The sequence below is a fragment of the Peromyscus eremicus genome, chromosome 20 (genome assembly GCF_949786415.1).
Source record: "Peromyscus eremicus chromosome 20, PerEre_H2_v1, whole genome shotgun sequence".
NCBI lineage: Eukaryota > Metazoa > Chordata > Mammalia > Rodentia > Cricetidae > Peromyscus > Peromyscus eremicus.
This window is the reverse complement of record NC_081436.1, coordinates 22738603-22879884: the sequence shown is the minus strand read 5'-3', so window position 1 is coordinate 22879884 and position 141282 is coordinate 22738603. Positions and strand designations below refer to the sequence as shown.

Here is a 141282-nt window from a genome sequence, read left to right as displayed (position 1 = left end):
TCGACCTCTGCCAGCTGCCTCCCTGGCTCTCTCCAGCACCTTGCAGGGCAGGCAAGGGATCCACAGTGGAAGAGACCAATACCTCCCCCCACCCTTCCCCTCAAACAGAGGAAGAAATCCTCCCTCCCTCTTGGGAACTATTGAGCGTTCCTCAGACTCCAGCTAGCAGCTCCTTGGAGACCCAGATGAATTAAAGATGTAATTAAATTAGGAATCGTTCAGTATTTGGAGGCTAGGATCCTCTGTCAGGTGGGGTGGTGGAAGAAAAAAAGATGGAGCCATCTTCCAGCTGGGTCCAAAGATTCTCTCCCGGGTGTGTGGGCTGGTCAGACCTGGCTCAAGGACCTAGGAGGGAACGTTGCATACCCCTTTCTTCTGCCTCTTCCTCTTCTTCCTCTGCCTCCTCCTTTTTATTCTCCAAAAGATCTCCTCGCACTCATGGGTAGCCTTAGGGTGCCTACTAGGTCCCACTCACTCTACAGACAACCTTGTACATGGCTCTCCCTTGCTCAGTCTCAGTGTTCTCATCTGCAAAATGGGACAAAAAGGGAGAGGAAGAGTCCACTATGTTTTTCTTAATGTGGCTTAAAGCAGTACATTTCCGGACTATGAATATAGTGTACTCAGTTGGCGGAGTGCTTGCTTAGTATGCATGGGGCCCCGTATTGGATCGCCAGTACTGCACAATCCAGCCCTGGTGGCACATATCTGAAATGCAGAGAGAGGCAGGGGCATTAGAAACCTAACACCATCTTTGGCTATACAGAGAGTTCCAGGCTAGCTTAGGCTACATGAGACACTGTCTCAAAAAAAAAAAAAAAAAAAAAAAGTTCTAAGTTTCTAGCTAAAAACTTGGACTTCCCCCAGGTCCACCAGCAATGCCTTTCTTACTTGAGAACCTGCTGGGCAGCTTCAGTTAGTCCTGGAAAGGAAGGCAATGGATCAGGCCAGGTAATCTCCGTGCCAGCTGTGGGGCTCTGAGGTGACTATGGTGTTTCCGCTTTCCATCAGCTGGGCCTTGAAGGAGAAAGGGGAGAGAGAGAGAGAGAGAGAGAGAGAGAGAGAGAGAGAGAGAGAGAGGAGAGAGAAGTCTCCTCTGCTGCTCTGCTGTGGGGAAGAACTCTGCAGAGGCCTGGAGGCCGGAGAGTAACTGAGCCACTGGGGGGCAGGTGTGGGTCAGGGAGCGAGGCCCAGAGTGCAGCTTGTGATGGAGAGGGAGGGACTAACACCTCTCTACTTCCCAGAGAAAAACAACATTTTCAAAGCTGTCAGCTCTGTGATGGAGCTGTCAAGAGTACACGAAACAACGGCACACCTGAGAAACGGAAGTCACGGTTCTGTTTGTTCCATGACAGTGTGAAAACTCGCAACCTTTTCCTCGAGAAGGGTAACAAGAACACAGGTACCAGAAGCGCTTCTGTTCAACTCTGAGGCTGAGGATGTTACTTCAAGCCTGCCCACCCTGCCCTCCGGCCTCCATCCGTTTGTGTGTGTCAACAGCTTTGTGGAGCTGGGCTCATAGACTCTCATCTGGCTCAGCTGGCTCCATCTGTCAACTCTCTCCTTGAAAGTCTATGGCTTCCTTACGCTCCGGTCCTTTGTCACTTCTCTGCTTTCCTGTGTCCAAGATTGCAGAAATGACCGCCATCCTGGGCTGGAAGAGCAGCGCAGGATCAGCACCACGGACAGCGACACACACAGCCTGGCTGGTCCGAGGCAGAGGGCCTTGAACACTCACCCTGGAAATCAGGGTGTAGGGTAGGCCTGGGTCTGATAATTCTCAGGGAGCTTCCTGGGAGCCAGAGGTGGGCATTTGCAATGGAATTGTCTGTTTTCAAGACCCCTGATCACCTATCCCAAACTCCAATTGAGACCTTGTGTCTGTTTGTGCACCCTCCACCTGCCTGCTCTTGGTGATACAGATACCCCAGGCCCTTGTCCCTTCTCCTGCAGAGAGATTCTGGTCTGGCAGCCTTGGAGACTTTGGCCTGGACCATCTACTTCATGCTGAATGACCTTGGGCAAGCATTGCATCCTCCCACCCAACCTTCTGGCTTCAGAAAGAGGCGGCTTGCACCATGTTTATTTCTGAGTGTGAAGCCAAACCCCACGGTCAGCTCCTACCAGCTGATACCCTGGAGGGGAGAGCTGTGGGTGAGGGTTGATGTGGTCAGTGGCCTCAGGAGGCAGGGCCCGTGTGTGTGTGTGTGTGTGTGTGTGTGTGTGTGTGTGTGTGTGTGTTGGAGGGAGGGGGCGAGGGCAGGAGGAGAACACAAGGAACTGCTGGACCAGAACAGAAGAACCCCTCAGCCTGTATATTTAGCTTGTGAAGGTATATAAACAGAAAACTGGAGCCGGCTCAGCACTCCCCCCAAGAGTGAGTCATCCCTGCTCTGCAGCTAAAGTTAGGCTCCAATCACAGCGCCCTCCGGCTCCCTCCTCTTCCTCCTCCCGGCTGCCTCCTATCGCCTTATCTTTCCCCTCTCTCCTCTCCCATCCTTCTACCATAATCTCTCCTCTCTGTTCTGCTGAACTTGCTCATTTCCCCGACCAGGCAAGCCCCTCACCCTCCCCACCCTTTCCTCGATTCTCTTCATCACGCTTCTCTCTGTTTCCCTTTTCCCTCTGTCTCTCACCGTGGACAACTCTCCCTTCGTGAGCGCAGTTGGGGAAGGGTACATTTGCACCTGTGTCTGTGTGAGTGTGAACTTAATAACATGCGTGTGTCTGTGTGTACTTGAGAGGTATGTGAATGCGTCTGTGTGAATTTGTGTCTCACCAAGAGTGCATTTAATAGGAACGGATCTGTTTGAGTATATGTGTGATGGTCTGTGTGAATGTGTGTGTGTGTGTGTGTGTGTGTGTGTGTGTGTGTGTGTGTGTATGTGCACAGACAGGGATGTGAAGACTGTTGGTATCTGCATATCTTCTCCTTTGGAAGGATGGCTCTGTATTCTAGAAGTGACTGTTCTGGGTCAAGCACTGGACAAGCTTGAAGTTTTCTCTGGAGGGTCAGGGCACAGGAGGACCCATGGGCTTCTGTGACTTGTAGGCTCCAGGTCATATGGGCCTAGGCAGGCTGGAGAGAGTGGAGTGGACATGGACTTGGCTTTTGGACATTGTTCTCATACTTGACACGTCCTGCTGAGTGAACTTGGTCCAGTTTTTTCCCCCCTTGCTCTGCATCTGCCAGGGGTGTGTGATAGTCCCATTTACCTCCCCAGCCTGGGTATGTGTGGGTATCTGGGTGGCAGTGAGGACATACTGGCTACCTGGAACATGTGAGGCCCCTCATCTGGCTTCTGCTTCAGTGTGGGATGGTCCATGTCGATTCCCCACTGCTTACATAGAATTTACACTGACTTTTTTAAAAAAATTATTTATTTAATTTTATTTAATGTGCATTGGTGTGAGGGTGTCAGATCTCCTGGAACTGGAGTTACAGACAGTTGTGATGCCATGTGGGTGCTGGGAATTGAACCTGAGTCCTCTGGGATAGCAGCCAGTGCTCTTAACCACTGAGCCCTCTCTCTAGCCCATACACTGACTTTCAAACAGAGTCAGCAACCAGGTTCCCTTCCAGCAGGGCTCACCTTCCTAACCTGAGGATGAGGATGCTCACTGGAGCTTGCAAAGCACATCCTGCAAACCGCTCTGCAGGAAGCTGCCCAGAGCACCCGAGGGTGCGCATGGCCTCCTCCAGGCATTGCTTGTTTTCTATCCCCGTATGTCAGTCTGTGTGTGCCTCTGATTCCTGGAAAGGTCTCAGGGAAGGTGTGCGTGGGGGTGGGGGTGAGGGCTTGGTGAGACAGGTCTGTGGCTGTCTCAGAATGGAGGACGGGGCAATACCTTAGTTGGTCAAGGTTATCTGTGGTAGGGGTCCCTTGACAAGTACCTAAGAGCAGGAGTGTGTGTGTGTGTGTGTGTGTGTGTGTGTGTGTGTGTGTGTATGTGTGTGTGTATAGATGACATACATACTCTCCTAAGCCATTCTCTTTGCAGGAGTCAGGGCCTTTGTTAAAACATCAGAGTCTCACTGGTGTTTCGACCACTGTATTTAAAATGACAACCTCGGGACCGGGGGTGTGGCTCAGTGGTGGAGCACATGCTTAACATGCATGAGGCTCCAACTGAACACTTAGTAATTAAAACATAAAAGAGGACAGCCCTGTCTTCACTTCCTGTCTCGTCCCCTGGTTTTATTTTCCCTACAGGCTGGTCACCATCTGACTCACTTGATGTTTATCATCTGTAGTTTCTAACCCCTCACCTATTTTTCTCTTTTTTCCCCTTCTGACTCCCTCATTTAGGTATATGCTCCCCTCATAAAAACCTATTTAGTCCCATGGTGACCCATCACTCCCTCCTTGCTGATCATTGCTCATTCATTCATTCATTCATTCATTCATGCATTCATGCATTCATTTATTCTGCTGACCTCCAAGCGGTGACTCTAGGCTGAGCTCTGGCCCTAACAGACAAGCAAGCCCTCCTTGTAGGTCTTGAGCCTGGTAAGGTATGGTAGAGGCCGGCCAGCAAGGCAGAGTGGGGGGTCTGGAGCCAGGAAGACTCTGATGGTCAGAGCTTGGCTAAGGCTGTGTCAGAGCAGGGCCAAGGGAAGCAAGGTGGAAGCCTCAAGCATGGCTTTTACTATCCACCATGAGACCAGAGCTGGAGAGTTGGCTCAGTGGTTAAGAGCACTGGCTACTCTTCCAGAGGACCTGGGTTCCATTCCTAGCACCCACATGGCAGCTCACAACTGGCTGTAACTCTCCAGTCCTGGGGGATCCAACACCCTCTTCTGGCCTCTGCAGTGGCCTCTGTGGGCACTACATGCACACGGTGCACAGATGTACATTCAAGCAAACACTTGTACACATAAAATAGAAAAGACAGAAATCTTAAAGCAAAGCATCCTTGATGAGAGACTTTCAGAAACCCCAGGAGGCTGGGTGATGGCCACCCTGTTTCTTAGCAAAGCCTGCAGGCCTACAGTGCCCAGCAGAACTGTCAAGGGGGACAAGCTGCAGGACTGGGGGTCAGGGCTTACGTTCTGGTGATCACGACAATGGCCAGCCCTGGACCGGTTCCCACCCACACTGCACTGCACTGTCTCTCTTTGATGGTGGCGTTGGAGGCAGCTTCCTGGAGGTCTAATTGATGGAACCAGCCTTTGTCCATCCAGGATAAAAGGGAGAGTTGCCAGTTCTATTATTCTTACTTTAAGCAGCAGGAGCCGTGGAGAAAACAGAGAGGAGCCGCACGTTTGTGTGTGAGACTTACACACGCAGCCCCAGGACAGGGAGAGCAAGCCAGGCAAAGGCGGAGCCAAGGAGACAGACCAAGAGGTAGAGAAAAGTGGGGATTGCTCTGCACCCGTCTTCCCGGAGCGATCTTTCATCTTACCACACCACGGCAAGCCTGAGGCTTCATCAATCCTGCCCTTTTCCTTCTCCTCTCCTGTGGTGTCTTTGGCTCTTCAGGCCTGAACAACTCCCGTTGTTACCTTACTGGGATGACCTTCCTCTACTCAGATGAGCCCATCCAGGCCAAGATGTCACTCTGCCTGCTGTGACCCCCTCCTCCCACATCTAGGGCTCCACGCTCTCTTCTGCAAATGTATATTCAGGTTGTATAGACATGGCTGTCTCCCTGCTGGGCTGCATCTTTGTGTACCGGGTACCTGGCATGCGGCAGGTATTCAAAAAACAGTATTGAGTGACCAGTTGGCTTGTCATAGGACATCTCTCCAGTTCTGCTGTTTTATTTCTTAAGTGTTTTTTGAATAACATTGTGTGTGTGTGTGTGTGTGTGTGTGTGTGTGGTGTGTGTGTGTGTGTGTAACTTGTGGGAATTGGTTCTCTCTTTCCACTATGTGGGTTCCAGGAACTGAACTCAGGCATCAGCTGAGTCATCTTACCAGCCTTCCCTCTCCACTTCTTTATCGATAAATAAGTCTGGAAATGACTTCTACAGGGTTGTATTCAAGAAAGGCGAACAGAGGCCGGGGAATGTGCCGAGGTACACAAAGCTCTGAGTTCAGTGCCCCAGTACGGCAGAAACCCCTACACGGTGTCTACATCTGTCATCCCTTCTCTCTGCTGGCAGAGGTAGGAGAATCTTAAGTTCAAGGTTATCCTCAGCTACAAAGCAAATCTGAGGCCAGCCTGAGCTACTTGAAACTGTCTTGAAAAGAAAAGAGAGAGGCACCCAGCCAATATTGAGTGCCTACTGTATGCTGGAGCCCAGGATAGTGTGAGGCAAACAGGAACCGTCTGCCAACTGTCAAGTGCAGTTTGGGGGGGGGGATGGCTGGTGTTTTGGCCTGGGTGGGGGTTGGACAGTCCTTCCTGTCACTCTTCTCCCCCTTGCCAGTGGCAGGTGCTGGGTACCAGGTAGCCCTTTCAAATGTGTCCAGACTGGGTGTTTCAGACCTCATTCCAGCAAGCTTCTAGGCCATCAGCTCTCATGTCTGGCTGAATGTCAGGTGTTTCCCACTCGGCAGGACCCAAGGTCCTTTACAGCTCCCCTCTCCCACTTGCCCTCTGCCCCTTTTGTCTTGCATCTCAAGGAGGTATGAGAAGTATCCCCCTTCCCATACCTGCACACACTCACCCTTGTTCACCCTGGCACAGAATCCAGTTTTTCCTGCTCATTAGCCATGTGACCCCGGGCCATTCATTTAATTTTGATGGGCTCTGGCTCTCCCCATCATATGTGGAGGTTCCCAACCCTGTCACCTTGGGCCGTGGGGGTGGGGTTAAGTGGATTAAAGAAGCAAGTGGGTACCTGCCAGAGGAGAGGAGGCATCCCCTACTCCTTAGCTGGGTGAGCCAACTGCACCCCACCTTCTCTGGGCCCTGCCTTTGGCTCTTTGCTTCTGCTGGCTGGGCAATTTGGAGGTGGCGTACACTGGCTGACCCACCCAGAGCTGTTCTTGGCCATATCAGCTTGGAGGGGACTCTTAGAAATCCCCACTAGACAGACCCTTGTGGGAAGGAACAACACCGTGTCTACATAAATAGTCTCATCTGGAGCTTTGAAGTCCTGGGGCCCTTTTGGGGTTCTCTTGAGGCACTTCCTTCTCCTTATAATCTCTCCTCTGTCTTCATTTCCTCCTCTACCCTAAACAGTGGATTCTGAGGCCTCCAGGGACTCTGTGGGCCCCATGAGGTGTCAGTTCAGCCTGTCCATCCTGTATGGGAAGTTAGTCCCTCCCTCCCTCCCTTCCTCCCTCCCTCCCTCTCAGCCTCTAGCTCCAAACCTCCCCCATGTTTCCTGGAGTCAGCACTTCCAGCTTTTCCTTTTGAAGTGTCCTCTACCCTGGCTCAGACCCAGAACCCAGTAGGAGTTTTGGGAAGGTTGAAGTTCAGTTTCCACTGTGAATGTCTTCCTGCCTCTGCCTCCTGCAGTGGGCTGCTCCCAGGGTCTTGCTAGTGGGCCCCAGGGCTCATGTTTGGAGGATAACTGAGGGCGATGGGGACTGGGCAATGCCAATCAGGGCACCCCCCTTCACACTGATACCCGTTGGGCCAGGACTCTCCCCTTCTTTAGTTGTCAAAGCCGCTCTTGGCTTGGAGTCCTGGAAAGCTTGACTATGGGAGTTTTTGAGTTTTTTAAAAAATGTTGTTACATTTTTATTTGTCTATTTAATGTGTGTGTGTGTGTGTGTGTGTGTGTGTGTGTGTGTGTGTGTGCTACAGTATGTGTGTAGAGGTCAGAGGACAACTCTTGAGAATTGGTGTCCCCTTCCACCATATGGGTCCTGGGGATCGAACTCAGGTTGTCAGAATTGGCAGCAAGTGCCTTAACCTGCTGAGACATCTTGCTGGCCTGTTTCTTCAGTGCTTTGAATTTAGAATTCTAGTTAAGAGCAGATGCTCCAAATTTGAGTTCCAGCTCTGCCACTTACTTATGTGCCCTCCAAGATGTCACCTGATCTCTCTGTGCCAATTGACCCTCGTCTGTAAAATAGAAGCAAGGATTTTACAAGATTGTGGCAAGGATTAAAAGTGTTAGCACTTGCCAGGGCCTCCCATCAGAGCCAGGCACGGATAGATTAAACGATCTATGAATATCTGAGAGACAAATCAGCATGATTGTGAAGATATTGAAATATCTATCTCCATGCCCTTATGATCTTTAAGTCCAGAAAGGACCTAATTTTAGATCCTAGGGTCAGAATTCTTCCCCAGCTTCCTCCAGCCCCAGCAATAGATGACTGTCTGGTTATTGCAACTGTAAGAAAGTTCTCCAACAGGGTGACTCTATTTGTGTGTGTGTGTGTGTGTGTGTGTGTGTGTGTGTGTGTGTGTGCGCACACTCTGTCCAGTGGCACTAGAATACTGAACAAGCTAGGCATTGCCCCTGGGAGCCAGCTTGTGCAGAAGCAATGGGGAGCCTGCTGGCTGTCAGGTGGGTATGTTGGGGGACCCCCGGTCGTCATCTACTTCACCCACCTCCTGGCAGGACTTGGCAGGCTCAGTTCCCAGGGTATGGTGGGGCCTAATGAGTGTGTGTGGCTGATGCAGCCTTCTGCAAATACCAGGCGCAATATAAATAGCAATAATGAATAAATGAAGCTCCCGCAGTCAGCGAGGCCTCCGAGAGGGACCGCCCCAGCCTTGCTTCTTGTGGAGACAGGAGTTGCACTCCCAGCCTGCACCAGGTGGATGGCACCTCTTACTCCCACTTCCATCCTGGCTGCTATTTGAATTCTCTATGTCTCTAGGATCCACTCACTGTCCCGGGGATGTAGTAGGATAGGCTGGATGGATTGAAGATCAGAGGTGCCCAGAGAAACAAACGAATTGCCCAGAAGGAGGTGAGGTGTACATCAACATCACCCTAGGGAATGCAATCTAGGGCTGGGTAGCCCTTCAGGAAGTTGTACTAAGGGCCTAGACCCTCAGCTTATTACCTGGTGGGTTCTCTAAGTCCCTGGGAGCCTCTGGAGTATGACAACAGTGTTGTTAGGAGAGAACAGCCATGATTTTCTTCCCACCCTGAAGTCTTTCATTCTCCGTGCCCTGGTCTTTTCTGCTGTGTATCCTGCTGGCCAGGGCTGGGCATCCTGCCCTCACCACCTACTCCTGCCTCAGTGTCTTTCCTCTCCCTTACCGCATCACCCATCTCTCCTCCCGACTCGGTCTTGCATAGCCTCCGAGGCCCAGTTCATGTGTCTCACCTTTGACGAGCCATCCTTGGAATCCACGATGATCTGAAGCCCTCCCATCCACCTTGGGGCTGCTCTCTGGTTGGTTCAGTTCATGCTGCAGAATGACTCCTAGCTTTGTGTGCACCCTACAGGACTCTCCATTAGAGTCTTTATGAAAGGTTGTCTCACCTCCACAGTCAGCCCCTCTGCCAGAACAACTGGTCCCCGGGGCAGTCACTGTATCTTTCCTGGAGCTCCAGCCTCATGAAGAAACTCTGCCATACACCCTCCACGGAAGTCGGAAGGGCTGAGCACGGTGGTGGTGGTGAGCTGGTTAGTTAGTTGTTGTTTTTGTTAACTGGACACAAACTAGAGTCACCTGAGAAGAGGGACGCTCAGTTGAGGAACTGTCTCCTTAGACTGGCCTGTGGACATATCTATGGGGTATTTTCTTGATTAACGGTTGCCTACTGTGGTACTACCCCTGGGCAAGTGGTCCTGGGTTGTATAAGAAAGCAAGCTAAGCAAGCCGCCAGGAACAAGTCAGTAAGCAGCATTCTTCCACGGCCTCTGTCTCAGCTCCCGCCTCCAGGTTCCTACCTTCCCTTCATGATCAACGTGGAAGCCAAATAAATCCTTTCTTCCCCAAGTTGCTGTTGGTTAGCGTTCCTCACAGCAGTAGAAAGCTAACTAAGACAAGTGGACAGTGAATATGGACTGGGGAGCACCCAATTCATGTACTGGCTTCACACTCATCTCTGGCCTCAGTTTTGTTGACAGTGAAAATGAGGTGTTATGTCACAGTGTCAGGAAAACGAGCATTTGATGGGTATTTGGCAGGATCTTGATGTCTTATTTTGCATATATATATATACCAATAAAAGGGGATTTTATTATGTAGCCCGGAAACTGGCTTTGCGGACCAAGGCTGGTCTTGAACTTACAGAGATCCTCCTGCCTCTGCTGGAATTACAGGCATGCAACACCACTACTGGTGGTCTTTGAGTCAATCTTGAAGGGCAGGAAGAAGAGGGGCCGGAACGCGAAGCTTGGTGGGAACTTGAGTCTCTGAGGGACCTTTGAAGACCGGTGAGGCTGAGTTCCACCGCTAAGCTGGTCACTGGGTAGTGGAGCAAGCACCCCAACGGGAAGCCCAGTGAGAATCTGAAGTGTGACAGGACCAATAAACACTCGGCACCTGGGCCGCTCATTCATAGGGTCTCCCGTTTTTTTACGCATGACGCAGCCCAGTGCCAAAGGGGTCAGGACCCTCTCCAGGGGCGCGACCCTAAATTGTCGGGAGGTGGCAGCACTCCCGGGGGCTCCTGCCCCTCCGGAGGGGGCTCACTCGCCGCCGCCGTCACTCAGTCTGTCGCCCGCACGCCTCCCCCTCCAGCATCCCAAGCCTGCAGCTTTCCCCGAAGACATTTGGTGTCAGTATAAGGACGGCTTTTCCTCGCACGCGGCGCGGCTCGGTCTCGCCGCCGCCGCACGTCCCCGCACCGCCCGGCGCTCCGGCTCCTCCGCAGCCCCCGCCGAGCGCAGCCCCCTTGCGCCTCGAGTACGGGCCGGGGGCGCGAGCGGCGCCGGAGCCGGGGACCCAGGCGGCCCGACCCCGCGCCCCGCCGCGCCCGCCGCCCCGCACCTGCCCCGCCGCGGCCCCGCGCCCCCGCCCCCGGCCCGGAGCGCCGCGCGCCCGCCTCCCGCCGCGCGCTCCAACTCCGCGCGGCTAGCCGCTCGTCCGCGCCGCCCGCCCGGAGCCGCGGCGACCCGCCCGCCATGGCCCGCGCCCCCGGGCCCGCCACCCTGCGCGCGCCGCCCCCCTCGCCCCGGGGGCGCAGCTGATCCCGGAATCTGAGGCGTGGAGCCGGCGGGGCGCGGGGTCCCTCTCCACGCCGGCTTCGGGAACACGCGTCACCCCCACATCTCTGCCCGGGACGACCCAGCTGCCCGGCCACGTCCATGCCAAGGTAGGTGAGGCAGTGGATGGAGGTGGAAGGGAAGAAAAGGCTGAGCCCCCTGGTCGTTTTCTTGGCGCGTTGGGCTTTTTCTTTATAGAGACGTTTATTTATTTATTTATTATTTCTGGGGACTGATCCCCCCCCCCCCCATCTGCCCGCGCGTGCCCATCAGGTGGGCGCCACATCTTGTGCTTGGGGGTGGGGACCCTGCATTGGGAGGAAGGACAGGGAACTTTGACCGGGCCCCTCTCCAAGGCCACGAAAGTTCTCTTGGTGCCAATACTGAAGCCCAAAGCCGGCTGAACCAGCGCTGCAGAAATTTATTCAACAAGTCAGGCTGCTGGCGGGGGCCGGGGCTGTCTGTCTGTCCGTCCTGCTGTCCCTCTGCTGCTGCGGCTCTGCGACCAGATGGATCAGAGCTGGTGCCAGTGTCCGGCAGGGCTGAGCTGGGAGCGTTAGCTAGGGAGGGAGAACCGCGGCAGGACTGAGTGCGAGAACCCCAGGCAGGGTTTAACTTTCCTCCAGGCCGGGTGGCGCAGGGCCCCTCCTTGGCCAGTACCCCGGGTGCCCACCCAGGTCGCGCTGCATGAAGCCAGGTCGGGTTGGAGCGGGCACTCCAGGGGCCAAGAGGAGTCCTCAGCTGCCAGAGAAATGGTTATATAATGAGCGTTTGTGTTGATTGAGGTTTAATTGTCTGTTGAGTGGTGTGTGTGGGGTGAAAGGGGCAAGAGGGCTTGGCAGGGGGTGGGTAGGTCTCTTTTGGGGGAGGTCATGATGCCCGGGGGAGGGGGGCTCAGGATAGGCCCAGCTGAGACAGCCACCAGCTCCTGTGCTGTGTCCTTTCTCGTCAGGATCGTAGGCTGTGGATGAGATTGGGGTCCGAGGAGAGACCCCTGAGATGTGTTCTGGCCTTTGGAATCTGTTTTGGGCTGTGTGTGTGTGTGTGTGTGTGTGTGTGTGTGTGTGTGTGTGTGTGTGTATGAGATACAGAAAGAGGGAGGGAGGGAGGGAGGGAGGGAGAGAGCGAGCAAGCACCCGAGCTTGAGCTCAAGCCTGTCTGTGTCTGCGTGCTGACAGGGTTTGAATCGCATGTGAACAGTGTCCTAGGCTGGAGGGCTCAGGCTGGCCTGAGCTATCTGTCAATCCTTTGCCTTACTGCCTGAGGGATTTGTCCCTGCAGACTCTGCCACTGCCTGGAGGATCTGATGCCACACAGAAAAGGGTCCAGGGTCCAGGGTGGAGGGGAGGGGATTTGATGCAGGAGTTCAGGTCTGTCTTCTCCCTGTCCTTTCTCACGAAGCGGGAATCACTGCTTGAATTAACATCCCCATTCAGCTCCAAGGACTCATTCAAAACTCTTGTCCACCCCTCAGGACAAACTTTCTGTTTGAGCTCCAAGTCCCTGGGCTGGGCAATGGTGATCCCAGGCAAGAGGTGTTAGCGGGTGAGAGTTCAGGATGGGATAGGGAGATATTGAGCTGGAAACCAAGCTTGGGGCAGCAGGCTAGGGGTGAATGCAGAGACAGGAAGAGAATATCCTGGGGACACTCTGCTGGTCTGGCACTGAACTGGAGAACCTTCCATACCCTCGAAGGCCTGGGCCTCATCGTACTTTGTCCTGCAGGATCCATTCTGACTGTTCAGAGCTGTGCCAGCCAGCGGGAGGCTCTTCAAGCAGCCAGATCAGCCTGGGGGGAGGGGCTGAAAGCCTGTCTGGAGACCTCTTTCCCTTGACTAAAGTTCTTTATCCTCCTTACCTGAGTTTCTATCTAGCCTCCTTGCCTGTCTCCTCCACGTCTGTCTCTTGTATCAGTAGCTCCTGCTAGGCTGGGCCAGAGAGGGTATCTTCTAAGTCCGCCAGAGGGCGCCAGGAAGTCTTCATCCCCGCTGGTTGACTCCCCTTGACCTTGGGCAGGTGGGTGGGGTTTTGCTGTTGGAACCTCCAGCTCACTCATCCACTCTAGCTGGTTCTAGACCTGGCCCTGGAGGGCCTTCCTATCACCCATTGAGACTGGGGCGCGGTTACTGCAAGTGCCACCCTGAAGCCAGAGCCTGAAGCTTCTGAACTCAGAGACCTGCTCTGAGCCTGAGCACACAACCTGGCCACCTCTGCCTCTCTGTCCCCCATCCCTTCATCATAACCCCCATTACCTGCCCAATTCCATTGTTCACCCCACACCCCAAGTGCAGCTCCCAGGGCAGACTCTGGGCCCTCCCCTCCCCCCACCCACAGAGATGCGCTCCCACCCCCAGCAGCTCGGAGCTCGTTTTCAAGGCTGGTGTGGTTTCCTGAGCTGTGTCGGCTCTCACCCTTGCCTTGCTCTCTGACTCTCCAGCGCTACATCTGGGGTGCTTCACAACTGTCTGCCAAGAGTGAATGCTGGGTTGGGGGTGGAGGGCCAGAGGAGGGGAAATCAAGGCCCACTTCCCACCCTTGGCACCTCCATCTCTTCTCCCTCCTCCTCCCTCTCTCTTTTCCCCACTTCATCCCTTCCCTCCCGCTCTCCTTTCTGGAGAACATTTTCTTCCCACGTGTTCCCAGAGTGTGCCTTGCATAGTGCCCTCCGTTCACCCCGATGTCCTCCAGAGTGTTAGGCCCGGGCTGGGGCCGTTGACTACACAGATGTGTGGGTGCATGCTCCTGTGTGAACATCTGTAGATCCCTGGTCTGCAGGCCTGTGGGTCCTGAAATCTGAAAGATGTAGGGCAAGTCTTCCCCCTCCTAAGCTGCCAGCTGGAAACAAGAAGACAATAAACCTGGATTTCTGAGTTATTAAGCACCTACTGAGTGCCAGGCCTCATTCTGGTCTCTAGGACCCAGAGGTGAGAGAACAGGCTGAATGGGTCTTCTAGGGGCTTCCATGCCTTGAGGGAGGGTCTGGCTTCCTTGCTGAGGGCACTGTGGAGACAGAGCTGCAAGTCTCCATACCCTCTTGTGCTCTGGGAGTGAGACTCAGGCTGGGCATGACTCATGGGCGTGCAGGACACATGGTCATTGGACACCCTAAGCAGGTGCTGGCAACTTGGGGCTCTTGAACAGGAGAGAGGGAGGAGAAGTGTGTACTGGAGAGCAGAGGGCCCTGGAGCCAGTGTCTCTTTGGGGTTGGAATCAGAAGAGACCTTGGTCTCCAGGGTCCTCCCTGGGCCAGCTGTCCCCTTCTGCTGGCCTTGGCTAATGATGCATCCTGAGACGGACATTTGGGCTCGTGTTCCATCCCCTGCTGTGCAGCCTGACCTACTCAGCACCAAGGCCTGGGTTGAGGCCCGAGTGCCCCCACCCAAGCTTTTATCCCAGCCGTGAAAGGAATAAGCAAGTCTGTGATTGGGGACTCTGAGGGGCAGGCCACTCAGCATGGCGAGCTCAGCTTGTTGTAATTGGGATAATGCTTCTACCTTAAAGGATTTTTTTTTTTTTTTTTTTTTTTTTTTTTTTTTTTTTTGCTAGACTTAGAAGTGTCTCTGCAGTACCTAGCATGGGGCCTCGGAGGGGAAGCTGTTTTCCTTTCGTTAAGGTACTTTCCAAATCTCTCTCCATTTGTTATCTGCTTTGACAGGGAGAGAGGCACCATCCTCCGTGTTTTTCACAGGTGGAGATGAAAAGGGAGATAGGGAAGGGGTGCTGGGCACAGCCCGGGCTTTGGGACTCCCGGTCCAGTGTTCCTTTTCGTGGGACCCACCTCACTCCCATCAGGGACCGCCCGCACCCCAAGAGTTGTTAGTTGGAGGGAGACCCAAAGCTCTAATTACTGCAAAGTGAGGAAAGCAATCAGCAGAGACACCTGCTGGGGGACGTGCACATGGTGGCGGTTCAGGTACAGCCTTGCTTGCTCATATTCATCACGAGGCCAGGGGCCACCGAAAACAAACACAATGTCTGGGGCCAGGTGGGCAGGTGCTTTAGCGGGGCAGGGGCCCCTGGCCCACATTTTAACTCCTCACTCACAGGTAGGCCTCCCAGTTCTTCCACTAAGTAGTCTTTGACCTTGGGAAAGACCCGTTCCTCTCTCCGTGCCTCAGTTTCCTCTTTTCAGGAGACAGCACCTATGCTTGCTGCTCTGGGTTGTGACTAGGTGCCTGGCATGCTGTAAGTGACCACCAACGATGCTGGCTGTGACACTTGTTAGTTGTCCCAGGAGGAGTTGCTGAGCCAGTTCCCTGAGTGTGCTGCAAAGCCCGGAGGAAGGCTAGCTGTTGATTTTAGTTGGGGAGCCAAGAGGAGTTTAGGATGTGGGCAGGCTCGGCTAGCCAGACCAGAGCAAGTTCCGTGTGAGTTCATTCACCTGGGGGCCAAAGGTAAGCCTTTCCCATCTGAGCAACTGCACAGCAACTCAGAAGACCTGAGAGGGGCAGTGGAACCCCCTGAGGCATAGGGGCTGGCGTCTGTGTTGTGTTTGGGCTCTAGAGCGCCAGTCTGCATGAGAGAGGCCTCGGCAACCTGCAGCCTCAGTGTGGATCTAGCCCTGTCCCCCGCAGAGGACATCGGGTAAGCTCAAGTTAGACCAAGAGGGGTTCTGGGAGTCTGGCGATCTGGAAATTGTCGTCTGAGGAATGGTTGAGGGAGCTGGTGACAAGAGGCCTGGGGCAGATGAGGCTCAGGGGTGGGCGGGCTGTCATCGTGCATCTGCAGGGCTGTCATGCGGAAGAGGGAGCAGACAGGGATCTAGGGGCTCGGAGATGATGCCTGCAAGACTCTGGGAGGCAGTCTTCCCAAAGCCTTACTGGATTTCTTGGTGGCCCCCAAATTCAGGCTTTGCCCTGGTTTGTATGTGTGAGGGCTGTGTATCTGTGTGAGGGCCCAAGCATGCATGTATGCGTCTGTGGTCTCTCTCTCTCTTTCTCTCTCCTTTCCTTCCTTCCTTCTTTTTTTTCTTTTTGGGTTGGTTTTTCAAGACAGGGTTTCTCTGTATATCCCTGGCTGTCCTGGAACTTGCTCTATAGATCAGGCTAGCCTTGAACTCAGAGATCTGCCTGCTTCCACCTCCTGAATGCTGGGATTAAAAGGTGTGCACCACATCACCTGGTGTGCCTGTGATTTCTGTGTGTGTATGTGAGTATGTGTCTGTGAGTGTGTGGTGTACTGGTCTTTGTGATCATATAGTGTGTGTGTGTATCTGGGTATGATTATATGTATATGTTGTGTGTGTTTGTGGGTGTTGCATATCTGTGGTATACATAATGAATATCTGTGCTATATGTGTGTGATTGTGTGTATGTATCTGCATTTTATGGGGTGTTTGTATGCCTCTCTGTGTTACATATTATCCATGTCTGTGGTTGTATGTGAAGATATGTTGTGTGTATAGTATTGTGTATTTGTTCTGTGTGTGACTGTATGTTATACTTGTGAATGCCTGTTGCCAGAGGGTATATTGTGTGTCCACACAGGAGTGTGTCTGAGTGTAACAGTGAGCATGAGACTGTGGGTGTGTTTGTATGCTTGGTGCTGTTTGTGTGTGTGTTAGTGGGTTGGGCCATTTTAAGGGTTCTGTTTGTTTCCAGAGTCCTCTCTTTGAGAAGATCTGGAGACCATGAAAACCTATGAAACCAGGCACTGTTTTCAGGACCCTAGACTCCCAGGACTGTAGAAATCTGTGACTGAGGCCACTGTGGAGCATGGGAGAACAGCCTGAGGTCTCACTGTGCACAAGCCCTGGGCCTGGTGGTTACCCCAGCTCACCCCGGCAGCAGCTCTGCCTCAGAGCAACCACCGCCACATTTCATAGTCAGATAGCACCTCCAAGCTGTCATGTGCCAAGGTGGGCTGGTGTCAGGGCTGGGACTTGAACACAGGCTGCAATTCTGAGCTCCATGCCCCGAAACACCACACTGAAGGTTTTCATTCATCAAAGAACTAACTGTTTGCCTCTGGTTCTACTGAGAGCAAGACATCCTGATTTTGAGATTCCTGGACTCTCAAATTCTCTGAATGATTTTTATTGTCTTTGTGGTTGTTGACTAAAGAATAAATACTTGACCCTGTGAGAAAACACTCCCCCACACACATACACCCCCCCACAAACACACACACACACACACACACACACACACACACACACACGCACACGCACACGCACGCACGCACCTAATAGGGCTGTGAGCTATGGAGACACAAGGACTCCAAGAACTCTAGGTGCTGACTGGGATACTCTGGAAGATAGGTTTCCTGCTGCTTTGGGAGACTGAGGGTCTTATTTGGACCAGCGGCTTTGTCTCCACTGCCTCTTGACCCAGCCTGTTTTTAGGGCACCCAAGTTGTTGCTGCAATAGTTGGGGTTTTGGACTTGGGAATGGGCAGACTTGATCTGGGATTCATCTTTTCCACCCACTACCCTGTGTCAGCTGGGTGACACTGGGCACTGCTGAACTCCTCTGGGTCCTGATCTCTTCTTCCAAAAAGGAAAATATTCATGCAGTTGTGAGACTGATAGGGCTTTTGGGTCATTGCCTAATGGTGATGGTGGGGACAGCGGTGATGGTGGTGATGTTGATAATGGTGATGGTGCTGATGGTGGTGGTGGAGATGATGATGATGGTGGTAATGGTGCTGATGTTGATGGTGATGCTGCTGATGTGGTAATGGTGATGATGATGGTGATGAAGGTGATGATGGTGATGGTGGTGATGGTGATGACGGTGATGAAGGTGATGGTGGTGACAGTGGTGATGGTGGTGATGTTGATAATGGTGATGATGCTGATGGTAAGTGATGGTGGTGGTGATGGAGATGATGATGATGGTGGTAATGGTGGTGATGGTGATGGTGATGCTGCTGGTGTGGTAATGGTGATGATGGTGGTGATGAAGGTGATGGTGGTAATGGTGATGGTGATGGTGATGACGGTGATGATGGTGATGGTGGTGATGATGATGGTAATGATGGTATTGGTGGTGATTGTGATAACAATGATGTTGATGGTGGTGGTAACAGTAATAGCAAAGGGAGCATGGGGTTAGCAGCCCTTATGCATGGTACACATGGTCACACACATGCTCAGACTTTTTTTTTTTCCGTGGCCTTCCATCCACAGCACATTGCTTCTCCACAGGGGCCTGCTGAGAGAGTCAGGAGAAAGGCTGAGCTTTGTAGAGAGAAGTGAGGCTCTAAGGGGCCAGCGGGATCAGGAATGGGGTGGTTCCAGACACAGTGGGCCTCTGCTACGCTCTCCTCATGGTTGCCCACCACTGCCTGGAAGGATCATGGAGGAAAGAGTGTCAGGATCAGACCCATAGAGCATCAAGAGGGAGGAGCTTTGGGGATGTGGAGGAACTCTGACTCTGAGGCCTGATGGACCTGACTCTGAACCCACTGACGTCTTCAGCTAGAGTGTGTCTTTTTGTCTTGGTGAGTCAAGACAGGGTGGAGCTCAGGAGCTCAGCTTCCAGTTCCTCAAGGGCTCCTAGTCATGGCACAGGCAGCTGGGGAACGGAGTCAGGCCATAGGCAGGAAGGAGGGGATTTTGAGCTAGATGTGGGAGCTTTAGGAATGGAGAGCGGAGGCCAGGCAGTCACTAGGGAGCGGGTTAGAGAGTGGAGGCTGGGTAGGTGCTGGGGACCAAGTCAGAGAACGGAGGGTCGATGAGCCCTGGAGATCAAGTCAAAAAGTGGAGGCTCGGTGAACGAGTGCTGAAGTCAAGTCAAAAGGTGGAGGCTGGGCAGATGCAGGGAAGCGGGCCAGAGGCCGGAGGCTGGGTGGGTGATGGGAATCTAAGTTGAGGATGGAGGCTAGGTGAGTGCGGGAAGCAGGCCAGAGGTTGGAGGCTGGCCTGTCACAGAGGTGGTGGCCGTAGTGGTAATGATCTCGAGGAGAGGTACGAGGATGGAGGATGGTAACTTTAGTGGGTCTAAACAGGGGCCAGAGAACCTCCTACCAGGTGGTAGGAGGTGGAGTCGAGAGAGGAGAAGGTGTAGCTAGTTATGTGTGGCCTCTGAGCCCAGCAGCTGTCCCCTCTGTGTGGCTACATGGAGGGTATTCGTGATGGGGAGAGGCTGCCACTGGGGACGCAAGACCCAGAGCCTTGACTCATGTCCCCAGGCCATTTATCCAGCCCTCTTTGCTCTCTATGTCCACCTCTGACTCTGAAGAACTCCTACCCCCAGAGGGCATACCATTAGACATGTGGCTCAGGGCACACCAGTCCCTGCCTAAAACCCTCCAGTGACTTAGGTTGCACTTGGAGTCATCCTACAGGGGCTCTCCAGCTTCTCTCCCTTCCCTGCTCCATTAGCCACACTGGCCCCATTCCTTTCCTCTGTCCCTTAAATGCATCCAGCCACCTCCAGCCTCCTAGTCTCTGCACAGGCCGTTCCTTTTGCCTGGAGTGTCCTTTCCCCAGAGCGTTGCTGGGGTGCCTTTTGCGGCTTTCCATTTTGCTCTTAAATGGCTCTCCCTTTAGAGAAGAGAAGGGGATTTATTATGATTCCCACCGTACCCCTTGTTTATTTACTTTTAAATACTTTTGATTTATGTATTCAACAAATATTTATTGAGCATCTAGTATGTTCCAGGCACTCACTGTTCCAGGGGCTGGAGTTACAGCAGTAAATGTAATGGGCAACAATCTGTGCTCTCAGTTACAGCCCTGTGGAAGGCTAGGAAGACAGAGTCCAAAGCACAGAGATACAAAAACAAAAATTGTACACTACATAGGAGGGAGGTAGTGAAAAGCCACCAAGAGAACTGAAATGTGCATCCTTTTCTTACGCTGTTGTGTGGGCTGAATGAGGGCCGATGCAAATTCACCAGCATAGCCGTGGGGCCTGTGCACACAGTAGGTGCTCATCAGGACAACATCAGGACAAGGCAAGGGAGTATGCTCCAGTAAGAGGGTTTAGTGTGAGTTGAGGCCTGGGAGAGGCAGTGCCGCCCTCGGGACCCAGGCGGTCCCATTTGGCTAGGGCAATGGTTGGTGGAGGGAGTGGTGGGTTCCAAAGCTGGTCCAGTGATGGGAAGGCCTGGAGCCACCCCAGGGAGGGTGCTGTTCTACCTGGGTGGTTGATGCGTGGCCAGCCAAGGCTCTTATGTAAGGCTTGTGCTGTTTTTCTGGAATTGGGAGCAAAACTTGGAGCTCAGGAGAAAACACTGCGGCCCTGACCAGCCGGGCGAAGCGGCAGGAAGTACCAGCTCCTGTCCGTCGCTCATGGGAGCAGAGAAGTGTCTGGGTCCATCAGCTCAGGGTGGCTCAGTCAATAGCCTTGCAGCCGCCAGCAGCAGCCAGGACTGCAGGCCTTCAGACCCCCCTTTGCTGCCTAATTTGGATAAGCCTTCAGGGATATGCAGGCCCCTAGGGTGAGGTTCTAGGGGGCTGGGCTCTGGGAGTGCCTGCCCTTCCTAGCCTGCCAGGGGGCCAGTCAGGCCAGTGCCAGTTGCCACTTGTCCTAAGTGGATCTGGAGGGCTGGAACTGGAATTCTGACTTTTGTCTACCCCTGATTCTATACAAGCTACCCCCTTTCCTGGGCCTCAGTTTCCCTATGATTAGCCCCCTGTAAGGTGGCTGAATGCATCTGAGTAAGATTAGTATGTAGAGCTCCCCCTGAGTGGGGTCAGAGCCAGTGTGTAAGATTGGCAGGCCAAGGACACTTCAAATCAAGGCCCTTGGTAAAGCAATAAGGATTTCAGAGAGGCAAGACAGACCTGGAAGCCATGTGGCTGAGGCCCAGCTCTGCTCTTACCGAGCTGTGTGTCTGCTCTGGGCTTCAGTTTCTCTACCTGTAAAGCAGAGAGATTAGTCTTGTAGATCCCTGGGTTCTCATCCGTGTGTGTGTGTGTGTGTGTGTGTGTGTGTGTGTGTGTGTGTGTGTGTGCCTGGTCCAAGAGCTCACTGGAGATCTCCAGTGTCACTTCCTCAGGGAAGCTGCTGCTCTTCCCTCCTTGCTCTTCAGTGTCTGATTCCACAGCGCCCAATTTCTCCTTCGTAACACATTGCTCTGGCAGCTGAGCCTATGTTCACAGTAACATCCTCATTTCCTAAAATTTTACTTCACTTTTGGTGATTTGATAAATAGATAACTCATCTTTTATGTATTATTTGAGAAAGATTTATTCTATTATTTTAAAATGATGTACGTGTGTGTGTGTGTGTGTGTGTGTGTGTGTGTCTATGTGTGGGTATGTGCATGTGAGTGCAGGTGCTCAAGGAATCCAGAAGAGGGCATCAGATCCCTTGAAGCTATAATTACAGACAGTTGTGAATGGCCTAACATGGGTGCTGGGAACTGAATTAGGGTCCTTGCAAGAGCAGCATGCATTCTTAACTGCTCAGCCGTCTCTCCTTCCCCTTTTAATTGTATTTACTTATTTTTTTTTGGAGACAGGTTCTCTAGCCTAAGTTGGCCTCAAACAACCTGTGTAGTCAAGGATGCCCTTACACTTCTGATTCTTCTGCCTCTACCTCTCCTGTGCTAAGATTGTAGGTGTGCCACTGTGCCCAGTCTATGTGATGCCAGAGATCGAACCTAGGACCTTGTGCATGCTAGGCAAGCACTCTACTAATTGAACTACATCCTTAGTCCTAGACTTTCATTTAGTTAGTTAGTTTGCTTATTTATTTATTTATTTATTTATTTATTTATTTATTTATTTTTGGTTTTTTTGAGACAGAGTTTCTCTGTGTAGCTTTGGAGCCTGTCCTGGAACTCACTCTGTAGCCCAGGCTGGCCTCGAACTCAACAGAGATCTGCCTGCCTCTGCCTCTGGAATGCTGGGATTAAAGGCGTGCGCCACCACCGCCCAGCTTGCTTATTTATTTATTTATTTATTTATTTATTTATTATTTATTTATTTATTTAGACAGTATTAGGAATACCCTCTACCACTGAGTCACAATCCCGAACCAGAACTCTAGCTTAGCGCCGTGAAAGTAAAAGAAAAAGACATCGTTTACATTCTGAGGTTTTATTTATGTATTTTTTTTATAGCTGTCGTTTGCCGAAGCCCACTCTGGCTAGGCTTGCCTAATGGCCATCTGGCTGAGTGATCCTGACTTAGGTGCAATGGCTGTGTCTCTCCTATAACTCACGTGACCATAGCGAGGGCAAGGGGTAGCTTTCAGCTAGGCTGTCTGGGCTGTGTCACACAGCTAGGCTGGGGAGGGGGTACCCTGGGTGCCAAACCAACTCCCCTTTGTGTCCTTCTCTGCTCCCTAGGGCTCCCTGCTCCACGCTGACATGGCTGACAGCACCTTGCCACCCTTATCTGCAGCAGCCCCGGCCCCTGAGCCGGGAATCACTGAGCAGCCAGGGCCCCGGAGTCCCCCTCCGTCCCCTCCAGGCCTGGAGGAGCCACTGGATGGAACCAACCCTGAAGTCCCACACCCAGACCTGGCACCTGTTGCCTTCTTCTGCCTGCGCCAGACCACGAGTCCCCGGAACTGGTGCATCAAGATGGTATGTAACCCATATCCTTTGGAGGCCGGTGTGTCTGTGCACAGCCCTGGGGCCAGCGTCGGGAGGAAGGATGGGTAGAGCTGCTTCCTGGCCACTGAGCTGCCAGCATGGTCTCTGGCCAGCAGAACTGAGGCCTTCGGTGAGCCTCCTGGGCCTTGGTGAGTGGACACATAGCCGTCTGGGGAGATGCCAAGGGTGGAGGCTGGACCTGGGGTCTTGTTGGAGTCTTCTGGAAGCTGCTGGTGGCTGTTTTCTGCTAAGGGACCAGTTCCTTAAGCAATAATCTGCTTGGGGCACTGAACTCGTGAGTCTTTATTGCTTCTGTGATGCCCACCTCTCATCACTGCTGCATGGGGCATAAAGTTTCCAGTTCGTAAGCTTTGGGACACATATTCAAGATCCTTCACAAGTTCCTATTACCCCCAGGTTTCGGAGACATGTCCTAACCTAGCCCACCAGACCCGCGGTACCCTGACCTAGCCTTCTTCTCCACACTCGGCTCCCCGTTGGGTTCGTCCATGACCTGGGCTTCCCACATACCATTCCCTCTGTCTAAAATGCCCTTTCCTTCCCTCTTCACCTGGCCAGATCCTTTGCCATATCCTTCAAATCACATCCTCCGTGTCACCTCCTCAGCAGCCCTCTGTGATTCCCTGGGGCTCCTGGGCCTCATGTGGCCTCATATCAAGTTGTGGAATGGTTTTTTCTTTGTGGCAATATCTCATGGCCAAGATTAGCTGTGTAGCTAAGGATGACCTTGAACTTCTTATCCTTCTACTGCCAGCACTCAGGAGGCAGAGGCAGGCAGATGTCTGTGAGTTCAAGGCCAGCCTGGTCTACAGAGCAAGACCTGTGAGCAGTGTTCAGGCCAAAGAAGAGGTGACTGCAGGAGGCTGGAGCTTTTCCCCTTCCCTCCTTCCTTCCCTCTCTCCTTTCCTTCTTTCTTCCTTTCCTCCCTCCCTTCCTTCTTTTTGAGACAGGGTTTCTCTGTGTAGCCCTGGCTGTCCTGGAACTCACTCTGTAGACCAGGCTGTCCTGGAACTCACAGAGATCCTCCTGCCTCTGCCTACCGAGTGCTGGGATTAAAGGCGTGTGCCACCACTGCCCAGCTCTGTTAGGCTTTTCAAGGAAGGTAAACCTTCGGTGTGGCTGAGGTTTGAGCTTTCAAGGAAGAGAAGGCTAGAGGACCAGGGAGACAGCAGGACAAGGTCAGAGGCCTATCTTGGCAGGTGACAGGAGAGCGTTTTGGGTGCTGTATGACATTGAATAAGTCACTGGACCTCTGAATTTCTCTTGGTAGTCTGGTCACTATGGCTCTGGCCCGCAGAAGACCTGGGAGTATGACTCTCATAGGCTCTGGCAGGGATGACTGGGCTGACATGACCCATGCTATCTGTCCCAAGTGCTATGGAGAAGTCCCTACTTGAGAGGTGACCAGTGTCCTGTCTGCTGAGTGTGTGTGACTTTGTGCTGGCCCTTTTCTCTGAGCCCCAGTGCCTCCATCTGGAGAGAAGGGGCTGGTGAGATGTCTCCTTTCGGCTTTGGGAGTCAAGGCCAGCCATGCTCACCCAGTGGGACAGTGCCTAGCACTGGAACTTAGGCTGTCACTTAACTAGACTGGGCAGCTACATTGCTGACCTGTTGGTTAAATAGGGCCCTCCAGCCACTCTGCCCATTGACTTCACCCTCCCTGTCACCTCTGCTCAGAGAGTCCAGTTTGAGCAGGACACAATGGGGCTGGTCTGGGAGGGAGAGAAGGGGCCTTTGGTGGAGCTGGGCGAAAAGAGATTTGGTGGCTGGAGAGATGCTCAGTAGTTAGCAGCGTGTGCTCTTCCAGAAGATCCATGGACAGCTCACAACCATTTGCAACTCCAGCTTTTCTTGGTTAGATTTTTGTCAACTTGACACAAACTAGCATTTGGGAAGAGGAGACTCAGCTGAGAAAAAACCTCCATCCAGATTGCCCGGACACAAGCCTGTGGGGGCATTTTATTTCTCTTTCTTTTTGGTTTTTTTTTTTGAGACAGACTTTCTCTATGTAGTTCTGGCTATCTTGGAACTTGCTCTGTAGATCAGGCTGGCTTTGAACTCAGAGATCTGCCTGCCTCAGCCTCCCAAGTGCTGGGATTAAAGGTGTGCACCATTGTGCCTGCTTGGCATTTTCTTGATTCGTGGTTGATGTGAGTGAGTCTAGCCCACAGTGGGCGGTGTCACCCCTGGGCTGGTGGTACTGAGCTATATAAGAAAGCAGGCTGAACAAGCCATGAAGAGCAAGACAGTAAGCAGCGTCCCTCCATGGTCTCTGCTTCAGTTCCTGTCTCGTGGTTTCTTCCATGACTTTCTATCTTGACTGTAAGCCAAATACACCCTTTCTTCCCCAAGTTACCTTTGGCCATGGTGTTTAATCACAGTACTAGAAACTCTAACTAAGACAAGCCCTAAGGGATCGGAGGCTCCCTTCTGGACTCTGCAGGCCCCTGAAGACATATGGCACACATACAAAAATATTAAGAATGAAATAAGACAGACTTAGCCAAAGGGACACAGTTCAGCTGCACTTCTCCTTCTGCTCTGCCCTCTGCCATCTACATATCCTCCTGCTACCCACCTGCATCCCACTCCCATCCTCCTGCTACCCACCTGCATCCCACTCCTCCCTCCATCCTCCTGCTACCCACCTGCATCCCACTCCTCCCTCCATCCTCCTGCTACCCACCTGCATCCCACTCCCATCCTCCTGCTACCCACCTGCATCCCACTCCTCCCTCCATCCTTCTGCCTCCTCTTCCTCCTCCACCTTCAATCATCCTTCCTCCCTCTATCCTTCATCCCTCCTCTGGCCTTTTTTCTCCATCTTTCCATTTTCCTCCATCTCCTTTCCTTCTTAATCTAATCTCCATTCTCCACACTCCTTCTCTATATTCCTTCCTCCACATCAATCTCTATTCTTCCATTTCCAATCCTCTACCCTCTCTCTTTTCTCCCTCTCCTCCTTCCTTTCTCCATTCTTCATTCTCAGCCCTCTTCTCTCCCCTCCATCTTCCATCTTCCATCTCTTCGCCCTTTCTCCATCCCCCTTTCTCTTTCTCCATCCTGTTTTTTCTTTCAATATTCCTTTTCTTTCCTCATCCTCCATCCTTACACCTTCTATTTCCCCTTCATCATCCGTTCTCTTTTCACCTCCTCCACCCTCCATCTCCTCCACCTTCATCATCTCCATCCTCCATCTCCTCCATCCTCCATCTCTTCCATCCTCCATCCTCCATCTCCTCCATCCTCTATCTCCTCCTCTCCTCCATCCTCCATCTCCTCCACCTTCATCTCCTCCACCTTCATCATCTACATCCTCCATCTCCTCCCTCCTCCATCTCCTTCACCTTCATCATCTCCATCCTCCATCTCCTCCATCCTCCATCTCCTCCATCCTCCATCTCCTCCATCTCCTCCATCCTCCTCTCCTCCATCCTCCATCTCCTCCACCTTCATCATCGCCATCCTCCATCTCCTCCATCCTCCATCTCCTCCTCTCCTCCATCCTCCATCTCCTCCATCTCCTCCACCTTCATCATCTACATCCTCCATCTCCTCCCTCCTCCATCTCCTCCACCTTCATCATCTCCATCCTCCATCTCCTCCATCCTCCAACTTCCACTTCCTCCATCTTCTTTCCACCTCCTTCATTTTCTACTCCCTTCCTCCCTCCGTCTCTCCCTCCCTCTCTTCCTTTTTTCCTCTTCCTTGGAAGAGTCTCCTCGACCCTGAAGGTCTGGTGCTGTCAGTGGTAACAGTTGCTGTTTCTGTGTTGGGGTAGGGACTCAGTTCTCAGCCGGAACTTCAGATCACAGCTGGGGTAGTGCCAAAGCAGAGTGAGGTCAAGGATTCCAGGCTCAGAGTCAAGTCTAGAAGCTTCTGTAATGGAGTCTCAGAGTTTACAAGCAGGATTTAAGACTGGGTGACAGGAAAGCTGGACACTTGAAATAATCCAAGCTCTGAAAAATTCATGTTCCAGATGTGTGAACTTGGCAGCTGGGATGTTGTGTGCCTGGGGTCCAGGGACCTGGGACTCGGGGCTATGATCACAGAGCTGAGGCTGAAGTCTCCTGGTAGACAGGTAGGTGGGAGCCAGGGGATGGCTGTATCAACAGGGGGACTCTGTGGCAGGGACTTGGGGGACCTCAGAGTAGGCTTCAGTGCTCAGAGACAGCCTGTGGTGGAGAGGGACCTTCTATCAGGCGTTGAGGATCTGCTCTCCTGGTTGGAAACGTCTCTGACAATCAGTGGGGGCAGTGTCAAGCAGTGTCTAACCTAGTCCTCCTCAGTGGGAGGAAGTTAGGGTAGTGTTTCAACTGGTGCTCCTTAGTGGGTATGTAGTACTTAACTTAGTTCTCCTTGTAGGAGGGCATGGGGTGGGGTAACGGTTAACCTAGCCCTCATCAGTGTTAGGGGAGACAGGGCAGCACTTAATCTAATGTTCCCTCTTAATGGAGCCCTGCTTGGATTTTGAGCTGTTGGCATTTGAGGGTCTGGACTGTCTTGCACATAATAGGATGTTGGTCATTCCTGGTCTTGGGCACAGAATGCTGGAGCATCCCTAGGTTACTGTGACCACCAAATATGATCTTTTGCATGTGCAGTCTGTGCAGATAGTGGCTCAGCTCCTCACTAAAATTGAGCCTGAAAGGGGAAGGCCTGCCATGTCAGGCCAGGCAAGCGAGAGCTGCCCCGCTCTTTACCAGTCTCAGGCAGGGCAGGGTAATGGGAGTCAGCTCGTGACAGTCCATCCTGAGCTTCCTAGGGCCCTGGCCCAGGGTTCTTTGGAACTTGGAGCTCCTGACTCAGCTTCTTGTGCAGCTCAGAGCAAGTAAGGCCTGAGTCACTGCCTGAGTCACTGTGAGCCACCAGGCGGTGGGGACCCTTGTAGGCGGGGACCCTGCTCACCCAAGCATCAGCCCACTCCCTGCCTGGCCTGGGCCTGGGGCACTCACTAGCAACTGGGAGGCCTCTGGCTTTGCAATGCATAGACTGTGCCGTTTGACTCATTGGGGGAGAGGCATGTGGCTTGTGGAAGTCACTGGCGACCTGAGTCACACAGACTGGCGCTGGCTTTTCTGCTCATTGCTGGGCAACCATGGCCAGTGTCACAACCCCTCCGAGCTTCAGTCCCCCTGTGGGAGGAAGAGGGTGGTGGTGTTCCCTTCAGAGGGCATACCAAAGACCAGTATCGTCAGTGAGGGGGCTGCAACAGTGGACCTTCACAAAGGAGCAAGGCTGACGTGGTTACCACCGTGCTGAGAGTTGTGGGGCGAAATGGGCTCTCATGCATGCGTGCACGGCTCAGTAAACACTTTGCTTGCAGGAGATTCAATAAGATGCCAGGCGACAGGCCCTCAGATGGAACGTAATACCTTCAGAGGACATTGTTCCCAGGGAAAATCTGATTCCACCTCTGTTATTAACATGAATCATTGTGAGTCTGGCTGCTCATGGTCAAGCCAATGTCAGGGCAGACATTAACTGACCATGGCATCTGCCACCTGTCCCCCTCCCCAAGCTGTGTCTAATCTGGAAGCCCCCTTCCCACCCTCATTGGGCTTTTTTTTTTTCCGGTTTTTTGAGACAAGGTTTCTCTGTGTAGCTTTGCGCCTTTTCCTGGATCTTGCTCTGTAGACCAGGCTGGCCTCGAACTCACAAAGATCCACCTGCCTCTGCCTCCCGAGTGCTGGGATTAAAGGCGTGCACCACCACCGCCCGGCTCTCATTGGGCTTTTAAACCCCCTCTTAGTGGTCAGTAGTTGCATATGCTCATGTTCATTGCCTGTCCTGGAGACTCACTTTTTCTATCTCTATAATGGGGCCATGGCAGAGGATTAGAGGTGGCTCTCCATAGGCCTCCAGCATACGTCCACCTGCCATGGGCTGGTTGGAGGGCTCTAGCTGCAGTATTGTCTTTAACCATCCTAGCCATCCTTGGAGACAGGCTTCATAACCCCATTTTATAGATGAGGACACTGAGGTCCATCCAGGCTGAAATCCAGCCAGGTTACACAGCCAGCATGTGGCAGAGCTGGCCCGAACCCTCAACTTCTGTCACCCCCACCCCCAGCTTTATTCAGAACTCTACTGCTACCTGAACCCGTTTCTCCACACTCTGCTTGGGGCCCACAAGTTTCCTTGGCAGTTTCAGGCAGTGGAGTAGGTCAGAGTTCCCTAGGCTCTTGGTGTGCATACTCAGAAACCTCCTGGCTATGGCCAGCTGGGCATACCTTTGGGTCTGTAGCCCCTCCCCTTCCTGTGTGCTCCTGGGCTGTGACAGCCAGTACTGAGCAGTGGTAGGAGAAGCATGGTGGGAAAGCCAACAGGCTGAGAAGGCTACTCTTCCGCTTGGGATGAGGCAGGAGCCACCAGCCACTCGGTGACCTTGGACATGTCCCCTCCCTCTAGAACCCTTTGTCTCTCTCTGCTTTCAAAATGACTGGGCAGGCAGCAGTTTGGAAGGGAGGCAGGCGTTGACTTTTCTCTTGCCATCTTTGAGGAGCTCCAGCCCACTGCCTGCTGGGGCTGATGAAGTGGCCAGTGGCTGGTTTTGGTATTTATCCTGGCCGAGCTGGCCCGTCTCTGGGTAGCAATGGGACAGGCCTTGCTGTGGTCCCAGCCCTGGAGGTTTATGCTGGTCACGAGAGACTCAGAGTGTCTATCCATGGAGTAAATGGGAATGATGGGCCCAAGGTTGTCCACTGCGTGCTGGGTGTCTCATAGGCCACAGTGCTGGTCATTTTGTGGCTCTAGGAGGGAGGACTGTGAGACCTACCAGAAAAAGGTGCTTGGGGACCCTGCTGATGAGTGATAGATCCTAGAGTATGGTCCAGGGGTCTAGAGAGGGGGTTATGGTGGGGATGTTGCAGCCTTTGGGGCTGGTGTTGCACACAAATGGCCCAGTGGCACCAGGGTGTCAACATCTCGGTGTCTGAGTGAATGAAGACCCGAGCCTGGCTCGATGCCGAGTGGCCTTGGGTGAGGCCCTTCCCTTGCTGAGCTTCTCCTTGTGTGTCTGTGTAATGGGGCCGTGGGAACGTCGGGATGGAGTGAGAGTCCCAGGGCCAGCGCTGGGCAAGCTGCTCAGTACCGTGTATCACCATACACGTCATGACATGGCTGATAGGGCCAGCAGGGAGCTGGGCACTGGTCTCTGGTGACGGGCTCAGGAGCCCAGGGGATGCAAGTGGGAAGTGTGTTACTCCAGGTTAAGAGAGGGCATAGTGTGTGCATGTGTGTGTGCATGCTTGTGTGTGTGCGTATGTGTGCATGTGTGCTCATGAATATGTGTGTATGTATGGTGTATGCTGGGACACTGTAAAGGTAGGGAGGGAAAGACAGGCTAGTACTGTGAAAGACCCTGCCCCCATCACTGCGGCCCCTACCTCGGTCAGCTAGTCTGGCCCTGTCTCTGGATTGGATTCCTCTCAGTTCTGCTGTATCACACAGGACCCCAGGCTGCCCCATAAAGCCTTCTTGGATCTCTCAGGGTCTATGTGGGGATGTCCCCTCCTCATCATACCTGAACCTTTTCTACCCATGGTGTAGAGGGTCTGGGACTGGGCTTTTGTTGGTCTTTACCCATCACGCTCCATGTAACAACTGGCCTTGTCCCCCATCCCTTCCCCTAGAGCAGAGACAGGGCCTCAAGCTGTGTTGTTTCCGACAGTACCTTGCCTGGATATGCTATCCCCTCCCAAACCCTCCTTTCTCGTGTAGGCCTGGGGCTCCTGATCATGGAGCTGGTTGTCCTTCACAGATGCCTGGAGGAGGATGCTGTCTCCCTTCCTCCCTCCTTCTCTCCCTCCCTCTGTCTTCTCGGCTCAGTTGTGGGGTCTCCTGGTCTCCACAATGGACTCAGCATAGTGTAATGGCCTGGACTTGAGGTGTCTGCGATTTGCTTGGATTGACAGCCTGCCCTGCTCTATATTCTGCCCTAAAGCCCAGACATCCCCCTCTCCCTCCATGCTTCCCCACGTGGTCCCTGTTCCCTGTTGTCTCTGCTAATCTCTCCCCCTTCATGAACCCCGCCAGCCCCATACAGCCCAGCTTCCCCAGACCCCAGAGAGCAGGGGCTGTGTCTACTGTCCAGCTAAGCCTGGGGTTAATGTTGGGTCAGCATTCGGTCTCTATGTTCGTGTCCCTGCTGCCCTCGTGGCTTTGGTACCTCGTGTGTGTGCATGTGTGTGTGTGTGTGTGTGTATGTGTGTGTGTGTGTGTGTGTGTGTGCAGTGTGCTAACTCTATGTCCTTCAGCTGGGGGGTGGGGTGAGATGGAGGCCTCAGAGGGAGTGTGTTCACCCAAGGTTACCTGTTGAATAAGGTGGAACCTCTTACATATAATTATATATTATTTGTCATAAGCAGGCCGCTTAGTTAGAGCCCAGCACTGTGGACCGCTGCCTGGCTCAGCTCCATCCGGGTAGGAGGGGCTCCCTAAAGGGAGCTGTCCCCTCCTCCTCCAGCCCTGGCCTAATGGGACAGTCCAGACGGTGGCAGGCACTGCCGGGAGAAGCAACACATGCCCGGGAAATTGTCCGTTTCCTCCATCTGGTGTGGAGAAAGTTGTTTTTCTCAGAAATAAAAGTCAGAGTCAAGTACCATCCCCCAAGATGCAACTGGAGGCCAGAGCAGAAACTGCGCTCCAACTGGCCACCAGGGTCCCAACAGCCTGGCCCGGCTAGGGATCTCCCGGAACTTCTGGGCAGCCTCAGGCTCTATCTGGAGAGTTCTGTGTGATGAGAGCTGCAGGGGTAGAGGCTGCCTGTGATGGAGTCCTAAGGCATTGGTAAAGCTTAACTGCAGGAAGGGATCGTTCCACCTGGGTCTTGTCGTATGAATAGGAGTTTCCAGAACGGCTGAAGGAGTGTGATCCTGGTAGAGGGAAGAGTGGAGATCTGTGGGCCTGGGACAGTGAGGCAGGGACTGGAGAGCAGGGTGTGGCCAGGCAAAGGCCTGTCTGTGCAACACTTGGGGGTGTGGTGGAGGCAGGGCAGGTGAGCAGCAGGGATGGGCCATGGGCACATTCACTTTCTCCCCCCTTTCTTCTTCTTTCTGTTAAGTATTAATTTATTATATACATGTGTGTGTGCGCGTGCGCGCATGGCATGTGTGTGGAGGGATTCTGAGGGAAAGAGAGAGCCTGCGACCGGTCAAGAGGTTCCTGTAGCGACACTGTTTGGTAGGGTCTGTTGTTCACCCAATGAGAGTTGGAGCTTGCTGGCTCTGAATGGAGAAGTGGCCCAAGGTCCAGTCATACCCCATGGCCACCAAGCAAGTCCAGGCACTCAAGGTGTCTACAGAGCCCCTGGTCAAATGTAAGAGGCACCCATGTCTCAACCCTTCAGCAGCAGGGTGCTGGAAGATCTGGGAAGAGGAATTCTGGGACCACAGTGACAAAATAATGAGATCAGCTTGTCCCAACTTGGGAGCCCACCAGAGCCTCACTACGTGGAAAAGAAAGAGTGAAGATGCTGTGTGGGGCCACCCAGCCCAGAGATGAGGGTGACAGGAGGTGACAAGGGAGACACCCATGAACATGACATGGACTGGCTGGGGACTTAAAGGTGATTGAATTCTAGTTTGCTCTTATATTCTGCCTGGGGCCTCCAAGCTGACTTTGACCTGCCATCTCCCTCAGACTGTCAGGATCCTGTTGGGAGACAAATGGCCTGTTTATTTCCCTCAGAGAGGAATCAACAGTCTTTTTAATCAGCCAGAATGTCTTTCTGCTGATCTCCCTCCAAGCTGCTGTAGCATCGTGATCTGCCAGGTGGAGCTGTGTGGTAAGGGGCAGACACCTGGACCTCTCTGGGCTCCGTGTCCCTCTGGGGCAGAAGTCCCTCTGGGGATGAAGCTGTAGTGGGTGCCTAGACCTACCCTGATCACTGCCAGCTGGTGGTGGTGATGGGGCCTGACTCAGGCCTGTCCTCTGCAGGGTACAAGCGCGGTGACCCTGGGGCTGAGTTGCCCTTTTCCTGGGTCTCCGTTTTCTGATCCATACAATGGAGAGCTGGAGGTTGCTGTTAGGCTGATTTTGTCCCCAGGGGACATTTGACAATGTCTAGAGGCGAAGCTCCTCACATGACTAGGACAGCCCATTCAGAGAACTACGGGTCCCAAAGTCACTGAGGTGGAGGCTAGGAACCCCAGATCTGGGGGAAGGACAGGACCAGTGTGAGCCTGAGAGTGGGTCTCATGCAGGTGGCGGATGAAGCTGAGTCCTGAGCAAAGAGTTTCCTATGCCACCCAGGTCTCTTTCACTGCTGGAACTGCCATTGCCTTCAGTGTCCTGTGTTCAGCACCTTCCAAGAACCCACCTGTCCATCTGTCCTCTGTCCACACATCTAATCATTAATTCATCATCTGTCCATTTAACCGCGCACCCACCTACTCATCCACACACCCACCCATCTACCAACCATCTACCTACCCATCTATCATGATTCATATACCCACTCTCTTACCTACCCATTTGCCCACCCACTTATCTTCCTATCCACCCACTGATCCCTCTATAATGATTTACCCACCTATTCACTAATCCACCCACCTACGCATTCTTCCATTTACCCACCTATCTTCCATCCATCACCTACTCAGCCAATCACAGGTCCACCCACCCACCCTCCCACCCATCCATTCACTTATCCATCCATCCATCCATCCATCCATCCACCCACCCACCCAATTATCCATCTATCTATCCATCCATCCATCCATCCATCCATCCATCCATCCATCCATCCATCCACCCATCCATCCATCTATCCATCCATCCATCCACCCACCCATCCATCCATCCATTCATCCATCCACCCATCCATCCATCTATCCATCATCCATCCATCCATCCATCCATCCATCCACCCATCCACCCATCCATCCATCTATCCATCATCCATCCATCCACCCATCCATTCATCCATCCATCCATCCATCCATCCATCCATCCATCCATCCATCCACTTACCTGTCTTCCGTCTCTCCATCCACTCATTTGCTCCCCCACATCCACTCACAGACCCTCCCATTGGTGCAGCATCTATCTGCCTTCTAACCATCTCTCACCTGTCCTCCATGAGGAGGCCTCTCCCTGCCTCCCGCCCACACGTGCATCAGCCCCTCCACTCATCTGTTGGATCGTGTTTGGCAAATGCTAGTTGGCCACCCCATCCCCGTTTTTTTAATGCCTCCTGTCATCTGCTCAGTGCCAAGACGAGCCTGTGTTGGGCACTGTTATTCTTCCTGTGAAGCCTTTTCAGGGGCTTTGACATACAATGTATATTCCCCTTCTGCGAATTCGAGAGCTTCTTGTGCTCAAGCTCCATATTCCATGGATGCATACCTCTTCTCCAGGCCTTGACCCACATCCCTGTACAGAACATGTGGCAAGGCTTTTGATGGAGTGCCTCTTAGCAGGCAGAGATGAAGATGTAGAGGTTGTACGGACAGTGACGAGGCTGGTTGGTGGTGAAGGCAAATGGCCTTGAATGCCACGCAAGTGTTCAGGGCTGAGAAGCAGAGGCTGGGGGTGGTATGGGGTAGGGCATTCACACTTTTGGTTTTGGAAGAGCTGCTGGGCTACACGAGGAGGATGCATCCAAAAGGCAAGGCTGAAGGAGGAGACTGACTACAGAGACTCCTAAGCTGCCTGCTTAGGGATGTGGGACGTGAGGAGCAGGTGGTGGGGTCGGTTGTGGTGGTGAAATGGACTTATCTCAAAGGTAGTTGTGGGGTGCAGAGGAGTGGATGGTGAGGAGATGGCGAAATGGATAGGCCACTAGCGTGGAAATAGGGTCTGGAGGGCTGTGGACAGGTCGCTAGGGTGGAAGGAGGCTCCAGGGGGCTGTGGGCCACTTCCAAGGCTGGTGGCAAGGTGGAAAGGCACAGGAATGTATTGTGGACCGAGGAGAGTGTGACACGTTCCACTTAATGTATGATGAATTTGGGGTTGATAGAGATCTTTGGTGCAGAATCTGGGGGGCGCTTGCTTGGCTATGAGTGAGTCCAATCTTGGGACAACCTTGGACTCTGATCATCCCATGGAAGGCCGTCAGCAGTGGGGTCAGAGAGAGGAGAGGCGGGACCCCAGGGCTGGCACCTGAGGCCCAGGGTTGGAAGATAGAGTCCAGGAAGTGTGAGGATCAGACTGGGACTTGGGGTGATTCCTCTAGCCTGGGGAGTTCCTAGGACAGATGTCTTAAGATGGGGCTCATGAGCTGTTGTGGGGACAAGTTGAATTTCATGGACCTGTGACTCAAATTTAACATTAAAAAAAAATAAACAGCAAAGGTAAAAACAAACCCACACATCACAGTAGTAGTTCCTGCCACCTGAGGGAAGAGTCATGAGTGTTTTCTGTCACACCAGGGTCACTGCAGGACTCCTGGATTAGCAGGCACATTCTTCATGGTGACTGGTTGTCATATAACCTCAGACCCATATCTGGGCCTTGCTACTTATTGTGTTGATAATAAAACATGTGTACTTACCAAACAAACATCGTTTTCTTGGTGTGGTGGCTCATGCCTGCAATCCTAGTTCTTGGGAGGCTGAGGCAGGAGGATTTCAATTTTGAGGCCTGAGTCTGGGCACATTTAATCTCAGCACTGGGTCGACAGAGGCAGCTGGATCTCCATAGGCTCAAAGCCAGCCAGGTCTATGTAGTGAGTTCTAGGACAGCCAGGGCTGCAGAGAGAGATCCTGTCCCAGAAACAAAAACAGACAACAAAACAAAACAAAAACCCTTAAAAGTCTGAGGCCAGCCTGGCCTAATGAGTAAGACCCTGTCACACATTTATATATATATATATATATATATATATATATATTTGATAACTATTTTAGTATAACAGGTTCCCTTTCTATTCCTAAGTTTTTAGAAAATCTACACTAAAAATTGTCCTGGGCTGGTGAGATGGTTTAACCTGTGAAGTTACTTGCTGCCAATCCTGGCAACCTGAGTTCAATTCTTAGAACCCACACTGGGAGAAGGAGAGAATGGACTCCCGTAGATTGTCCTCTGACCTCCATACATATGCCATGCTGCACACATACAAATAAATAAAAGAAAAACAATCTGTTATTTCTGTGTTTAAGACAGAAAAGATGAAGAACCTGTGTTCTCAAAGAAGAGGGGTTGGCCAGGCCCAGTGCTGATGGCTGGGAGTGAGGGAGAGGTGGTTGTGAGCATACTGTGTGTATGTGTGTGTGTGTGTGTGTGTGTGTGTGTGTGTCTGCACACGTGTGCACGTGTGCATGCTGTGTGTTTCTGTGGGAACACACAGGTGAACATAAACAGGTGTGTGTGCTCTGGGGCAGATGTGGTAAAGGACATGTTACTGGAGAGAAGCAGTGACGTCACCCTCTGTCTCTATTGAGTCTCTGGCATCAGGGACCAAGTGTCCTTCATCCTGGTTTCTAAGCACCAGGCACAGAGGGAGGCCTCAGTGGAGGAGGGTTGCACGAATAATGTGCAAAGGATGTTGAATAAGGAGTAGCAGATGTGAAAAAGGAGAGGGAGAGGACATTCAGGATGGGAAGCTGAGCAGGAACCCCCTCCCCAGCCTCCACAGTGCCTCCAAGCAATGGGAGTCTTGCCTCCCCAAAGACGCAGACGCCCTGTGTGGCTGTCCTGGGGAAGACTCTCAAATTTGTGGGATGGGATGAGGAGCACAGGGTGGCTGGGGTGAGGTGCCCAAGTCTGCTCAGTAGCGCTCGTGGGTTGTCTTAGCGGATGCGTTCACATTTGGCTGCAGAAGGTCATGGCAAGCTCTGTGGGTGCAGTTTCTTTGAGGTGGGCTCCTGAGGCCATGTCTGCCCCTGGACAGCTGGGGCCCTGGTGCCTGCCCCGCCCTCTCTTCCCTAGTGGTCAAGGGGTATGTCTGGCAAGTCTTCTTGGCCAGAGTCTCTTTCCTGTGGGCCACCCACCCTAGGTTCTCTTCCAGGCTGGCATCCTTATCTGCTCACTGTTGCCTCCCCCACGCTGGCTGTCTGTGCCAGGCATCATAGTTTGCTGGGCATATGGGAATCAGAGACTGGACAAACCCACCAAATTCTCATATGGTGGGGACTCTGAGAGGGGGCTGGGGACAGGAAGGGAGAGAGGCAAGGAGGGAGAGAAGAGGGTGGATTTGCCCTTGTCTTAAGCTTAAGGGACTTCAGGGCTTCTAAGCAGAGCCAACAAGGCTTGGCTGTCTGTCCTTCAGGACACTTCCTGTCACTGGGGACATGCAAGCTGAGTGCAGCCTGTAGCCGGTATACCAGTTCACTCCCTGGAGCAGCTTTTTGCCCCAGCTCAACTGCTGTGCCATTTGGGGCCTGCCGTATGGTCTCTAGACTTTCTTTTCTGTGACTGGAGAGGGAGTGTAGTAATATCTGCGGCATCCGTCTCCCTGGACCGTGGGGGGAATGGTGAGCCAGAGCAGACCTACAGCCACATATGAGAAGAGGGGTGACATGGGGCCTGATCCCAGCTAGGGCTTCCTTAGCTGTAAGTGCAGGTAAGTCACTGAGCAGGAGTGCAAGGGCTGCTGGGAAAATCGCAGTGGAGGCCAGAGCCAGCGAGAGCCCCAGCATGCTGCTTGTGTGTTTTATTTCTTTATTTTTGAACCAGGTTCCCCCTCCCTTCCTCCCTCCCTCTCTTCCTTTTTTCTTTCTTTCTTCCTTTCTTTTTTTGAGACTTGAAAATCAAAACTTGAAATCCTCCTGCCTTAGCTTCCTGAGTGCTGGGATGTCAGGTGTGTGCCACGCCCTCCCAGCTTCTGCTTCACTCTTCGGTGATGTAAAACCCACAGGCAGGTGGGCTCACACATCATAGGGTCCACACAGTTTCCTACGATTTGTCTTCTGTGACCACTGCTCAGTTTGAGACCATCTCCAGTCTTTGGAAACAACTTGGTCCTCTTCTCCTACGGGGGTTTCCCCACCCTGCTGCTATCCTGAGTGCGGTTTGCCTGATTTTAGACTTCCTAGACCTGGACTCAGATGACCTCTGTGTCTTTGTTTTCTTCACCCAACAGAGGCTCCTCTCTTCTGTTTGTATACTGACTGCTCATTCTTTTTCCTGGTTGTGTAGTATACCACCATAGAAATATCCAGCAAAGTTTCCCAATCTTGACATCATTGACAATTTGGGTCAACTGATTCTTTGTGACAGGGACTGTCCTGGGCAGTGTAGGTGTCTGGCAGCATCCCTGGTCGCTACCCACTTGTCATTAGCTCTTGTCTTCTCCAGCCTCAGTCTGAGTCGGCGTTCAGCTTTAGTAGGCACTGTGAAACAACTCTCCAGAGTGACTGCTGTCCTAAAGATTAGTTGAGTAGATGAAAGAATGACTAAGTGAGTGACAGGATAGCCTTAATCCCCAGGCATTCAAACATGGCAGCCACTGTCCTTGTGGCAAACACAATATGGCCACATATCAGGAACGGTTTGGTGACAGGACCACACTCTGGGGACCTCCGGGGAATGAACTGAACTTTCTTTCTTTCTTTCTTTTTTTTTTGTTTTTTGTTTTTTGTTTTTTTCGAGACAGGGTTTCTCTATGTAGCTTTGTGCCTTTCCTGGAACTCACTTGGTAGCCCAGGCTAGCCTCGAACTCACAGAGATCCACCTGGCTCTGCCTCCCAAGTGCTGGGATTAAAGGCCTGCGCCACCACCGCCCGGCTTGAACTGAACTTTCTTTACCTCAATACACTGAAATCAGGTATACAGCAGGCGCTCCATAGATGCTTGGGGACCTGGCCTCAGGGAAACAGAACTGGTTCAAGACCTGGGCTGTGTAGGCCTCTAAGGTCCCCCCAGCCTGAACTCTCCACTATCCTGGAGATAGACTGAGGGAGCTTGGCAGGGAGACTTCCTGTCATGCCTGCTCCCTGTCATGGAGGGCATGGCCTCAGCCCACTTCCTCCACTTGACATATTTAGACAACTGAGTAGAACCCTAGGAAACGGATCAGATTTTGATTTGACAAAAATAAAAACAAACTTGGCCCCCCCTTGCCCGCCCCCCCCAGCTCAGCGCCCCCACCCCCAAGTATAGAAGGCTCTCATCAGCAATGCAGGAAGGAGGGTGGTGGTCGTCATGGTAACCGCAGGCCTCTGGCTGCTCTCTGAGAGAAGGCTGCCCTGGAGGGCCTGCTTGGGAGAGTGGCACTGTCCCTCTACCTGGTCACTCTTCTGCCTGGGCCTGGCAGGCATGTGTGTGTGTATGAGGTCCTTACGTGGGGGAGTCCATGGTGGCCCTGAGCCCACCCACCCTGGGCAACATTCTGGTCATGTCAGGACTCAGTGCTGGGCTGTGGAGTTCCATATTGACTCAGCTTGGTCTTTTAAGGCTGGGGTGGCAAACATAGTCTTGGCTTTCTCTCCTGAAGCTGCCAGTCACCAAGAGCAAAGCAGGGTCCCCTGAGCACTCAACATCAGGGAAGCCCAGGTCTAAGGTGCTGAGCCCAGGGAGTGGCTGAGAACAGGGGACCTGGAGCCAGCAAGAAACAGTACAGATTCTACCATGCCACATGCCACAATGCTGGCTGCCTCAGTTTCCTTATCTGTCAATTGGCAGCAGCAGTAGTGTGTGCCAGGGTGAGGGACCAGATCCTGGGTCTCAAGCTTGGGCTTCTGTGGGTTGCCCAGTTCTTTATTTTCGTTGTTTTTGAGACAGGGTCACTGTCGTCCAGGGTGTCCTCTAGTGATCCCCCTGTGGTAGTATCAGGTGTGTTCCACCACACCCAGCCAGGCTGACTCTCTTTGGGAGGCTGTAAGCTGTGAGGTAGCTGTCACTCAAAGGGCTTGTAAAGACACCTTCAGCCTCCACGCAAGGCCGTAGTCATCAATGAGCAGAGAATGTCCAGGTGGGATCTCTGTCCCTTCCGAAATCCAGGAGAGCCCTGGCTCTGTTGTCAGAGAGGCTCCTCCTACTGACCCTGCTGTGCTGGCTCTGCACTCTGGGAGGGACCTCCTGGCTCCTGGCTGCACATTCTGATATCCCAGGTCTGTTTAAGATAGGATCTGTGTAGCCCAGGCTGGCCTCAAGCTCACACATCCTGCCTCTATATCCCGAGTGCAAGATCACTGGCCTATGCCTGCACTCCTGGCTTGACGTTTGGCTAGAAAACTCATTTGCAAATACTCTTGGTCACCCGGGAGGTGTCTGTAATCAGCAGGTGTTCACTAGGCACCTGGTATACAGCAGGCACTCCATATGTTCTCATTAATTCTCTGTGAGGCCCTGAGGACTTTGGGAGGCCGTGAGAGTGGGGAGGGCTGATGAGGGTCCAGGCTTCTGCAGGGCTCCCTTAAGTCTGGCTGGTGGTGGGGCTGAGGTGTCGGAAGGTCCCTGCCACCGACAAGGGTGTCTGAGTGTCGTCTCTTGTGCCTGCTGAAAAGACAGCTTTGCCACCAAGGAGACTGCATTGATCTGATGGACATTGATTTGTTCTGCAGGCTCCTGAGGGGTGGTCACCCGCTCTGGGGCTGTTTAGGATGACAGGTGGGGGAAGCTCAGGGCTGATGGGTTTGTCAGACTGTTGTGACTCAGGGATCCCCAGGGGTCAAGGTGCCGTGGGTATTGTTTCTGTTCTGGCTCTCCCTGTGCTCGGCCAAATCTCTCTATCCATTACCTCTTCATGCGGGGAGGCCTTGGATCCCATGCTGTCTCAGGATTGAAGGGGGCTGCTCTGCTGTCACCCCTACAGGACTGAGAATCCCCAGACAAAGAAGACAGGGTGGTTGGGTCCCCATTGCACATCCTTAGATGCCAGTCCAGGGCTTTGCTCCATTGTGAGGAGCAATGGGAGCTATTGATTACTTCATTCTCTTGTGGAGACAGCATTCAAACCCCACCTGTTCTGTTACCCAGAATTCCCGTTCCACCCTCTTGGGGTCTCCATCTTTCTTCCATTTTCCCAGAACTCAGCCTGGCTTGCTTGAGCTCTAAGCTCCTTGGTGCTTATGACTAATGCTGGGAAAGTAGGTATTGGACCAGGCCACCAAGCTATCCAACCTGGAGGCTGTGACTCCTCTGACAGCTCCTACCCTCGCTGCATGCATGGCCTGGTTCATCTTCCAATAGGCTTGGGTCCTTTCATCCCTGAGCCGAGGGAATGTGCCAGGAGCCGTGGGCAGCGGTGCCGCACTGGCCTGACTTCTGAGCCTTGGTGCTCTTGGCTGAGTCCCAAACCCTGCCATCTGGGATTTCCCCTTGCGCCTGTGGCCAGCAGGAGCTGAGGGGACCAGGGGCTGGACCTGCTCCACTGCCCGCAGGGCCTCTGTGCCATGCTCAGGGTAGCTGAGCGACAAAGGGAAGCAGGTGGCACTTGGAATGGCTCAGCCCGAGCTGCAGTGTGACTTTGGGGAAGTCACATTGGCCCTCCAGACCCACTTCCTTGTCTCTCCTGATGCAAGTGACAGTTAAGGCCATGTCTCTAGGGTGCCTGGCACGAAGTAGTCATAGTGACGGCCAAGTTCATCACTGTGGTATGTGCTAGACCAGGTGGGTGGGAGGCTGGGCACCAGCTGGGGAGGGTAAAAGGTGGAAAGCTTTTGGAATGGGTGGCAGATGAGTGAGGTTGTGAAGGGTGGGCGGGGGTTAGCCTTAGAGGGAAGGTATAGCCATGCAGTGGGGATGCTTGTAGGTAGCAGGAGCTTAGTGTGCCCCCAGGGCCAGCAGGAGACTCAGCCATTAAACTCTTTGAGATCAGAATCCAGGAGGCCTTGGGTGTCAGGCTAAGGGGATTATGGGGAGCCACAGAAAGCTTTAAAGCAAGAGAGAGACAGGCATGCATGGATTAACTAGAGGGGACAAACTAGTTTTGGGGCAAGAACGGACAGGTATGGTTGTACATGTAGTACTGCCTCAGCTACTTGAAGTAAATCTGCTCTCCTCTCCCCTCCAAGACAGGACCTCGTGCAGCTAAACTGGCTTCAGACTCAAAATGTAGCTGAGGATGACCTTCAACTCTTGATCCTCCTGCCTCTGCCTCCTGAGTACTGCTGGGACTACAGGGATTGGCTACCATGCTACCATGCTTGGCTTTATGTGATTCTTGGGATGGAACCCAGGTCTATGTACGCACTAGTGAAACACTACCAACTAGCGGCCTCTCCAGCTCTACCCCGCTTTCGCTTGTTTCGGTTTGAGTTGGTTAGACAAGCTGGGTAGCTCTAGCTGGCCTTGAACCTCCCGCTTCAGCCTCCCTAGTGCCAGGATTACAGATGTGTACCACTGTACCTGGTTAAATCCGTTCCCCTTTGTATCTCACTTCATTTCTTCTTTTCTATGTGGGCTTATCAAGGAGTCAGCGCTGGGCATCACGTGGGGTCCACTGGAGAGGCAGGGATCAGAGCTGCATCCCCAGGAGAGGCTGGTACTGGGGATGCTGGTACTGGGTCAGGGATGTGCTGTGGGCTCTGGGAAGGCAGGGACAGCATTTCACAAGCAGGATGCACGGCTGGGAGGGGACATTGGCCAAGGAGCCCAGCAGGCCTGCTGTCGACAGATCCCAGCCATGTGACCCAGGAGAGGCCTTGAGTTTCCCCATCTGTAAATGGGCCTGCCAGGTGCACTTGGACTTGGGTCTTCAGAAAGGGCAGAGGCAGCAGAAACTGGGATGCGAGAGGGAGGTGGGGCGGAGGGGATCAAGGGGGAATGGGGATGCTCACTGGTAATTAGAACGTTTGAACTTCAAAAAAGTTAATTAATGATGAAGCTGCTGCCGGAACGATGCTTGGGCTCAAAGGGGGCCTGGCAGCGACTGAAATTAATTACAGGCTATGGCGGGAGAGTGGCAGCCAGGCCAGGGACAGGAAGGAGCAGGGCAGGGATGGAGGCCATGGAAAGCAGCTTTCAAGGTGAGCAGGGTCTGGGGAGCAGAGGGGGCTGTTGCCGTGGAAACTAGGTCAGCTCTCTTAGCAGGCAGGAGGGGCCCAATCCACAGTGGTTGGTATCTGGCTGTGGTGGGCTGGTGTGGCTTCATGGTGCTATGAGCTGGGGTTGATCTAGTGTGGCCAGGGCCCTGAGAGAAGCTCATTTATTCACTCAGCAGACCTGGGTTGAGCATCTATAGGCTGTTATGGTTTGAACTGAGAGTGTGAATCCCAGCTATCCAAACTCTGCTCTGGAAGTGGACAGAGACAATGAGCACCATCTCCGTGGTCTAGAAATGCTTGAGAGAGAGGTCAAGCTGGAGGGCTGTTGGGGAGGGGCTTCTGGGGTTGAAGAGGTGGGTGGAACTCCTTGCAGGGAGTGCCCGTATATAGCCCTGGAGAGTGTTGGGAAGTGTCTTCCAGTGGAAGGGTCAGTTCTTGCAAAGGTCCTGAGGTGGCATGTGCCTGAGACCAGACCGAATAAGCAGGAGGCCACAGGCTGGAAGGAGGCAGTCAAGGGAAAGAGAGAAGGCAGGGTCTTGCTGGCTCGCTTTGGGAAAGGCCAAAGCCAGGAGAAGCTGGGAGCCATAGCAGGACTCTGAGCAGAGGAGGAAACACCTCCCTGATTTTTTTGTTTATTTGCTTTTTGAGACAGGGTTTCTCTATGCAGCCCTGGCTATCCTGGAACTCGCTCTGTAGACCAGGCTGGCCTCAAACTCAGAGGTTCACCTACCTCTACCTCCCGAGTGTTAGGATTAAAAGTATGCGCCGGCCTCCCTGATATTTTTAATGGCTCACTAATGCTGTTAAAGAGGAGGGCTGGGACAGCCTCTATGGACCTGTGAGGTGCCCCTAGACTCCAGTAAGGAGCCTCTGGGAGCTTAGATATGGAAAGGGGCTTGCTTGAGACCCCAGAGCCATGCTATGCTGGTACTGGAGTCACATGCAGGCCCTGGTGCTACGTGATGGAGTCAGGGATAGGAGTGTACAGATGTCTGGTGGCAGTGGCTGTCAGCCTCCTCAGATCAGACAGAATCAGCAGGATGAGAAACACTTCTGGGTCAGCCATCACCTTCAATGAAGTCAGACTCTTCAGGCTGGAGGTTCACCCCTTAGTCTAACTTAAGTCATTTGTGCCGTGTATGGTTTAACTTCATTTTACCATGCTGCACTTTTATTTTACCATGATGAACTTTCTTGGTACAGATCTCCTCAGGCCCCAGGGCTTGGGCAAGAGAGGAGAGGCCATTTCGGGAGATCCGAGCAGATTCCAGCTCTCTCCGCTATTCATGACAGTTGGGGGGCTGTGAGTGACACAGCCCCGAGGTCTCTTTGAGTTTTGAGCTCCCTGGGTAGGTAGACTGAGATAGGCAAATGTGGGTAGAGTCAGCTGTGGCCTAAGAGGGGTTGTTAGCAGGGGGAAGGGGCACTTGGGAAGTTCTCTTCTGTCGGGGCAGTGGGATGCCTTGTCCTGCCGGTGCCTTGTGGCTGAGTGAAGAACTGGTCTTAGTCTGGCTCCAAGCAGCAGAATCTGCTGGGGCCGAACCTGGGGAGGCAGACTCTCTGGGTGGGGCTGCTCTGGGAGCAGCAGCCAGAGGGTGACTGTGACCTTCAATCACGGAGGAGATGGGCCGGTCAGGAGAACGTGTCCAGGAGGTCTCAGAAATGCCGTAGAGCCCGTGAACTGGAAGCCCGAGGCCTCTGCAGGGGGAAGGGTGGGTGATGGGAGAAGGTGGTCGGAGGAGAAGGACTTAGGCATGGGAGCTATTGGGGACCTTTCTGGGGGCCCTCCTTCCTGGGTGGGACCAGGAGCATCCTCCCGTGGGAGCTTCCGTGGTTTGGTTTGGTTCCTTCCAGGGTGTGACTTTGGCCTTACTGCTGTGGTGGGGCAGGGCCAGCTGCACAGTCTTTGAAAACTTGGACCTGGGCCACTGAGGGGTCCACACGGGTGGGAGGGAGGGCAGAAATGGTCTGTGGGTCTGTTCCTGGGATGTCACATTCAGGAACGTGTAGCACCTTAGGCCACACTGCCACCAGTTCGTCCTTGACTCTTGTGTACATGGTTCGAGTGTGTGAGCATGCTGGTCATCCTGCTGAACTGTGTGACCCTGGGCATGTACCAGCCATGTGACGACATGGAGTGCCTGTCGGACCGCTGCAAGATCCTGCAGGTGAGCCTTTGAGTTCTCCCCTTCCCCCCTCCCTTCTGGGGCGTCCTCTCCCAACCTCAGGGCTCGACTCTGGTGCAGCTCCCCAACTCTCCTACCTAATTGCCCCTCCAGCCTCCTTTTATTTCCTAGCTGAGGGTCCTCACCCCATCCCATGCACACTAGTGAAGTGCAGCAGCTGACACTTCTCTGCCTAGAGCCTGCCTTGGCTCCCTAGTACTGCCCTCCCCATGTCTTTTAGGGGTGTCCTCTTGCATTTTTTCCTGTTCTTGCTTCTCAGGTCCTGGGTGGGTCCTGACATGGCACCTGCATGGGTTTGGGCAGGGTCTGAGGAACCATAGAACAGGGCTCTGGGGCTGTACCCATTTCACAGAAGTAGACTATTTGAGGAACCAGACCCAACTTTCATTTTAATCATGGCATGTAGTTGCTGTGCAACCTGGGGCAAGTTGCTTGGCTTCTCTGAGTCTTGATTCATTAACTGTAAAGGGGGCTGCCCCGTGTGTGCCATTTTGAGAATTAGGGGTGAGAGTGTAGTTCTGTCTGTCTTAGTGCTTGGCCATTAGTAGAGATAACGAGGGAGATCCCGGTGCTCAGCCCCTGGGACCTTGTTGTTGTCTGGGCTAAAGTGATGAAGAGAATGGGCCGTGCAACCTTGGGCAACTTCATCCCTTCCCTGGGCCCTGGACTCCTCTCTGTGAAGTGGTTGAGTGGACCAGGGCCTCTGAGGTTCGCTTCCTGCCCCACCTTTGACCTCACAGTGCCTCTGACTTCCACTTCCGCCCCGAGAGCTCACTCGGCCCTGCGCTGTCTTCCTCCTCCCCCACAGGTCTTCGATGACTTCATTTTCATCTTCTTCGCCATGGAGATGGTGCTTAAGATGGTGGCCCTGGGCATTTTTGGCAAGAAGTGCTACCTCGGGGACACATGGAACCGCCTGGATTTCTTCATTGTCATGGCAGGGTAGGTAATGGCCTGTTTTTGATGTGTGCCAGCTGCCACGTAGCTAACCTGGGGGCTTCTGGGGGATGATGATGATGCCGTGTGAGAATGCAGGGCCTCTGGTCCAGAGGACAGGAGAAATGACGCTCTCTGTGGACAGGCCTGGACAGACCACTGTAAGCATCCGCTCTTCTAGATGGGCAGTGAGGACTGTCTTATGTTGATTGATTGAAAGGGAAGGTCACTTAACCTCGAGAAGCCTCCATTTCCCCATCTGTAAAAAAGAAGTAAAGATATCCGCTTGGTCAAAATGAACACCAATGAGTGTCAGATGCCAGCAGCAGCAACAGCACCACCACCGCCATCACCATCATAACCGCGATTATCATTATCGTCATTGTCACCACCACTACCACCATATTACTGTTATCCTTCATCATCACCACCACCATAACCATTACTGTTACCATGGTCATCATCATCATCATCATCATCACCATGATCACTCACTATCATGATCATCACCATCATCATCATTATAGTCATCTTCATCATCACATCATATCTTCACCACCATCCATCATCATCAACATCATAACCATTATAACCATTATCATCACCATCATCACCATCATCACTGTTACCACCATCATCTCCACAGTTATCATCGCCATCACCACATCATCATTACTATCACTATCATCATCATCATCACTATTATCATCACCGTCAGCATCACCATCGTGGAGGGCAGACTTAGGCACCATCTGACCTCATTTCTGGTCACTTCTAATGAAGCATGAACGTCACTTAACCCAAGGAATTTAAGACCTGGGTCATAGAATGAGACTGGATGCAGAAAAGAAAAAAGCCACATGCCACAGCCAGGGAAGCCAGGAGAAACTAGGTTCCATTTTACCCATTTGGAGTGTCACTTCAGGCTTCCTTCCTACTTCCCTGGAGTCTGTTCAGCAGCCAGGGGTGCAGAGGGCTCTGTTGAGTGTGGGTGCTGCCCTGGAGACCCGGTGAGGGGAAGAGAAGGCCATCTGCAGGTCAGTCCTGTCAGGCTCACTCCAGGACAGTGTCCGGCAGCTCGGCTGTGGTGGGGTCTGCCCACACTTGGACTGGGGCTCTGAGCAAGGTGCTGTGTTTTGCTGAGATCATTTAACCCAGGAGTTGGATGGAACCAGGCTGGGGATATGGGGACTTAAGTTCTGTTCTGAGGAGGTAACACATGGGAGGTAAAAGGCAAGCAGGCACTAACCATGCTTAGCCATGGCTCCACAGGGAATTAGGAGTGAAGAAGGCTGGTGACCGTGAATGCAGGTGTGCCTGTTAGTTGTGTGTGTGTGAGAGCATATGTATGTGTTTGTACACGAGTGTTTTGCCATCCATAAGGGGCAGCAGTCACCTATAAGTGGCTGAGAGGGAGCACTGGAGATGTACAGGCCTAGGAATGTGCTGAGTTCTTGGGCTCTGTCCTGAAATGTGACAGTTTGTGTCACCACTGTGTTTCCAAGCATCCCTTCCTGATGGTGCTGTTAGGACTCCCAGCCCCTTGTCCCCTAGGGATTTGGACCCTGCCTGATGGTTTCTCGGGCACCAGGTCATTACCTGTGTCAGGTGCGTTTTCATTTTGGGCTGGCTGGAGAATACTCTTAAGTAGAATTTCAAAGGAAAGGTTTTGGATAGTATCATTTTTTCATATTGGCTGTGCAAACTCATCCCTTTGATCTTGGAACGGGAAGGACGGAGTGTGTCTGCTCTTTTATAGCACTGTGGTTTTACTCCCTTGGATCGGTGACACTGTGCCATGTGAATTGATAACATGGGGCTGCTCGGAACCCAGTACCATCTTGCTCTCCTTTGTCAGAAGGAAACAGCTTTGTCCAGCCAAGAGGCTGGTTATTTTCCTCCTCGTCTCCAGAATTCAGACTTTCTCTGGGGTGTCCAGAGCTTGTAGTTCCCACTTCAAGTGCTCCCGGGGCTCAGAGCACTTGCCCTGGTTCTTCTTTGGTTTTCTAACTCGTTCTCCTGCTCTGTCCTTCTCAGATTCCTGAGAGCTGGACCATCTCTTCTCTCTCTTGTCTCTGCACCTGTCCTGTGTTCGCCTGGGATGGGAGGGAGTTCCGGACTCAGCTCTGTGAGTCACCCCTGGGCTCTCTCTCAGCAGGGCCCTTTGTCCCTCACTGCCCCTCCTGGAATTGTCCTCTTCTCTGCCATTCTCGTCCCCTACATGTCGTCTTGCTGTTGTGTTTTCTGGGTTTCAGGACAGTTTGTGCCTGGTTTTGTTTTATGGATGTGCTATTCACTCATATCTCCTTGGGAGTACTGATGATGCCTCTCTAAAGCCCCTGCTTCTGGAAGGAACTTAGATCAGAGTGCCATCACCAAAAGTTAAAAAAAAATATGAAGAAAAGTGACCCTTGCACAAATCTGACAGTGCCTGTGCACCCTTGGTTATTCTGCTAAATGGGGGACAGGTGGGATGGGTGATGACAGCCTCTGGGAGCAGGTGTAGAAGACAAGGGAGCCATTGGAGCTGAGTGAGGACATGGTGATGGCCTCCCATGAAGACAGCATAGGCTGGTGATGGGCAGAAGTCTTTCCTGTTGGGCAGAAATTGCATCCATCTTTGCCTGGTAAAAATCTATAAATCAGCTTGCAATTCCCCAGCGTCTACACCTTTTAATTAACAGGAAAGAATAAATCAAACAAAGGCATTGTCCCCTAGATACTGAAAAATCACCAGGAACATCTGTTAGCTCATGCTAACAGGGCCTCACTCTGTAGCCCTGGCTGGCCTGGACCTCACTATGTAGACTAGGCTGGCTTTGGATTCACAGAGATCGCCAGCTTCCCAGTGCTGAGATTGAGGGTGCGTGGCATGTCGGGCAGCTTTTCCTAACTCTTGTCTCAGGAATGTCATTTCTTTGGCTGGGTCTGCCCTTCCCATCTCGAACCCCACCCCTCCCCGGTTGGTTAGACCTCAAGCTCAGCTCTGTTTCTTGTTCTGCTCCTGTGTGCTGTCACTCCGGGATCTGATCAGGGAGAGGATCTGGATCAACTTCAGCATCCAGTATCGTGTGAGGGGCTCTGTTGATATTTTCCTGGTTCAGGATAAGTTGGGGGGTAGCATCAGGAAAGGCTGGCATGGGGCTGCTATGTAAAGCACATTTTCACAGTTTTACTGTATGAGCTGGGTGGGTGGGGGGAGCCCTGCGCTGTCACCCTCATTGTGGTCCACTGGTGATGCAACTTGTCCAGCAGCTTCATGGGGGACTTTCTCCCAGAGTCATGAACACCCACAGGCCTACCCCTGTACTAGATGTACCAGACCTACCCTTGTTTCCAGGGTCTTCACTCTCCTGAGAACGGCGTGGATGGAGAGGGCAGGGTGATGGTTACAGCTGGTACTCCAGAACTCAGTTTCACCCTTCCCACCTCCACCTGGTTCTTACCACCCCCAGAGCTGCCCCCTCCCCCCGCCAAAGTCCCCTCAGTACTAAAAACGTTCTGTTTCCAGAGTAACAGGCCTGACATCCCAAGGATATTTTCTCCCTTCCCGCCCCACCCCTTCCCCAAATTACTGGCTGCTTCTTCTGAGACACAGAGGGTGACACAGAACCTCTGAGTTGCAAGGTTCCTTAGAGGTCACAGCCCTTCATCTCCAGCTCAGTGGAGCTGAATTGAGATCAGAGGCCCCATTTGTATGCTGCCCCTGCAGGGAACTCACTATCATGCATGGCAGCCGGTCTCAAATTGGAACATAAAAAAAGTGCTAGAAAGTTCGCTCGCTGAGCTAAAGTTTGCCTTTTAGTGGCGCCTACCTGTTAGTGCCATGCGTCTCTGAGTCAGCATTTGGTGAGATGCTCTTACAGCCCAGACTTTGTCCCGGGAAGTGGGGGCATAAGGTAAGGGAGGCAAATGCTCTCCCTGATGGTGTGGGGCTCAGAGTGTAGAAAAGAGATACAGAACACACATGACAGACAAATCCTGCCCAGAAGGACCAGGGTGACACAAGGACACGGGTCCAATATCCACCAGGGGCTGGAATGTCCTCAAGACACAGAGCTGGGGATGGGAACTGTCCAGTAGTGAGAAGCCAATGGCATCTTAGGCAGAAGGCTCACGTTCTGGAATGTGTGGAGTTGAGAGATGAGGCTAGGAGACAGGTCTGAGGCCTCTCACATGGGGAAACTGAGGCCACAGGGAGGGGTTTGTGTTCAGACTCTCCGCAGCCCTCCAGAAGTCTAGAAGTGGCTTCATTTTCCCCTTCAGGATGAACGGCCCCAGGCCCTCCCACCACTTGTCTGAGGACAGTGTTCAAAGATGCTCCACTCGCGGGGCTTGCATGGCGCTGTCTCTATCATCATCACAGTCTTTCCTGGAGGCTAGGATCATAGCCTCCAACGACAATGGCTTTGGGGCAGATGGGAGAGGCTGGACCATCCCTGTAAAGTGTCTCATGGTCGTGTTTGCCCTCCAAGCCGGGTCTCCTTCACCTTGGGATTCATAGGGGGTGACTTTTAAACCCAAACAGCAGGTGACTTTGGGATAAATAATAGCGGGTGACTTTTAAACCCAAACTTGCCCCGTAGCTGGTACTTTCATCTCAGAGGGGCTTCTGGAGGAGGCTTCCAGCTGCTTGTTCTCTTGTCTCACTTCCTGTTCTTGCTCAGCCTGGGCCATTCTTATTTCCCACCCTGTGACAGAGCAGGCAGTCACTGTTGCTCTTCGGGTGTGGCCGACCCATCCTACCGCCTTTCATTTAAGCCCCTCTCTCCTGCCTTGTCCATTAGGAGGTCATGAAATATTCAGCTACTGTCTTGAACTTGAGATATTCTTTGCCTGCATACGTCCCTTCTGACATCATGCTGAATTCCATCCCCTCCTCCGTGCCCAGGCCTTTATGAAGTGACCACTGCCAGCAGCGAGGGGGCAGTGAGACACCTGTGTGAAAAGTTAAAAGCTTCCACAGGAATTTTGAAGCTGGTCCTTGGGAGGACAAGGACCTGGGTGGGGCTGTGAGCTCTTTGGTGGATGAACGTAGGGAGCAAGTGTCAGCCCTTTGGATCTGAACGCCCTTGAAAACTAAGGACGGGGACATCACAAGGGAGGACCTCCATGCAGAAAAGAGCTGCTGACTGAGGGACAAGGGGGTGTGCTGCTAAAATTCCTTCCCAGAGAGATGCAAGCAATGTCTACCCCTTCTCCCAAGGTCCCAGTGACAAACTGAGGATTATCCCAGCTGAGCTTGTTGACTGTTTACCCTCCCTCGTGGAGGGTCACAAGACCCTCACCCGAGTGTCCAGCTGCTTTCTACTTCTCTGCCTTGAATGCATGTGGCAGGCCAGGGAAGACTAAGGGGGAGAGGGGCTCGAACTCCAGGCTATGGAGAAGCCCACATCCCTGCTGGGTAGAGGCTTTCTGGTACAGCCCGTTGAGGGAGGAGGACAGTCCACACAGCTGTGTGCAAGTTGGGATGGGTGATCTCCTCAACCTTCAAACACAACCTTTCACCTCTCTCCATGTTTCAGGGAGCAGCAGAGTCACGGGGGCAGCCTCTTGGGCCCACTCCAGGGATGTGGACATGAAGGGACCTAGGGGTCCTGCTGTGGTGGTCTGTGGCTGCTGCCAGAGAAGCTGGCTCTTGTGACCTCCACAGGAAGCTATGAGAGGTGGAGATCACGACTTCCAGTTCTAGTTGTTGGTGAAAGCGTTGCCATGCAGGAGCTAATGTCCTTGTGACTTTCTGGGTCTTTTCTTTCATGGTCACAAGGCAGTGGCTGGAGCTATGAGTATCTGGATTGAAGGCCATATGGTAGAGATGGCTATGCCAGCCATGCCTGCCTACTTGGGCCGGAAAACAGTGTTTTCTTTACCAAACCCCTTCCTTTCCTGGTGCTTTTGCCTGGAGCCAAATCTCATGGCTACTCTTAGCTACAGGGAGGCAAGGAAAGCAGAACCATCTTTGAACTTGGCTCAGCCAATCAAGAGCTACTCTGTGGGGTCGAGTCAGATTGGAGAAGAGGATTCCTGTCAGGTTGGCAGTGTCCTCGTTGAAGCCATGATCCTGAGAAATCTAAGGTTGGTACTGATCGTACATGTGCCACACAGGCCAGTGCGTGCCGATGGACCAGCTGCGGTCAGTGGGCAGAGGGTCATTCCTGGGGCTGCTCGCAGAAGCTGCTGGAGGAACCTTCCTCCCACGTGGCCGTGTTTGTTATCTGTGGCTCAGGGAAGCCCCGTAGTTGCCGAGAGTCTCAAGAGGCCCTGTGTGCTGACCTGTCACTGACCACTCTACTTTGGGACTTTATAGGTCTTCTGTCTGATGGCAGGTCCCCAGAGCCTGGCTCCTGAGGCCGCTAGCTGCATGGCTTTCCCGTCTGTTGGGTGAAGATCTGTGATTGGGTGGGTGTGGACCTGGGAAGGTTCCAATCAGAATCTGGGTGTAAATGTTGGTTTCATTTGCAGACAAGGCTGGCTGGAATAGGTGATGGTCACTGTGTGGGCCTGTTTCCATAGAAACAAGATGGTAGCCACCGTGGGGGATGGGTGAGTTGCCAGAGAGCCTCAGACCTGCCTGATGAGTCATACTGGTCAGGTGTGAGTCAGGCAGGAACCTCAAAGTCAGATGATGCGGGGATTCTCCCAGCTCCTTTGCTGAAGAGCCTTGCCTTCCATCATGGCTGGCTCCGGAATCTGGACAGACGTCCTTGTCTGTGCAGCCATCTCGTAGCTCTGCTCTTTCTCTGGGGCTAGTGCTGCTCACTGGAGTTTGCCGATCTGTGCAGGATGGCAGCAGCAGCTCCCCACGGTTACTCCTATTTCCTTTTCTGCTCAGCCATTGAGGCCCGGAATTGAGCCTTCTTGGCTCTGATTGGCTGGAGTGGGCTCTGTGTTCATCCTTGAGCTCTACCCAAGCCTCATGGCTTGAGAACAAGGAGGATATCCCAGGAGGATATGGGAGGGGGGCGGCAGGGAGGATCCCTGGCCCTGGGTTCCTTGGAGTGCAGCCAGGAGCTGGGGCAGCAGGAGCAGGCTCATGTGTGGCTTGCTGATGGGCTGGGATCTTTTACATCTCCCATCATGTATGTCCTCAGCCTCAGGATCCCAAGGGGTTCAGGCTGTTAAAGCTGCTTTGAAGATGAGGAAATGGAGGCTCATAGAAGTTGGTGGCCCGCTCCAGGTCACCACCTTATACAGGGGGATCTGGGATTGCTCAGATATGGCTGCCCTGGAGCCCATGCTCACTCCAGGTATGAGGGAGTGTCACCTTTTCAGAAGTCAAAATAGTCCCATTGGCCTGTCCCAAGCACTTGGGAAGTCTCACTGACCCTCAGGAAGCTGTGAGGGGTGTTTGCTTCTTACTGTCTGTGGCAGAGCTTATAGTGTCCTTCCCCCACTGCCCAGGAGCATAGCCCACCCCGGGTGTGACCAAGACAAGGCTGAGCTCACTCAAGGGAGGCAGACATTGCAAAAGGCGGGGGGGGGGGGGGGGGGAGTGGTGGTGGGGGATGGACAATGACACATTAAAAAAAAAAAGCATGCATTGAGGATAGCTCAGTGCATAAAGTGCTCATCCCACAAGTGTGGTTAGAACTCGGAACCCTTACTCTCTTAAAAGTCAGGAGGGCATGGCCGCTCACCTGTAATTCTAAAGCTCTGAAGGCCAAGACAGGGAATCCCTGGCTAGACTCTTTGTATTGGTGAGCCTTGGGTTCAACTAGGAGAATGTGCCTCAATGAGTAAGGGTGAAGAGCATCAAGGAAGACGCCCAGCATCAGACTCAGGCTTTCTCAGGCACACATGCATCCTCACACATGGGAACACGAACACACACTGTACAAAGACACGGGCATTATTGAGTGGGGCATGGGGCTCAGCTCATGTCTAGGAACCTAGCACTCATGAAGCCGAGGCAGAAAGATTGCCGAGAGTCTGAGCCACAAAAGAAGACTCCGTCTACAAACCAGACCAAACAGCATACATACTTTACCCGAGCACCATGCATTTATCTCACGACCCTAGCAAAGGCGAGGCCTTGTGGCAGAGCACTGAGTGCAGGCCAGAGGGAGGGTCTTGAGTCCCTTGATCACTGAGTTCCCAGAGCCACCCAGGTTCCCGCCCTCCTGGGATCTGCCTTTGTAACCCACCCTAAGACTGTGTAGCCATCCTTCCTCCTGCAGAATCCCCCCTGAACTATGCACCCAGGTTCACTCAGTTACATTCACTTTCCTCAGTAGTCAAGCGGGCTTAACCACCTCCAGCCGCCTGGGCTTGGAGACTTGGTGTGAGGAACCATGGGTATCTATGTACCGACATGCTATAAGGAAACACCACAGGCTGCCTGGGTGCCGGGAGCTATTGTTATAAACAACAGACACGTATTCCCAGTTCCGGAGGCTGGGACTCCAAGGCCAAGCTGCAGGAGGGTTTGGAGCCTGGCGAGGGTGCACTCCCTCACAGATATGTTTCCTCAGAGCATCCTCACTGATGAGGGGTGAATAGTTCTCTTTGGTTTGGTCTGTAAGGGCACCAGTTTCACCCTGATGTACCCCAACAACCCCATGTCCTCGTTCCGTGCTTTTGGGCACTAGAATTTTAACGTATGACTTTGGAAGGGATATAAACCGACCACAATCACGGGTGAAATCTCCATGTCTCTTGAGGAACTGCTCTGCGTCAGGAGCCACGATGTTATTCTCGTGGTATCTCCACCTGCTACTTCTCCCTTGCTCTGCACACGCTCCCCCAGAACCCCTACTGTGTGCTGGGTGTCAGGCCAGTCCAAAACCCCTACTGTGTGCTGGGTGTCAGGCCAGCGTCCCAGGCTGATGGTCTAGTTGTCAAGTGACACAGGCTGAGTCATCTCCAGCTGCCTCCTGACAGAGTCATCCCCAGCATCGTACCTTCCCCGCCACGAACCCCATCTTCTACTACATTTTAAGAAAGCCCCCACAGGGCCCTCCCAGAGACTGAGGAAGCAAGCATAGGCTCCAGCCCTGGGTGGGGTGTTTCCTGGAAAGATACACCCCAGGTACTCCGTGTTGCTTCTCAGTAGTTCCACAAGCTCCTTTTTTTATCTTGTCCTTCAAGCTGTTTATTTGACAAGCTCTCACAGGGAACCTGCCTGGGCTCAGTGCTGGGGACCTGGCTGGGACCCTGAGGCATCTCTGAGGATCTGAGACATGCAGAGTAAGCGACAGTTGGGACACAAGGCAAGAAGAACTCAGCTCAGTTTGGGGGTGAGCCTGGGAAAGCCAGAAAGGGCTCTTTAGATAAAGATTGAACTGAAGGGGCCTGGAACACTCTGAGAGTTGGCTGGGGTTGTTGCCAGACAGTGGAGTACAGTGGATAGTGGGCAGTGCTGGGGATGAGGCCAGAGGGCTTCCAGAATTATGGCCTGGGCCTTCCTGGATCTTCCTGCCTGGGCATATGTGACTTCTTCCTTCAGGGTACATGTGCCTTGTGGACGAGGGTGAGCTGAAGAAGCCAAGGAAACTCACGATGGCTCATCCAGACTGTCCCTACCTCATGCCAGGCCCCTGAGTCTGTGTTAGCATCTGGTTCCATTGAACGTCTCACTCAAGGTTACTAGGTGTATTGAGAGTGAGCTGGGGCTGGAACCCAGGAACATGCTCTGACCACTGGACCACACAGCCTCCAAGGATGCTGGCCATCTATCTCACTTGCTATTGTGTGTGGTGGTCACTGGGCCAGTTGAGGGGGAGCTCGTGAGCTGTGATGAGATGGGGGTAGGTTCTTCCATACCTGGCTGTGTCCCCTGGGTGTTCTCTGGGCCTCAACGTCCTCTTCTGCAGATGATAGGCTCAATAATCAGATCGTGGGGGGAGTTTACCTGGGGATGTGTGTGTCTACTTAGTGACTACTGAATGCTCAGGAAGCCCTTCCCAGCCTGCCAGGACTGAGTGGCAGGTGGCAGAAACCCAAGGCATCTCGGCTCCCTATCGCCCAAGCCTCCAGGGAGGCGACTAGACAGAATGGAGGGCAGAGCTGCTCGAGCATAGGACTGTCCCTGCAGCTCTTTCCCAGGCTTCTGTGTTGGTGCCGTCCTCAGGCCGCACGGAGGCAAAGTGGCCCTCAGCGCCTCCAGTTCCCAGGCCATATATTTAGGGAGGGACGTCTCCTCTCACCTGGTCCAGCTCAAGGACTGGCTTTACCCTCAAGGACAGCCTGAGGCTGCATGCCCATTCTGAGCCCGTGACCGTGACCATGACCATGCCGGGGCCATATGTCTCCATCTGAGCAGTCCTGGGCCTCTCTGGAGCCAGGAGTTACAGGAAGAGGCTCTTTCTCGGGAGCACTAGAAGATGCCCTTCTAGTCCTTCTCACCCTCTCTGCTTTCCTCTCAGCTGGCCCCCGTCCGTCCGAGCCCAGCCCCTCAGGGAGGACAGACAGTCCCTCTTCTCCCGGAGCGGTTCCAGGGTGGAAGTGCTTTAAAGCAAAATTGCTTTGCCCAATTAGGTGCTTGGGAGCTGGCAGGAGGTGGCGGGGAGTTGTTGACTTTTTTTTTTCCTCTTAAAGACTTTTAGCACCGAAACTGTGTGATAAAGTAACTGTGTAATTAGGAATTAATTTCTCACCCTTGAAAGGGATGTCTTACTTGGGGCCCGAGGGAAGTCAGCCCTGTGGTTATTCACCCACTCAACAGCTTCGTTTTCACCTTGTTAGGAGCTAGGACGGGGGCCCAGGGACCACCTTCACGGTGACAGGAGGAGGGGACGGCTTTTGTCTTTGCAGGTGGCCTTGGGCACAGAGTGGGTGGTGTTATTCACCATAGCTTGGTTTCCCAAGTGTCTCCAGGGTGTGGGCAGCAGGTGAAGCTGGGCCTGAAGGTCAGAGGCGGGGAGACGGGCATGCCTAGTGCCACGGTGTGTGTGTGTGTGTGTGTGTGTGTGTGTGTGTGTGTGTGTGTATGTGTGTGTGTGTGTGTGTGTGTATGTGTGTGTGTATGTGTGTGTGTGTATGTGTGTGTGTATGTGTGTGTGTGTATGTGTGTGTGTATGTATGTGTGTGTGTGTGTGTGTGTCACTGCAGGTGATGTTGCTCTTGGCACACCTCCCTGCACCCCATGCTGGGAATAGAACCCAGGGCTTAGCATATGGTAGGCAAGCTCTCTGCCCCAGTTCGCAGCCTGGCCTTGCCGCTCCATCTTCCAGATATCCCTGTGTTCTCTTGGGGCTCCCGGATGGGTCATACCTGGACTCCTCCCTTGCTATCCCCTTTTCCTCCCTTTCCACGTTTCCTGGATGGGTTCTTGAGTAAACGAACTGTCTGAGTCCTCGGCTCAAAAGAGGGGAATCCGGGAAGTGTGGACTCTGAGGAGTCAGAACAGGGTGGGGTGTCGGTGTGTGTGTGTGTGTGTGTGTGTGTGTGTGTGTGTGTGTGTGTGTGTGATGGTGAGGTTTGTACTAGGTGGGGATTGGGATGAGCCTTCACGGAAGAAGGTAGAAAGGAGGGAAGGGCTCTGTGTCACAGAGTGGGGTGTTTGCCTAAGGTGAGCCTGGCTTGGCGCCTGAGGTCGCTGAAGGTAGGAGCAGGGGGGAGGGGCAAGGCCAGACTGTGGAGGGCCTTGAAGGCTGTGGTCACGGGCCTGGGCCTTTTTCTGAGAGCAGTGGGAGCCATGGGAGGTTTTAAGGAAGCACAGCTCCGTGGGAGGTTTAGATTTGTGATGTGGTTGGGCTGGGGGGGAGGGGAAAGCGGGAGACAGGAGAACAGGAGGGAGGCTGTCGTGGCTGTCAGGAGACAGGGACAGTGAGTGACGCAGTCTCAGCAGGGAAGGTAGAGATGTCAGCAGCTGTCCCAGGTTGGACTTGCTGGTGCGAGAGTCTGTCGGGATAGGGAGGGTCCCAGGGCAGAGACAAACACACAGTTCCCGCCTCCCAGTCAAGCCTTCTTCCCTGTCTCTCCCACATGTGTCCAGAATCCTCTCTGTCCTCTTCCCCTCCGGGAAGAACGAAAGCCTCTGGGTTCTCCACTGTGCACCTAATGTGTGCTTCTTGGGCACCTAATGTGTGCTTCTTGTGCACCTAATGTGTGCTTCTTATCCACCAAATAAATCAGACCGTACTCCTCCCTGAGACAGGAAACACAGCCATAGCAGAATGCCCCAGGAGGATCATGGGACACAGAAGAAGGCTTAGGAGAAACTGTGCAAAGCCCCAGCGTCCATTTAGTTCATGTTCCTAAGAACTTGATAATACCACATTTTCCCTTTTCAATGGGCTGCCAGGAAGCTAAGAATTCAGATTTCAATATTCAATTCTACAAGAAATTTCATGGGGGGGGGGTGAGTGGGGGTGGAGAGCCTGAGGGAGGCACTGATGGTGTCTCAGGAAATTCTACAGCTCACTGTAGAGGGTGTGTTCCTGACTGAAGACCTGGAGGGTCAGGTCCGGGGTGGAGGGAAGGGGTGTGGCTAGTGTACAGCGTGTATCTAAGTCTGTTCTATCTAAGAGGGTTCTAATGTACTTCTGGGCTGCCACTGCTCTGGCTCTTCTAGGGAGCCAGAGTGTAGGGGTTGCTGGGTCTGAGGCTGAGCCTGTGAGTCTGATCAACTTCCCACTGTGAGGAGGTGTTCAGGGCTGTTGTTTACTAACTAGGCAGTCGTGGGCCTTGGTGATACCCAGCCGCAGCCCACATGCCGTCCAGCATCCAGGGGGCCTGTCTCTTCTCCCTAGTTGTGGAAGACAATGTAAGAGAGCAGTTTCTCGCCAAGATGCTGAACCTCCCAGGGTGGCCTCATCCCAGGCCCTTTGCTCGGTGCTGAATGTCCAGGCTGTGGACCTGGGGGCTCTGGAGGGGGGATCGTGGAGCACGTGGCCATGTGGGGCCTGGAGCTGGGGACAGGCAGGAGGTGTCCTGAGGATTCCCTTGCTGAGGCTGCTCTAGAGCAGGGATCTCTCCAAGGTTGACAGAGGCAGGTTCAGAATAGTAGCTGCACTCAATTATGGGGGGTGGAGCTCAGACAGATGAACACAAGGAACAGCAGGATGGGGCCCAGACAGAGACCCTCAAACAGCCCCGATCTTTTGTCCTACCCCCACCTCTCAAGCCTGCATTTTATGTTTCACAGGGGGCAGGAATGGTTCCACGTTCCCTCTGTCCTGAGCTAGGCAGGTGTGCCACCTAGGGTTTTGGGCACAGTTCATGAGAACCCCCTCTCCCACACCCCCAAGCAGAATTTACATTGCACCTCCCTCATGACCGGATCCAGAGAACCCAGGTCGGCAGGAAGAGGGTCTATGGAGCCAGTGAATGCTGCAGGGAGGCTCCCCATGCCCAGGGTGTGTGTGTGTGTGTGTGTGTGTGTGTGTGTGTGTGTGTGTGTGCATGTGTGTGCTCGTGTGCCAGAGCAAAAACATGCCAGGGTGAACACCCAAGTGTGTGCGTGCGTGTGCCAGCCTGTGCCGCCCCCACAGTGCCTCCGTCACAAGCATCCCCCAGCTGCTGGGAGAGCTCTTTCTACACAATCTGGAAATGACAGTTTGTCTCACCCACGCATGGAATCCTCATGCGGCCTGCTCCCTCCTGCCTGCTCAGGGCCCCTCTTGTCCTCCTCCAGGGCCAGGCCCGTCTCACCCTCTCTGCTGACTGCTGCCCTGCACCTTTCCCTCTCCTCCCTTCTCCCTTCCTCTCCTCAAATCTTGGTTTCTGATTCTAGCCTCTGTCACTCTTTTTTTTTTTTAAGGTCACCCCATCTGAATTTAGGCTAAAGCAGGAGTGTGTGCATCTGAGGGTGTCCACGAGTGGGCGTGTGAATGGATGAGGGAGCTCAGGTGTGCACGTGTTGGGGGTTGTGCATACAGAGCGGAGCTTGCCAGAGAGCTGGGTATGGACAGGAGTGGGGGAATGGACCGGGGCATCTCAGGTGAGGCAGCTTTCGCTCAATTACTCCTCAGGCGACAGGAGGGGGCGGTGGCTCACAACAGTTGGACAGGTTTATTGGGTGTGTAGGAAAGCCTTCATTTGCCGCCCACATGATGGTGACATGTGGAGCTGGCAGCCATGCTGGGAGCCAGGGTGGGGTGGGGGAGGGTCTGCTGAGTGACACCTGAGGCCTGTTGTTGAGGGGATCTTTCAGTGAGGGAGAGGACAGTGGTGGCTCCGCAGGTAACATCTGACTGACCACTGTGTGGGTCTTCAAGAGCGGCTCTGTATGAAATCCAGGAGGGCTCCTTGGAAGAGGCAACCACCAGCAAAGCCCTGCAGGGCGATGAGGAGTAAGGTGTGGGGGGTGAGGCTGAAGAAGGGACCAGGCCAGTGTGAAGCTCCAAGGCTGTCTCTTTGTTTGAGTCACCCTGCTCAACAGGGCTGGGGTTGAGACATTTTGGGTCTATAGTACTGACATTGGTGTGGTGCATTCTGGACTCTGTGGAAAAGCTTCTAGGGCTCCAGGGCTGTGTGCAGGAGCGCTGCTAGCACAAATGTGATTTCATCACAGACGTGGGGATGGTTCCTCCAGGCAGAAGAGACACCTGAGTAAAGGTCTTGGCTGGCTGGGGAGTGTTTGTGAGCCTGAAGTGTGGTTGAGCTGCCCAGGGCTCCTTAGAACCCTAAGAATACAGCATGTCTGCCATGTCTTGGAGATGTGGCACAAGATGCCCGGGCTGGTGTGATGTGGGGCAGAGAGGAGGCTGGCCCCGTGGGATGCTTGGCTCTAGCCTCATCTAAGGTAACCCAAGCCCTTGACATCATCTCTCTAACCCTCATGCTTTCTTACTGGGGCTTTGGTCCCTGCTTGGCGGGCCCCTCTTAGACCCTTACCCGTGGTGGAGGCTTTGTAAAGCTATTATTGATGTATCAGTGACACCCAGTTTCCATGTGGTACCAGCCTGAGGTCCCTCAGCTCTCTGGGTTTAATCTGATGGCCAGACATCCACACTGGCAGAGAGGTCCTAGAAGCCGGACTGGCATAGGTCAGAGGTCAGATGGGTCCAGAGGGCGGGAGCCAACTGGTATGGTGCTGGCTCTACAGTGGGGACCGGTCCCTGTTCCTTCCACTCCCGCTCCTGACTGTACCTGCAGTCCCTACGACAGGCAGAGTCTTGCTGTTGCTAACCCCGCTTACAGAGGAGACTGGGACCCATCACAGCTGGATCTTGGTCCCTTTCCTCACTCCCCCAGGGAGTGCGGGTGGCTGGGTTGGCCCCAGCCTGGGGCCTGGTCCCGAGTATTTTCTATACTGTCCTTCATTCTCTCCTTTCTTCATAGGATGGTCGAATACTCTCTGGACCTTCAGAACATCAACCTGTCAGCCATCCGTACTGTGCGTGTCCTGAGGCCCCTCAAAGCCATCAACCGTGTGCCCAGTGAGTTGGACCTCCCTGCCCATCCATCACCGCCTGCCCAGCTTGCCCCACTTACTTACTCAGAGAAGACTGATTGGTTCCTTCCTGGGCCAGATCTATGCTCATGGCGCTGGACAAATGTCACTTTGCTCCCATTGAACTCATGAGCCAGCATGTGGTCCCCAGAAGTGCTGGGGAGGGGATCTTGATGCCTCTGAGTCCTTAGACAACTTGGATTTTAGTACTTGGGAAGTCTGACTGTTCTGGGATAAAAGGTTACTTGGGGGTAGTCCATACAGGCTGTCAAAAGGGGCTTGTGTAAGAAAAGGAAGTGATTAGCCTGAGGGAGAATGAGTGTAGTGCTTCACTGGGAAGCCCGTCCTGGCAGACTTAGAACTTGAATCTGTTACCTACTTTTACCCATGGGATTATACTCATTTGCCCACCCACCTTCCCATCCATCCACCCATTTGTCCATCCATCCATCCCACTCACTCACCTTCTATTCATCCACCCACCCTTCTACTCACCTGTTCATGCATGCATCCATCTGCCCACCTGCACACATCTACCCACTCACCTATCTTTCCAATTACTACTCATTCACTCATCTGTCTATACATGCATACTTCTATATATCCACCCAACCATCTACCCACATATCCATCCATCCATCCATCCATCCACCCACCCACCCACCCACCCACCCACCCATCCACCCATCCACTCAGCTAACCACTCATCTGTATCTATCTACTACCCATCCACTCATACATTTACCCACTTCTCTGTCTATCTATCTATCTATCTATCTATCTATCTATCTATCTATCTATCTATCTATCTATCAGCTCACCCACACACCTATCTACCCATTTACTCCACTTTCCACCTAGTTATTTGTCCATCTATCCATCTGTCCACCTACTCACCCATATACCTGTCCATCCAATCCATACCCAGCTTACACTGAGAGGTTGCCTGGGGTCTGCTCTGCATTGCCCTTGATGTTTTTTGAGCCTTACAGTCACCAAGGGAGGGATCTAGGCTATTCCTATTTGGGGGATGAAGAAACAGCCTTGAAGACATGGTTCCCTCCTCAAGGATGCGCTGCCAGCAAGTAGCAGATGTAGGATGCCTCCTCCACTGCCCTATGTTAGGAGTGGGAAGAGGTAGGGAAGAGAAGGAGGAGGACACAGGCCTGGGACTTTCAGATCTGTTTGGGAAGGCCAGGAACTGTTCTTTCTTTTTTTTCTCTTGCGTATGTATGCTCAGTGTACATGTGTGTATGTGCATTTGCGTGTGTGTGTGTGTGTGTGTGTGTGTGTGTGTGTGTGTGTGTACATGTCTGCATGTATGGAGGCCTGAGGTTGATGTCAAAGAATCTTCCTTGATCACTTTCTACCTTGTTCTTTGAGGCACAGTCTCTTAACTGAACCCAGAGCTCAGTGATGCGGCTACAGTGGCTAGCCTGTTTGCTCCGTTTCCGCCTTCCAAGGGCTGGAATTACAGGCAGGCTGCTCGGATAGCCTGACCCTTACGTGGATTCTGGGGATTGGAACTCTGGTCCTCACGTTCGTGAGGCAGGCACTTTACCTCTGAGCGTTCTCCTCAGCCACATGGTGGATTTCAGCCATTCAGTGCCTAGAACCATGGAAGGAACCCCTCAAACGCGTGAGATGCGCACGCTCGGTAAACACGTGTGAAATGCGCATGCTCAATAGATACACCTATCGGTCCTCCGGTGCTGCTAAGGCACAGACAGTGGTGCTGTGGGCCCAGCCAAGCCCGGGATGCTGAGCTGCGACCCATGAAACCTGACCCATGAAACCTGGGGATTAGCAGGCAGTGGGAAAGACTGGTGAGAGACAAAGGGGAACAGGAGTCTAGAAGCCACTAGCCTCTGACTGTTGGGGATCCCAGGGAGGGGCTGCTGCAGGGGTCAGATAAAGATCAGGGAGTGGGGCTGAGGCTGGAGGGGACGGAGAGGTCAGCAGGAGAGTGTTTCTAACGTGGCCCTGGCAGGAGAGTCGGGTGAGCTGGTCATTGAAGCTTCTCCAGCGACAAAGGAAGCCATGGCTAAGGCTGGGCAGGGCAGAGGGAGGGAGGAGGTACTCCTGAGCCCAGCCCGGGTCTGAGAGTCATTAGCATTAGCTTTGAACCACTAAGGGAGGAACTCAGCGCTGAGAGCACAGAGCCGGGCCTCTCTCTCCTGGCCTCACCTGTAATGCTTCTATTTCTGTCCTGGGGATGGCAGCTGCCTTCATCTACAGTTGTGCTCCTGGCATGGAGCCTACAGGCCTGGTCACTTTGGAGGCGAGGGGCACGTGGCAGGGTATCATCCACAAGGGCATTAGTCGAGGACCTCACATCATGGTCTCCATCAGGCCCGGGATGGGACAGCCCGGGAGAAGCCCCAAAGGGATGCTCTAGGCATGTAGGGTGTGGGCCTTTCTCTTGCTAGATGTTCTCTGGACATCTGTGTGTGGATATGGAGGTCTGTTTGTGTTCCCAGGAGAACACACGTGTACACATATGAGTACATGTACATGGGTGTGCATGTGAGGACATATATACATGCCATGTCGTGGTGTCTGTCACTCACGGGAGCATATGTGGAACCTGGGCCACCCTGGCTGGCTGTGTACAGAGCTTGTTAAGTGGCTTGGGACTGAGGTGGTTACTCCATGTCCCAAGCACCAGCTTGCCTGTTCTCTGGAGAAGGGCAGGGGCCAGTCTTAAGCCCAGCACCCCTGTGTTCCCGGAAGTTCCAATTATCGAGGCTCTGTGCACAGATAGCCAAGGAGGCTCCAAGTCCTTCCACAGGACCTTATAACAGCTAATGGCCCCCCTGGGAACCCTCAGATGTCCTCTCCGCTGACAGTCACCTCTCTCAGAGTCCAGCATCGTGGAGACGTGGAGAGCATGAGTCCCCAAGGTCCAAAATACCTCCAGATTGAGTGAGCAGCTATGTCCCGAGGAAAAGAACCTTAGGATAAGAAACTTCTCTCCCTCCTTCACCTCTTTTCCCTTCTCCCTCCTCTTCCTCCTCCTCCTCTTTCTCCTCTTCGCTTCCTCCTCCTCTTCTTCCTCCTCTTCCTCCTTCTCCTCTTCCTCCATCACTGCCTATTCCTCATTTTTGTTTTTATTTTAAGGCAGGGTCTCTCTACATAGTCCTGGCTATTTTGGAGCTTTGTAGACTGTAGCTTTCAGGCTGTCCTTGAACTCACAGACATCCTCCTGCCTCGGCCTCCTGAGCGCTGGGATCACCAGCACCACCACACCTGGCTTGAACTCACCTTTTTTTTTTTTTTGGTTTTTCGAGACAGGGTTTCTCTGTGTAGCTTTGCGCCTTTCCTGGGACTCACTTGGTAGCCCAGGCTGGCCTCGAACTCACAGAGATCCGCCTGCCTCTGCCTCCCGAGTGCTGGGATTAAAGGCGTGCGCCACCAACGCCCGGTTTTGAACTCATCTTCTTAAGTAAATAAACCGTGGGAGTGCATGGCAGTTAGAATATGGAGATTTCTGAAGTCCAATAACTCAGCACCTCATTCCACAGGAAAGCCTTCTTTGTCCCTGGTTGCCCTGTCTTCCACTAGGAGTCACCAGGTAATGAGTGACCTGGGAGGGGCCTTGGCACGTGTTCAGCCGTAGCCTGCAGCTCTCTGTTTCACCACTAGATGGCAAGCTAGAGCGCCAGCACTTGGCAATCAATGATCAGTGTTTAATTGGGAAATCAGGGAGGGGGGTTACCAGAACCTTAAGAAATGTAGTGGAGGATAGAGCCCCAACAGATCACCCAGAAAGACTCAACTGGGGGTCAGAGAGTGCAAGTCCTGATCTCCACTCTGCTGTGATGTGGGCCTCAGTTTCCCTGCTGGCACAGAGCAGAAGAGCTGAATTAACTCGTATGGTTCTCAGCTTTGTATAGAGTGGGCAGGGGACCCAGAAGTCAGGGGTTACAGAATTTTTCAAAATATGTCCCTTCAGCCCACCCCTGCAGCTTCGTCTTCAGCTCCAGCCTTTGACAGATACAGGAAAGGAGACAGAGGAGGGGAGAGGGTGGAGGAGAGAGGCGTGAGACCACATTCTGGTTCTTTCCTGTGCAACCTCTTACTAGTCACTGCTCTTCTCTGGGCCTTAGCATGATGGGCCTGGATTATCTGCAAGCCTGTGTCCTGGCGCCAGTGCCCTTGGGGCCTGCCTCTGTCTGTACCTCCCCTAAATAACCACAGTGTTTCCCTGAGCCCCAATGGTTGAGTCCTCTCAAAAGGAAAACTTGCTTTTACCTCCAGGTAGGAACTTGGGCGGTCACCACGGAGCATGGAGCCAGTCCATGCTGCAGCTAGGTGTTGCACTCCAAGCTAGGCTGTCCAAAGGGTGTCTGCTTGGGGGACTCTGAGCAACCTCCAGGGTCCTGAGCTAGGCCTGGGCTTACCGTCGCTGGCTCTGTCACAACCTACCTTCCCAACAAGGGACCCTGGGCTATCTAAGCAGGATGACGAAGGTGCTTCAGGATACCCATGGATGTGGTGGGAGCAATGTCAACTGCTGCAGTGACTCCCAGCTACAGGTTTCTCTACTGCACTGTCAGCCCCCCATTTCCGATTCAGCACCCCCCGCCACCCCCCACCCCCCCTGTCTTTAAATCCTCCAACTAGAAAGTGGAGTTAATCTTACAAACCTCTGTCCTGTTGTGTGGCTTGAAATGGCATCGTGTGCTTGAAGAACTTCCTGCAGGATGTCAAGTGTGAGACGTGATGGGCAGGTTCTGCGACCAGGACCAGGGGGGTTTGGGGACATCTTAGCAGAGGCTGGTCTTAGAAGAACCCACCAAGGACTGAGAGGTCTCACAGTGTGGGTGGGTATTCCTGCAGACAGCGCATGACTCTGAGACATCCTGGGTCTGCTGTGGCAGCTCTGGAAACAGCATGTTGGGAGCGGGTGAGAGCTCACCTCTCACCATTCCCCATACTCGACTTGTGTTGTTACTGGTCACTCACCTCCTCAGATAGCTCTCCACACACATCACACCACGACAGGGTGGAAATCAGTGCAGTTGTCTCTACTCCCTTGTTGGAGGATTCGAAGACAGAGGAACATATCGAGAAGGGGTGGCTTACATCTGGAATTTAATGATAAATGGCTGGAGTTTATCAAGCATTGGACCGAGCCCCTCAGTCTCACAGTGCTGTTACTCCATCTTCTAATAAATTGTAGGATGTTAGGATTGTGTGATCTCCACTTTACAGGTGGTGAATTGGAGACTCAGTTTTTGGGGTGCTGAACTTTCTGTTGACTGAGGTGAGGCAGTGGCAACCACAGGGGACATACCTGCCCTGGTACCAGGACTGCTTTGGTCCTTCCTGTCCAGATAGGGTCCCAGGTGGATCGCTGTCAGGCCAGTTGTGTTGAGAAGGGACAGGAAGACCCAGGGGTCCTTCTTGGAAGGACCTAGGGAGTTTTATTTGGGACAGGATCTGGGAGAAAGAAAAATCGTGGGTCAGAGCTGACATGGACATTTTGTTTCTTTCCCTGGAGTGTGTGGCTCCTTGGGCTTGAGGGAAGGAGGAGGAATGCTGTGAGCAGACCCTTTCCTGGATGCGTCCGGGGTTCCAAGGCTTCCTGTCCTTGGTCTATATGGGATCTCTCCTCTCAGGGTATAAAAACCTACAGCCTGTAGATGGGAAGGAGGGAGGGAGAAGGAGGGAGGGAGATGAGGCAGGGGCCCTACTGCCAAGAGCTGCTGTCTTCTTTGAAGAGCAGGGTGGAGAACATTTTGGCCAGGTGTCTGATGGGAACCCAAAGGGATTGTAGGATATGCTGGGGGTGGGGCCAGGGCAGTCAGTTCAGGGTCTTGTTCTAGAGATCTGAAAGAATGTTGGTCAAGGCACAGGTGGGAGAATTATGTCAATGTCTCTTGATTGCTCTTCATCTAAGGTACCATTGCCTGGGCTCACTACGCCAGGCCTAGAGTTAGCTATAGGATCAAAGAAAAGATTCACCCGTAGCCCCTCACTGATGCATGGAAGATTCATCCGTAGCTCCTCACCGCTGGCTGACACCTGAGCCCCACGTGGTGGGACAGGGTCCGGGGGTCAGGGCTAAGGCACTGCAGATGCTTCGAGGAGACTTCACAGAGGAGGGTGACAGGACCTTGGAAGGATGAGGGTTGTTTGGGACACTGTGGGTGGGCACACGCTGCTCTGGGGGAGGGACTCCAGGCCCGTGGGATGAAGAAGACAGGGTGCTCCGTGACTTGGTGTCCGTCTTCAACCTACAGGCCCCTTGCAGGCTGGGCTGGTGCCAGCCATTGTGACCCTGGCCGTCCGACCGTCTGCTGCCTGGCCCGGCCTCCCCCGGCTCCTGTCGTGCCTCTGATTAGTTGGCTTGGCAATGGCAGGGCAGCAGACGGCTTCTCCTTGCGCTCAGCACTTTCCTCTCCTGGCTGTTCAGTGCCCTCCGCCAACCTGGCCCGATCAGAAAGTATGCAGCCCTGGGGGCCAGGCCACAGCCGTGGCACACCGCTTTCTCGGCTGTCCCCTCCCTCCGGCAATGGGTTGTGCCCCTGGCTGAGGCTGGCACATGTCCTGTGATTTCTGCTTGAATTGGCCTGGCAGAGTGGCCGAGCTAATCTGGCTTGACAGCCCCTGTCTGTGGAGCACCTTGGGCCTGGAGCGGGGATGGCTGCTAGGAAGTGTACCTCCCTCTTGCCATCTCCTCCGTGGCCACCAAGGGACCTCCTAGATTCTCTTGCAGCGGAGGGTCTGCTCTGGGGTCTCCATCTCTTAGGGTTGGGCTGGAGCTATTATATTCATTTCCCTGCCTGGAATTTGCCACTATGGTACCAGTTTTGATGCCAGCAAGACTATCTACCCTGATGCTACTCATGTCACATTCCTAGACCAGACCCCTCTCTCCCGAACCCCACACTGTGAGCCCAGTGAAGCAACTCCATGAGGATGGACAGTGAGGCATCCCAAACTCCACATGTCTCCACTGATAGCTGCTCTGTGACCCCAAACCTTCAAGCTGTCCCTGACTCTTTCCTCCCTCCCACATCTGATGCCTCATCTCTTGGTCCCACCTTCCCAGTATCTCCAGGATCCTCCATGTGTCTCCACACCACTCTATGTCATCTGGACCTGGCACTATTATCCTTTAGCTTATCACAATGGTGGGCAAGCAATGGCCAGATGGGGACAGGCAGGACACACAGGGGCAGATGGATCAGATGCCCAGTGGCAAAGTACTGAGGAGCCGTGAAGGAGGCTTAGAGTGGCTGGGGTAACCTCAACTGTGAGGCTGAGGACGGGGAGTCCATTCCTCTTGGGTCCCACCCCAACCATTATGCAGCCACCATTGCTCTCCTGGTCACAGAGCCCATGAGCCTGTCCTCCATAAAGAAATGGGCTCATGCAATGGGGGCATTCACTGGGTGTTTGCACAGGATCCTGTGAGCTGTTTCCCGGTGGCCCCTTCTGCTCTGTTCTCTAGACCTTTGTCTGCTTCTGCTGCCTGAAGTTCCTCAATGCAGACATGATTCCTCACTTTCTCTGCTTCTTTGCTCAGAATAATCTGCTTTTCTGGTCCCTATTTCATACCCCGAAGTCCCCTGACCCTGACTGGCAGCCCTGCCTCTTTCCTGGTTCACCCATCTTCACAGTTGGTGCCTCTGGACAGATTTACATATTCATCAGGCTTCTCTGTTCTCATGTGTGCTTCATGGGGCAGGGAACTTTGTCTGTTTTTTTTTTTTAAATTTTATTTTTATTATTTTATTTTAATTAGTTAATTAACTTTTTTTTCCCCCCGAGACAAGGTTTCTCTGTGTAACTTTGCGCCTGTCCTGGATCTCACTTTGTAGACCAGACTGGCCTCGAACTCAGAGATCCGCCTGGCTCTGCCTCCCACATGCTGGGATTAAAGGGGTGCGCCACCACTGCCTGGCAGTTAATTAACTTTTGAGACAGGGTTTTCCTCTGTAGTTAGGCTGGTTCAAACTTGAGGCAGTCCTTCTCCTTCAACTGACCTAAGCAGAGGAATTACAAATATTCTTCACCAATCTGGCCTCATCTGATTTGATTTTTTTTTTAAGCTGATGAGTCCCTGGGGCCCAGAGCAGTGTATGGTGGTGGCAGACTTCTTGTTCTGTAGCTGTGGAGGCGGGACATTCATTTACCTGTCAATGTCTAGATGGATGTTGGCCTGTATGTACGTCTGTGCACTGTGTGTGTGCCAGATGCCTATAAAGGCCAGAAATGGGTATCAGATCCCCTGGGACTGGAGTTACAGATGGTCGTGAGCTGCTATGTGGGTTCTGGGAATTGAACGGGGTCTTCTGGAAAAGCAGCCCCTAAGTGTTCTTAACTGCTGAGTCATCTCTGCAGCCTCTACCATCAGTCTTTCATTCTTTGAGCTCTTGTCTCCCAAGGGGCTGTTGCTCTGGGCAGGACCCAGGCGGGACTGGGGAACATGGACTTGCATGCGGACTTGCTGGATCAGTGGAGCCCTGAACCTACAGAAGTCACTGAGGGTAGTAAGTGGTGTGGCTGAGGAAGAACAAGCTCAAGTCAGGCACCAGTCCATTCCCAGGGACCAGAAGAGAAGACCCCAGGACAGAGAGGACCAAAGGAGTGAGATGCCCTTCTGGGTATGTGCTGGCCAGGAGGGAGGCAGGAAGCTGGGGTCTACAGTGGCATGGGCCAGGCCTGCCTCTGGGAGTGGACCTAGAACCACCCTGATAGGAGAAGAAGAAAGAGGAGGAGGAGGAGGAGGAGGAGGAGGAGGAGGAGGAGGAGGAGGAGAAGAAGAAGAAGAAGTGTGTGTGTGTGTGTGTGTGTGTGTGTGTGTGTGTGTGTGTGTATACACAAGCCCTCGAATCACGCATGCGCACACATGGAAATTGCCTGCCTATAAATGAGGCTACTACGGCCATTGTGGCCCCAGCTGGGACCAGAACCTCTTTATCTGGTCTCTGCTGGGTGCCACCCGGGGTGGGTCTAATCAGATATCTTGTGTCCTCTGTCTCCTATTGCCTGCGGAACAGGTCCTTAGCTACACTCTTGGGGCCACTGACAGCCTGTCTCTATCAAGGGCCGCCTGGCTCCTGACCCAGGCTGATGGCACCCTAAGTAAGCCCAGCCTAAGAGAGGGAGAATGTGATGGGGGCAGCAGTGCTAGAGGAGGGGCACTTTTGATCGGGCATGGTGAGAACCCAGGAAGGCTGCTTGGAGGAGGAGAAAGCCTGCAGAGAGAGAGAAGTCTGAAGATGGCTCTTTCTCCCATGTATCTACCCTTCCCTCTGTCCCCCTCTCCCAAGTCTTCTTACCCATGCCCCCCTTCTCTGTCTGCATTTCTTTCTATTGCTCTGTCTATGCCTCTGTTTGTTTTTTTTTTTTAAACCTTTTCCCACCTCTTTCTTTCTCATGTACCTGGCACCAGGGCACTGGAGGAAGATCACCAGTGTCCTATCGGTCCTGGCTACTCACTATACCAAGTATGTAAAAGAAGCCTTAGCCAGGCTCCTCAGAGCCTCTCCTGACACCTAATCTTGTGGTCCCAATTCCCTGGGCAGCCATGGATGAATTCAATTTGTGCTAAATTCCTAATTACCTAATTACACCTTGCCTCTGTGGCCCCAGGACTCCCCAGGCCCTAGGGAACCCTGCGAGAGGATCTGGGTCCCTGGGCAGAGGGAAAGGGCTGCTGTTCAGGGAAAGTAACTGGCAGCTCAGAATTTCAATATCCTGGAGAACAAGGGAGATGTAATTAATTGAGCAACAAAGGCCACCCTTGGGAGCAGCCAGGAGTAGTCAGGCTGGCGTTGTGCTAGTTAGAGAGTCTCGGGCATGCGGAGTGAGAGGCGCCTGTAGCCTCCTCAGGGTAGTTCTGGTCCAGTCTCTCCATCCACTCACTGCCTCTGCGTGGACTCTGGGACTGCACTTCCCAGAGTCAGAGCCATTCAAGGGCTGTGCCTGCTCAGGGATCTGCTGGTGACGGCGACACAGGCCTTTGACTAGTCATCTACACAGCTCCCCCTGCCACTTCTTCGACCCCTCTCCAGTAACCCCAGGCCTGTCTCCAGGCAGCTATGTGTGCTCACAGGCTAGACTTCCCTCAGCCCCTCTGGGGGCTTCTTCACATCCTGTAGGGCTCAGCTCCACCTCAGCCTCCCTACAAATGTGTCCTTGGCAATAATCCTTTTGCTCCACACTGCTGTCCCTGGCCCCTGCTGCTGGGCTGTGAGCTCTGAGGGGAATTCTCAGCATAGTGCTGGCAATCTACTGCTTGAGGAATGCATGTGTGCATACATCAATGAATGCATGCGTGCATACATGAATGAATGATTGCAGTCCCAGAAAGGCCTGCAGTTGGCTGACTTGAGTCTTTTGGTCCACTTTGGGGATCATGTGGGGATCCGTTTTGTTTCCCGGTCTCCCCCAGTGAACACCCCTTGTTCCCATGTTGGGGGGTGGATGTAAAGCAGTGGGGGACTGAGCCTTGGCCCCGGTTGTTCTCAGTTGGATGACGCAGCCTGCCCGGGAGCCCCATTGCTTTTCCTGAGTGGACGCTGACCTAGTTTTGTGGGGAGGGAAGATGGGGGTGGACATTAATTATTGATTGGAAATCACTCCACGCTGAGTTCGTGATGCAAATCCATGATAATTATCCTCATTAATAGCCACCTCAGCATCACACTGGGATAAATCAAAATCCAACAGGAACAACTCTCCTACTTGTCATCGTTCTTCACTCCTCCCCTCTCTGACCTTCCACTCTTTTCCAGTCTTGTTCATGAGCAGTCATCCAGCAAACATTGATGAAGCTTATCTTCTGGGTTATTGAGAATATTCTGGGAATATTGAGGTGACTCAGACACAGACCCCGTCCCCAGGAACTTCCATCCCAGTAGACAGGACAGGAAGGTAAACAGATAAATATTCATTAGGGTTAGCTGTTGATGCAGATAAGACCTATTAGGGTTGTGTAACATGCAAGCTATAACTGCACAAGGCAGCCTAGGCTAGGCGCTGTTGAGATTGCCTGGAGCAGGGGAGTGATGGCTTGGGCGAGAAAAGGTCTGGACAGCTCCGTAGAGTGAGATGTCACGGGCTGGCTGTGGCGGATGGATAGGTGTTTGATAGGGTATTTCAAGAAGAGCGAGCAGCAGAGGTAAAAGGGTTGGTCATATGAAGAGGGTTAGATTCAGTATCAGGCAACAGTTCAAATGAACATCCTTCTGCTTCTTAGCTGTGGGGCTCCAGTCGGTTCCTTGAACCTCCTGCATAAAACAGAGATGATATTAATATTGCCAGCCTCGTGGTTACTATGAAGGCTGAAGGAGAGCCTGTTTGTGCACATCCCCAGGAGAGCACTCATCACCGAATAAAGGGCTCCGTACGTGTCTGCTCCTTCACCCATGATCTTATGGAAGTGCATCAGGGCCCAGGGCCGTTTTCCTGGCTTTGTGGGTATAGGGGCAGACATGGAGGGGAGAGGTCCTCTGGCAATCCCCAGCAGGGGCAGGAGGCTCCATCTCTCCTCCAGCCGCCGCTCAGCTTTTTAACCTGTTCCTTTTGCTTCTCGGATGCTACCCTCTCTGCCATTCTTCTTCCAGGCATGCGGATCCTGGTGAACCTTCTGCTCGACACACTGCCCATGCTGGGAAATGTGCTCCTGCTCTGTTTCTTCGTCTTCTTCATCTTTGGCATCATTGGCGTGCAGCTCTGGGCAGGCTTGCTGAGGAACCGCTGCTTCCTGGAGGAGAACTTCACCATGTAAGTGCCCTGCCCCATATTAACTAGGCTTTCTATTGCTTTGATGAAACACTGGCATCAGAGGCATCTTGGAGAGGAAAGGGTTTATTTCATCTTACAGCTTGTAGTTCATCATCCAGAGAAGTCAGGACAGAAACTCAAGTAGAGCAGGAACCTCAGGCAGGAGCTGATGCAGAGGCCATGGAGGGGTGCTTCTTATTGGCTTGCTCCTCATGGCTTGCTCAGCCTGCTTTCTTATAGCACCCAGGACCTCCAGCCTAGGGGTGGTAACATCCACAGGGAGCTGAGTCCCCCCACATCAATCATCAATAGAAAATGTGCTACAGATTTGCAGACAGGCCAATCCAATGGAAGCATTTGCTCACGAAGATTCCCTTTTCTCAGAAGACCCTAGCTTGTGTCACGAGATATAAAAAACTAGCTGGCACACCCTACTCCTACCCCCATCCCCAGCCTGCTCTGTTCCTGCTCACTCTGACCTGCCTCTTGCTAATTCATTTGCTAACTGAGAATCAGGCCAGCAAAGTAAGAGTGGCCAATTTGGGAAGGCTGGATAGGGCAAGAGAGGGAGGTTTGGACATTGGAAGGAAGGAAAGTTCCAGAACCCGGGGAGGTGTGTGTGTGTGTGTGTGTGTGTGTGTGTGTGTGTGTGTGTGTGTGCCATCACAGGATCAGCTCATATCTTGCTGCTGGGTCTAAAGTGGGAGCCAGGTGCCCCTCAAGGCAGAATGTCACGATCTGCTTAAAAGGTGAGTTTAATTTCTGAAAATGATGTCTTCAGAATCCCTTCTTCCTGAGTGGTGAGGACTACCCAGTGCATGTACACACACTATGTGACTGGGAGAAAGGGCGCTTTGGCTTCCTGTTTCCACAAGCTATTGGGCTGCTGATGTGTGCCGGGGAGCCTGAAATGAAATAGTGATCATGCCTGTTTTAACCTGGCAGATGTACCTAGGGTCTGCCCTTTGTTGAACTAGGGCACCCATGGGGGAGCACCAGGCTGAGTGCCTCTTCTGGATGCGGTGGTGTAGGGACACTGCCTAAGTTGGGATCAGTCTCCCTTTTCAGGCTTTAGAATGTAGGTACAATGTGATGTAACGGGAAGTGAAAGTTAGGGAGGGACTGGCCTACCTCCCCATTGCTGTGTTGTGGGGTACCTGGGTAGGTCAGAGAATGGGCACCTTGTTGGGTGCCATTTCACTCATGAATAGTGAAAAAGAAGCTTTTACACTTATGTGAGTGCTCAACAGAGGCCAATAGTCAGGGGCAGGAAGAGGGGAAGGCCTTCAGAGGGCAGCATGTGTGTGAGCTCTTGACGTTGGGTGTTCCCCGCACATCCACGCCTTCTCTGTCCCATGTGGATTTTTTTTATAGTATTCTGTGACTGGTCCTGTCTCACTATCTGGGCTCAGCCTTCACGTCACCTTCTGCTGGACGATTGCTATCTCTTCCCCAAGCAGTGGACGCACTATCTGCTAAACCTCCTTGTTGGCTGATCTTCTCCTGCAGTGATCCCATTTGTCAGCTTGAGTACTTGGGGGTCTCTACAGCAGTTGCATACTTGGTCTTGGGGGGACCCTAGAATGTGAGTTCTCCCCTAGGCCAGGAATATTTGGTTCTCACTGTTTTCTCAGGACCTGGAATAGTGCCCTAATTTGTTCACTATGAATGAATGAGATCATGAATGAATGAGTGAGTGAATGAATGAATGAATGAGAGTGAATGAGTGAATGCCGATACTGCATAGAGGAAGGCTGGGAAGAAGACTGGTTCTCCTTGGCTTTGCAGCAGGAGAGTCTATGTGCTGGTTGGAGGCTGGCTGTTCCCTTGTCCTGTCCAGACCCCGAGAGGTGGCTCCAGCCCTGACTTGGCTGTGATGAGGGGAGATGGGGGCACAGTGCTGTGGACGTGCCTGGGCCTCAGCATTAAAGAGGGCCAGTGTGTGGCTGGCCTCCCTGGAAGAGGATTTCCAAATATGAGAGGAGCAAGAGAACCTTAGGGACAAGAACTAGCTAGCAAGGCTGGGTGACTCCTAAGTTCCGAGTCTCATGCTCTCAGGGCAGGTGGCCTTGACTTACAGGCCTCACTGGAGAGAGGATGACCATACTCCAGGCTGGTAAATTCCAGGCTTGGGAAGAGAGCCCAGCCAAGGTTATCCCAGGTCTACAGACCCCATAGAGGGAGTCAGGGTCAGACTTCAACTCAAAAGACCTGGCTCAGAGCAGGCTGCAGAGTAGCGGGTAAGGAGGGCTTGCAAAGAAGTAGGTCTTTCCTGGGCCTCAGACAGATGGGCTCAGACCAGACCCCAGTTCAGGATCTGGTGAGCCAGGCCTGGCCATAGACAAGAGCAACAGGCACCCAATGGGGAATTCTCCATGTCCTCTTGGCTTGTTTTCCCACCAACTTGTTGTCTGGAGGCTTCACATCACACCTCCAGCCCCTGGCCAGACACTCTGAACAAGCTCATGAGTCATACAGGCTGGGCAGAGCAGGACACTTCCTAGATGGAACACACAAGTGGGTGTTGCGCCCTCTGGGGACCTCAGTCCAAGCTGTTACTATGCAGACAGGGCCTGAAGCCTAGAGAGGGAAAAGACAGAGTCACACAGCCAGGTTCCTTCCTGGCTGTAGAGGTCTCAGAGCATGGGCATTATCACAAACATTTGTCTGCCACTTCTAGGGTCAGGCCCTTCTCTTTTCCTTGGTCTTGACTCTAGGAGGATCAGGGAGTTAAATGTGTACTGGGACTTAGGATGTTGGGCTGAGAAGAGAGGATTTGTGGGATGTCTAAGGATGCAACTTTGTTCTGGACCTGAAATGTCAAGACTGCTGGATGCCTCCTGGATCACGGGCTGAGGCAGGAGTTAATTTGTGACAGAGCCTCCCTCCACTGCCATGCAGGTGGGGGCCGCAGCAATGGAGTCTGGACTTCAGGGTCAAACTCTGCTTCTGCCACCTGCTAGTCATGTGGCTTCAGCAACTTCGTACCTCAGTTTCCCTACTGCAGAGTTGTTTTGGGAATGACCCAAATTAGAACATGTGGAATATTAGGACAGTGTCTGACCCCACAAAGGAGTGAACCATTGTGTGACACCATGTATGTTCCACCAGCCTGGGAAGTTCCTGGTGTGTGTGTGTGTGTGTGTGTGTGTGTGTGTGTGTGTGTGTGTGTGTGTTTGTTCATTTATTGGGAAGGCACTGGAATGGCACCTGGAATCATGGGTATGAGTGAGCTCACCTCAGTCTGGTGCCACAGATGATGGATGGCAGCCCTTAATAAATGAGCCCTGAGTGGCAGGATGAGCCTGAATCTGATCCTGGAGAAAGATAGCTGATATTCGTAGGGTACTTAGTACACCCTGGACACTGTGCTCAGCAGGGCCAATTCAGTTACCTTCCAGCATCCTGTGGGGGAAGCATATTATCCTTATTTGCTGGTTTGTCTGAATGTGTACATGTGCCAGTGATACGTGTGTGCATGTGTGTAGAGTCCAGAGGCCAATGTTTGGGGGGTCTTCCTTGATTGCACTCCACTTTATTTTTTGAGACAGGGTCTCTCACTGAAACTAGAACTGACCGGTATGGTCAGACTGGCTGACCAGCAGGCTCCAGGAGCCCCTCATGTCTTTGCCTCCCTAGCGCTGGGTTATAGGCACATATCACCATGACCAATTTTTACGTGGGTGCTGGGGATCTGAACTCAGGTCCTTATGTAAGGCAAGCACTTGATCAACTAAGGCTGGCAGTAGCAGAGTCCTGAGAACCGCAGGAGAGAGGCTCGGCCACACTGCGGTGGAGGGAGGGTTGGGAGTGGGCAAGAGTGGGAACAGGGCTGGGCTGTCATGTTATTGGCTGGACATCTGAACCAGTGTCTGGGTGCAGGCTGGCCGCTAGTACAGCTGCCCTGGGGTTTCTGAGTTCATGGAGTAGGACTGGCAGGAGGGTCTTCAGTAATGACAAGCGGTCATCAACTACCAGACAGGGGTGAGCTCATCACCCATCAATGCTAGCTGCACCGACCCCAGAGTCCCAGATCTCCCGAGTCTCTCCATCCATCACTTGTGGACCCAGGGACACCACCTCCCTCCCATCTGGGTTGATGTCCACAGTGAACTGGAAACCTCTAAGAATTGTGACTTTAAGATGTCTGTAGGTTTGCAGCAGTAATTAAATCCAAAAAAAGAACAGATTGAAACAGAAACTGCAATACACTCATCCACCAGAGAACTCAAATCCAGAGCATGTAAAGAATGACTATACACCAATAAGAACGCCAAAGAGGATCTAATTAAAAATGGTCCAAAAGACCTTACCAGAGACCTCTCAAGGGGCTGCCGGAGTGGCGGGCGAGTATTTGAAGAGGTCCTTCTCCTTCCAGGTCTTAAGAGAGCTGTAATTGAAATGGCAGTGAGGTACCATGGCACCCCACCAGGATGGTTTAAATGAGGACCATTATTGCCACAGACACAGGGCAAGCGATGGATGTTCAGTCGTGTTCAGGGAGGTCTCAGGGGACCTTCAGGGTGGTTTCAGGATCCATTGTGGAAGGCTGGACAGACCCAACGCTAAACACACCCTCGGCTTGCCAGGCGGTACCCTGGGGCTTTGCTCAGAAGAAAGGTTTGCTGGATAGGGCCGATGGTGTAGCTCCATTGGCGGAGCGTTCTCTTAGCGTTCACGGGGCTCCCGAGTTCAGCCTTCAACACTGTCAAGTTAGAAAAGACAATTACAGCCGATGAGCTTCTGCGGGCAGTGGTGGCTCACCCATGCAATTCCCGTGTTCAGGATGCTTTTGTCAGGAAGACCTTAGGAAGTCAGCTTTGGTTAAAAAAAAAAACAAATACCATCCCCCCAACACCCCTCAGATGCACACACACACACACACACACACACACACACACACACACACACACAGAAAAGAAGGGTGGCTCATGCCCACTGAAGCATGTGTACAAGAGCAGTTCTGAGTCATAAGGGCCCCATACCCAGAAATGACCTAAATTGACAGTTGGTTAAGTAATAAAGTCATAGCAGTATGCTCGCTCACGCGGTGAACTCACTCATAGGTATGAGTCCCAAGGAGTGGCTGGTTAACTCTGCTAATGATGTTTTTTAGCAGCAGAAACTTGGCCTCCCATCCTGTTCAGCTTTATAACATATTGAACTAATTTCAGATTTCTGGCTTCATCTTTCAGTCTGGCCTATTCGATCACAAAGAATTTTGCGTGCGGTATGTGATGGGCGTGGGGATGTCAAGGTTGATTTATTGTTTAACGTGTAAGCAGTCTTCCCAGAATCATGTGTGGTACGGTCCGGCCTTTCTGCAGGGGACGAAGTGATCTCTTTATTGGAAGCAGGTGGTCGTGAGCCTTTGCAGGGTTGGTTGTGATGTTTTGGTTGTTAAAGAATGCTGATGAGTTGTCTTCCTCAGGGGTGGTGCAGTTGACACTCTCACCAACAGTGCGGATGCCTGTTTACACTCACGCTTCCCACACTTGGTTACAAAACCTTGAGGTGGCCCATTCATATGAGAGGAGGCAATTTCTGTGTGATTTCTGTTGGCTGTTTTCTGTTCGTTGGTTTTTGCTTTTGTTTTATGAGACATGGCCTCTCTGTGTATCCTTGGTTGTCCTGGAACTTGCTATGTGGACCGACCATCCTGGCCTTAAACTTACATAAATCCTCCTGCCTCTGCCTCCTGGGCACCAAGATCAAAGACATGCACCACCACCACCCTAAACTTGCTTGTTTTTTTCTTTCTTTCTTTTTTTTGGGGTATTACATTAAATTAATATTTTTTGATGTAGCATTTCCAGACAGGTGTACTGGTGTGCACCTAGGCTCCCAGCGCTCAGGAGGTAGCAGTCATAGGACCTAGAGTGTAAGGTCATTGCTAGCTATGTATAAAGTTCAAGGACAGCCTGGGCTACATGAGACCTGTCTTGAGCAACCAGCCAACCAAGCAAACAAATAAAAGAAGGGAAAGCATATTATTATTCAGTTCAGGCTGACCATGAACTCAACACGTATCCTAGGCTAGCCCCAAACTCACAATCCACCTGCCTCAGTCTCCTGAGTGCTGGCTTCTGTTTACCTTGAGACACGGGTCTGTCTCTCTGTGTTGTGGTCTCCATTAAGACCCCCGTTCTGTGAAGTACCACACTGGCTCATCACTGGTCTCAGGGTCCTCTCTCGTAAGGCTAGTTTCCATTTACATTTTCCCTTTTAAACCCTGTCTGGATGAGAGACGGTTTCTCCTTGATCCGTCTATCTGGGTGCCGTAGACAGAATCACAATGGGATTTCATTTGTGGTTGTGTGGTGGGCAGAGCTTATGATCAAGTGTCACCGCTGAGGTAATCCATGTCCAGGGAGAGAAGAGACCGGTCCAGGGCTGCACACCCCCTCACCCGCTGGCCAGCAGAATCCAGTGGCTGCTGACTGAGTACTTGCTTTGATCTGTCCAAACAGTGTGGCCTGGGCCAGCCAGGGAGCTGGGTAGAGTCTGTCCCAGGTCATGGTGTACCTCAGGGAACCCTGGCTTAGCTCTGTGGAGGGGAGGCTCCTCCAGGAAAGGTTCTTCAGAGGTGAGAACCACGAAAAGGGACGGCAATAGACCTGCAGAGACTTTGGCGGCCTTTCTTTGCCTGGTACACCTGGCGGCGACCCTCCCCTGCCCTTCTTTGACTGCTCTTTTCTACGGCAGACAAGGGGATGTGGCCCTGCCCCCTTATTACCAGCCGGAGGAGGACGACGAGATGCCCTTTATCTGCTCCCTGTCGGGCGACAATGGCATCATGGGCTGCCACGAGATCCCCCCGCTGAAGGAGCAGGGCCGAGAATGCTGCCTGTCTAAAGATGATGTGTACGACTTTGGGACGGGGCGCCAAGACCTCAATGCCAGTGGCCTCTGCGTCAACTGGAACCGTTACTACAACGTCTGCCGCACGGGCAACGCCAACCCTCACAAGGGCGCCATCAACTTCGACAACATCGGCTATGCCTGGATTGTGATCTTCCAGGTGAGAGCATACAGGCCCAGGACTGGCCGGCCAGCAGCGGGTGGCGTGGCTGGCAACCTCACCCAGCAGGTAAAGTCTTGAGCTGGACTTGGTCACCCACTCCTTGAGATCTGTCCCACATGCTGGCTGGTAGAGGCTCCATCCTGCTCACTTTGCAAGTAGAAAACCCAAGGTTCGAAGGAAGAAAAAAACACGCCTGCTGGGCAAGGAGTCTGTGGGGGCTAAATAGCACATCAAGATTTCAATCCACGTGGGCTCCCCTCAAAGCCTTTGCTCCTTACAGATGCCCAGGTGGGCTGAGTCACAGAGGGCAGGGGCAGGGCGTGGCTCTATTGGCAGCAAGGCCCCACTGGGGTAAGGAAGGTCATTCCTAGAGGAGTGACAGCTGGGACCAGGCCCGGGTGGAGCCTGACTGACTGGCTTGTGTAGAAAATGCTTTCATCCTGTGACCATTGCGCCCATGACGCCACCTTGTGCAGACCATTGTGGCTCCTGTACCAACTCCATCTCTACACTCTTGAGGAGACCAGGCAGGATTCTGGTAATTGGGGCTGTAGGACACTGGGGGTCTTGCCTGGCCTCTCTGTGCCTCAGTTTTCTCCTCTTCATACTGAGTGTGCTCTTCATATTGGGGATATTGTGCTAGCAGACTCCTTGGTTGCCAGCAATAAGCCAGGGCTGTGAGCGGGGAAGTCACCCCTGTGCAGTGAGACTCTGCTGTCCTCAAAAGGAAGAAGGGAAGGAGGGGCAGAGGAGGCCAGGGGACCCCCACTCTACTCCGGGAAGGGCCGCATCAGAGATCCAGAGCTGGGAGGCAGCTGAACTCGGGCCCAAGCACTGTGTTTCGGGTCTCTTGCTTGGTCAGCCCAGAGGGTGGAGGCTGCTCAGGAAAGGTGAGGCGGAGCTAGGGAGGCCCCAGTGCTCAGCCTGTCTTTCCCCAGGTGGCTCCTAGGCTCTAGACGGCATTGTGGGGAGCAAGGAGGGGAATGGTCAGCTGACCCACACCTCCGCTCTGCTGGGGGCCTTGTCATCCGTGTACTGAAGGAGTTAGTGAGCGCAAGTCCAAGGCTTTCTGCTTCCCCAGCTTGGGTGCCCACCCGCCAGTGGTGGGCCTTTGAGCAAGAGAGGACAGGAGTCCCTGCTCCCCTCCTGCCTGGCAGTGTGATGTTGTGACATCAGCGCCTCTTTGAACCTTGGTTTCCTTACCCATGCTGCCCCCTACCCCAGCCTCTGTTGGGGTGTGTCTTGAGTCCTGGTGCACAGGAGGGCCCAGTGTCTTAGATTCGGCCCTGTCCTCATGCCTGCTGCAGGTGATCACTCTGGAAGGCTGGGTGGAGATCATGTACTACGTGATGGATGCGCATTCTTTCTACAACTTCATCTACTTCATCCTGCTCATCATAGTAAGTATCAGGGCAAGTTCGGGACCACGGACCATGGCACTCAGTCCGGATGGGGAGGGAGGGGAAGGATGGGCAGTCCCTAGGGGAGCCTCCTGGGTTAGGGGAGCCTGGCAAGATAGGAGGCAGCCAGAGGAGTGGGCAATCCATCTCCAAGGAGGGGATATTTTAAACGCAGTCAACCAGCCAGTGATTGAAGGGCCTCATTAGGGCTGTGGCTGGGTGCATCCATCACAGCCCCTTGTCTCACTTCTCACCTCCGCCCCAATCTCCAGGGATACAGTCTTTCATGGCCTTAGCTGGGGGTATAGTTCCAGAATGGAGCTTCCTAGGGGTTCCATCTGGTCCCCATTTTTCCTGGGGCAGACAAGATGCTCTAACTGGCTGCACTGGGATTGTTCTTGAGCAAGATATAGGGTAGGAGGTTGGCCTTGGTGGTGGCCTGGTGGAGCTCTGGGAAAGTCTTTGAACTCTGGATTCTCTGCAGCTCTGTCTGTGGTCAGGTGATGGAGACAGGGGTCTCCACCCTTATAGGCCAGCATTTCCTGTCCCCACTTTCCAGTGTCCACTTTGTCCTGGCTGCCTGTGGCTTCTGTCTCAGCATAATCCACGGAGGTCAGGCCTCTGGGAGAGCTGTGTTCACTCCCCAGCATGAAGGCTGGGTTCTCTAGCTTCCTGGTGGTGAGTGAAGGCAAGCTTGACTCCTGTGAGTAACACCCTGACTGAGGAGTCAGGACAGATTGGCTGCTGGCCTGAGACACACCTGCTGTGATGTATCTTCAGCAATTTCCTGGGGAGCCTGGGGCCTTGGATTGAGGAGAAACCCTGGGGAAAAAAAGAAGGGCCCAGATTTCATTCTGCACCACTGGCTATTCATCAACTTACTTTCAACAGAACATCCAGGAAGATGAGCTGAGTTCTGGGGACAGAGCAGGGATCCAGGCCCTGCCCTGCTCCAAGGAGCTCACAGTCTGGGAAAGAAGGGCAGGCAGGTGACAATGACATCGAGATCATTAAGTATCATGATAGAAAGAAGCCCATAGAGGCTGGAGTGGTCACTTGGAGGAGGACAGGGATGTGGGTGACTTCCTGGAGGAAGACAGGAAGCTCTGTCCTCTCCCACAGGAAGCCATTTAGTCAGTGTGACTTGAGGCAGGCTCTTCGTGGGTTCCATGAAGTGGGACAGTGACAACACTGAGTTCCCACGTGATGGGGAGGATTAGCAGGGATGCAACCCGGAGCCTGTATACCCTTGGTATCCAGTAAGTGGTCAGTAAATGTGCCCTGATGTTATTGGGGTCACTTGAGTCCCAAGTATCCCTGTCTCAGGACAGAAGATGATATCAGCAGGCTGGTGGGGGTCTTCAGTCTTCACATATAGCCCCCAGCACCCCTCTGGTTAGGAAAGTCCTGTACCCACTTTGCTCTAGTCCCTCGACTTTACATATGGGGAACAGAGAGGATGAGGGTTGCCTGGGTCATCCAGGGCAACCACTGCTGAGCAAAGACTAGGTAGGAGCCTGCCAGGGGTGACCGTACAGAGGGCAGAGTGTAATCTCTCTGGTTCCTGTGTCCCTAACCAATCCGGGGCAGAGTAGATCTTTGGGAAATGTTATAGATAAGATAATGGAGGCAGAGGACTGCTGGCCATCTTTTTGTCTAAGAGGTAGTCTGTTTCCCAGGGTCCTCTGGGCCAGGAAGCTCTGTACGCCTTTAGCTCTTCAGTTGTATGTAATAGGGGAGAGGAAAGCAGGATGAAGTAGTGACTGGGGCAGCCATCTGCATGTACCTGTTGGTGATGTCCCAGAAGGATGGAGGCCACCTCTCTCCTGCCAGGCCAGAGGAGCTCATTCGGGGTTAGTGAGTACCAGATTAGACGGCTGGTATTGGAATAGTTAGATGGGATATAGAGAGGCTACCCAGCTCCATCTCCCCCTCCAAGCACACAGCCGAAGTCCAGGCCAGTGAGTAGGACTCAGGACCCTTTGACTTGAAGGGGTGTGGCTTTCCTCTTGGCTTCAGCATCTCTGTCCTACGTGGGTGGGTCGTGAGGCCAGGCCTTGGTCCTGATGGGGCCTGGGCTTGGATGCAGTCCTAGCCTGACCTGGGAAGTCACCTAGGTGGTGCCTTTTCCTGCAAGGACTCAGTGATCTTTTCCTGTCCCATCTGTGTCTGTGTTTCTGTCTCCCTGGGCCCCTCCACCTTCCCTGAACCTCTGTCTGTCTATTTCCACCCCTGACTCTGTGTTTCCCATGTGTCCCTGCTCTCTCCATCTCTTCCTCCTTCTCTCTGTCTTCCCTACCTCTCCTCTCTTCTCCTCTTCTTTCTCGTCTCTCTTCTCCCCCTCCCATTCTCCTTCCTTCCCCCTTTCTGTCTTTGACTCTCTGTCCCCTGGCTGTCCCTGTCTTGCTGTCTCTCTGCTCTGACTTCTGTCCTCTCTTCTGTGTCTCTGGTTTGTCCCCCTCCCCTCTTCCCCATTTCTCTGGCCTTCCTCTCTGTCTCCTGCTCTTGCTAACTCTTTCTCCATCTCTCTGCCCCCTTTTTCCTGGGCCCTCCTGCTGGCTCCACCTCTCTCTCTACTTCCCTGGCCCCACTGTCCCCTCCGTCCCTGTTCCTGTCCTTTCCTCCTGTTGGTCACAGGTGGGCTCCTTCTTCATGATCAACCTGTGCCTCGTTGTCATAGCGACCCAGTTCTCGGAGACCAAGCAGCGGGAGCACCGGCTGATGCTGGAGCAGCGCCAGCGCTACCTGTCCTCCAGCACGGTGGCCAGTTACGCCGAGCCTGGCGACTGCTATGAGGAGATCTTCCAATATGTCTGTCACATCCTTCGCAAGGCCAAGCGCCGTGCCTTGGGCCTCTACCAGGCCCTGCAGAACCAGCGCCAGGCCGCGGGCCCGGGGACACCGGCCCCTGCTAAGCCTGGGCCCCACGCCAAGGAGCCCAGCCACTGCAGTAAGTGGCCTTGCCCCTGAAGCTCACGTGGCATTACCTGGGGTCTCAGAACGGCAATATTGCAAGTGGGTCACGCCTGCTGGAACAAGAGGTGTCGGTATCAGATGTGGGATCCAGGGATTCATTCCAGGCTCTGGTGTTTCCCTTATGGCTTATCCAGGACTCATCTGCTCAGCTCACTCCTTGCCTTAGTCCTTGTCCAGCCTGTGTGGGTTAGCCCTCTCCCTGGAGAAATCCTTCCAAGTTCTGTAGGCAAACACGGGTACCACTCCCTTGAACCTACACGTGAAAGTCAAGCGCACAGTGAATCGTTCACAGCCTTGCAAGTCTAGACTCCCTCCCTGTAACCTCCCACACCATCTCCCACCGTGGCCCCCATGACTGTTCCCTGCTCACCAGCACACCCGAGTAAGGACATCAGGCCCCTGGCACATGGGCGGTGCATGTCATTGTATATTGGGATGGACCCTCATCCCCATACTCCACTCCTGCCTCGTGCTTGAGTGGCACTAGACTGTTCGTGTAAGTTTGGTGTTTAGCTTAGAAGGATACTCTCTGGGTATGTAGTGTAGTTGCTAATGTGCTTGCTGAGCAGGTGTGAAAACTCTAGGTTCAAGCCCCACGCGGCATGGTGGTAATGCTGGTGCTCTGGACATAGAACAGGAGGATCAGAAGTTCGAGGGCATCCTTAACTTTGTGAGTAAGTTCATAGTGAGTTCAAGATCAAGTTGGGCTACAGGAGACCCTGTTGCAAGGAGAGATGGGGGAGAGAGAGAGAGAGAGAGAGAGAGAGAGAGAGAGAGAGAGAGAGAGAGAGAGAGAGAGAGATTTACTCCTTAGTCTGTTTCTTTTAAGAAAGAAGGGGACAGACTAAAAATAGTGTCTCCAGTTTTCAGAAGGGAAAACCAAGGCCCAAGAAGATGAGGGAGTCACTTAAGTGGCCTGGTATGTCAATGAAAGGTTCAGTCAGATGGAGTGTCAGAGGTGCTGGGCCTTGCCGAGTGTCTGTCTCTAGCTGCAAATGCACCCAACCCTAAGTGGAGGCTGCCCAGGCTACCAGGGGACTCCAGGTTTGGTCTACTCTCCCCCAGTTGGTGCTGAGAAGTTGATGGGCCCTGGGACTGTTCCTTGGAGCAGTTGTGGAGCATGGCATGTCCTGTTCCCCTCATGAACTTGAACACCACGGGTTGACCCATCTCTTCTCCAGAGCAGGGCTCAAAGGGATCTGCTAGTTTGTGCCTGTGAGTGACAATTACTGCCTGAGGCCCTGCCTGGGGAACTCCATGTTCTGAGCTCTCTTACCCTGCCAGTTAGAGACCGGCAGAGACCGGACAGTTGCCCACTGTCCTAAGACACTAGCCACCTAGATGTGGTTCCAGGTGGCCTGTGGGCTGGCCTAGCAAGTGTAGAGGAGAGCTGGGGTCTGGGCAAGGCTAGCTCTCCCCTTTCTAGAGGTGTGAGTGTAAGGAGGGCTTCTTACTGTTTCCATCACCCTCACCCTGGAACTCTGTGGAGGGGAAGTTCTACACATTTTAGTCCCCCTCACTCCTCAGGCTTCCATACTTTCTTCTTTTCCTGTGTCTGGTGGTGATGTGGATGAGAAGAACTTTGGTACTCTGAGGCTGGAGTAAGATGGCTCAGGCATCTGGTTGCTTTGTAGTATTTGGAGGCTGGTGTAGAGAAGTCCAGGAATTCCTGCTTTTCTTCAAACCCTTTAGAGCTTTAAAAAAAATCTTATTCAAGCAAAATGTGTTTATGTTACTATAATATAGGAAAGCATAAAGAAGAAACCAGCCAGCTGTGGTGGAGCACGCCTTTAATCCCAGCACTCGGGAGGCAGAGGCAGGTGGATCTCTGAGTTTGAGGCCAGCCTGGTCCATGTAGTGAGTTCCAGGACGGTCAGGGCTACATGGAAAAAACAAACAAACAAACAAACAAACAAACATACATAATGAAAGAAATAAAAAAATAAAAAGAAGAAACCCAACCAGCTAGAGGGAAGTCTTCTGACAACCCTTTGAACAGGCTTCCAGATCCAAGGCCAGCCCAGGGGTTGAAAGCCTCAGACCCCATCTGTTGTGATCCCTCCTGCCCCTGCACCCATCTGGCCTGACTCTCGTATGGATGGAAGTCCTGGGAACTCCCAGAGCGAGAGCCTGCCTCTGTCTGGGGCTATCCTTCCTCCCTGAGAGCTTCACACTTGGGCAAAGTAGGGAATGCCAAAGCCACCATAGCTTCCTCTGAGGGGTGTCCACTCTGCACTCAGACCTGTGGTCCCCAGTTCCCCGTAACTGTGCCTGGGAAGGTCTGTTGAGTGACTGGCCCGAGGTCAAGGTCAAAGGTGACCAAGAATTAGCATGGACTGAGGTGCCAGGTGCTGTGGTGAGCCTGTCACGTGTTTAATGAAGACAATCATCTCACAGCTGTGTCAGATGGGTGCTCCCATCCCTGCTTCTGTACAGGGACAGAGCCTGGATGGAGACACATTGTTTTCCAAGAAGCACCAGGCCCGCCAGGCGGGGTCCGCTTGTTTCAGGCAGTGTCCCTTGGGGGAGGTGGGGACCTGGTTTGGACACTAATGCTGCCCTCTGTTTTTTTCAGAGCTGTGCCCACGACACAGTCCCCTGGACCCCACTCCCCACACTCTGGTGCAGCCCATCTCGGCTATTCTGACCTCTGACCCCAGCAGCTGCCCACGCTGCCAGCCTGAGGCAGGCAGGAGGCCCTCGGGCCTGGGCAGCTCGGACTCTGGCCAGGAAGGCTCCGGATCCGGGGGCTCTGCCGAGGCTGAGGCCAACGGGGACGGACCCCAGAGCAGTGAAGAGGGGACCTCCTCCGGCTTGGGGAAGGAGGAGGAGCAGGAGGAGGGTGCAGCCCGACTGTGTGGCGACGTGTGGAGAGAGACACGAGCCAAGCTGCGAGGCATCGTAGACAGCAAGTACTTCAACAGAGGCATCATGATGGCCATCCTGGTCAACACTGTCAGCATGGGCATCGAGCACCATGAACAGGCCAGCGAGGGCACAGGGTGGAGCTGGGGTGGGGCGTGGGGGAGAAGCAGGCCAATGCGGAGCATTGGGTTCAGGTTGGGCAGGGGGGGGAAGGGCACACCCAGTCCAGGCTGAGCCCACCCCCATGTCTGTCTTCTTGACCCTGGCTAGAGTAGTCTAACCCTTCCATATGGCTTCAAAGCCTTGCCCAAGGTAACACTCGGGGACAGATGCTCTTGGGTATCTGCAGAATGAATGGATGATGAGTGCGGCTCAGGACAGGACCTCATGAGGTTGGGACTCCACTCAGGGGCTGCCCACTTCTTTTCCTCCTAAGCTGCCCGGAAGTCTGCACTCCATAGGGCACTCCTGGGCTAACAGCCTGTCTAATCCTGGCTCCATTTGGAGTAACCCTATTTCCTGGCTCCTGTCCACTAGCCCTTTTTGGAGGGTGTGGCTTCCTTGGCCTGCTCCTCAGCCTGGTAGGGCACCCCCCCCACTTGCCAGATGGCTATGCCAGGCCCACTGACTCGAGGTTCCTCAGATAGCCAACAACCTGGCTTGAACCCACCTACTGTGGCGAGATTGACACCCCAGCAGGAACTGGATTCTGAGTCCCCTTGGCCATGGTGTCACCGTCATTCTGCAAACAAACCCCTTCTCTGTGCCTAGAGGGGGCCACGCTCTTCATTTCCCTCCTCATTAGCTCACCAAGCACAGGCTTCATTCAATTTAGTTAAATGTGGCCCCTGGGGCTGCCACCGACACTCTGTTGGTACTGCCAGTTTACCAGCTATTCTGACTTAATTAGAAAGATCTTTGGGGAGGGCTGCGGGGTGAGATCTCTGCAGGGGGAAGCTGATGAGAGGAGAGGACTATACTTTGCCTCAGGGCCCCGGCCTGTCAGAAAGCAGAGACCCAGCTGGGTTTACACTCTTGAGGAAGGTGCTGTGGGAAGAGCTGCTATTGGGTGCCTGGCTCTGGTGTCTACACCCTGCTATACCAGAGTCGGAGCCGTCTCTGGCTTCCTGGAACCAGTTGGTGAGAGCCAATTTTCTCACACTTGGGAATTTAGCAAGCAGTTGTTAAATAGTAGCTGGTTTGAAATGGGTTATGGAGAAAGAATTTACACCATGGAAAGTGGCAGATGCTACAAGGCAAGGCTGTTTCCCACTGGTGGGTTTGTTTGGACCCCACTGGTCTTTGCCTTCTCGAAGAGTCTCCAAGACAACAGTCAAGGCAGCTTTCCTTTTACTTCCAGCCTGACCTCGGGCCAGTCATGGTTCCTGCATGAGTCTGCTCAGGGTCTTTTCTGGCTCATCTCTTGTCCCTGCCATATCCCACTTGAGTAGGCTTCCTTTCTTTAAAATATTGTTTTGAGCTGGGCAAGATAGTGCTTGCCTTTAATCCCAGCACTCGAGAGGCAGAGGCAGGTGGATCACTGAATTTGAGGCCATCTTGGTCTAAAGAGCTTGTTCGTGGACCGCCGGGGCTACTCAGAAACCCTGCCCCGAAAACACAACAACAAAACCCACTTGTTTTTTTATTATGTCTTTACCCATTGAGCTGACACCTCACTGGGCCCCTTGAGCAAACTTCCTAACTCTGCTGGAGCTTCTTCCATTGGCACAGCAGAAGTCACGTGGTGCTGCAGTCACCTCCTGCCTGGAGTCTCCACCTGCCTGAAAGACGCTCCTGACAAGTGTAGGGTCTACCCTGATCTCCCCACCTGCAACCTCAACTGAGAGACGTCTCCCTCCGAGGCATATCACTGGAAACTTAGTAAGCTCCAGGCCTCGAGAGAGCAGGGTGTCCCTGAGTCCTCACAAATATTTTCCAAGCGGGTGTCACAGCTTCCTGTTTTCACATTTGGAAGGCCACTGCTTGGGGGCCATATCCTTCATTTCGTGGTCTGGATTCCGACCCTGGTTCTTCTGCTGATAGACCAGGTGGCCGTGGGAAAGTCAATTGCTTACCTAGCTAGTGTCTCTATCTACAGATAAGTCAGACAGTCCCCCCACCCCATCCCCACACACACACACACACACACACACACACACACACACACACACACACACACACACACACACACACGGTGGTCGGGAAGTGGTTGTCTAGTAAGCATTCACGAGTCCATCATTACTAGCAGGTCTTTTGTCTGAGTCTTCTGCCCCCAGCCTGGGTGAGTTTACCATCCACTGTCTGGAGCCTCAAAAATTAATTAAAGAAGAAGCGAGGAGGAGGAAGCATTTTTAAACCATTCTTTTTAAAGCAGTACCAAGTGGCAGCCATTGTTCAGCTGGGAGCTGCGCAGGGCCCGCCGGTATTTTTGTTCCTCGCCCTGGGCTCTCAGACATCTCTCTGCGGGAAACTGATCCGCCCCCAGGTTTATTTTGAGCATCCCCCACTGAGGTGGCACCCACAGTGAGAGGTGGCCCAGGCATGCAGATGGCATGCAAGGAAAAAGGGGAGAGTGTCACAGGTCCTTTCCTCCTGCCTCCACTGGGCCCTGCACCCCACCCAGGCCTGCAGAAAACTCTGTACCACTTGCAAGGGGACAGGTGGTGAGGTCCTGGCTTGTCACCCCTGCCTCCCTAAATACAGGGAGCTCAGTACAGATGCTCATGGCCTTTAGCATAACCACTGCTGCTCAAATAATGTAATGGAGGGCCATCACCACGAACACTTTGCTGGTTCGGGCTCCATATGTCTGCGAATATTCCTTGTAGGGCTTGGCCTGGAAGGAAGTCCCAGGTAAAAGGATGTCAGCCAGTCATGGACCTGCATGTGTCTGATGAAGAGAGAGATAATGCCCAACAAGGGCAGGGTGTGTCTTGATGGAAGAGCACTTGCCTAGCATGTCTTGGGTTCAATTCCCAGCACCAAAAAAAAAAAAAAAAAGGAATCCCCAGGAATCTTGGGAGATTTGAAAAGTCTACACCCCTTGGGTAGTCTCTGGTTGAGTTGTGGGACCATAAGGAGAGTCAGGTCAACTTGGCTGCCAGGTTTCATCTTCACAGAAGCCCTGGAGGGCAAGCAGGGTATGTGTCTCATCTCTACTGGGAAGATGCAGGCAGATGGGGAAACTGAGGAAGGTGAACAGGCTGTCCACGTGACCTGACAAGCAGCTGGCAGGGCTGGCTCCGGGGTGCAGAGTGCGGAGAGCAGCTGTGAATGATCACAACAGAGGTGGGGCACAGTCAGGAAGACACTTGGAGTAGTCCCTGCCTTAGTGTCTCCCTGACTAGACCTGGGACTCCTCTCGAGCTGGCCAGGGCCACCCTGAAGCCTCATCTCGGCCTCGGTGAAGGCTGGTCAAGGCGGAGAGTGAAAAGCAGAGGCTTGTGTGGAATGGGCACCATGAGGGGGTCCCCCCAAGCTTAGGGATACCCCACTCTAGGATGTAGGATCATTTTGGTTCAGGCCTTCCCAGTAGTGGGTGACTCAGAGCTCATTGGGTATCTCCTGTCAAGTAACCCAGGCTTAGGGCGAGTCTGGGAAGAGGATTATGGGATGGTTTAGTGCCTGACGTTTTAACTCCTTGAGAACCTCATGAGAGAAAGAGGCACTAACGTGGGTCACAGCCCAGGAGGGCTTCCTGGCACTGAGGATGGATTTTGGAGGATGACCACGAATCATCAGTCAGAAAGACAGGTACAAAGGAGGGGCGGGACCCAGAACTTTCAAGAAGGTGTGTGCAAAGGGTGTGGTGGACAGCCCATGGACAAGCAGGGCTGCTTATCCACGGAGGGCCTCAAGGACGCTTCTATCCTCGGTGCAGTGGGGAGCCAGGGAGGGCTTTAAGCAGGGGAATAATGTCTGCTGAACAAACTTCTTCTAAAATGTGTCCCAGTGACGGCACCTGGTTCACGGCAGAGGGAGGAGACACGACTCCAGAGCGGACTCCGTCTTGGCCTGGTCGTGACCCCGACTCTCACCCTGACCATTCTCTTCCTAACTATTGAGTGGGGACAGCATAGGCAAGACTGAAGCTTAGCCGATCAGCGCATAGAAAGTGCTTCCCACACCCACCCTAGGGAGGAACTCAGCTGATGTCTGCTGCCATAGTCGCCATGGTGCCGGGCTGGGCTTGAGGGCTTCCTGGACTAGGTCAAAGACCCTTGCATGCCCTTTCATCTACCCCTGCAGAGGTGGCCAGAAGCTGGGCAGCCTGGGGCCACTACACCCAGCATTGGGCCAGGATGAGCCCCCTATACCTTCGAGATGTAAGCTGGTGTTTTCTGACCTGGACCGACCACCTGCTCTTTCACAGGGTGCATGTTAGGCATTCCTGTTAGACTTCTCACTGTCTGTTGTCCTGTCTGTCTGTCTGTCTGCCGGTCTGTCTGTCTGTGATGTTTGGGTTGCCTCTCCTTTCCTGGCGTGACTCTGACTTCCACCATGTCACTGTGTTTCAATCTGTCTCCCTTTTCCCCCCCTAAAATAGGATCTCATGTAGCCTAGGCTGGCCTTGAACTCAATAGGTAGTCAACAATGACCTTGAAATTCTGATCCTCCTGCCTGCCACCAACCTCTGGCGAGCTAAGATTACAGGTGTGTGCTGCCCTATCAAGTTAATGGGTGTGGTGCTTGCACTTTGGACCTCGTGCGTGTTAGACAAGCACCTCCACCGACAGAGCCCCATCCGAAGACCATCTTCTGTATGTCAAAGGCAGAGGCAGAAGCCCTGTCTAAGTCCGGGCTTTCGCCTCTGCCCTTTGCTTACCGTGTCCCTATCTGTCTGTCCATCCACCTGGCTTCCATCTCTGCATCTCTACCTCGTCCCTTCCATCCCCCACTTGGCCTCCCACTTGTGGTGTCTATATTCATCTGTCTGCCTCTCTCCAGCCTGCCTCTCTCCCAGAAAAAAAAAAAAATGCTCTTGGGAGAGATGGATGGTCCATTAGAGGAAGATTAACAGGTGTGCGCTGCCTGGAGAAACAGCTGTTGCGGGGGAGGGGGGAGGCGAGTTAGTGACCTTTCTGAAGCGCTGTGGCTCCAGCACGGTTGGAGGGAACGTGTACACATTGTATGCGGCTAAGAGCCAGCGGATGGGCATCACGGACCTGTCAGCAGCCACACTACTCCTCTCCAAAGATTTGGCTTGGGTGGGCTGGGTGAGCAGCATCGGAATCCCTCCCACCTACACCCTTCCCAGGGTCCTTCTCCCCTGGCGTTTTGTGAGTCAAATGTAATTACGGATGGAAATGGGTCCCTCTCCTTTTATCTGGGATTGAGAGGAACTGGCGGTTTTATTGGATTTCCTGGGCACTAGATGGGAGGCTGGTGGCTGCATAATTTTTTCTTTCTTCTTGTAAGCCATGTGGAATCAAAGTTGGGCCCCTGGGGTTCCCTGCTGCTCGGTGGAAGGGCTGAGCTTGGAGTCAGGGTGCTGGCAGGCAGAGATGGCTTGCTGTCGTGGCACTTGTCTGTCACCCAACCCTTGCCCAGGATGGGCCTTTGGCTTGGTGACCCTTCTCCGCTCCCCTCTGTCACCAGCTCTCTCCTTTTACTTCCTGCCTGGCTCCCCAGCACACTCAAGCCATACTTAGCTTTACCGGTGTTGGTGGGTACCGGCTTGCTGTGTTTTAGGGTGATCTGTGGGACTCTGTCACCGAGAGTGGGCATCCCCCTACCCGCTGCAGGCTCTTGGAAGACCTCTGTGATACACCCAGGAGTGAACAGATGAATGAATGAGTGAATGGGCTGGTTCAGGCAGGGTTACTGTGGGCTGCCATGGAATCTACTATTCTTGCTGGGTGGTTCTGTGCAAGTTGGTCCCCATCACCCAGCCGGTTTCCTTAGTTATCAAATGGAAAGGCCAGTGGTGGCCTATCAGGCTTTGTGGTTCAATGAGGGCGGAATAAGTGGTCATTGTTCTTCTAGGATTCAGACAGGAGCCAGGGGTGTCCCCTTGAGCATAAGCTAGGCCCTTCACTGTGGAGAGGAAAGCCTCCTTGCCTGGCCCTTACCCAGTGGCTGCGAGTCCATGAGACTGTATACTCTACACCTTGCTCATGGATAAGGGGAGGGAGGCCCAGAGGCAGGGAGCCATGCCTGGAACCATCTTCTTTATCCCCTATGGCACTGTTTGTTTGAAAGCAGGGTTCTCAGGGGTTCCATTCCAAGCTGCCTCTTAAAACCTGGAGAGAAAGAAGTCCAGGGGTAGAGGGAAGCCTTGGCTGAAGAATGGGGGTCCAGTGTCACCAGCTAGTGACTTTGGACACTTCCCTTGCTCTTCTTGGTGTTCCCTGAGAGCCACTGTGGAGGTGTCCCATGCCTAGGGCTGTGCCTGGCATGTGGTAGGTGCCCTGTCTTTGACATTCCACTTCCTGGCAGCGTGTGAGAGGCAGACCCAGCTGTAACACGGGTAGTGTAATGCCTCCCAGTGCACAGTACCAGCACCACTTGTGGGCTGCCTCACTCCTTAGTAGATACCACCCCTCTCCCAGGATCCAAAGGTAGCACAGCTAAGAAGCCCTAAAGACTATGGTGCAGCAATAGGGACCCACCAGGGTCACACGTTCTCCACCCCCACCCCCCACAGCCCGAGGAGCTGACGAACATTCTGGAGATCTGTAATGTTGTCTTTACCAGCATGTTTGCCCTGGAGATGATCCTGAAGCTGGCTGCCTTTGGGCTCTTCGACTACCTGCGGAACCCTTACAACATCTTTGACAGCATCATCGTCATTATCAGGTAAGCACCCCCGCCACCCCGCCACCCCGCCACCCCACCACCCCGCAGCTGAGGAGCAGGAGGGAGAGCCCCAACCCCTAACAGCACAGGGAGTCTCGGAATGACAAAGGAAACCATTACTGACAGGCGGTTATCCAAATACCGAACGAACCGGGTAATTTAGTAGTATATGCTTCTGCATTAATGCACTCAATAGACAGGTAGCAGTGAGTCTGAGGCTACCCGAGTTCCGAACAGGGGTTGGAAACACACAGGAATCGCTCATTATGCAACCTGAAGATATCAGCTATTTTGATTGCCCATGAAGTCATGGCTATGGTTGGCTCTCTGGTTTGTTGTTTACGTTCATAGTCAAAAGAAGCATGCAACCCCCAAAAGAGGACAGGCAGTGACATTCAGAGACTTGGGAGGCTTCAGACAAAGACTGCTGCCTCCTCTCTGTCTTTCTTTACGTGTGTGCGTGGGCATGTGTGCATTCGCACATGTGTGTAGGTCAGAGGACAACTTGGCAGGAGTCACTTCTCTCCTGCTCCGTGGGTCCTGAGGATTGAACTCAGGTCCTCAGGCTTGGTTGCAAGCTTCTTGACCTGCTGGGTCATCTCACCAACTCTAGAGCCACAGGCTTGTTCTTAATGCAGGATCTGTGGGCTCCTGGCTAGGAAACCCCAGTTTAAGGGATGCTGTGGTATAGTACCCAACACCATTTGTTAGATGGATGGATGGATGATGTTAGCCGTTCCCCTGTTCTCCTTGCCCTGTCTGCCTCTTCTATCTTCCTATCCTCTTGGCCTCCCACTGACCCCTTCTGCCTCCCCCAACACTGGCTGCAGCATCTGGGAAATCGTGGGGCAGGCGGACGGAGGCCTGTCTGTGCTGCGCACCTTCCGGCTGCTGCGGGTGCTGAAGCTGGTGCGCTTCATGCCGGCGCTGCGGCGCCAGCTCGTGGTGCTCATGAAGACCATGGACAACGTGGCCACCTTCTGCATGCTGCTCATGCTCTTCATCTTCATCTTCAGGTGAGCCCCGACCGCCCAGGACTCAACAGTGGGGGCCTGATGGGGGCTGGGGGCGTGAGCCTGGGATGTGGTGGCTGATGGAAGTTCCTAGGGACAAAGCTGCCAGGATCTGGCTGTGAATCCCGGCACCACCACTCAACCCTGATCACTCTGGGCAGGTCCTTCCTTTGAGCCCCAGCATTCCCCTCTATTAACACGGACTTGAGATCTCCCTCTGTTCTGGTTCTGGGTGGTGTCGGGACTTGCAGAGAGCTCAGTGTGCTGAGTCTCCTGAGCCGTTTCCTTCCCTTCCACAGCATCCTTGGGATGCATATCTTCGGCTGCAAATTCAGCCTCCGCACGGACACTGGAGACACAGTCCCCGACAGGAAGAACTTTGATTCCTTACTGTGGGCCATTGTCACAGTGTTCCAGGTGAGTGACAGCTGAAAGTTCATGGATTTGGGGTGTGTGTGTGTGTGTGGGGGCTGCGGGAACATCTGGAGAGCAGGTCTGGGAGGGGCTAAGGCTGACAGCCTGGGCTTGGGAGGATCCCAGGGCTGAGCTGTGTCCTTCTCAACAGATCCTCACTCAGGAGGACTGGAATGTCGTCCTCTACAATGGCATGGCCTCCACCACTCCATGGGCCTCCCTCTACTTCGTTGCCCTCATGACCTTCGGCAATTATGTACTCTTCAATCTCCTGGTGGCCATCCTGGTCGAGGGCTTCCAGGCTGAGGTAACTATAACCCTGGGCGGGTTACTGGGCAGGGGACGGGGAGCCTGGTGGCGGGGGATAAGTACCAGCTCATAATTTTAGCAAGTAACATCCCCCCAAAGTAGAGCTGCCAATGAGGTGGTGAGCTTCCCATCCCAATTGTGGATGCAAATTCTCCTCCAGGAGCCTTCTCTACCTCAGATTCTAAAGCCTCCAAGATCTGGCTTTCTTCCATTCTGTTAGGCTTTGGGGAGTGCTGAAAGTCAGGAAGACTGGGTTTTGTGGCTGAAGTCCTCATTAACCTCTCAGGTCCCTGGTCTGAACCAGTTTCCCCATCTATACAAGGAGGGTGGAAGCAGCCATTGAAAAATCCCAAGGGCGGGGTGGGAAAAGGCAGAGCCGACCTGTTCCAATGTGAGCTGATCTCCCAGGGTGATGCTAATCGCTCCTACTCTGATGAGGACCAGAGTTCATCCAACATGGAGGAGTTTGACAAGCTCCCAGAAGTCCTGGACAACAGCGGGGGTAAGCTCACATCCACTTTCCACTCAGGGTCAGGAGCCTTATGTAGATTCCCAGGTGGACACAGGGCACAGTGGCTTCCCCATGAAGCCTAGGCTCAGGGACTACTTGTCTGTTTTTTATGATTCTACCTGAAAGAGATGCTTGGTTTCAGAAATGGACGTTCACGGACATTCTGGGTTCCCCTAGAAAGCCCATTTGCTTCCCTTCCCACGTGGGGCCCCAGTGTCTTAGGACACGGCCCGAATTCCGGTCATGTCTGATACCACTAGGTAGCCTTTTCCAACCAAGCCCAGTGTCCCTGCGTGTGAGCATGGAAGTGAGGTCCTCCTGCTGGGTAGAGGTATAGGTTGCCCCTAGAACAGAAGGAAAAGGGTTCAGGAAGAGGTAAATAAGCAACCTTGTAGGGAGGAGGGAGGAAGGCATGAAAAATAGATAGCAACCGCCAGGATTTCCTAGCAGAGGATGTCTCCCCAGAAAGGCTCTCCATCTACAAACATCTACTTCTGATTGTCTCATGGCTTCCTCTGCTCTTCCCTCTGTCTGTCTGTCTGCTGTCTTCATCTCACACCTCCAGATCTCAAGCTTTGCCCAATACCCATGACACCCAATGGACACCTGGACCCTAGTCTCCCCCTGGGTGGGCATCTGGGTCCTGCTGGTGCCATGGGCACTGCCCCCCGCCTCTCACTGCAGCCGGACCCGGTACTGATGGCCCTAGACTCCCGCAAAAGCAGCGTCATGTCGCTGGGCAGGATGAGCTATGACCAGCGTTCCTTGGTGAGTCCTGTGGATGCTGTGATGGATGCTCCCCGCTGGAGGTGGAGGGCACTAAGGGACTGTGGCACAAAGTGCCCTGGCTAGGGTACCATACTATCTAGTCTAAATAGGGTCTGTGTTTATGGCAATTCTGGGTGCTGTGTGCCAGAACAGGTCTTGGCAGCTGGAATAAAAGTCGGTGGTCTGGTGGAGAGACCTAGGATTTCATCTTGGTAGCAGTGTATCGACTTAGGGGGTGAGGCCAAATGGAAGTTTAATCTGGCCTCTGCCGCCTCTGAGCTGTGTAAAAGCAACCAAATTATCACCTTTCTCTGAGCCTCAGTTTCCTTACCTGGAAAGCAGGCCCTTGTATACTATATGCTTTGCTCCAAGATGGAGGGGTTTAACCTGAGTCATACATTGGAGTGGGTGGGCTCACTCTAGCGTTGCTGGCAGGAGGTCCCGGCCTTGGTGCTAGATTGTGGTGTGGGTGGCTGCTGATCCAAGCCCGGGCCTCTCTGCAGTCCAGCTCCCGGAGCTCCTACTATGGACCCTGGGGCCGCAGCGGGACCTGGGCCAGCCGTCGCTCCAGCTGGAACAGCCTGAAGCACAAGCCACCTTCAGCTGAGCACGAGTCCCTGCTCTCGGGGGAGCGTGGTGGCAGCTGCGTCAGGGCCTGTGAAGGTGCCCTGGAGGAGGCGCCGCCCCGCCCCGCCCCCCTGCATGCCCCACATGCCCACCACGTGCACCATGGACCCCACCTTGCGCACCGCCACCGCCACCACCGCCGGACGCTGTCCCTCGATACCAAGGACTCGGTGGACCTGGCAGAGCTAGTGCCCGTGGTGGGCGCCCACTCGCGAGCTGTTTGGAGGGTAGGGGGCCAGGCTCCGGGGCATGAGGATTGTAATGGTAGAATGCCCAACATTGCCAAAGATGTCTTCACCAAGATGGATGACCGCCGCGACCGTGGGGAGGACGAGGAGGAGATCGACTACGTGAGTAGGGACTGGACAGGACCCCTGAGAAGCTGGAGACTGTGAGAGCAGTCTGCGGGGCTGGAAGAGGCAGATCCAAGGGACATGGCTTTGGGCTGTGCTGAAGTGGTGGGTGGGGCTGGAGGGCGGGGCTAGAACTGCCCACACCTGACCTACCCTGTTGCCAATCCTTCTTCGGTTGGGGGCTGGGGAAAGAGTTGAGAGTTCAACCCATGCCCCCCAGTTTGTTGGCTGGCAGAGTGGGAAGAGAGGGGTCACTCTGCGCGGCACCAACCCTGGCACCCGATTCCTTGCCTGGCCAGACCCTGTGTTTCCGCGTTCGCAAGATGATTGATGTCTACAAGCCTGACTGGTGCGAGGTCCGTGAGGACTGGTCGGTCTACCTCTTCTCCCCTGAGAACAAGTAAGCAGTGGCTGGCCGGGAGTGAGGGCCAGAGGAGGAGGGTGACATGCCTGGGAGGGAGAATTATTTACCAAGCTGGACAAGGGCACTTCCATAAGCCAGAGAGAGGAGGGTCTTCAAGGAAAGGGGAGGTTCCAGATGTCCCTCCTCGGCTTTCCTGAGCATCTCTTTTGTTTTTGAGCCAGCCTCGTGTTGGGCACAAGCCTGGGCAGATCCACGAGCAGCCTGAAAGCTCAGTTGGCGCCCTTCCCATCAGGGGCCTTTGTGTTGGGTGTTGGAGGCAGATAAAAAAGTTGGCACCTGTTGAATGGCTACAGGAAGGGAGAGGGATCCCTTCCTCTAACCCATTCTGGTCCCTGAGTGTGTGTATTGGTCCTCTGCCTTCCTTCTGGTCAGAGTGGGAGGCAAACTGACCCTCTTGGGGCTTCCTCAACTTCCACTTAGGTTCCGGATCCTGTGTCAGACCATCATTGCTCACAAGCTCTTCGACTACGTGGTCTTGGCCTTCATCTTCCTCAACTGCATCACCATCGCTCTGGAGAGGCCCCAGATTGAAGCTGGTAGCACTGTGAGTGGCCCTGGGGCCAGGCAGAGGGTCACAACACTGGTGATGGCCAAGGTGGGGGGAGCCCAGGAAGAGCTCAGCTAAACCAGAGGCTTAGCATGCAGAGAGAGAGAGAGAGAGAGAGAGAGAGAGAGAGAGAGAGAGAGAGAGAGAGAGAAAGAGAGAGAGAGAGAAAGAGAGAGAGAGAGAGACAGAGAGAGACAGACAGAGACAGAGAGAGAGACAGACAGAGAGAGAGACAGAGAGAGAGAGAGAGAGAGAGAGAGAGAGAGAGAGAGAGAGAGAGAGAGAACAGGGAGCTTGTCTGTGGGAGTGGAAGGCCACTAGATCTGAGAAGTGGTAGCCATAGCGGCTGCTCCTGGCTGGAGACTGACTAGGCACCTGGGCATTTGTGGAAAACTTGGACTCACGGCTCCCCCCACTCTTTCAGGAGCGCATCTTCCTCACGGTGTCTAACTACATCTTCACAGCCATCTTCGTGGGCGAGATGACGCTGAAGGTTGTTCTGGGCTTCACCAGCATCCTTCCCACCCCCACCTGGAGCCCCTGGCCTAGGCCTCACCTCTCCCGCTGGCCTGGTCCTTAGCAACATTTCACAGGCCCCTGAGGTCCACTCCTGTTGGGCTCTAGACCCTGGGTGGAGCTTCTGGGATGAGAGGGGGTCAGTGTCTCCCTCTTCTCCAACCATCAAACCCAGCTAGAAAGGCACGTTTAGGTAGAAGCATTACTCTGGGACGCTTCCCAGTGTGGGTGGCTTTGGAGTGTGATCTTATAGTCATGCTCTGAGACCACAGCTTGGAGACTTCCCTGGGCCCAGACCCTGGTCCTTCCTACTTATCATCAGCCCTCAGAAGAGCCATCATCATGAGCCACACCCCACCCATCACCTCCGTAACAGGAGGCAGACCTGACCTCCCTTTGTCCTGTCCCTGGGTGGGAGTCTTCTGGACCCACCCACTTCCCAAGGTTTGACCCCAACCCTGCCCCCCAGGTGGTTTCTCTGGGCCTGTACTTCGGTGAGCAGGCGTACTTACGCAGCAGCTGGAACGTACTGGATGGCTTCCTAGTCTTTGTGTCCATCATCGATATCGTGGTATCTGTGGCCTCCGCGGGGGGAGCCAAGATTCTGGGGGTCCTCCGGGTTCTGCGGCTCCTACGCACCTTACGTCCTTTGAGGTAAGGACCCTGCCACACAGCGTGTGGGGGTGGAGTGGAGGACAAGTGTTGCTACACTGTATAGGGAAATTGCCTGAGTCTAAGGGGATCGTCACTCTGGCTAGGCAATGCAGGCTCCCAAGAGCATTGTGCCAAGCATACCACGTTGCTGGGGGAGGAGCCGAAGAGCCTAGGACAAGGGCTCACATGGCTTCCATGGTGTGACCTCCTCTGTGTTCCTGGGTGGCTCACTGCCATCTCTCGGTATCATTTCTTGGGTGTGGTGTGTACCCTCTGGGGACTGGGTGAGGGGTCAAGCGCCCTTCTGTGTATTGATCTAGGTAGAGATTGCTGCTCACCCCCCGTCCTAGGTAACCTGGCTACTGTCTCTTCATTTCCTGTTGGGACCTCGCCTTTCAGGAGGCCTGGTGACTGTGGGCTGAGTTGGGGATGTCTCTCTGCCGGCTCACAGTGTCCTGTCCTTCCTTGCCCGCCTGCAGGGTCATTAGCCGGGCCCCTGGCTTGAAGCTGGTGGTAGAGACACTCATCTCTTCCCTTAAGCCCATCGGCAACATCGTGCTCATCTGCTGCGCCTTCTTTATCATCTTCGGCATCCTGGGGGTGCAGGTGAGGGGGTGCCCACTCTGTGGGGTGACAAGGAGCCCAGCACAGCCTATTCGTGCCTACCCCACCACCCTGTGTTCACTCACTTGGGGATTCACGGGGTCTTGGTGGAGTCAAGTGAAGGAGACAGACCCAACCTGGGTTGATTGAGTAAGGGGCAGGTTGTGTGGGCCAATTCCTGGAGGACCTTTTCCTCCTCTGATTGGGCCTCCCTCACCCCGAGCAACCAGCTCTGCCCCCCTTCCACAGCTTTTCAAGGGAAAGTTCTATCATTGCCTGGGAGTGGACACCCGAAACATCACCAACAGATCTGACTGTGTGGCGGCCAACTATCGCTGGGTACATCACAAATACAACTTTGACAACCTGGGCCAGGTGAGCACTTCAGGGGTTCCAGGCCTGGCTCTAGTCCTGCACTGTTGGGACAGACCCTGGGATTTTTTTTTCCCCTTCTGAGCAGCAGTTTCCCATCCTGCAAAGTGGGTAGGGGTGGAGCTCTGCTCACAGGAGGGGTGAGGCTGGTACCCTGCATGCAGAATCTGCCAGCATGTGAAACTTGGCAGGTACTTCAGGAACACAGGTTCTGGTCTTGACTTCCCACCCAAGGGACAGTAATGGGAGTTTTAGAGCCACCCACACTTGGGCATACACCCCAGCTTTTTTTTGGTAGGGGTGTTCTCTCTGAGGTTCAGTTTCTTTCTCTGTCAAATGGGCAAGCTGAACTCGGGACTAGTCCATTAGACCCCTTGGCCTGGTGGCTTCTCTTTCCTAACAATTTAGTCAGCGTGCAGGATCCCACGTTGCCTTTGGTACCCTCTCCTGAGAGCCTGATGCATTTGGGTAATGTTCCAGGTGAGAGCTGCCTCCAAAGAGCCTCCGTTCCCTAGCCCCACAAAGACCTCCAGGCAGCTAGGTATTTCAGAGAGGGGACTGTCTTTTTTCCCTAGGGTGCAAGAAGAAGCAGGATCCAAGCTGGTGGCCCCTCACTGGTGGCCCCCTCACTGGTGGCCCCTCCCTTTGCCCCACTGCTCACTGGTGGTCCCCTCACTGGTGGCCTACGGTAGATTCCCTGATGCTCACTCACAGGTCTACACTCTCACACTTGACTTAACGCTGGAGGCTGGGTTGAGACCCAGGGCTCCTAAGCTTCTGATTCCAGGTCCTGGGGACTCCTGGGGTGACAATGGCACAGCCCCTCAGGCTTGTCAGGAAGCTTCCCATCTAAAGACTCGCTGCCCCTTTCACAGGATCCCGTGCTTCTGCCATGCACGGGTCAGGGCATGGGAGCTCATGGACTTTCTTGCTGGACATCTCACAGTTACTGCTGGAACTGAGATGGTAGCTCAGGACTCTGGCTCCAGCTCTCCTTCTACCTCCACAATAGCAGCCGCAGGGCACTCAACAGGCACACAGTAGGTGTTCAGAGAGGCCATCAGCAGAGGGCACAGCTCTACTACTCAGGAAGACCTCTTTGTCTTTTGGTCTTCTAGAGGCAGAACATTGGAGGACTGATGTACCCACATCTCTTACCCCCACCTCTTCCTTTGTCTTCCAGGCTCTGATGTCTCTCTTTGTCTTGGCCTCCAAGGATGGCTGGGTGAACATCATGTATAATGGATTGGATGCTGTTGCTGTGGACCAGCAGGTGGGCATGGCTTGGGCCACAGCTGCTGAGGATGGTGGGGAGGGACCCGTAAGTCACCTCTGGCTCTTGGTCTCCTAGGACCTACCAGGTTAGATCTGGATCTAGAGGAGTGAGGAGGGTCAGGGGTGATGAGTACACTTGTGAGTGTCCCTCTACTCCTTGTCCGCCTCTCTCCTCTTCCTAGCAGTGGACTCCACCCGCTATTCTGAGCTTGGCTGTCTCCTGCTCACTTTGTTTTCTGCTTTGTTTATGGATGGATGAATAAGTGGGTGGGTGGGTAGGTGGATAGGCGGGTGAGTGGCAGGTTGAGTGGATGGAAAGCTGGGTAGATGAATGGATGGTAGATGGATGGATAGATGGGTAAGTGGGTAGGTGGGTGAGTGGATGGGAGGATGGGTGAGTAGGGAGATGGATATGGTGTGGGTGGGAAGGTAGATGAATAGATGGATGGGCAGGTACATAGACGAGTCTATGAATGGGTGAATGGATATATGGATGGATGGATAGACAGATGACAGACAGACAGACAGATAGGTCTATAGATAGATAGGTAGATAGATAGATAGACAGACAGACAATTAGATAAATAAGTAAATGAATGAAGAGCCAGGTGGTGGTGATGCATGCCTTTAATCTCAGCAAAGGGGGCAGAAGCAGGCAGATCTCTGAGTTCGAGGCAAGCCTGGTCTACAGAGTGCATTTCAGGACAGCCAGGGCTACACAGAGAAAGCCAGTCTCAAAAAAAAAAAAAAAAAACCAACCAAAAATTAAACTAAACTAAAATAAAAGAGATGAATGAGTGGGTGGGTGAATGGGTAGATGACTGGGTTCATGGATGAAAAGATGTGTGGGTAGATGGATGGATGAGTAGGTGGGATGATGGATAGATATAAATAGGTTGGATAGATAGTGAGTGAATGGATGGATGAGTGGGTAAATGGGTGAGTAATGGAATTATGGATTGGATATATGGTGGATGGATGGATGGGTGAATGGGTGAGTGGGTAGATGGGTAGATAATGGCTAGATGGATTGGAAAGATGGTGGATGAATGGATGGGTAGATGGGTGGATAAGTGAATGAGTAGATGGGTGGATGAGATAGATGGGTGGATGAGTGAGTGGGTGGATGAGTGGGTGGGTGGATGGGTGGGTGGGTGGATGGGTGGATGGGTGGGTGGATGGATGAGTGAGTGGGTGGATGGGTAGATGGGTGGGTGACAGAGGAGTTGGGTAGACGGTGGGTAGATGATGCTTGCATACGTGAATAAGTGGTAGGTCAATGAATAGAGAGCAGACCAATGTGTGTAAAGACAACCACAGGAGCAGGGAAGGAGAGGGCCCCTTTGCTGACCTCCTTACTCAGGTCAGGCTAGACATTTCCCGTTTGCTGTGTTGTTTTCACCGTACACTTTGAAGGCAAGCTGTCCTAACTCCCATTACACCAAAGGCTTGGTGAAATCAAGTGCGCATCTGTGGCCTTGCTGTGCAGACCAGCCTCCTGAGCCCTCGCTCTGCCTCTCCTGCAGCCTGTGACCAACCACAACCCCTGGATGCTGCTGTACTTCATCTCCTTCCTACTCATTGTCAGCTTCTTCGTGCTCAACATGTTCGTGGGTGTGGTTGTGGAGAACTTCCACAAGTGCCGGCAGCACCAGGAGGCTGAGGAGGCGCGGCGGCGTGAGGAGAAGCGGTTACGGCGCCTGGAAAAGAAGCGCCGTAGTGAGCAGATGATGGAGGCTGGGATGGGCAGGGTCTCTCTACCCACTGCTGTGCCTCCTGGGTGATGCCCTAGGGTGGGCCTGATTGAGGCCTGCTGGGCTTTTGGAAATGGAAGGGAACCAAAGATTTAATCCATCCTCTGCCCATGGCCCAGCCCCCTTCCCCAGCATCTACTTGTCTAGGTGACCTGAGACCTTCAGTGATGACATCACTGCCCACCTGAGTGAAGCCCTGGGTGCTGCTGTGCAGGCAGAGACAGAGGCAGTCTTTCTGAGTGGGAACTTTCAGAACACACCTCCCCTTGTGTTCTTCCTCATGCAAGTTGTGTATAGTTTTGGGGACAGTCGTCCACCCCTGAATAGCCATCCTTAGGACCCTTGTCTCTACCTATCAGACCTAGAGTCCTTATCATGGGCCTTTTTGGGGGGTATTTGGGAATAATGTGTGCCCTAACATCTCTGCTACCTGCTCCCAATATCTCATGGTTTCCCTCATGGTGCCCTGGCTGGTAGAGGAGTGCTAACTCTCATCTAGGACCTGGTGTGAGCCAGCATGCTTCTCTCTTGCTTTCTCCCTACCCACGGTCTCTCCTGCCTTTGTGCTCCTCTCTCTTCTTGGTCCATCCCCGTGTGGTCTGTGCCACTCCCCCATGCTCCCTGCAGAGGCTCAGAGGCTGCCCTATTATGCCACCTACTGCCCTACGAGGCTGCTCATCCACTCCATGTGCACCAGCCACTACCTGGACATCTTCATCACCTTCATCATCTGCCTCAACGTGGTCACCATGTCCCTGGAGCACTACAACCAACCTACAGTGAGTCTTGGGGTCACCATCTAGTCTAAGGTCACGTGGTGAGAACCAGCCTTAGCAAGATCCCACCTCAGGGACAGGGTTGGGTAGAGGGCCAGCTAACTACAGCACCTATGAAGTCCCTCCATGATGGGCTTATTCCAGGCACTTGGTGGGAGGAGGTCCTGGTGAATTAGAAGACTGAAAGAAGAAGGTCACTCCTGGGGGAGGTGGGATTCGAGAACAGCCTAGAGCACAAGTGGTTATGGTGTGTTAAGAGGGACTCTGCAAGGCATGGTGCATGCTTTAATCCTCATAGTAATGTCAATGTTGGGAGAACCTTTGCTTGGGGTTTCCAGATGAAGAAATTGAGTCTCAGAGAGTAGGTAGCAGAGCCATAATTGGAACTTAGATTTGTGTTCAAAGTCTACTAGGGCCTCCAATGCCCACTGAGTATCCTGGGTCTAGAAGATGACTTTCTGGGGATAGGTCCATGGTAGGCATCCTTGGAATGGATGTCAGACAGCATGCCTGAGAAGAATGTAAGGGGAAGGTGCTTTCTAAAAGATTCCTCTTAGCAGAGTTGGCAGGAAAGGTGGAGCCAAGTCTCTGAGTGAAGAATTAGCATCTTATTTCAGTGGACAGAGAAGACTATTATGAAGTAAAAAGGAAGGGAACCATGACAGAGTGAACAGTAACTATAGAATTTCCAAATTAATGTGGAGAAATGGGATTGTTACAGTTTACAATGACCAATTGTTTGTCCTGTGCCCAGCACTCAATCGTTAGCTCATTTAATTATCCCAGCAGCTTTCTGATAGGCAGCTGGGGTTATTTTCCAAAAATTTTAATTGAAGAAACTAAGTGTCAGAGAGTTCAAACACTATCCCAGATCATAGATTAAATAAGGAACAAGTGTTAAGCCAGTATTCAAATCTATGCAGTCTAGGTTGGGGAATCCTTAACTACTACCCCATACTGTCTCCAAAGAGAAGCAACTGGGCTGGGCCAACACAAATAAGGAAATAACAATGTGAAATGACTACCACACATGAAGACATAAGGAATGAAAAGAAATATAAATAAATAAAAAGGAACAAAGCATTATATTAAATGTAAATGGACTAAACTCTCCCCTTAAAAGGCAGAGACTCCCTGATTGTAGAAAGGTTCTGGGGCAGATCATAGTCCTGGACCATGCTTCTCTCCCCCCACTGCAGTCCCTAGAGACAGCCCTCAAGTACTGCAACTACATGTTTACCACTGTCTTTGTGCTGGAGGCTGTGCTGAAGCTGGTGGCATTTGGCCTGAGGCGTTTCTTCAAGGACCGGTGAGTGGCTGAGCCATACTAGGACAGAGCAGGGTTGGGAAGAAGTCCTGATCTTTGGAAAAGCCTGAAAGAGCCAGTAACATCTAGCTATTGATGGCCACAGACTCCTAGCTGCTGACTAGACCCCTGTACAGGAAGCCATTAAGTCTCATTGGATGGATACAGGCTGTCTCAGCTCATCTTCTGTGGGTCCTTTGTAACCTGAAGACAAAACATGGTCTGCCCCATGCTAACTTTTCAGAGGAAGCAGCTGAGGCTCAGAATGCTCAACAGACTGGCCAAAAGCTATCCAAAGGTAGTTTAGACTATTTAGATAGTTTAGGATTTAGACTTAGAAGTCAGAGTCCATGCCTCCTCCCCTACAGGAGGCCAGAGATGTTTCTTCAGCTTGGGCAGCTCCGTGTCAGCTTGGGCAGCTCCGTGTCAGCTTGGGCAGCTCCATGTTTAGGAAGGAAAAAAGGGAGACAGACTCGTTGGTATCGTAGAAAATGGGTAGAAGAAAGGGTATTCACACATTATAGTAGGCCCCACAGGAGTGTGAAGTGCTGGGAGATGGCCCTTTACTCAGGTGTGTCTGAGCCACTATGGTTGCCTCCCCCAATTCTCACTCCTGCTTCAACTGTCCTGCTGTACAGATGGAATCAGCTGGACTTGGCCATTGTGCTGCTGTCTGTCATGGGCATTACCCTGGAGGAGATTGAGATCAACGCAGCCCTGCCCATCAATCCTACCATCATTCGTATCATGCGTGTTCTGCGTATTGCCCGGGGTAAGTAGGAGACAGGACAGGACAGAGACAAGCAGGATCAGGAAGGGGACTCCTCATTGCTTAGGAGAGAGCATTTAGGAGTGGGGTGAGAGGCAGAACATATGAACAAGAAAGGCTCTTGCTGAGTAGGGCAGAACAGGATCCAAAAGAAGCCCATGTATCACCCCTGTGTGTGCACAGCCTCCCACATACCAAGATGCCTACCCCATACTTGTGTACACCTCTGCTTCCTCATGACAGCACCATCTGTGTGGTCCAGTCTCAGGACTCAGTTCCAGGTTTGTGTGCTATCTGGCATTTCTCCAGCCCCGTAGCAGGGACACAGCCCTCAATATGTCTTAGAATCCTCCTTTTCTCCCCAGAAGCTTTTCCTTCATCACCAAGATTTCCCTACTTTTTCAAAATCTTATTGCCAAGTGATGGCTGGGTAGATCTTGCTCTTCTGCCCACCTCCTGCCCATTGCCTCCATGTTCTAAGGAGAGAGAGATGTGCAGAAACTGTGACACCAGAGTCCTCTTTAGCCTGAAGGGACAGGAAGGGATGTAGATCCTTGTGTTAGCCAGCTTTGATACAGCAGTTACTGACTCATTCATCCACATACCTGTGTTCCCCTCACTCCATGGTATATGTTTTGTGGTCTTGGGCTTTTCTGTACCCATTTTGTATTCTGTTTTGTTTACATACCCCTCACTCTACAAATATTTATTTGTGTACTTTGTGTAAATGGGTATTTTGTCTGCATGTACATGTACACAGCGGAAGAGAGCATTGGATTCCATGGGACTACAATTATAGACTGTTGTGAGCCGCAATGTGGGTGCTAGGAATTGAACTCAGGACCTCTGGAAGAGCAGCCAGTGCTCTTAACTACCGGGCCATCCATCCAGACTCTGCAGCCATATTCTTACGTGGTGCCCACGAGGGAACTCTGATCACATACTGCTCTGTGCCCCCCCCTCTTCTCCAAGTTCACACACTTGTATGTACACACTCGGGTATACACACTCATAGCCCGAACTGACAGCCAGGGCTGAATGTCACCCACAGTGTTGAAGCTGTTGAAGATGGCCACAGGAATGCGGGCCCTGCTGGACACCGTGGTACAGGCTCTGCCCCAGGTAAGAGCCACACCCTCCTGGAACCCTGCCTTAAAATCTAGGGTTCGTTGTGTGGGCCTGGTCCTGGAGGGATGCAGGCTTTGATTTTCCTCCTCCCCAGGCTTGCCAAGACCCAGGGCAGAGCCCCCTCCCCTGCTTTTATTTGGGAACTCACAACATGGTCACCAGCATTCACTCTATGTCCAGCCTTATGAGGACTCTGAGGACCCATACAGTGCTTTTGGGAGCCCCTAGGTTGGTGGGGGAGCTAGACACCTCAGAGTCCTATGGGAAGAGGCTTGTGGTCTTCTCCCAGAAGGGAGGAGGCACAAGTTACTCCCTAGGAAACCAGAGAAGCTGACTCTTGAGCTGAACCTTGAAGAGTGGCTTTATGGGAAGATGTCATGCAATGGATGATGAGGTCCCCATGCAGCCTTCCAGGAGGGGAATTACAAGCCCCAGGCTGAGTGAGGGGACACTAATTAGAGAGGACCATGGCCCTGGTCAGAGGAAGGTGAGCTGGGATCTGACTCACCAGGGGACATTTGTCATCTTCCTGGTACTTGGGCAGTGTTAGCCCCTCCCACCTCCCCCCTCTCCCCCCCAGCCATGTCTGGGTGCCTGTGCAGAGCTGACCCTTGCACACATTCACTCACCCATTATTATTCACATAGGAAACTTTATGTCTCCTAAAAGTCAAAGGCATAGATAGATCACACACAAAATGGAGGCAAAGTAGATTCTCTTGGGGACCTTCACTGAGGACACCAGTTAAGTTCTGTTCTGGAGTTTGGTGTGAGCTTCCCAGGGTTGCAAGGTAAGCCCACCAGAGACTACCACACAGACACTCTTAAAGCATGGGGAACTCACCCAAATCAGAAACCCTGAGCTCTTGGATTTTTGTTTTTGTTCTTTCTAGACAGGGTTTTTCTATGTAGCCCTGGCTGTGCTGGACTCACTATGTAGACCAGGCTGGCCTCAAACTCACAGAGATCTGCCTGCCTCCGCCTCCCAAGTGCTGGGATTAAAAGTGTGTGCCACCACCGCCCGGCAGCTCTTGGATTTTTATGCACAAAAAGCACATTCTGGTTGACACACTTCAGTTAGTAAGAAGTGGAACTCAAAAGAAAAAAAAAAAAGCAAGATTTGTATATTTAGGAACTTCCCTGGAACCATGGATTGGGTCTTTGATGGATTTTAAGACTTTGTTCCCAGGTTGGCAGGTGTTGGGGCCTATGTGCTGGGTTTTAAGGTCACAATGGTACCTCTAACACAGACTCAATGTGCTAAGATCTGAGGCCTGTTACATTCCCTACTGGTTGTATGGGCGTGAGTCAAACTGTGGCATCATCTTAGGGCAGGGAATTACACTGTCCCCTCAGCACTAAGAATTTAACAGAATTTATTCTCTGCTTTACAGAGTTAAGTAGGCAGTTGAGCAAGCAGGATCCTATAGTGAGGGCTAAGAGCAAAAGGATCACTGGCCCAGCAATGGCCCTAAGTGGAGTAGTTAACCAGGGGGACCAGGAGAACAAGGTTGATACCTGTCATCAGATTCTTGATGTCTCTTTTCTCTTTCTTCAACGTTATTTCTGACCATGGCTAAATTTTCTCTAATTACCCTGACTGGTTGTTGTAGAAGCAACAGGTTTCTCCCAGTGCCAAACAGGGACCTCCTTGTTTCATGAAATACAACCTCTGCTAAGGAATCTACCTGAGTTTCCAGATGGGATATAGAATTTTCCAGATGGCCTAGGTCTGTGTTTACTTGAGAACTGAGTTCCTTAAAATTTTTGTTCCCCACAACTGGGGCTGAAGTTCCAACTCTAGTGGAGCCATGATTTCATTTCTCCACCAATAGGGGGATGGAAATGGGGATGACTCGGCACACACAGGCCAGCCCACCATCTAGATTTCGATTGGCCTTGCCCAGTTCTTCCTTACAGATGAGTACCTGAGGAACTCATGAGGACTCAAAGGAGTGAGGTCTCCTCCAGTGCAGAAGATTGAAAAGATGCCCACATGGTGAAGGTGTTATTGCAAGCAGGCCAAGTAGCGGCTGGGGCCTGGAAATACACTGATCTGCTCTTCTTGGAGTTAACCTACCATGCGTGGCTACAGGAATCTGCACAGGGAGGACTTTCTAGAGAGTATCTTAGTGCCATTAAGCAGTCTTTTCTTGGAGGTCTCCCAGGGTGAGCTTAGGTTGGTCCCATTTACAGTTTTCAGGATTGGAAGTGGAGCATACTGTTTGACTAGTTCCTATCCCAACATAATACGGGGGTTTGGGATCCAGGGACAGCCAGCAGGCTTTACCTGTCTGGTTGAGAATGGTTCAAGAACCTATTGACTCCTTCTAGCATCCCAAACACTGAAGGTCTGGCTTCTGCTGCTTCTTGGACCTTTACCCTTCATGGTTACCAAAGGAACTCCTGTGGATATCGGAGTTTTTGGGCTTGCCACTTTAGGGGGCTCATGTTCCAGGGGTATCAAGATGGGCCAGTTTAGCGCAGATGGGCCAGATAACCAACCCTACGTGGAGGTTTCCTTTGGATAGTAAATTTGCAGCCTGGGTCTTGACCACTCACATATAACCTGACTCCCTGGGTTCTGCCAATATCCCAGTAATGACCTTCAGTTTCCTGACAGGCCCTAACCTTTGCATTGCATAGGGTGGATACGGGATTGCATCGCCCAAGACTAGTGAAATTATAGGCAGATTGTGATGGTTTTCTCTCTAGGACTATGAAAGTGTCAATGTGCCCTTAGGAGGACTTGTGTTCGCAACCCCACTGAGCACAATGGTATTCACCTGGCTCTTGGTAGTTTGGGGGACCATCAGTAGATCAGGCTTAGTACTGTGCAGATTGGAGCCCCGTCTACTCAAAAGTGGACCTATATCCCCAGGAGCCTTTGTGGCCTCTTCTCCCAGTTGCCTCTGGATGTCATATTTTACAGAAACCTACCTGGAAGTGGGTTAGTCTCAGTGGATATATCGACTGGGTATCAGCTCCCCAGTTCCATTCTTTCTTAGTCCCTGGCTCATGGGGATTTTGAGCGCTTCCCACAGGGAGACAAAGAAGACAAAATAGGACAATCATAGTCATAGGGCCTGTGTCAGTCTTACCTTTAATGGGTTGGGAGGACCTGGTGACAAAGCCTTCTGTCTTTGTCCTCTGTAGCCTCCTCAGCTGGGAGTGTGGTGGAGTCATGGATGACACCGGCAACCTTCACTCCTGTGGAGGTGGTGAGGACCACAGGGTATGGGCCTTTCCATGTTGGCTCCAGGCTCTGGGTCAGGATCCTCTTTATCCACACAAGATCAACAGGCTGTAACTTGTGGGCAGACTCAGATATGGACAAGGCCATGGTCTCTGGAACTGTCTGATGAATAGTCCTCTGGGATTGTTGCAGGGTCTGTAAGGAGGAGGCAGTGGTTAGCAATTTCTTCCTGATGAACATCTCTTAGCTTAGGGAGGAGACAGGGAGGGTTCCTAAACCCTCCAATATAATTTCCAATGGGGTAAAATAGTCTCAATGTGGGGTGCACCTGGCCTTTAGAAGGGCAAGCGATAGGAGGGTGGCCCATTATTTGCCGGTCTCAAGGACATATCTAGTTCAAGTTTCCTTCATGGTCCTATTCATCCTTTCTATCTGACCTGAGTTTTGTGGCCTAGAGGCACAATGTAGTTTCCAGTCAACATTTAGGACCTTTGCCAGAGTTTTAGAAACTTGGGCTGTGAAGGCTGGTCCATTGTTGGACCCTAGGGAGAGGGGCAATCCAAACCTAGGAATCAACTCTTGGGGGAGTTTCTTGGTGACTACTGAGGCTGTCTCCATTCAGGTAGGATAGGTTTCCACTCAACTAGAGAAGGTGTCTATGAAAACTAACAAATATTTATACCCATGAACTGTGGGTTTTATAAAATTTACTTTCCATTGCTCCCTGTTTCCTCGGGCATGGACTCCTCCTGGGGCTTTTCTTTCTCCTTTGGAATTCACTTGTGCATAAGTAGCACTTCTGGACACAGTGTCTTTGTCTAATGGGAGGATGTACTATCTGGGTCTGAGTAACTCAGCAGTTTGGATGCCCCCAGGTGGGTGGCCTGGTGGAGTTTGGTGACCATTTGTCTCCCGACAGCACCAGGGCGTACAGGCCTCCTGTCCGGCAAGAACCACCATCCACTCATCTCCTGGTTGACATTTTTCATCTTTTACCACTTTCTTTCTGTGCGTAGTTTGGACACTGGAGAAATTTGGGATTGGTCAGGGTAACCAAGATCTGGAGAGGCCTCACTGGTTCTAAGGCCACCTTCCATGGACCAGGGCTGCTGCCCTGCTTCCTTGGGCCTTTAGGGAATCCCCTTTTTGATGCCCTTCACAGTGGACAATGACTATTTTCTTTTCTTTTCTTTTTTTTCTTTCTTTCTTTCTTTCTTTCTTTCTTTCTTTCTTTCTTTCTTTCTTTCTTTCTTTCTTTCTTTCTTTCTTTCTTTTTTTTTTTTTTAGCAGCCATATGGCTTCTAGTAGGGCCAAGATTTTTTGTTTTTTTATTTCCTTTCCCACCAAGGTGAGGAGTCCTCTTTCTTGATAGAGGGTCTCATGGACATGGGCTGTAGAAAATGATAGCTTTGTCCTTCCCCCAGCCAAGTGCCTGGGCTTTTGTGCTGAGATCCCTCAACTGAGGGACTGGTCCCACACCATCTCGTCCAAGCTGACAACTGCAGCCCAGCATACTTGGTTCTGTCTTGAACAAAACTGCTCCCATCAGTTTACATTACCTCTCCTGCTTCTCACAGTGGGACATCTGTTAGGTCAGGTGTGACAGATTGGACCTCATCAGTCACTTCCAAGCAATCATGGAGGGGCTCTGTTGGGTTATCATCTGGCAACAGGCTGGCAGGGCTGATGGCTGAGGTTTTACAGAATCAGATGTAGGGCTGGTCCAGGACCACCTGGCAATGCATTATTGGGGCATTAGAATCTACCTTTTTGGGGTTCCCCTTTGGGAAGGCCTCTATAGAGTGCAGGGTGGTTAGGAACAGTTCCTGGCTCAAGTTCAACTTGTCAGCTTTTCACTAGCATGGCTGTAGAGACAACTACCCACAAACTGGCCAACAGGTAGATATTGCCAACAGGCAATAGGTGGGCTGCTGGCTTCTTCCAGGGTCCCAGTGCTTGGGTAGTACCCAGTACCTGGGCCTCACTCACAAATAAGTAGAAGGACTTAGAGATGTCCAGGAGGGCTAGGCTTGATGCAGAAATGAGAGCCTTTTTCAAGGCCTCAGAAGCTCCTTGTTCAGAGTCAGTCTGTTGCAGTGGCTGGGTGCCCCCCCATGGTACTAGCATACAATGGCTTAGCTAGATTCATGACCTCAGGTATCCGCAAGCAGCAATACCTGACCTTCCCAGAAATCCCTGCACTTGTTTCTCTGTTTGAGGTGTGGGGATCAATAAGATTGCCTAGATTTGGCTCTGGGGAAGTGTTTATTTGCCTCCTTCCAACTTGTACCCCAAGTAGGTGACATGGGGTGCACATAGTTGGGCTTTCTTGGCTGAGACCCAGTATCCTGGGCCCTTTACCATCTCTCTTAGGCCCTGACTGGCTTTTTTACATTCCTCCTCTGTTTCTGAGGCTCTGAGGAGGTCATCCACATACAGTAACGGGGTGCCTTTTGGATGCCTCTGCCGAAAAGTCAGATCTTCACTTGAGGCCTCATTGAAGAGTGTGGGGGAACTTTTGAATCCTTGTGACAACCTAGTCCAGGTCAGCTGGCCTGTGAACCCTCTCTCAGGACCAGTTCATTCAGACGCAACAATGGGATGGCTTATGGGTGCCAATATGAGGCAAAGAAGGCATCTTTGAAGTCCAGAACTATGTGGACTTATTTTCCTGGTGGCGGGGACTCAGGAGGGTGTAGGGGTCAGGAGCCATGGGAGGTGTCCACCTTTTTGTTATCTTCTCTGGGATCCTTCACAGTTCTGTAGTCCTTGGTACGTGGTTTTGGATCAGGAGCAGGAAGTGTTCCAAGGGGAACGGCAGGGGATGAGGATCCCTGCTTTCTGTAGACTGTTATTGGGTTTAACAACTCCCAGTTTGGTTTCCCGGCTCATAGGGTACTGTTTGACCCATACTGGGTATCAGTACTTAGTAATAGGATGACAATTGGTGCCCAGTGGATGGCCAGTCCTGGTGGGTTATCCTCAGCCCATACTCCAGGGTACTGCTGTTGCAAATTCTGCAAGTATCCTTAAGTTTGAGCATCATTTTTCGGTACCAGATTTGGTTGGAGGAAGTATTCCTCTGACAGAGGACATGTCATAAGAATACAGGTTGGGGGATGAATAGAATTCTAAGTAGGATGGGCAGTGGCCTCCCTAAAGGATGTGGAGGCTGTAGTTTTTGTAATAAGTCTCTCCCAGTTAGGGGGATGGGGCCATCTGGCATGACCAAGAAGGTCATAGTACCTTGTCCCAAGCCCACCATCCAAGAAGTTGTCCAGGAAGAGAGTAGTCTGTCCGTTTCCAAAGGGAAAGCAACATGGCTCATCTTCAGTCTGGCAAGGACATTTGCTGGGAGAGATGTGGTTTCTCCTAATGCATGGGGAAGGGGGTGTTCTGGGATGTACATGAGTGCAAACAGGAAGTGAATTGAAGCCTGAACTTGAACACCTCGCCTGGGACCCATGGTTGGGCTCTGAGCATGTGACCTTGGCTCCTGCTTTGGCTTCCTCACATGAATGATGAGGCGACAGTCTTTCAAAGTTGGAGGTGTCAGACAGTTAAAGCTCATCAAGCTTAGCAGGGCTTGGCTCATGGGAAGTTCCCTAGCAGAGTCTGCTACACGTGGGAATGAGGGTATGGTGGTGATGGGCACGTGTCCAGCCTCCCTGACCCCTGAGCATCCTGTCAGGGCTCTGGAGGCCAGTACTAAGTTGACACAGGGTATGTGGAGATATTGGGGAAATCCCTGGAGTAAGTAGGAGACACATGATGGTAAGATCAGGACCTGTCCCTGGTGCTTAGCTGGCTTTTGGGAACCTGTTCCCCATGCTGGATTACCTTGTCCAGCCTTGATGCAAGGCAAGGAGCTCGGTCCTGCCTCAACTTCATGTGCCATGCTTTGTTCAAGCCCATGAGAGGCCTGCCCCTTTCTGAATGGAGACCGAGGAGGAGTGGATGGGGAGGAGGGTAGATGGGAAGTGGGAGGAGGAGAGGAGGGAGGGGAAACTGTAGTTGGTATGTAAAATAAATGGGGGAAAATGTTAATTTAAATAAAATAAAATTAAAAAGAAAAGCCAGGCGGTGGTGGTGCACACCTTTAATCCCAGCACTCGGGAGGCAGAGCCAGGCGGATCTCTGTGAGTTCGAGGCCAGCCTGGGCTACCAAGTGAGTTCCAGGAAAAGGCGCAAAGCTACACAGAGAAACCCTGTCTTGAAAAACCAATAAATAAATAAATAAATAAATAAATAGATAGATAGATAGATAGATAGATAGATAGATAAATAAATAAATAAAAAGAAAAAGAAAAAAGAAAAAAAAGAAAAAAAACCCAATGACATAAGCATGTGCCAAGTGACTTGTGGCTGCAGGGGAAGGGCTTGTCCCTCAAAAAACCTGCCAGTCTAAGTTCATGTTGTTAAATGGTGTATTTCCTGCTTTCTCGCTACAAAATACCCAGTGAAAGTGGCTTACAGAGGGAAGGGTGTATTTTAGCTCACAGTTCAAGGATGCAGTCCATCACAGCAGGGAAGGCATGGCGGCAGGAGCTCGAGGCAGCGGCTCACATTGCATCTGCACCCGGGAAGCAGGGAGACAATGGTGTTCAGCTCACTTTCTCCGTTTTCGTCGATCCAGAACCTCAGCTGCTCGCATTCAGGGTGTGTCTTCCCACCTCAGCCCGGTCTAGAAACTCCCTCAGAGACCTGCCCAGAGGCTCGTGTCCTAGATGGATCTAGGTTCTGTCAAGTGGACAGTCAATATAAGCCACCACAGATGGATACTGTAGAGTGCTGTGAACATGGAACTTCAGCCCCTTCCCACCGACTTTGCCCGATGCAGAGGGAGAAGACATCAGGGAAGGCTCCTCGGGGGAGGTGACCTAAACTGGGCTTTGAGACTAACCATACATCTCCCCTGCAGAGGGGCAGGCTAGGCAGAGACCCGGCAGCCCATTTCCACATGGTTGGAATCAGGAGCTGAAAGATCAGACTGGAAGCAGGCCTAGCGGGGGTGTCACAGCAGGCTTTCATCTCTGGGACAAAACAAATGTGGGCTTTGTACTGTGGACTCCGTATGCCATAGGAGTATTTGGACAACATGGCTTCAAGCAGAGCTGCCTCTGTGAGGAGACTGGAGGAAAGGCTGGAGGCAAGGAGACAGATGAGGAGGTTGCTGGGGCTCTCAAGGGGCTGAGGGCGAAGGTCGGAGACTGATGGGAAAGACTGGATCCTGGCTAGGAACACTACCAGCCAGGTCTGAGTAGGGCGGGAAGCTGAGCTCTGTGGGCCATGGTGAGGCTGGGTCTTCCTCGACTGTCAGGCTAAGTGCTTGTGTCCTTAATGAGTAGGATGTCATTAATTAGCCCACACTGCAATGTGGAACAGCTGGGAAGGAAGCCCTCCTCTACAGCAGTCTGTGATCCACGGGGATTTACTTTATAGTGATTACTTCAACCGCCTCCTGACTCAATTCACAGGAACCTTTGAAGGGTCAAGAGGGATTTTCTTTGTAGGGCAGGAATTCCTTCTAGCCTCATCCATAGCGTGAGGTAAAGTCAATCTCCCACTGATGCCTAGATTTGAACCAGGCTCGGAATCTGGGGCATTCTGTCCTGTAGGAGCCATGGGATGGGGGTGGCTGCATTTGCAGGAGGCTCCTGGGACCATGGGCGTGTGTGATTCCTCCACTAATTCCTTTCTGTGACCAGCCTTGCGCTGGCCTGTGGAGGCAAATCTGACTTCATCCAGTTGTGTCCCAGGCCAGCAAAGGACAGTTTGCTGGGCTTGAATCTCTGATCCATCACTTGCGATCCATGTAATTAAACAGGAACTTCAGTTCTCAGTCTGTCTCATTTTCACCGGAGAAATGGGGCAAAAGACGGCACATAGATTTGTTGGAGGGTGGGTGGATGGTGTATGTGTGAGTGCATACACATGTATGTGAGAGTGTGGCATCTAGTGTCTTCTATTATTTCCCCCCTTCTCTCTCTCTTTCGGTAGGGTATCTTCCTGAGCCTGGAGCTCATGAACTCCAGAGACCTGCCAGTCTCTGTCCACATCAGCAGGGTAGATGCACAGCACTGTGTGCAGCTTTTCCATGGCTGCTGATCTGAAGCTGGGTCCCCACGCTTGTGCCACAGGCACTTTGCATCTCCCCTACTCCCTCACAGGGACAAGTGATATGCTCATGGCATAGACTTTAAGCATTCAGTTCTTATTCGGCAACCCATGATTCACTAGTCTTGCCCTTCAGGAGGTTACAGGGGGCGGGCAGCAGACATGGATACTCAGTCTGGATACTCAGCCTGGTGTAATGTTATAGCTGCCCCGAGTCTGGCCCTGCCTCTGTTCCCCTGGCCTGAGGTCCTTCACCTCTACCCTCCTGCTCCAGGGATCTGCTTCCCTACCCCTCTCCAGGCCTGGGACTCCTCCTCCCCACTCTGCGCCCCCCCCAGGACTCCCCCTTCTCCTCGTGAATACCCCTAGGCCTCTGGCCCCCAGCCCGACCCATCTCTCTCCACAGGTGGGCAACCTGGGTCTCCTCTTCATGCTGCTCTTCTTCATCTACGCTGCCCTGGGAGTGGAGCTCTTTGGAAAGCTGGGTGAGCAATGCCCAGGCTGGGCTCCTCAGCTTGCCACCCGAGGTCATTGTATGGGGAGATGCCTCAGTAGCAGGACTCCTCATCCAAACCCAGTCTTAGCATGAGGTATTTTCTGAGGCCTGGCTCGTGAATGTACATCAGATCTGTGTGGTGGAGTCCCGGACTCAAGCTGTCTGGTCTTCCGCGGGAGCCTTCTTCCTCTGCTTCCAGCCAATGCCTGTCCCGAGCCAGGGACACCCCAATAATAGAGCCCAGCCCCGCATATAAGGTCAGTTCCAGAAATTAGGGGCTCCCAGAGGGGCTGGCCCTCACTCCACCACCTCTCTCAGGAGCTGATTATTGGATAGAAAAGCCGGATGCTCCTGAGACTGAGTCCCCAGCCAGGGCACCACTTCTTTAAGCCTCAGGTCCATCAGTGGGTTGGGCAGAGTCTATACACTAATGAGGGTTGTGGGGGGTATTCTGAGAGGATGCTGTGGGGTGGCAATTTGGGGTGCTGTTGGCCGACAGGCTGACCACCTCTCCCCTTTCAGTCTGCAATGATGAGAACCCGTGTGAGGGCATGAGCCGGCATGCTACCTTCGAGAACTTCGGCATGGCCTTCCTCACGCTCTTCCAGGTCTCCACAGGCGATAACTGGAATGGCATCATGAAGGTATTCATGGGCCGGCTGAGGGGAAATCAGGCAGTTTCAAGTCTTGGGTGCATGGTGGTACTGCTGATCCAGACACAGGACTCTTGCATGCCCAGTACCCCATTGTACACAGGAGGAGAGTCAGGGACCTCCTTGACTCCAGTGAAATGGAACTGTGGTCAGGTCAGGCAGGACCAACTTGTTGTGCTGGCCTGAAGGGCAGCAGTGAGTGCCCTGGGAACCCCATGCATCTTCTCAGATTTGCCTGTGGCTCTGAGAGGTGGGGTCAGCCACAGTGGGGAGTGAAGAGGGCAGGAGCACACCGGATTAGGACCCAGGATTTGGCTGAAACTGAGCCAAGCTCAGGCCGCCATAAGCTAGATGGGCATGAAGGCAATAAAGGCAGCTAGGACTCCAGAGGGGGATTGAACCTAGGCCACATGGCATGTGCACGTGTGTGTGTGTGTGTGTGTGTGTGTGTGTGTGTGTGCGTGTGCATGCACGTTCGTGTGCATGTGTGTGTGTGTGTGTGTGTGTGTGTGTGTGTGCCTGACCTCTGGTAGCCTTGTGGGTCCTCGGTGCTATGGAGGTGAGGCATGTGGCTGGGCGGCTGTGGCGGGTGGCGGGTGGCCTTGACCCCACCAGCCTGTCCCCGTGGTAGGACACGCTGCGAGACTGCACCCATGACGAGCGCAGCTGCCTAAGCAGCCTTCAGTTCGTGTCGCCCCTGTACTTCGTGAGCTTCGTGCTCACGGCTCAGTTCGTGCTCATCAACGTGGTGGTGGCCGTGCTCATGAAACACCTGGACGACAGCAACAAGGAGGCCCAGGAGGACGCGGAGATGGATGCCGAGATCGAGCTGGAGATGGCCCATGGCCTGGGCCCTGGGCCTGGCCCCGGCCCCGGCCCCTGCCCCTGCCCCTGTCCTGGCCCGAGGCTGCCCACTAGTTCACCAGGAGCCCCCAGCCGTGGATCAGGAGGGGCAGGTGCTGGGGGTGACAACGATGCCCACCTGTGCCGGCACTGCTGCTCTCCAGCCCAGGTGGGCAGGGACTGAGAGGCGGATGGGGCACGAAGGGCAGGAGCTGCGGGGCCAGCTGGGCAGCTGGGCAGCTGGGCAGCTGGGCTGGGAGGCGCCTTATCTTTGGGGTCCCTCCGTGTTCAGCTCTGAGATAGGGTGATTCTGTGATGAGAGGCTCAGTCCCAGGCTGTGGGCCCAGAGAATGGGAGGGCAGCTCTGCCCCACCCACCCCAAAGTCCAGGGACCCAGCCGATAATCCCACCTGTCCCCACCCTGCCCCGTCCGCCTAGGAGACCCTGTGGCTGGACAGCGTCTCTTTAATCATCAAGGACTCCTTGGAGGGGGAGCTGACCATCATTGACAACCTGTCCGGCTCCATCTTCCACCACTACTCTTCACCTGCTGGCTGTGACAAGTGTCACCATGACAAGCAAGAGGTACTGGCCTTCTGAGAGGCGCTGGCTCCCTGGGAGTCACCTGGGAGTGAGGTGTTGGGGGCAGTCGTGGCTTTAGGCCCCTAGGAGCATACGGATCCCACTGGTCCTAGTAGTCTGCCTGTGAAGCTCAGCCCTGTGGTGTGGCCTAGAGAGCCACATCCTCAGCACCTTGGGCGTAAAAAGGGGAACAGAAGTAGCTGTTCTTCCTTGTGCTTCTGGGGCAGCCAAGAGCCTTGAGTCCCTTCCAGGGCATTTTGCACTTTGTGAACCAAGATGGGGTCACTGGTGCCTGTTCTGCGCCAGTGGCCATGGTCCCGCCAAGTGTCTCAAAACTTCTCTCGGGAGCCTTGTTCTGGCTTCCTCTCAGGGACAGCTCAGCCCTACCCTGCTCAGGGGCCATCTCCCAGGCTGTTTCTAAGAGCTCTTCTCCTCCTATGGCCCCTACACGTGCACTCCTGGGCTCAGCCCCATGGCCTTCTAAGAACAGTGGCTGTGGGGTTATTCCCAGGAGCCTTGGGCAGGGGCTGAACATGTGGGTTGCCCAATTCTCCTGTCCCATGGCTGAGACAGATGCCTCAGGATAGCAGGTCTTTCAGGGGCATGTAATGCAGGTAGCTCTCACAGAGGAGCCACACCCAGCCAAGCTCTATGGACACTTGGTCTGGGACAAGTGGACAACAGAGCTCCATAGCTCACTGTACCATGGCTACTTGTGTGTTCAGATCCCAAGGTGGGCCACTCAGACCTGGTTTTCGTTGGGGGTGGCCCCTGTGCCATCATGTGTCACCCAGGCTGGGATCCTGCACAGAGTGGGCCCACCACCCATGCCCCGCAGGCCTGTGAACCACTCTGACCACCTGCCCCATGTCCTTTCAGGGACCTGTTGCTCAGCGCTCCAGGCCCAGGCTGCCCCATCCCAGCCCCAGGGTGACCCGAGGCCACCACCTCCCCCTGCAGGTGCAGCTGGCTGAGACAGAGGCCTTCTCCCTGAACTCAGACAGGTCCTCGTCCATCCTGCTGGGGGATGACCTGAGTCTTGAGGACCCCACAGCCTGCCCACAGGGCCCCAAGGAGAGTAAGGTAAGTGGCTAGGAGTCTCCTTACATTGCTCTCCATGTGCGATGCCAAGGTACACATTTATCTGGCCAGGTCAGGCTCAGGCGGGGTACAGTCTAGTTAACTGAGGCCACATCTTGCATCAGACACAGATAGTAAGTCACAGGTTGGGATAGTGTGAGCCCATCCACCTCAGAGTGGACATCGGGTAGCTCTCAAGGAAGTTGTAGAGCTGAGAACGTCTGGAAAGAGATGCCATAGCCCTCTGCTCCATGTGCAAGACCCCAGGCCGTGGCCAGAGAGGAAGAACTCCTCTCCCTAAGTATGAATGGGGAAACTGAGTCCCGGCAAAGGGAGGGGCTGTTCTGCTCTGATGCCTTCACCCAAGTGACTGCTACATTGAATTAGCCTTTGATTATAGATATGAAGAAGACTGGGTGCTGTCTCAAGGCAGTTAGAGTCAGGAAGGAAGGGGCAGGGGAGCCATGGCTGCCTGGGGGCGTCAGAGAGGGCTTCCTAGAGGTCAGGGCCTTCCACTTGAGGACTGGAAAGTGGTGACTGCTGGTTGGGTAGTGAGAGGAAGGGCTTCCTAGGGATGGGGACAGCTATGCAGGGGCCCTGCCTCTCCCTCAACCTACTGACCATCTCACCCCCTTGTCTGCAGAGTGAGCTGGAGCCTCCGGAGGCCTTGCAGGCAGGAGACCTGGACGAATGCTTTTTCTCCTTTGCCAATGCGCCGGTGTCTGCAGGCCCAGAGAGCCTGCTGTGTGAGATGGAGGCCATCCCGTTCAATCCCGTCCAGTCCTGGCTCAAACACGAGAGCAGGCAAGGTGAGGGCGGCAGCCTTACCAGCCCCCTGCACCCCCCCGCACCCCCCCCCCCCCGCACCCTGGTCCTAAGCCTCTGCTTGTTTTTCCCCTCCAAGAACCAAGTGGGGTTCTGACCATTAGAGAGGCCTGATAAGGTAGTGATAAAAGGAGCTAAGGACAGCTGAAGCCTGGTCTAAAGGAAGCGTCACACTGAGCTTCCTGTGTTCTGTGATGAAAGGGGAACTAGGTTGCCACACACAGCTCTTATTATCAAGCAGAAGGAAGGCTTACAGATGATTGCCTTTGGGTAGACAATCATCTGAAAGGCGTTTGTCCCCCAGATATACACACAAGGTCACTAGAAGACTGGTGTTTTCAATGGCCCTTTGATAAAAGGATCGCTACCCCAAACCTCCTTGAAGACCTGGTTTGTGTTTGGGGATATGACAAGGGACTGGGCTGGCTTGTCTGTCTCCCTCTTGGAGGATGACAACAGCCTGGGTGTCAACACTGGCTGGTGGAAGGAAGACAGTCTAACACAAGAGTGACCCTAAGACAGCAAACTCATTCCAAGATGTCTTCCGGGATATCTGGATAAATGGCTTTTCCATGGACCCTCTGTAAAGCCAGTGGCCTTTACTGGACATATGGCTGGGGTGCCAGGACCCCGAATTTCCTGATCTCAAAACCTGAGCCCAGGGTCTGACCCCAGGCATGTTCTGATGAAGTGTTCATTTAACCGTTTATTTGCACATCCCTTCAGTAACTCGGCAGTTTACCAGGACACAGCCTGCACAGCCGCCTGGTGTGTCTATTCATGTATTCTGAACCCCGTGCTCCTTCTTCATTCTATGAGATGCAGAGGGGGCCACAGGCAGAGCAGCTGCTGCTGGTCCTGGCATACAAAAGTCTGCCCTGTCTCAGGCTCCCCCAGCCTGGCCTTGTCCTTTTCTATCCGCAATGGGTAGACCAGGCCCACCCAGCAGCTTCTATACCATCAGCGCAGGGCCTGGTAGATACCTGCATTGTCCAGGAGGGGCCCTCAGGCCTGGCGAGGCCATGTGGAGTTGTCAGGGCCCAAGGGGTGCTGAGTCTTAGTGATTGAGTAACTACTATGTGCACGGTGCTGGGCTAGGTGCTCCATACGTGCTGTTTTCCCCACAGCCCTCCTCTTGTGTTACTGTTCTCACTGCTGTGACCAAGGGCCTGGAGAAATCAACTTAAGGAAGTGTTTATTTTGGCCCGTAGTTCAAGGTTACATCCATCATGGAGGGGAAGGCATGGCGGCAGGAGCTTGAGGCAGTGGGTCACGTGGCATCCACGGGCTGGAAACAGAGAGAGATGCATGCTGGTGCTCAGCTCGCTTTCTCCTTCGTGTTCAGTCCGGGACCCCAGCCTGTGGGATGGGACCACCCATAGTTAGGGTGGGTCTTCTCAACCCCAACCCAATCTAGAAACTTCCTCATAGACATGCTCAGAGTACCTCTCCTTGCTGACTCTAGAGCTTGTCAAGTTGACAATGTCAGCGATCCCGCCTCTACTGGGTAGGTATCTATCCCCATTTCCAGAGGAACCAAGGCCCAGGAGTCAGGCCTGGAGTCTAGTCTGCTGGGCTCTGGAAGCAGCCTTCTGCTCAGGGCCAGGCCTTCCAGGAATTGCACCAGAAGCATTTCTTGCTCTCTCAGCAAAGAAACCGAGGCTCTAAGTTGGAGACCTGCCCAGAGTCTCACAGCCAGTGTTAAGTAACCCAAGTGAGGGTTGCTGCTCTGTACCCACCTCCTGGGCTGTTCCCAGCACCTTCTCTTCCTCCCCTGCAGCACCGCCAAGCCCTTTCTCCCCAGATGCCTCCAGCCCTCTCCTGCAGATGCCTGCTGAGTTCTTTCACCCTGCTGTGTCCGCCAGCCAGAAGGGACAGGAACCGGGCATGAGTGCAGGGACCCTGCCCAAGATCGCCCTTCAGGGCTCCTGGGCATCCCTGAGGTCACCAAGTGTCAACTGCACCCTCTTGCGTCAGGTACAGGCACATCCAGGACTCTGAAGAGTGTCCTGGAACCACGGGTGACAGGTGGGGAGGGAAAGGGAAGGCACTGAACACAGCCATGGCAGTCGAGACTTGAGAGGTGATACCAAAGATGAATACGAGCAAGACCAGCCTGAGGAGCACCCACGTGGTCAGACAGCTGACACAGGGCCCTAGTTTGAGATGAGGGAGAGAGGGTAGCACTGGGGAGGCCTTGTGGGGTGACACAGTGCTGGGGTCAGGGACCATGCCTCGAGTGTTCTTGGTGGGTGGTCGGGTGTCATTGCTAGACTGCTTGTAGTCTACAGATTGCTTGGTTCCAGAGGGTCAGGTTGGGAAAGGGGAAGTCTTGGCTGTATGGTCTCCAGTATCAAGATGGCTGGAGCCCACAGCCCCATGCCAACTGGGCACAGAGGGCCTCTGGAGCATGAAACAAAAGTCCACCAGCACCTTTGGCGGGAGGGGGGGGGCATGTGTAATCAATCCTATACGATAGGGGAGGCTTCCTAGTAATCACTTAGTCAGACATGGTTAATCTCCAGTTTCTCCAGGCTGGGCTCTGCAGCAGGTGGTGGACCCTGACTCCTTGTCTCCCATGGAGGGCAGTTCAGGTTTAAAGTGTGCGTGCGTGCGTGCGTGTGTGTGTGTGTGTGTGTGTGTGTGTGTGTGTATTGCAGAAGGAGAGATGGCAGAGCAAATGAATGCTGGGAGTATAATCTGTGGGGAGGTGAGGCGTGGCTGGGAGAGCAAGGAAAGGCTTACCTAGAAGAGAGGATGGGAGCAGCTGGGATGGGGCAGGGCCATGGGGGAGCAGGTAGAAGAGCTTGTGAACAAGGGACAGGGCGGTAGAGAAGTAAGGCTGGAGATGTGGGTGGATGAGAGCCAGCTGGGAACTATGTTAGGGAAGGGCTTGACATTGACATCAGGACTAGGAAAGATGGCTCAGGCTGTCCAGAGGGGACCGGGACCCCGTGTGAGGCATCTACAGTAGGTGCCCTGAGAGATCCCAGGGATTGCCCATGTGGCAGAGGGGATGCTATGGGATCCTGGATACGCTGAGAAGGGAAGCAACCTGGGCCCCATCATCAGACCGTCCACTAAGGACCAGGGAAAGGAGGTGATACAGGGAGCCTCATCCCTTCTTACCTCCCTGCAGGCTACTGTGAGCGACACGTCACTGGATGCCAGCCCTAGCAGCTCAGCGGGCAGCCTGCAGACCACATTGGAGGACAGTCTGACACTGAGCGACAGTCCCCGGCGTGCCCTGGGACCACCGGTCCCGTTGTCAGGGCCACGTGCTGGCCTGTCACCTGCCACCCGGCGCCGCCTCAGCCTGCGGGGCCGCGGCCTGTTCAGTCTGCGTGGGCTGCGGGCCCATCAGCGCAGCCACAGCAGCGGCGGCTCCACCAGCCCGGGTTGCACCCACCACGACTCCATGGACCCCTCTGATGAGGAGGGCCGCGGGGGTGCAGGTGGCGGGGGTGCAGGCAGTGAGCACTCCGAGACCCTCAGCAGCTTGTCGCTCACGTCTCTCTTCTGCCCACCACCCACGCTGCCACCCCCGGGCCTCACCCCCTCCAGGAAGTTCAGCAGTACCAGCAGCCTGGCATCTGGACCTGGCCGTCCTGGAGCCACTGTCTCCGCCCGCGGCCTGGCCAGGAGCCCCTCCTGGGCTGCAGACCGCAGCAAGGACCCACCAGGCCAGGCCCAGCTGGCCTCAGGCTTGGGCTCCTCAGCACCTGAACCGCAGCCGCCTCCTGGGGAGCTGGAGTCAACTGATGCTGCCAGCAAGAGGAAGAGATGAGGGGCCCACAGGGGCTGCGGGGGGAACCTGCCACCCGCTGTCCGCCCGCCTGCCCCGTCTTGCCTTCTTTTACCTCAGGAGCCAGGGAGCAGACAGCAATACTTTGCCCACACCTGGGAGTGGCATAGGGGCCAGCCAGCACCAGGCCACTGGGCAGACGACTGAGGAGGGTCTGGGTTAGCTGAGGCTCAGATGTGGCCCCATCCGTGGCCCTTCCAGTGCTTATGCAGATATATACATATATACATATATATAGAGAGACAGACATATATTTATTTATTTTTTTTACTGAGAGCTTATGAATTCCAGAAAGTGCTAAAGTTGAAGGTACAGGCCAGGGCCCAGACAGGGGTCTCGTCTGTTGGTTAGGACACAGGCTTGCACAGCACGGACGCTCCCGTTGGGGCATCGGTGGCTGTAGTTTCGGGTATCTCCCACAGTTGAGAGCAGCTTGGGAGGATGTTCAGGGCCCAGGAGACAGAAGAGATGCAATTCAGGGTGCACTTTTTTTCCCTTTTAAAGAAGAGACGCTGCTAAGACCCCCAATCTCTACCCACATGTCGGGGTATCAGTCTTGTCCCTCTGACTATCGCGTTGTGAAGTCTTTCGTAGACGCTCTGACACACAGACTTTCTTAGTTAACCAGCTAGATGTTCTCTTTAGAAAAACCGGGGGGGGGGGTTGTTTAGTCATTTCTTAGAGCAGGGTTGGGGGATAGGACAGTTCTGAGGCTGGGCAGGGGGCTCAGTGTGCAGGTCAAGTTTTGACTTCTGTGAGCACTTTGGGGGACAGTTCAACTCCCCAGGAAGGCAGCAAACAGGAATAATTCATGCAACCCGCCCTGAGCAACCTTACCCCTGCCCCAGGGGTATTTGGGGTAACAGCAAATCTAAAGGGGGCTCTGCGTACCTGCCTAAAGCCTGACTCCAGCCTTTCCCCATCCAGGACCCCCAGCCAGTTACCTGGACATTCACATCCTCCAATTCCTGCTTACTCCTGAGTATGTCTTGCTGTTTCAAGCTGCAGGTCGGGTCTCACGATGGTAGTGCTTTCCAGTCTCACAATGAGTTCAGGATGGGTTTTTTTTTTTTTTTAATTGGAATGGTTACCCATTTATTTAAAAAAAAAATACCTTGCATTGAGCCTGTGACTTTCACAGGCTCAGCTCTAAAGTGGATGGATTTAAAATTAGCTTGAAGAAGAGTGGGGCGTGCTGCTGGTGGTGGCCTGCTGATAAGGGCAGTGATGTGGATGCTCACCCAGATCACCAAGCGTTGCCCTGGGTCCTGCTAAAAGCATGTGTGTATCTTGTCCCTGCTCCCAAATCCTGATTTCACAGAAGTGGGCTTCTAGCCAGGCTAGTGTTGGCAGGCTCTGAGGTACTCCCTTCTGGCACAGGGACCCTGGGGTCAGGACACTGTGAGGGAGCGAGGAGGAAAGAAATGTTGAGGGGTACTGCCTGCAAAGCCCTTCTTAGAGGTGAGGAGCGGGAAAGTGGTTGTTAAACCCGCTTTACACATGGTAAACTGAGGCTCTGAGTAAGTGAAACAGCCATGCAGCCCTGGCTGCAAAGAGCCTGGCTTACCTGTGAAGGGCACTAGCCTGAACATCTGGACTGTGCACACACAATCATGGTTGAAGGGAGGGTGACTCCAAGGGCCCAGAAAAGAGTTGGCTGTTGTGTAGAGAGGGTTGGCCTATGGCCCATGGTCTTCAGGCTTTATAGTCGTGGTATCTGATAGCATCTAGCACCCTCTGCTTTCTGGGTTCAGTGTTAGTCATCTAGCTAAATCTTCAGGGTGCCCTGTGTGTGTGTGTGTGTGTGTGTGTGTGTGTGTGTGTGTGTATGTATGCTGCTCTTCACAGTCAGCTTTCTCTTTTTCATGGTTCTGAGGCTGGGCAGAGATGTTCAGGCATCTATACCTTTACAATGGGCTGTGTAACCCCAGAGCAAGCAGCCATGTTGAAGGGTGTTTTAGGGAAATGAGCAAGGTTTAATAAGCAAGGGTGGTAGCTGGGTACAACCGGGCATCTAGAGAGAATGATTAGCTGAGCCCAGAAGCACACAAACTACCTGGGATGGATTTCCCTAGGACCAATCCCAGGTATTTGGTCTTTTGCCTGTGAGTGGGGAATTAGGGACCAGGAAAGCTGAGAGTAGCTGGTAAGATGAGTTGTAATGGGCAAGGATTGGTTGGGCGACCCTTCTTTAACACTGTGGCTTGGGGCTGTGGCCTCAGACCAAGCCTGTCCATCACCAAAGCACAAACTCCCCCAATCCACATGGGCCTGGGTGTGAGGAGAATGGGAACCCAGGTACCAATGCCCTGAAGCTGTTAATTTACCAGGTGGTATGGTGTGAAGCCTGGAGGGCATGACAACATCTGTAGGGAAGGGTCTGAAGCCAGATACAGCCTGCTCTGCCTTCTTGCTGTCTCCTGCTCTGGTCCAGGCAGTCCCTCTGAGGAGGATGAACCGTGAGCAGAACTCACCCATCTGCTTGTCCCCAATATTTCTCCTAGAGTTCTGAGCTCCCCGGCTCACCTCCAGCCCCGTTTTGCCAGTCTGTGTAAGGGCTTGGGGTCTTAGAAGCTGCTGTTTAACCCAGGCGCGCGCACACACACACACACACACACACACACACACACACACACACTTTTCTTTTTCTTTTCGTCATTGTGCAATAATCAGTGTCCCTGGCAGAGCTGGAGCATGGGAGGAGGCAGAGGCCACCTTGTCCAGAAAGCCCCCAGCCCAGCTCTGCTGCTGTGACTCTAACTTCCGGTCACTGTACAGTTTCTACAGTGTGAATGAACTTCCCTCTTAGTTGTGAAGGCGCTGGTCCCTGCTGGCCCAGATGGCCCGGGAATAGAGAAACCAAGCCCTACCGCCAGCCAGCGTTGTTTTGAATAAAACCCCAGAAACTTATTTAGGACTTTCTCCATGTCTCTGCTCTTCCTTCCCTTGCAGGGTTGGGGTTATGCTGGTCCCCCTTTCCACCCCAAGGGAAGAGTAATGATGTCTTCATGCTACAGCTGTTGCAGTCTGGGGTTTTGGGGATCCAGAGATCCTGTGGTAGGATTCTCTTGTAATCAGGGTCTGGGTGGGACTTCAGGGCTGGGAATGAGGCAGAGAAAGGTCAATCTGCTTCCCCTTGACACCAGATCCCGAATTCATAGAAATGGTATTATGAGGACTCATGACTGCAAAGCACAAAAACCCAACTCACATGGGCTTAAGAGCGAAAGATGGGGGCTGGAGGGACGACTCCGATGAGGTCTTGGTCACTGTTCTGTTGCTGTGAAGAGACATCATGATCACAGGAACTCTTACAAAAGAGAGGGTTTAATTGGGGCTTGCTTACGGTTTCGGAGGTCTAGTCCATTGTTATCATGGCAGCAGGCAGGCAGACATGGTGCTGGAGAAGGAGCTGAGAGTTCTACATCTGGATATTCAGGCAGCAAGAAGAAAGAGTGACCCTGGGCCTGGTTTGGGCTTTTGAAACCTCAAAGCCCACCCCCAGGGACACACCTCCTCCAATAAGACCACAGCTCCTAATCCTTCTCAAGTAGCGCCACTCCCTGATGATCAAGCGTTCAAATATATGAGTCTATGGGGGCCATTCTTACTCAAACCGCCACGCTGCTCTTGTAGAAGCCCATGGTTCCCTTCCCAGCACTCATGTCACGTGGCTCACAACTGCCTATAACTCCAATTCCAGGGGATCCTCCAGCACCCTCTTCTGGCCTGTGTGGGTTCCTGCATGCTTGTGGTGCATATAAACTCATTCAGACACACATATATACATAAAAAATCTTAAAAAAAAAAGAGCACAAGAGAAGAGAAGAAAGAAGTGAGGGGGAACAGGACACAGATGGAAACAATTTAGTGGTTCAACTTTTTAGAAATCCCAGATGTAGTGTTGGCTTCGGCTGTCGCTAGATCAAGGGCTCCAGCCAAGTCACTAGGACACAGTCTCTCTACCTCCTGACTTTGTTGTTTGTGTGTTTGTTTCTTTCTCTCTGAGACCACCAGCTGTCCCAGGCTTGGGCTACCCCATTCCTCTAGCAGCTCTCTCTGGGAAGCCCAGCCACACTCTAGGGCAGGATCCTCATTCAACCTTCCTTGGAGTTGGCTAAGGAACACACCACGCCACAGAGACACTGTGCTGGCACTGGCCAGGTCTAACCATACACTCACTCTGGGATTCAGGGTAGAGGTAGCTGCTGAACCACAGCTATGAAGTAAGATCTACATCATGCCCTCCTGATGAGCTTCTGGGAACCGTGGCTTCTAATTTTTACCTTCAGCAGGAGGTCATGGAGCCCTCTGATGAACTGGTCAGATGTTGCCAGCTGGGAACACAGGAACAGCTAAGCTGGCAGGGAGAGGACCAGGGTGGGTCCCTATCCCAGCACATGTCCCTTCCTTAGGAGTTGATCAAGGCCTGGGGGGCACCAGGATGGCAGGCATGGCCTCTTACAAAACACCCGTCCCATGAGGAATCTGTAGATAGGGGTGACCTAAGGCCAAGAGTCCTGACCCATCCTATTTCATTAACACCCTTGATCTCTGCATCTCTGGAGTTCCCTGTCGGCTCGGGCAGCTTTTGGAAACAACAGACACCAGTGCATTGTGGCAGGACGGGGAGGCAAAGGCTGAGGTGTGTGGCTGCAGTGCCGCCCAGGCCACCAGATTTCCTCTCAAGCCAGTGAGGACATTGGAACCCCTTTAGAGGCCTTCCCTGCTTCAGTGCAGGGGCAAGGTGGGTACGTGTGTAGTAAATGTGTGTGTGTGCCCGTTGGAGGATCTGGGTATATATGTGGCAGCTGACAGAGTGTGTATATGTGGGTCTGTGCATGTGTGTGCATGTGTGTGTGTGTGTGTGTGTGTGTGTGTGTGTGTGTGTAGACACAGACACCTGCCTCAATGCCTCAAGTTAACAGGCCCGGCTTTAGCTTGGTCCAGAAGGAGCCTTATTCCATTTAACAGGTGGAACAAAGCAAGGTGTTCTTTAGAGCAGGCTGAACCTTCAGTCCATGTACTAGCTCTTGGGATGTGTGATTCAGGATCAGTACCCCCATGCTGAGCCTTGTTCCTGGGGCACCCACCTGACAGAGATGCCATGACTGGGAGAAGCACCCAGCAAACCTTTCTCCACTGCTTCCCTCGGCCCGTAATCATGGACCGGCAGATGACTCCTCTGGATGCTCTCCGGGGGCCTCTGACCAGCTTCAGCTTTCCCGCCACCCTCCTGCCCCTCTGGGGTCCTCGGCTTCAGAAAGCACACCCATTGGTGAGGCTCCTGGAACTCGGAGTGTGGCCTTAACACCTCCCTCCACCTCCTCGGACATTAGTGCATGACTAAGCCAGCATTGATAGAGTAGTCCCCCCTCCCGTCACCACTGCCACCCATATCCCAGATGGCCTTGGGCTGTCACACTACTCCCCACTCCCCAGCTCTGCTACACCAGGCCCCCTGACTACCTTGCCTCTCTCAGCCCTGAGAGAACACCCTGGCCCCTTCCGTCCTTGTCCCCTGCCAACCCTCTCCAGCTCCTCTCTCCTGTCTGCCCTCTCTGCCCCCTGAGCTCCGTGTTCCAGACTTCAAGGAGACCTCTCAGGATGAATGCAGGGCTTTCTGTGTCTTTGCTATCTGACTTGTGCGGGTGCTATCATGCTCCGACGGCATCTCGAGTGCTGGGGACTCACTTCCGAGGTTTTCTCTACGTAGCTGAGAACTCCTGGAGGGGTTTGTTTCTGGGCCCTGGAGGGCAGCTCTGGGCTGGGTCTGGTGAGAGTCATCAATGGCATTTGTATGGGTAGATGGAAGGATGGATGGAGTGATGTAGGGAGGAAGAACAAACAGGGACAAGGGTATGTGGCTGCCTGGCTAGGGAGGGTTGGCGGCCACATACCTAGCTTTAGGGCCAGTACTTCAGGTAGCAAGGCCAGTGTGGATGGATGGGAGACTGGAGAGCTGTCTAGTTGGATCAGTCCAGTAGTTGGGTGGAGTGGGCAGTAGACATGTAGGAGAGCCTGCCAGGACTCATTTTGTTGAGGTCCCTGGCAGTAGACATGTAGGAGACTCATTTTGTTGAGGTCCCTGAGTGTGTTGGGGACAGAGAATCACTGTATGCCAGTGGCCACACTGTCTCTCTCTCTCTCCCAAATGCTCCTTTTGGCTCCATAGCATCTCCAGGGCCTCCACGGTTTGCCTTGGCAGCTCCAGCTCTGCCCACTCCCTCCCTCTGTAGGTGGTAGATACAGAAAGACATCTACCAGTGCAGGGCCAGCCCATTGGATGGCTTCCTGTTGCACACGTCTAGTAGGTCCTGCCTCAGCTCCACCCACCACAGCAAGGACATTGACTGACAGGTGAGTGGTGTGTGACTCCACCCACTGTGGCAGGGGTGAGCAGACCTGAAGCCTGGGCAGGTCTAAGGTTGAGTCTCTGCTTCATCTTGTCCTAACTCTGTTTTCTTTCCTACCCGTTAGCAAGGGGATTAGAAGCCAGTAGCCACCAAGGACAGACTGGCTTAAAACAACAATCCAAGAACGTTTTAAGAGAGTGACAAACTTGGGCCATCAGCACTTTTTATTTAGACCTGAATTCATGAATGTTAACCAAATAAACACAGGCGTGTTAGGTATTAATATATGTACTATTATGCAAAACCAGTATTATGGCTGTAATGAAAATTAGATTCTGCCTCGGTGGTGGTGTTCCAGGAGGGCAGACATCCTCTGGTTTACAGCGCTGTGACCTCTGGCTGCTGTTGCCATAGTAACCGTGCTGCCATGGGAATGTGTGGACCAGAGGCTGGGCTTGTGGGGTATGGTGAGGACAGACCTGTATTCCAGCCCCCCTTGTCAACCTTGAACTTCAAAAAAGAGGGGACTAGTGGCCAGTGTGAGAGGCTGGGGGGCAGACAGTAAGGCAGTCGGGGTACAGCACACCCCCTCATGTTTACCTCCCTCCTGCCTTCTGCACTAGGCAGCTCTTTCATAGGGGCAGTCTCGGCATCTTTCAGTTAACACTAGCTGAGTGCCTACTGTGTGTCAGACCTGTGACAGGCTCTGAGGATATAGCAACAGGTGCCCGTGCTTGTGGGAGGGACAGACTGTCTCTCAGGCTGCCTCTCAGAGCAAGGGTCAGAGAGTAGACAGAAGCAGAAGCAAGGTCATCTTAGATGATGCGGCAGAGGAGTGACTGTTGATCAGTCTTTCTGCCAGCATGGTCTGGGGGAGGGCAAGATGGGGATACCTGCTGGAGAGGGACTTGGAAGGCAGCAGCCACCCCTTCCAAATAAGGGCCAGGAGGACAAAGCCAGGATACCCTGTTTCAAGTGAATTTCAAGTGGGAGCTGGGGTGAGCTCAGCCATACAGTGCTTGCCTGGCGTGCACAGGGCCCTGGGTTCCAACTTCAGCACTGGAAAAGAAAGCACGCGACACTCCAATTAACCACAAAGAACTGTTTAGTGCAAGTGTGTCTCATACAGCCAGGGACACACGCTGAAAAGCCATTTGTTGCGCATCTGACATTTGGATTTAACTGGCTGTCCTGTATTCTTTTCTAAATCCAGCCAGCCTTGAGAGAACAGAAGTGGCCTGCCCAGATACTGAGCTGCAGAGGTGGCCATGTCTGTTCACGTATCCCAGGTCCTGCTGTAGGCTGCTTGTTGTCCTGTGTCCCCTACAAGCCCTTCTCAGCCTTACCCTGGGGTGCATGACATCCAGGTGACATGCCATCTGATATAATTCTTGTCACTCCTTAGTTGTATGTTCATGGCTCTGGTGGCTCCCAGGACTTGCATGATGCCTGCCAGGCCCTGGGGACACTGTTCCTTACCCACAGTCCAACGGAATTTCGCCTGGACCCGCTCTGATCTCCACCCCACTACCTCTGCTGGGCTCTCCCGAGCTGCTTCACCGTTGTCAAGCCTTTAAGGCCCAGTCAGGCATTGCGGTCTTTAGGAACTTCCCCACAGCTCCAGCTTAATCCCATGCCATGCTGCCCCTCAGCTCCCTGCTTTACAAAAATTTAGTCATGTCTCCAATATTAGCACCACAAAAACCAGGTGTGGGGGTATATATCTGTAATTCTAGCACCTGAGAGATGCTGACGTGAGAATTAAGAGTTCAAGACCATCTTTAGCTATATAATGAGTTTGAGACCAGTCTGGGAATACATGAAACCCCACCTAACCATATGTAGTTTTATTGTATTAAGTTGCACTCACCACAACAGGATGAACCATCTTAGCCATTTTAATCATCCTAATCATTGCATTAAATATATCCATGGTGTTATGCAGCCTTTGCTACCATCCACACAAAACCTTTAATTTTTTTCCAAACGGAGACTCTGCATCTCTTCAGACACTAGCTACCTATTTCCTCCCCTAGTGATGTGTGACTCTATTCCTGGGAGACCAGAACAAATGTCTACTTACCCCAGACAGGGAACCCCCTGCCAGTCCAAAGTCCAAATTGGTGAGTCAGTTCCTTGGGGTTATTTACAGGAGTGGAGACAGTTGAAAGGCAGTTGCATCATTGTGAGCCACCAGCTCACCACAGCTGGAAATCCAGAGCAAGCGATGTGACAGGTCCAAGAACCTCCCCTGCCGTCCTTAAAGCTTATATTGTCTTGGGGGGGGCGGGGGGCACCCTGTGCATCTCGTAAGTTTCTGGAACTTGTAAGTCACTGACTTCTGAGCCTTACATGGCTTCCCTCCAGGTAGAATTTCCATTCTGGAGAACCAGCTACACAACATCCAGTCCCTGAGGACCTGCTACCTCCCCCTCCAAGCCCACCCACCCCCCCGCCCACCCCCACCCCATTTCTCCTTTTTCTAAGCGTCTCCTCTACGAACCTCAGCAGGTGGAACCACAGTGTTTGTCCCTTTTCGGCATCCTACCCTGAGACTGACAGAGGCTGAGGAGCATTTCCCTGTAGATGAGCATCCACTCATTACCCACTGTTGATAGGCACCCAGTTTGCAGCCTCCCTTTGCCTGTGGTGAGCTGAGCTGCTGCAAACGTAGATGTACACTGTACACATCTCTGGTCAGCTCCTACTTTCGCTTCTCCCACGTGTATCACCCGAGTGGGATCACGGGGTCAATGGCAAAACCCAGTTGGCTCTTTTGTGAGGGCCACGGCGCCATGTTCCATGGTGCTGGCTCCCCTGCTCACCACAGCACCTCAGTTTTCCCCACTTGAGTGGGTCGTATGTCGGGGGTGTTTCTCCTTCCCTCTCTCTCCTCTCTCTTTGGCTGGTGTCTGCCTGCCTGTCTCAGGGAGGTGAGTGACTTTGTCAGGACCCCCTGACTTTTGTTTCCCAAAGTGAAAAGGAACACTGGAATGAATGTGCAGAGGAGGGAGAGTCTGCCTGCTGACCCCTGGAGGAGAGGAAGGACACAGCGGACACCCACTTTGCAAAGGTCTCTGGGGCCATGTCTATCCTGAAAGGACTCTGGAAGCAGAGTCCCCACAGGCTCGTGCCCTGGAGCCTGAAGGTCTTGGGGAGTCAGTGGCTCTGTCTCTGAGGCACACACTCTCAAGGGACAGCTAATCTATCTTAGGGGAACAGAGAAGTGGGTTCGTGCCTTTCCGAGTCTCCTCGAGAAAACTCAAGGTCCCTTCAGGTACCTCCACAGCACACAGCCTTAGGTGGGTCGCAGCTCTCCAAGCAGGGTGGGGTCTGGTCTCCTCAGGGCAGCAGGGCCAGGCTGGGCCACACGTTGTTCCTGCCTGCTTGGCAGAGCCTCGGTATCTTCAAGGCCAGGCTGGAACACCTGAGGATGAGGCTTTTGTCCTCCTCCTTGCGGGGGCAGGGAGTAGCGAGGAGTCCTGCTGGTGCTGACATTCTGATTTGTTCCACCGTGGCCAGCCAGCCTCCCCTGACCTTTCCGTGTTTAGCCTGTCACATTGCAGAATCTACCCAGCCACGGCCTCTGTCTGACTCTGCCCACTCCTGACCCGCTCTTACGTCTGATTGTAGTGTGTCATCCTGGCTATCATAACACCTTAGGGCAGTTCCCCCCAACCTTCTCCCCCCTCTCCGCCCCCGTTCCAGCCATGCTCTACCCAGGAAGTCTCCTAGGCTCCTTTCTTTCTACACTCTAGTCTCTTAGCATCTCTGGAGAAGGTCCAGTCCTGAGTGATGGTGGATCAAGGGTGGCCCTCTCTGGGTAACCCAGGGACAGTATATTACATTGATGTGGCAAGTAGGGGTCACTCTCCCCATGCACAGGGAACACTGGGTGGGGTGGGCTCCTCAGTCACTCTCTTCCCCGGGCACCTCATTCCACATGTTGCTTGGTAGAGCACACTCACTGGGCTGATGGGAAAGGTCAGACCCTCAAAGCCTCAGTAAGCTTTGGGCCAGGGTCCAGTCTTCTCTAACCCCATGGATGGGGCGTCTTCCCACCAGATGTCACACGGAGGGACACTGGCCTGGATCTGTCACTAGGGATTCTGCTGCTAGCTGGTGATAGGCAAGCATAGACATTTCAAAACCGTGCTGAGTGAGAGATTTCACTCAAGGGTTCAAGGCAAAAACTCAGATGGCTCCCATGGTTTCTGTCTAGTCAGGGTTTTTATCGCTGTGATGAAACACCATGACCCAAAGCGAGCTGGGGAGGAAAGGACTTATTTCTCTTACACTTCCGTATTGTTCTTCATTGTTGAAGGAAGTCAGGACAGGAACTCAAACAGGGCAGGAACCTGGAGGCAGAAGCTGATGCAGAGGCCATGGAGGGGTGCTACTTTACTGGTTTGCTCCTCATGGCTTGCTCAGCCTGCTTCCTTACAGAACTCAGGACCACCAGACCAGGGATGGCACCACCCACAAAGGGCTGGGTGCTCCTCCATCAACCACTAATTTAAAAAATGCCCTACAGAAAGGATTTAATGGGAGAATTTTCTCAACTGAGGTTCCCTCTGTTCAGCTAACTCTAGCTTGTGTGAAGCTGACATAAAACTAGCAACCACAGATGTCGCCTCCAGGAACCCATGGTGCTGTTCTATTCCCTCCCCTGTGGGTGAATTGGAGCCAGCGACCCTTTTTAATTGGGAGTGTAGAGAGTGATGGCATGTCACTTCAGTCTGCTCTGTGCCCCCCTTTTTGTCTCCCCTTTTCACGGTCACATGTAGCCCAGGCTGGCCCCAAACTCATTACGTAGCTGAATACGACCTTGAAGTTCTGATGCTCCTGCCTTCATCTCCCAAACGCTGGGATCGCAGACCTGTGCCAGCACGCCTGCTTTATGCAGTGCTAGGGATTGAACCCACGGCTTTGTGCATGCCAGGCAAGCGCTCTGCCAACTGAGCTACATCCCCAGCTCAATCTACTTTTTTCTTGGCCTGCCCTCTTGCTCACACCTGCTCGGGGGGAAATGAGCTGTCAATTCTGAGGCACTTGTTGAGAATTTCATTTGGACAAGGAATCAAATGGTCCAGCCAGCCTTCAGTGAGGGATTGAGGCCTTTAGTCAGAGGCCACCGAGCAGCTACCCACAGCCACATCAGTGGCTGGGAACAAAGAAGAGAAGATACCTGTGGGTGATGTCAGCAACCAGTGCTCTGCTTCAGGAGACTCGGCAGGCTCTGAGCTGCGATATTGAGGAATTGTGGGTGAGGGGCAGGGGGGTGCTAATCCTTGTAGCCATGTGCTCTCTTTGAGGGTGGCCTCTTAGGGATCTGTGGTTTAGATCTCTTTCTCGGCTGGGAGGCTTCCCTGGGGTCCTCCCTCCCCCACTCTCAGGAATAGTTTGGTGTAGAAATGACACTGTCTTGTAGCATCTCGTCTTCAGGATATCTGTGTACAAGCACAGAGACCATCCAAATGACCCCAGCCTGTCCCGAGAGGAAAGTCCAAGGCTGTGGCTCCCCCAGTGGTACAGGGATCCGTTTTTCTCATGACTGTGAATTTCTATTTTGACATCCCATTCCAGCAGTTAGAGAGGAAGGAAGGAAAGACTGGACTCCTGTCCCTGGTCCTTTGCACATGCTGTACCCCTGACTGAAACCCCTTCCTAAGTCCAGAGTCACTTCCCCAGTCCCTTCATCTTTCTGTACTCTGGAATGTCCCATATCCCTTTGAGCTGGAGGACAGAGCCAAATGGCCTTCAGACCCCTCTCTGGCTCAGGGCCTAGCACAGTGAGGAAGTGGAAGGTACTGGGCAGGGTCAGATGGAGGGACAGGAGGAGGGGACAGCAGAGCCTGACCATGGGGGAATGAATGCCCCTTGGTTATTTTCAGTGTGCTAGGGCTTTGCAGTCCTCACGTGAATGATGAGTGTGCTCATTCCCATTGCTGGGCAAAGGGAATCGGAGACTTGGAGACATGGACCCTGCGGGGCCTGCCGGGCCAGAGACAGTGCCAGAAGCCCAGTCCTGCCCAGCCGACTCCGGGCTGTGTTCTTTCTGGGTGGCCGCACAGGTTGTAGAGAGAATGTAGGTGAATGTGACCTTCCCAGGTGACTGGGGGTTTCTGGGTACGCCTAACGGCAGACCGCTGGAGATCTTGAGTTCCCACCTTTCCCGCTTATCATGGGCTCCAGAGGGCCTGTTCTTAGCTGTAGTACCCAGAGCAGGAGAAACACGGATCCTGTCAAAGTAGGAGGCACAAGGAATCGAAAAGGGATGCTGTAGGCTGCACCCAGCTCCCAAGAGCCTCTGTTTCAGGGGTATTGAGAGATGATGATCTCAGGTGTGACCCCAGCTCAGGCTTGACCTTCCTGCTGGGTCTATGTCCTGTGGGGTGCGGGGTGGAGTAGGGCATGTGCCAACGGCTTCAAAGTGGCACTTTGTTTCCAGAGCAGCTGGCCTCTGATAGTCATGGGCTCAGTGCGAGCAGGTGGGATCCATAGCTCTTCCTCCTAGGCCAGCCAAATGCAGCAAGTCAGGTTCTCAGAGCTTCTCTTTTCACAGAGAACATCCCAAATAAGGTCTAGAATAAAGCCAAGATCACTTCTGCCTCCCAGGGTCTCCTATACTGCAGTTCCTGTATTTTGGGTGGGTAGGGGTCAGGCTGGGATGGACTTGTTATGATAAGGTGTGGGGAGCCCTGCATTCTAGAACCAAACATAGACATCAACTCACAATTCTGGGCTTGTTCCAAGTCGGCTGGAACTCTCTGGAGGTGATAGTGCTTCCTGCTCCTGTCCTGCCCTGGACTCTCACGGCTCTGGGCTGGGCCAGGACCTGGGTCTGGGCTATGATCCCTTCCTCCTGCCCTGGCTTCTGAGCCTTCACTGCTTGGCCAAGTGGAGTCAGGCGTCCCTCCCCCTGACTCCCACAGCTTTCCCTTGGCTGACATCATCTGAACTCTGACTGTTTCTGTCAACTCCAGCTGCTGTTACAATAGGCCAAGGATCAGGGAGCTGTGATTGGGAGAGATGAGGGTATTGGTGAAATTATTAAGGCCACTCCACGTAGTTAAAAGGGAGGTTTATTTTGTGGGGTAACTTACAAGTGAAGGGATAGTTTACAGGGTCTGGGAAAGGTGTAGCTCAGTCCGGCGGTGTTCTCTGGAGAACTCTGCTCAGTCTACCTCCAGCGTCCAGGGTCCAGGAACCAAGAGAGCCCGTGCATCCGGATCTCGGGTCTTCAGCGTCCTCTCTCAGGCCCGCCTTGTAGGCATGACGGTTACTGAAGCCTCAATGGGGGTTGGAACTTCCAGGTCAAAGCTGGAATGGCTACCCATTACACGAGGGTGTTAGCCAGCAGGGTTTTTTTTGTTTTTGTTTTTTTTTTGTTTGTTTTTTGTTTTCTTTTCCCCCTTACGTTTGGGAGGCAAAGGTAACGGGCAGATCTGGCTCTCATCCTGACTCATCATCCTGGCTTACAGACTCAGTCCCTCCAGGCCTGTGACCTTAGCCTAACTGGACCATCCCCCGAGAGACAACCACTGTCCGCTGTGGGTCCTCACATCTCTTCCTCCGTTGTGCCAGTGAGGAGACAGCCAGCTCTAATCTTTACCTTCTTATAAGGGCACTATTCCTGTTATGGTGGCTCTACCCTCATCTAATCCAAATCACCTCTCAGAGATTCCCCTAGAGTATCTTCGCTTTGAGATTTGGGGTCTCAAGGTGAGAAATTGGGTAAACATTTAGTCCAAAGCAGAAACCAGCCACGAACTCCTGAAGAGAGACCGATGTGCTGGGGTTCAGCACAGGGGACTGCGTGAGGTGGGAAGGACAGTGGTGTGCCACCCAGGATTCTCCACGGGAACAGGACATGCTATGGTTTGAATCTGAAATGTCTCCTACTGGCTCACATTTTGAGCTGTTTGCCCCGCAGCTGGCTACCCTGTTTTTAGAGGCTGTAGAACCATTAGGAGGCAGGGTCTACCTGGTGGAAACAGGTCACTAGGAGCAGGCCTTTGGTTCCTGCCTGCTACCTCACTTCTTGGGTCCACCATGATGTGAGGAGTATCCACCACACATTCCCACTGACACGATGTCCTGGCTAGGCACACAGGGCAATAGTGGACTGAAACTGTGCCAGACAAATACCCCTTCCCTTGCACTGTCCCTGTCAGGCATTTTATTCACAGTAACATAAAAGCAGCCAATATGAATATGGTGCATGTGTGCCACATGCCACCTAACAATTGTCTAGTCCACGATGGACCATGTGCACAATGGTGGCTGTACCGTAGTACAGTCTGAGTGTGTAGCCAGTCGTTTTGGGCAAGAAGATTCTGTAATATTTGCACAATGACACAGTCTCCTAAATGATGCATTTGCCAGAATTGATCCTCATTATCTGTTGACATGTTTTTAAATATCAACGTGGGATCGGCTGGCATGATTGTGAGGATGACAACTCCAAACACCAAGGGGCAGGGCAGGGCAGGCTGGAGCTGCCCAGTCACAGTCTTCAGCAGAATTCCCATTTGAGTGATGGGATGAGGTCATTCATGACAACAGAGCCCTTTCCTTCGCTTCCGGGAAACTCACGAAAGATGAAGACATCTACAAAACACCACTTAGAAATACCTAGATTCTTGTTTGAGTGAACAGTTCTGCCCAGTAACCCACCCATGCTGCCTTGGAACCAACCATCACAGCTTGGCTCAGATTTCGGCTCCAGCCTTGCTAGTGGCAACCCATTCAGTATATTTGAATCTCATCACTCCCAGGAGGCTGCTGAGAAGCACAAGGGAGGGCGCGAGTGTCAGGTCCTCGAGGCGTCGCCCCCTGCTTGCCTGTCACCGCGGACACTGTTCAGGAATGTCACCAGCAGCTGGAAGGCAGTCCAAACCTCCACAGTGATCAAGGGATTGATGGTCTCTTGACATGTTTGCACAGAAGGCTCTGGCCACTGCCAGGCAGCCTGTCACTAAAGACTCTGGATTGAGGTTTTTCTAGCATAGATCAGGCCTACCAGCTTCAGGCCCCAAGCCCACAGCCAGAGCATGCCCACACCCTTCCCAGGAAGTAGCCAGGCTACTCTCAAGGGTCCCAGCTGCTCCATCCTAGGCAGGGCCCTGCCTGGTTTTCTGTTCCCAATGCTCTTGCTACGGGGATCTTCTGTCAGGCACAGTTCCACCCAGGCCTTGTGACCTCAGCTTGAATGGGCCATCATCTCCTTGAGGACAACTTCTATCCTCAGACCCATAGCAGCCATCACCCCTTTATATCAGGTCACCCCATGTCCTGAACTATCGAGGAACTTCTTGAAAGCAGAAAACCCTGTAGGGCCCACATAGGGCTTAAGGTAGGGCTCTAAGATGCTGGGAGGTATGGAAGCCTTTCTCAGCTGGATTTGCAGCAGCAGTGGGGTGGGCCCCTCAGGCTCTATGACCCGGTCATGCCTCTGGATCTCTAAGCCTTGTGAAGATTTTGAGTAGAGCACTAATGCACAGGCTTACTGCGTGGGGTATGTGAGTTCTGCAACGTGT

At 53.1% G+C, this 141282-nt stretch overlaps 1 protein-coding gene across 1 annotated transcript; it reads left to right on the top strand.

Annotated features, from left to right (window-relative positions):
• The first annotated feature begins 22282 nt into the window (after positions 1-22282).
• Cacna1i (calcium voltage-gated channel subunit alpha1 I) lies at positions 22283-126454 on the top strand. The gene is made up of 37 exons (XM_059248005.1): positions 22283-22512; positions 44459-44570; positions 45397-45530; positions 60750-60847; positions 72447-72606; positions 79312-79627; positions 80938-81030; positions 83668-83980; positions 84591-84680; positions 86582-86991; positions 93518-93669; positions 94500-94685; positions 94982-95099; positions 95248-95403; positions 95814-95907; positions 96482-96684; positions 97188-97661; positions 97964-98064; positions 98509-98632; positions 99060-99128; positions 99621-99805; positions 100285-100411; positions 100658-100783; positions 101964-102053; positions 103582-103774; positions 104437-104588; positions 105785-105894; positions 106530-106663; positions 107712-107782; positions 117507-117585; positions 118119-118240; positions 118881-119261; positions 119531-119677; positions 120635-120757; positions 121398-121563; positions 123360-123556; positions 124719-126454. Exons 1-37 carry the CDS (start codon positions 22283-22285, stop codon positions 125364-125366), a joined length of 6684 nt encoding a protein of 2227 aa, XP_059103988.1. The 3' UTR covers positions 125367-126454.
• The last annotated feature ends 14828 nt before the right edge of the window (positions 126455-141282 follow it).

Excerpts from the sequence above, each read along its gene's own strand:
- Cacna1i (XM_059248005.1), top strand. The coding sequence starts at position 22,283 with ATGGCTGACAGCACCTTGCCACCCTTATCTGCAGCAGCCCCGGCCCCT. Across the intron at positions 95,908-96,481 it reads AGTCCTGGACAACAGCGGGG|ATCTCAAGCTTTGCCCAATA; the intron begins GTAAGCTCACAT and ends TCACACCTCCAG. Across the intron at positions 117,586-118,118 it reads GGAGCTCTTTGGAAAGCTGG|TCTGCAATGATGAGAACCCG; the intron begins GTGAGCAATGCC and ends CTCCCCTTTCAG.